This window comes from Chanodichthys erythropterus, chromosome 15, assembly GCF_024489055.1.
Source record: "Chanodichthys erythropterus isolate Z2021 chromosome 15, ASM2448905v1, whole genome shotgun sequence".
Classification (NCBI taxonomy): domain Eukaryota; kingdom Metazoa; phylum Chordata; class Actinopteri; order Cypriniformes; family Xenocyprididae; genus Chanodichthys; species Chanodichthys erythropterus.
In genome coordinates this window covers 27,634,763-27,778,941 of record NC_090235.1, presented here as the reverse complement: position 1 = coordinate 27,778,941, position 144,179 = coordinate 27,634,763, and the positions used below count along the sequence as shown (strand labels likewise).

Here is a 144,179-nt window from a genome sequence, read left to right as displayed (position 1 = left end):
ATATATTGTCATTATTATGTAATCAAAATGAAAATTATTATTGCTGGTCTTCAATGATAATGTCAAGTTACTGTAATGTATTTGCACCAAAAAATGATATCGACCAAAACCACACTTTGCCAGGGGTGTTTCCAAACCTTTGGAGGGCAGTGTATATTGAATTTTGAATTCATGCTATTATACTATTATTATTTTCTAGGCATCCTTCGTTTAAACTCGAATGTGCTTGTTTTCCTTCATCGCTTGTGCCTTTCTCCTCTACTGTAAACACAGCCTCTCTCTGCCCGTGCTGGTGAGCAGTGAGGTCAGCCGTGGCTCAGCATTGCTAGGAGGCCAGTGAAGCCTTTTTGTCCAGTGAAAGCTTTCAGAACTGTCACACCTGCTTAGGCCTTTAGCACCACTACCATCACCCTCCGCTCCCCTTTTCCCCTCAGCCTCGCTCAAGGTTAACACACTCTGTTTGTGCATGTCAGACTATTCAAACTCATAAAGAAGTGGCTGCTGACTGCTGTGGCCTTTGAGCTTGGCTTGGCTAGCATATATTTCTCTCTTTTTTGAGCTGCTTTATCACTCTCCTTCTCTGTCTTTTCCAGAGTCACCATTTAAATTCACAGGGCCCATGCAGGACAAAATGACCCACTGAGTAGATTTATTTAATATGTTTATTTCCCTGATGTTTCTGTCACATCTTTTTATTTAAAAAGCTTTTGAAGAAAATCAAGTGAGTTGTTTTATAATCATGTTTCAGCATCTTGTTCCCTTAAAAAAAAAAAATATCACCTTCTCAGCACCTGTTAGCAGGAAACGTGACAAAACATCCTGTGACCGGAGGCAAACACTTTTTTTTTTTTTTTACAAGCTAGTGTAGCAACACATTTAACAAATCTCTTCTGCTCTACTGATAACTGACAAATGACACATCAATTATGTTAACTTTCAAAAACCAGTTTTAATTTTAGTTACTGAAATCTGTAGGAGAACACACCTTTTAATCGCACATACGGTGGTAACACTTTAGAATATGTTTTTCATTACTACACAGGAAGAAAAAATGAGTAACATAATACAAATGTCACATTTTCAGTTTGTTTTTTGCTTGTGTTTGATATGTTCTTTGTTCAGTTTCCTGCCACTCCTTTGTTTCCATGGTCACTGTCATTAAGAGTTTGTTTGTTTCATCTGTGTTTGATTAATTATCTCATTTCAGTTTGTTACTTAATCTGCACCACTAGTAATGACTCAATATTGTCAAATCCTTCAGAAGGAATTAATTTATTTTGAGCAGTTTTAGAGTGAAAAGCATGACAACTCCCTAGTAATGTAAAATGTAAATATATAAATAAGGGAATACAATTTCTTAGTTTTCTAAGAGGGTTTGAAAAAAATTAGTAGTTATTGATTAGCAAATAATGAACTATACGTTCGCTAATCAGAGTTGCATGATAATTGATAGCAGTGTTGAGGAAAGATACTTTTAAAAGTAACAATATTGCGTTACTCCCTTAAACTTTTTACTTAACTTTTTACTTTTACTTTAAAGCATTTACTTTTTGCTATGTGATTACACATTGGGCAACAATATTAATTTTTCTGTACAACTAGCTTACATAACCAGACAGTAAAATGTGATCTTGTAACATAATGTAACTTCTTATAAACAAATGTTATAAAGCTCACTTTAATATTTTACTGTAAAGTTGTGCAGTTTTGGTGGATTTATGTTTTTTTGTTTGTTTGTTTTTTTGTTTGTTTGTTTTTTTTTTTTTTTTTGCCTCAATTTGTAATAATTTAAGTATATACATTAATATAAAATAGCAAAAAAATTTAATCCACTGTAAAAAAAAAAAAAAAAAAAAAAAAAAGATCTACATTTCTTATTTTCATTCATAGTGATAGACATGAAAAATGTGCCTGGGTTTAGTGGATGATTGCTGCCATCTACTGGAAAGCAAACACTTAAAAAAAAAAAAAAAATAACATGATTTTTTTAAGTACAGCCACTAGATGGCTGGAGAATTAATCAGTGGTTCACATTATAAAATCATAACAATAAAAATGACTCTATATCAAATTTTAGCATTTTTTGTACTATAATTTTTATTTTTATTTTTTTTTTGGGGGGGGGGGGTATTTAAAGAAAAATACAATTATGCTGAAAAAATGCAAAAATGCTGAAATACAAAATACAAAAATGCTGAAATACAATTTTTGAAAAATACAATTAATTACAAGGTTGTAGAGTACAGTGCACTATTGCAGACTTATATACTGAGGTTTTAATTACATTATTTTAATATAGTCAGTCTTGAATTAAAGTGGGCCGGTTTAAGGCATGAAACTCCAGGGCTGAAAATGAGTCCCACTCCGGCCCTGTAGGCTGGGCTTGCTTGTTTTTTAAAAACAACAAAGAAAGTTCTATTTTTGGCCAATGTTAAAGGTGCACTCGAATGAAAAATTTAATTTACCTTGGCATAGTTGAATAACAAGAGTTCAGTACATGGAAATGACATACAGTGAGTTACGCATGCATGCTGCATGCATGACGAACACTTTGTAAAGATCCATTTGAGGGTTATATTAGCTGTGTAAACTTTGTTTAGGCACTGTTTAAGGCAATCGCTAGCTCCGTGGGCAGAGAGCACGAGTTTTTAAGGGGCCGCACAGCATATAAATCGGCTCATATTTAATGATGCCCCAAAATAGGCAGTTAAAAAAATTAATTAAAAAAATATATATGGGGTATTTGGAGCTGAAACTTCACAGACACATTCAGGGGAAACCTTAGACTTATATTACATCTTATAAAAAAACGTTTGATGGTACCTTTAAGGCCCTTTCACACCAAAAGTGAAATGAATAAGCCTCAGGCTGAAGGAAATGTATATTTACACCTGTACTGTAGAGGGCACAGCTCTAACCTTTCAGCTGTGCTGCCATTCTGAATTAAAAATGAGATTTCATTTCACTGTTTTTATGCATTGTGTCACATTTAGTCTAAAACTACTATAACCATCAGGTTCACACAGCGCACACAACACTTTATTTCTCTCAACATGGGGACAGGAGAGCTGTCAGTGAATAAATGTGAAAAACTAACTTGCATTACATATTCTAAGCCACTTAGGTATTTTGTTGTAAATTGAAAAAGTAATGCATTACTTTACTAGTTACTTGACAAAGTAATCTGATTACATAACTCAAGCTACTTGTAATGCGTTACCCCCAATACTGCATCTTACAACGCGATTTTTCTCAACATGTCAGCCAATAATGGGAAAACAAAGTAACTTGTGTTACTTTTTTTTTTTTTTTTTTTTACGTAACTCATAGATTTTGTTGTAAATTTAAAAGTAATGTGTTACTTTAGTTACTTGAAAAAAGTAATCTGATTATGTAACTCTCATTACTTGTAATGCTACCCCCAATGCTGGTTAGTTACTATTGTGTTACTCATTTATTCCTGTGTAGTTATTCATTAATGACAGTACTGTAGCATATCTAGTATATCAAGCAGTATGAGAAAAGCTCCCATGGTTTTATTAACTGCTGTGGTATTGTTTTCCTGGAAGCACTGATGTTAGAGCTGCACATCAGGCTCTGACTTCACATTGTGAAGCCGATGAATAGCCATTTCAAGCCAATTTAAAGGGCAGATCTCGGTGAGGAATTGTTGCACTTATTTCTCCCAATGACCTGACATCCCAGATGAAGGTCATTCATCATGTTAATCTCTCTCTGTATCCCTTTTTTCTCTCCCAGAATGCATTTCTTAATATATGAAAGACAGATGTGTGCATAAAACTGAGAAAGCTTCTCAAGGGTTTGTTGAAGTAAAAATGAAGATTTAAAAATAACTTCAAACCATGCAATCAGTTTGACCCAAAGGGAAACTGAATAATGGATTATTTTAAAAAAGAAAATAAGTTAAAATTAGCACTCCGGTGTGTTTGATGTGAAATAACTACAGAGTGCTACTTTGAAAAGGGCCTGTAACACACTTCTCCACATGTCACAGCTTCACAGGAGCTCAGATAATTAATCAGCACAGGGTTTGATTCACTTTAACCTGCTTAAGGGCCCTAGGCTAGATCTGTTTCTTGAGAAACCCAAAAAAGCACAAGATACACTAATGATGCTGGAATAATCACTTCAAGCGAACAACATTTTCAAAGCCTTTCCACACAAGCACAAACACGTATGCACCGGCAGAGAGTGAAATGCCATGTGTAATGTGCTTTTCCTGCTCTTTCTTTGATCAGTTTCGATATAGATAGTGTGCTAGTGTGAGTCTGGAGTCTTTATCCACTGCACATTTGAGCTCTGGTTTCACCAACAGACCTGCAATGATAAAGAGAGATCTGAAAAAATACAGATGTACTCTACAGGTTCAGAGTCTGAATTTGCAGTTTCCTTATAATGATCCTGACTGCAAGAATGTCTTGCTAATGGTTTGTGATTTCTCAGTTTGGTATCTGCAGTACATAAGTTTAAACGAACACTGGGAGTATTGAGCTGAACTTGCGTCAGATCATCTGAGGTTCAGGAAAATAAATGGCTGGTTTTGAAAAGAAAGCTGCTGAGTACTAAATTATAAAAGATGGTGTCATAAAATTATAATGAGCAAATAGAGAGTAGTGATAAATGGCATCTGTGAGAGCCTCATAATGATTTCAAATCACCATAGTTTGCAAGTTCACTCCTTGTTCAAGTTAGAGGGACTTTCAAGGATATCTGAGCAATGCAAAACAAAGGCAAGAATAATAAAAATAGACGGTCTGCTAGACTGCTACAGTCTCAACATCAATGCGATTACAGAGAGAGAATATATTCTACCATTCAAAGCATTTATTTGATCAAAAAGGCAGTAAGCCTACATATTATATAGTGAAATATTATATTACAATTTAAAATTGTTTTCTATTTTAATATATTTTAAAATGTCATTTGTGATGGAAAGGCTGAATTTTCAGCATCATTACTCCAGCCTTACTCCAGTGTCACAAGATCCTTCAGAAATCATTCTAATATGCTGATTTGCTGCTCAAGAAACATTTCTTATTGTTATCAATGTTGAAAACAGTTGTGCTGCTTAATATTTTTGTGGAAACTGTGATGCATTTCTTCAGGACTCTTTTTCAGGACATTTGAACAGCATTGAAATAGAATTCTTGTGTAACATTATAAATGCCATTACTGGCACTTTTTATCAATTTAATGCATCATTGATGAATAAAAGTATTATTTTCATTCAAAAAAATCAAACTGACCTTAAAGGGTTAGTTCACCCAAAAATGAAAATTCTGTCAGTAATTTCTTACCCTCATGCAGTTCCACATCCGTAAGACCTTCATTAATCTTCGGAATACAAATTAAGATATTTTAGTTAAAATCCGATGGCTCCGTGAGGCCTCCAGGAAACAATGTCATTTCCTCGCTCAAGATCCATAAAGGTACTAAAAACATATTTAAATCGGTTCATGTGAGCACAGTGTTTCAATATTAATATTATAAAGTGACGAGAATATTTTTGGAGCGCCAAACATAACAAAATAACGACTTATTTAGTGATGGCCAATTTCAAAACACTGCTTCAGGAAGGATCGGAGCAATGTGAATCAGTGTGTCGAATCTGCTGTTCGGAGCGCCAAAGTCACGTGATTTCAGCCCTTGGCAGTTTGACACGCGATCTGAATCATGATTCGACACACTGATTCGTTTATGCTCCGATGCTTCATGAAGCAGTGTTTTGAAATCGGCCATCACTAAATAAGTCGTTATTTTGTTATTTTTGGCGCTCCAAAAATATTCTCGTCACTTTCCGCTTGTTAAGTCGTGACGTAAGGAACGCCGTTTCCGGGTCCAAGCCTCGACTCATTTCACTTGAGAATGCCATCGACGGCTGTTAATGAGCGCTATTTAGTCATATTAAACATCAATCATTTTAAAAAGTTAAACATTTTAAATACTTACAGTCTACACAACAGTCTCCGTGCTCACAGCGTCACAGACATTAATGTTTTAACGATTTATAAAAAATGAATCATTGTCTGGCCATCTGGAATTTTGATATTGAGATAAATGTTATGATTTTTGTAGTATTACACCACATTGTGTGTGTATTAGCACCATTTGTTGTTTTCTTGTGGCATGAGATGGAGCGTTAGGACCCGGAAGCGCTGCCGTGTGACGTCAGACTTAACAACCAAATGGAGGCCTCACGGAGAAATCGGATTTCAACTAAGATATCTTAATTTGTGTTCCGAAGATAAACGAAGGTCTTACGGGTGTGAAACAACATGAGGGTAAGTAATAAATGACAGAATTTTCATTTTTGGGTGAACTAACCCTTTAAAGCTCAAAGTATAGAACTTTTTACACGTACGCAAGGGTCAGCATACAGTGCGCGTGATGCGATTTCGTTACCAGAAGAGTACGCGCACCGCCGGATTTTTGTACGCATTTCATTTATTTATTTATTTTTATTTATTTTTTTTATTTTTTTTTGCAATAATTAATTTATCCACAAGGTGGCAACCTTGTCCTGGGGGCGTCGATTCACAAAGTAGTCAAAGGAAAACTGTAAACAGAACAGACCGGAGCTCATGAAAGCTACAGCGACAATGGAGGCCTACATAGACGAAAGATTGTGTGAAGAGTTTAGAAAGTACCCTCATTTGTACAACTCTAGCATGAAAGAATACAAAGATATTTTCATGGGTTGTAACTGGTGGCGAGAGATTTCTCAAAACTATGCATGCGTTGAACGAGTCGAGTGAAGAATACTTTGCAATACACACATATAATTTATTATATAACTTAGTTTCATACTCTTACCGTATGTCAGTAATTCTATAACTATATAATAACTATCTAATCTCCTTTGGTTTGTATGAGCAGACTCATACATTGAATGATTAACTGTGAAGGTTTAATTGTTTAACCTCCTCTTTATCTGAAAGTACTTTTACAGACATGATGTGTGAACATTCTTCAAGTTGTTTGATTGGCTTGATTGAAACGTTATCTCAAGTCTACTCAAGTGTCTTTGACTGTCTAACTCTAACTGAATCAGACAGGCTTAGCCTTTAGTTTGGGTGAACGCTTGTGGCTGAACCACTGTCTTTCTCTTTTACACTGCTGGTCCACCTGACGCATTCAAAACACACAATGTTCACAAGCCGTTTGAGGGAGCCGCAGGCACGGTTTGCAGTAAATAGCGTACTGCCAACTTTACTTTGCACTCTACACATAAACCGAGCCTTATACCTCAAGCCATGATTCAGCCAGCGTATTCCAGAAGCTATGAAGCCACATAGCCTCATATGAACTTCTGAGCAGCCAACCTAATTGGGGTTAATAGCCAGTAATTTCCTTTTCTTCTTACTCAGAATTTGTTCCGTCCTTTAGGTGGCCTCCATGTGGTGTTTGTCATTCATGTCACTCACTGTAGGCCTTCACTGGGAAGTGTGCCAGAGCATTAAAAGACTTTATAATTACTCGTGCATCAAGATTAGCCCATCCAAACAGATTTCTCTTCTCCCTCCTGACTTTAGGCGATCTATATGTATTGAAACCAAGTAGACATTTAAGTATCTGCAAGGTCAGTGACATTAGTTGCACAGTTCCCTCGGGGGAACCTCGAACGCTAAAGGTACTAATTACCGCTCACACGCTGCGCATTTTCAAAGAGCAGACGCTGATAAGATGCGAACAGGCAATGGACCGTGGTGTGTGTGTATTTGCATAATTCAAAAGCTAGGCTGAATATGAGTCTAATGTAAATCATCAACGGCCTACAGTGGAGTTTAACCAGAACAGAAAGGAAGGAGAGTACCATGAGTAAACTATGCCACACGTACCAGGCCAGACTGTGTCTGATCCTAATCGCCTGTCAACGAATCAACAAGAGCCCTCAGCACTTGACAGCAAGACCTTGAGTGTGGTTATCACCCTCGAGTCCCGTCTCAATGTCAGGCCGACCGTGTTCGCGAGCACATATGCACACCCCCACACTCGGTGCCTGCCAAAGACACAAACACTCCGAGGATAGAGGGTGTAAATGACCTTTTAGAGCGCAGGGTTGAAAGACGGCAAAGAGCAAAGCGGAATATCAAATCATGTAGTCACTTCGCATTCATTGTCCATATTGCCCAAATGGCAATATATAGTATGTGTATATACATATATATTTTTTCTTTCTTTTTTTCTTTTATTTATTTGAATATTATTTCTTTATATATATATATATATATATATATATATATATATATATATATATATATATATATATATATATATATATATATATATTTTTTTACATTTATCTGTTTTTATATTCATTTGGAGGTTGATATATGCTTGCTTCTTCTACTTAAAATTGCTATCTGAATTAATGGACAATATGGATGGATGGATTAAAATGTATTTATTTAGACAAAACTAGCTTAAAATTATATTTACATAAATATATTTTTGATAATATAATTTGCTACCATTCAAAGGTTTGGGTTCTGTTTTTTGATACTTTAATACTTTTATTCTGTCACGGAACGTAAAGGCAAAGGGAAGATCCAAGTGCAGCAAAGGTGTTTATTGAGGGCAATTCCATAAGGCGTAATCCAGAGTACAGGCAGGGGTCATAATCCAAAATAACAGTCCAAACATAAAACAAGAAACACGAACTACAAACCAAAACTGGGAAACATGAAAATCAGGGAACAGACTCCAGGGTGACATTCAACAATGAACCACAAGAACAGACAGAAACAACTCAGATTAAATACACAGACACTAATGACAAAATAACAAACAGCTGAGTGCAATGACGAATGGTGATTAGTCCGAGGAGTATGTATGGGAAATGTAGTTCATGAAATGGGTGAAACAGAGAGTCCGGGAAGGAGTGCCCTCTAGAGACTGAAGGGCACTCTCACAGGTGATCGTGACATTACCCCCCCTCAAAGGAGCGGCTACCAGACGCTCCACCAGACAACAAACAAAAACACAAAAAACTCAGGAGGGAGGTGGACCGGAGGAGGATCAGGGGGAGGGATGGTGGGCCAGATCCCGGGTACCTCACTGAACACCAGGGCGGTGCTGGAGGAACTGACCAGGCGGGCGCTGGCAGGCTTGGAGTCCTGGCTGATTGCCAGGGTGGTGCTGGAGGAACTGACCAGGCTGGTTCCAGTGGGTCTTGAGTCCTGGCTGATTGCCAGGGTGGTGCCGGAGGAACTGACCAGGGGGATACTGGCTCCAGCGGCTCGGACGGCCCGGGCAGTGGCGGCAAGACAGAAGGCTTGGATGACGGCGGCAGGGCAGAGGGTCTGGGCGGCGGCGGCAGGGCAGAGGGTCTGGGCGGCGGCGGCAGGGCAGACCAAGGTTGCTCCGTGGCCGTATCAGGGAGAGCGGGCAGCTCGGTGACGACCTCCGTGGCCGTATCAGGGAGAACGGACAGCTCGATGACGGCAGCGGGCTCGGGCTGCTCCGGTGGCGCCGGCAGGGCAAGGCGCTTCGGTGGCGCCGGCAGGGCAAGGCGCTTCGGTGGCGCCGGCAGGGCAAGGCGCTTCGGTGGCGCCGGCAGGGCAAGGCGCTTCGGTGGCGCCGGCAGGGCAAGGCGCTCGGAGAACCCACGAACAACCACTAGAGTGGTCGCCAGGCCTTGTAGGACGGAGGAAGCCCTTTTCCTCCTTCTCCTCCGCTTATGAGGGTGAGGCGGTGGCTCACCCAAAAGGGACTCCCTGGCTGGAGCGGACTCCCTGGCTGGAGCGGACTCCCTGGCTGGAGCGGACTCCCTGGCTGGAGCGGACTCCCTGGCCGGAGCGGACTCCCTGGCCGGAGCGGACTCCCTGGCCGGAGCGGACTCCCTGGCCGGAGCGGACTCCCTGGCCGGAGCGGACTCCCTGGCCGGAGCGGGCTCTGGATGAGGGTGAGTAGCCGAACGGCCTCTGTGAGAGAGATGGTGGATAAAGCCCCAAAAGTCCAGGGTCTGGAGCCCCTCCATCTCACACCGAGGTAACGGGTTATCGAGGCCTCCATTAAAAATGTCTTTAAGCGCCTCGTCATTATAATGCAGTCCCTCTGCTAAGGTCCAAAACAAACCTGCAACCTGCCCAACCTCTCTTCCCTCCTGGCGCAGCGCCATCACTGCCCGAACTTGAGCCATCCGCTCACGGATGGAGGCTGGGGAACGGAACCGACCCTCCATGCCGCTGGATCCAGGCGGGTGGTTCATTCTGTCACGGAACGTAAAGGCAAAGGGAAGATCCAAGTGCAGCAAAGGTGTTTATTGAGGGCAATTCCATAAGGCGTAATCCAGAGTACAGGCAGGGGTCATAATCCAAAATAACAGTCCAAACATAAAACAAGAAACACGAACTACAAACCAAAACTGGGAAACATGAAAATCAGGGAACAGACTCCAGGGTGACATTCAACAATGAACCACAAGAACAGACAGAAACAACTCAGATTAAATACACAGACACTAATGACAAAATAACAAACAGCTGAGTGCAATGACGAATGGTGATTAGTCCGAGGAGTATGTATGGGAAATGTAGTTCATGAAATGGGTGAAACAGAGAGTCCGGGAAGGAGTGCCCTCTAGAGACTGAAGGGCACTCTCACAGGTGATCGTGACATATTCAGCAAGGCTGCACATATTGATAATAAAAATAACAGACATTTATAATGTTACTAAACATTTACGTTTCAAATAAATGCTGTTCTTTTGAACAGAATCCAGAAAAAAAAAAATCACGGTTTTAAACAAAAATATTAAGCAGCACAGTTTTTTTCAACATTGATAATAATAAGAAATGTTTCTTGAGCAGCAAATTAGCATATTAGAATGATTTCTGAAGGATCATGTAATTACAATTACATTTTAAAATGTATTGCAATAGAAAACAGGTATTTTAAATTGTATTAATATTTCACAATATTACTGTTTTTACTGTATTTTTAATCAAATAAATACTGCTTTTGTGTGCATAACAGATTATCAAAATCTTAACAACCCCAAACTTTTGAACAATAGTGTATATATATATATATATATATATATATATATATATATATATATATATATATATATATATATATTGTTTTTTTTTGTTTTTTTTTTCATTTACTGAAATTTTTCTTTTTTTTTTTTTTTTACTTTGGAACTGTATTTTCTTTCCTTTTGAAGTATATTTTGTAAAATACATTGAATCTGAAGGTGAAAAACAAATGGAACTGATCTTTTCTGAAGGTATTTTACAAAGCATAAGCTAGAGATTTTTGCACTTTCTAAAGAAAATATGAGTGGGGTTTGCCTGTGCAGAATTTGCCGACACAGTTGTCAGGGTCTTGTGGGAGGTATAGGGCATTGTTTGGTGGTTACTAGGGTGTTATGGGTGGTTGCTAGGTAGTTACCTCACAAAAGCCCTCCCATATGTTTCTATGAATACGATCCATTTTATCCTGTGAGAGCTAAAAATCCAAGTAAAGTACTTTGAAAGGATCACACGTCTCCTCTTTTCAACAAACTATATATATATATTTGAGATTCCATTCAAGTTTGAAGCACAAACAGTGCAGGACGAATTACGCATCAAAGTTTAATACTTTTGGTCAGAGGTTTGTTCAAATCCCTGACCCTAAGCATTAGCAAGCACCTGTAATAATATTATTATGTTTACTGATACTTTTTTCAGCTATAACTGGTGTATAACTGATATTGATGTGTATCTTCTAACTCTTCCTTCACTCTAATGTCAATTGAAAAGCTATGTTGGCGTAGAGGAGGGAAAGGGAGGTCGAGGGTGAGCTTTTAAGACTCCAGACTGTGCTGCTCATTGTAAATGGATGGTGCCTTGCCTCCTGAAAGCTTTTGAAGTCCTCTCTTGATATAACAAGTCTGTAAAAAATCTGTGTGGTCGTGACATAAGTGTAAGAATGTGCCGCCAGGGGACTTCTGAGAGCATTAATGTACCATCGCCAGATAAAAAAAAAGCCAACAGGACCCCGAAGAGATGGAGAGGGGCACATCCCATAGATTTCTCACTCATTCAGTAGTAATAGGAGTTTTATTTCAAATGTGCTTGCAGTGCATGGCATCAAAAAAGCATGAATAAAGTGCACAGAAAAGCAAAAGTATTAAGAGATAATCCCTTATCTTCTCGTAAACATCAGGGGGCTCAGATCTGTCAATGGGGTCTTATTTCAGGACAAAGATTATGAATCATGATATTTGTAATCTTTTAAAATACTGCTGGAAATTGCTTTATTGGCAGAGTCAGTTCTGTTCATTTGTTAACTTTAATTTAGTCAGTCTAGATTACTGAATATGTGATCTTGCGCTGTTGAATAGTGAAATCATTCAATTTAATTTGAAATAGAAATCTTTTAGAACATTTTTGATATGTGCATTCCATGAAAGACATCATTTTATATGTTGTAGGACGGGCAGAATAACTCTTAGGCTTTAATCTCGCCTAGTTGCTGAACAAGCTTTCTTCCTCTGTTGCCTTGAAGGCAATAAAATAGTGGCCATTTCCAAGGATTATGCTATGATTTTCTGTTAGAGCCAGCAGTGTGGACAAGATTTTGACAGATTCAGGGCGGTTAGTGTGATTTCTTTTTACCGCACCCCTTAATAGTGGCTAAAATAGGACACGCTGAATAAGTACGGGTGCCAAATCTAGAACTTATCACCCTCTCAAGGGCAAACCAGGAACTAATGTTCTCCGCAATCATCGCACTTTAATATTGAGCTCAAAAAACAGAGGCATTTTATCACCTTTTTTTTTCTCCGTAATCAAAAGTGAGACAAATATATCAGCAGAACTGAAGAAATAAAAAGGTGATAATGAGTTCACAACAGCAGCATCACAATCAGGCAGCTGAGATACTGTGACATCTGCAATGTCTGGTGAAACTTAAAGAGATTATCCACTGCTTATAAGATCATTAAGAACATATTAATCATCTTTTAGATGTGTGCCATAAAACTAAAGTGATTGGCAGTGGTTATCTTGATTGGATGACCTCTCGTAAAAATCCCATTCAGAACATGACTGAAAGGTCAAGAGCAGCTGTCATGACAATATTTGTGCCATATAGACTGAAATACAATCAAATAAATGTGAATGTGTAATTTGAATTTGTTTAACTAACTGGTTGTTTTTTATAAAGAGAAACAGAGTGGTACATCTTCAATAACAGATAATAACTTATGCTAAGATAATGCTGCCACCTAGTGGTCAATAGATTGAAATACTGTTGAAAAATTGTGCAGTTTGTTTGTTTTCTGTCATTATTTTTCTATTTTCACCACCATGACTGAACTTTTGGAACACACGCACTGCTCTCAGAATCCTACTTTCACCTCCTTTCACATGATCAGTTTCATTCCCACAAATTCATTTGTTAATTTCAGCAAAAACAAGCACTTCAGAAGCCCTTCTAATCCCATACACTTTGACTGTGTAAGTGCCCCAGGGGCCCTTGAGATTTTAACAGCCTGCTTCTGTTCTCTCAATGCAGGTCAGCTTTACTCTGATCTTATTATTTGTGCCTCAGGAAATGTTGTATATCTTGACTGGAGCAGACATCTGCCCTCTAGTGATGGAAAAAATGTGTCTTGTAGTATCGATTAAAGAGGAACTTACACTCACATAACGTATTTCAAATCAGAGCATCGGTAAAGATTTAGTTATGATTTCACTTTTTTAACTTTAGTTAGGGTGTAATGTTGCTGTTTGAGCATCAACAACATCTGCAAAGTTACAACGCTCAAAGTTCAATTCAAAGGGAGATATTTACTTTTATAGAATTCTCTGTTTAAAGGTGCTAAAGAGGATCTTTTCGTCGACTGACAAACCAAAGACTGTTAGTGAGTTTTTTAAATGAGCGCATGCGTAAGAACAACCCCCCTCCTTCACAGCTCTTTTCGAGGGAACGCCTCCCAAAACTCGTGCACGAGTATTGGAACACGAGTGTTTGTTTACCACCGGCATTCGCTGTGTTGTGTTAGTGGATTCATTATGTCGGACTCACCGCAGTTAACTCATAATCTGCAGTTGTTACTCCTGTCTCCTGACAAAAACATTAAATGCCGCGCTTGTGGAGTGTGGAAAGTTACTGGAGCGTGCAGCTGCGCTCGTCTCTCACAAGGAACGTCATGGCAGTGATTGACAAGCCAGAGGGCCAATCGTTTACGCCAGGGGTTCTCAACCTTTTGCAACTCATGGCCCACCAATGACTGTTTAAAAGCATTCCAAGGACCACCTTTCCAAATATGATAGTATGAACAAAGAATACCAGAAAATTGAACAAGTACAATGGTATACTCCATTGTTAAACTGTTTTGCCACTATAGCAGACTAGGTCAAATCAGCTATATAGATGAAAACTGTCCTGTTTTTGCATAAAAAAAGACTTGGCAGGTTTACTCAGTAACAGGGCAGGTAGGACCAATGACTGGTTCAGACACACAAGGGGAACACTCTTTTAACAAATTAATTAATAATAACATCCATGCTAAAATACCTGTAACAGTCTCTCTATTCATTTACAGAAGTTCATTCACCCCAATTTACATAGTTTATCAAATACTATTAGTGATATGAACATGATATATATATATATATATATATATATATATATATATATATATATATATATATATATATATATAGGGTGCGATTTGTGAAAAAAAAACAGAGGGGAGGCTGTTTTAAAAAAAAAAAAAATTACATACACGTATACCTCAGATTTCATTAGATAGAATACAAACTGGACCATACACAGGGTGTAATTACCGAGGTCAGAAAATGTAGTTCCCTTTCGATATTTCACTCGTACTGCGTATGGGGGAAAAGTCTCCCTTTTTCCCCGCTACTGAAGCCTTTTCAATAACGCAGTGTAACTGCACCGTCATTGGTTCACTCATAGACGAGATGTTGAACCAATGGCGGCGCGGCTCAGCTGCGCGGCCTATGAGAAGAGAGCGTGCGAACATTCCCGCCAAAAGGGGCGGGGTAATGTGCTATATAAGCGAGCGTTTCGCCATAGGCCATCAGTCCTTTCTCCTTCAGCGACGACTGAAACTTCTCTTTGTTGATCCTCGCAGAAGCCTGCTCGCCGAGAAAGAAGCTCGCCACCTTTGAAGAAGCACACGCCCGCGTGCCTCGCCCTCTCCCCACAGAGAGCAGACCCCCGTCTCATTCTCCCGCCCAGACCAGCATCCCTCGGTAGATGCGAGCGATCTCGTCTCCTTCGGTGGATCGGATGAAGAGCCGCTCTTCGACTCCTTATCCATGGCAGCCTCTGTACATGAAGCATGGGCTGGCGAGCCGGACGACCCCGCCCCACTGCCTTCATTGGAGCCTATTGATCACGGCACCGGCATGGACGCCAAGGTATTCCGCGCCCTGTCCAAGGCCGTAGAGGAACTGGACCTCGACTGGGCTCCACCAGAGGAGCCATCGCGGAGCCGCTTGGACGAGTGGTTTCTTCCAGGCCGCCACCAGGCCCCTCGCCAGCGCTCCGCCCCGTTCTTCCCCGAAGTCCACGAGGAGCTGACAAAGTCGTGGCGCGCCCCTTACTCTGCCTGCCTACACACGACCCACCGCTCGACCCTCACCGCCGTGGACGGCACGGAGGAAAAAGGATACGAACACCTGCCGCCCCTGGATGAAGCAGTGGCCGCTCATCTCTACCCTCCCGCAGCCGTGGGATGGAAAGCCAAGAGAGCCCTCCCGTCCAAACCCTGCAGGACCACCTCCGCCCTAGCAGGAAGAGCCTATGCCTCAGTGGGCCAGGCCGCCTCAGCACTTCACTCTATGGCCATCTTTCAGGTTTTTCAAGCCAAACTCCTCCGCTCTCTGGACGAGTCCAGTATTGATGCGCCTGCCTTTAAGGACCTCCGCAGCGCTACTGACTTAGCCCTGCGGGCCACGAAGGCCACGGCCCAGGCCATTGGCAGGTCAATGGCCAGCCTTGTTGTGCTGGAGCACCAACTATGGCTGAATCTGACGGAAATCAAGGAGCAGGACAAGACGGCCTTCTTGGATGCCCCCGTGTCCCCCTCAGGACTCTTTGGAACCGCGGTGGAGGGTTTCACAGAGCGCTTTACTGCGGCGCAGAAGTCCTCTCAGGCTATGAGACACTTTTTGCAGAAACGCTCTAGCTCCGCGTCTGCCTCTAGCCGCCGCAGGCCAAGCCCGCCCCTTCTGCTTCCCAAGCAGCACCGCCCAAGGAATAACGCCAACGCTCGCGCCCTTCTAAGCGCTCCTCCTTCCCCAGGCGCCAGGGACCCCGGCCCAGGATTGTGCTGGACCCTGTGACCCCTAAGTCATCCTAGTCTGAGAAGGAAGAGGATTGGGGCAGGTCTCACCATGGCCGGACCCCCCCAAAAACGCTCCCGTGCAAACTCCCCTCCGCCTCGTTTATATCTGGGCGGGGGAGAACCACAACCTGCTGTAATAGGGCCCACATGTGCTGCGCCCTCACCAACCGCCGTTTTCACGGCGACCCATTTTTTAAATATTTCACAAAAAAGTAAATTTCCTCTTCCACCCAATGCGGTGCTCGACCCCCTTCTAAGCGGGCCGTCATCCGATATTATTCTCCCTCTCGCCACCCGGGCCGAGGCTTGGAAAGCCATCCCCGGCGTGTCAGATTGGATTCTGAACGTCATAAGCCAGGGCTACTCGCTCCAATTTGCCAGAAGACCTCCACGGTTTGGCGGGGTCATTCAGACTTCGGTACAAGCGGATGACGCACATGTCCTCCGAACCGAAGTTTTAACCCTGTTGAGAAAGGGGGCTATAAAAATTGTTCCCTTCCCAGACAGCGAGTCGGGCTTCTACAGCCGCTACTTCTTGGTGCCGAAGAAAGACCCATTCTGGACTTTCTTACTTTCACATCCAGATAGCCCCCCATCACAGGCGATTCTTGAGATTCACGTTCGAGGGTGTGGCTTACCAATACACGGTCCTCCCCTTCGGGCTCTCCCTGGCTCCTTGCACTTTTACAAAGTGCATGAACGCGGCCCTTTCCCCTCTGAGACAGATGGGAATACGTCTTTTAAACTACCTCGACGACTGGCTCATTTTAGCCAGCTCGCGCACAGAAGTAGAGCACCACAGATCCGTGCTTCTCAGCCACTTACAGTGCCTGGGTCTCAGGCACTGTCTCGAAATGCTGGCAGTGGTACGAGCCTTCCATGCCTTTCGGGCTCATCTGACGGATCGCCACTTCTTAGTCCAGTCAGACAGTATGACAGTGGTCTCCTATATAAATCGCCAGGGAGGTCTTTCGTCCAGCCTCTTATGCGCTCCGGCGAAAAGCCTTCTGGAATGGGCATCCCCAAGGGTTTGGTCGCTCGGAGCGACTCATATACCCGGAAAGAACAATCTATGCTCCACCCCCAGACGGTTCTCACTATATGGGAGCTCTTCAGCCAGAGCCAGAGCTGGAAACTTTATGCCCCGTTAGGGTTTTACGCGTCTACATTGAGCGATCACGGCCTTTCCGGCAGTCTGGTCAGCTATTCGTTTGTTTCGGTGGTCGCACCAAAGGGTCCCCGGTCTCGAAACAAAGTCTATTACGATGGATCGTTGACGCTATAGCTCTTTCATACTCCTCTGTAGGCGATTTGCCCCATCGGAGTTAGGGCCCATTCCACTAGAGGCATGGCTTCGTCGTGGGCCTGGTCCAGTGGAGTCTCAATCAAAGACATTTGTGAAGCGGCCGGCTGGTCTTCGCCGTCCACCTTTGTCAGATTCTACCAGTTGGATGTTCCGACCTTACATGCTCAGGTCCTTTCAGTGTAAATTCGCGGCCCTCTAGGTGTTCCGCTTTTTGCACAAACCCAGGAGTTCTCTCCTTTGTAGTGTAACAGGGTAATGGTGGCTTCGGCCTTCACTTGTCCTTGGTTCCCCTTATGGCGCCCGGTCAAGTTCTGTCGTTCCCCAGCCGTGGCACGGCGCGGTTGAATTCGTTCCCCCATACGCAGTACGAGTGAAATATCGAAAGGGAACGTACTCGGTTACTAACTGTGGCGAGGGGGGCGTGGTTCAGCGAGGTCTGCAACCGGAGAGAATAGTGGGAGACGCTTGGTAAGTGAGTGGGTTGAATACAAATCACAAACACCTGTTTCTCATTCCAGTGATTGGCGCGGAGACAGGATAAAACGCTGTGAGAAGCAGCAGTGTGTGAGAGAGAGGGGAACTGCTGACTGAGTCGTGTCGAGGTTCTGGAGTGAAGACCCTTAACGCTCAAAACTGCCTTACTACTTGCTCTGGCATCAGTTAAGCGAGTTGGCGATCTGCAGGCACTCTCGGTGAGCCCTGCATGCCTTGAGTTCGGTCCAAACGACTCCATGGTCGTTTTGAAACCAAAAATTGGCTACGTTCCCAAAGTGCTCTCAACGCCGTTCAGGTGTATGCCAAACTTGGAGAGAAGCCCTTGTGGATGGTGTATACCGAACCTGGAGTGAAGCCCTTTGTGGATTGTTTATTTTTTATCTTTCTGTTGAACCCTTTTGAAAATTAATAAAGTCTCAGTCAGCAGTTGTTCGCCGACCCTGTCCTCTTCCTTCCCCAACTATGAACTGAACTGTGTAACACTAACGTAAACTCAGTTCCCTGAGATATGGAACGAGTACTGCATTACTTGCCGTGCCACGAGGCTGCGGCTTAGGTCGTCACTTCAGTCGATATGGCCTGAAGGCCTATGGCGAAACGCTCGCTTATATAGCACATTACCACGCCCCTTTTGGCGGGAATGTTTGCGCGTTCTCTTCTCATAGGCCGCGCAGCTGAGCCGCGCCGCCATTGGTCAAACAACTTGTCTATGAGTGAACCAATGACGGTGCAGTTACACTGCGTTATTGAAAAGGCTTCAGTAGCGGGGAAAAAGGGAGACTTTTCTCCCATACGCAGTACTCGTTCCATATCTCAGGGAACCGAGGTTACGTTAGTAGCCGAGTATGTTTGCTAGGGGTGTAAGGGGGCCTACTCCCCTGAGAAAATTTAGATTTCTTTGGTGTACATATGTGCATTTTTAAGACGTTTTAAGTCCAACAAATTGGATAACAATAGCTTTAAAACCATGTCAACAACATGCACAGTTTTGAGGCAGCTTTAATCGCATGTGTGGTAATTTCATGACTCAACTTACAACAGAAAAACGACGGTCATTGCTCGTAGTTTCTTTTGCGCTTTATATAAGCTATAATAAAGTAATTATGCAGCACGCGCCGGCGCATTTGCTCATGCAACTTTTGAGTGCGCGTCGTGAGCAGTCGTGTTAATTTTACCGACATACCGACATAGGCTGACAACATCTCATCTGACCGCAGTTCACTGTTGTTCAACTGAAGCTCCCTCCTAGTCACCCAACACCTTTTCCGCGCTCGTTTGACTGGCGCCTGGCGCTGAGGCGAACTCGGAATGCGCGTCTGAAAAGTGTTCCGTTTGTTGTGGTCGTAAAGAGACAGTTCTATATAAACGTAGTGTTTTACTCGGCGATGTTTAAAAAAAAAAAGATTTTTATTTTGGGTATTTTATATGCTCTGTTGGTGGTTTGTGGAGTAGGCCTAGCATAACACAGGGGGGATTTTTTTTATCCCCACCGAGGATAAAAATAATTCAGCAGAGGCAGGGATACATAAACCAGAAGAGGGGAAATCTGCATTTCTTTTCAGAAAATGATCCATTTTATAGTAACATAATGTTAAGGCATTTGATCGAACAGATGTTCAATTTGACATTGCGACGTGATTGGTGTTGCGATATAAAAATAAATTACCTTTTAGATAATGCATCTTGACTTGACTGTCACATAATATGTGTTTTTGGTCACATAAATTCATAAGAATAATTAGATAATTAGAAAATATCAAGATTTGTCAATTAAAAAATAATAATAATTAATTTGGGTGTAGTCTAACACTGCTTACCGGCCAACCGGTTGAGAATCACTGCGATGATCGCGTAAATGATTGGCTGATGTTTTTAAGGCCCTGCCTCATGCACAGATGATGTATATTAATATCTTTCCTTTCAGTGCACCTAATAAATAGTTTTTTATCAGTTAGTAAAGACAGTTTCAAGTAATATTGCAAAAATGTATAAAACAAAACATCCTCTTTAGCACCTTTAACAAACGGCTGGCAGGGACTACAATGAGCTTCTTCCTGGGTTAGTAACATCACTAACCCTAAAATGTACATAAACCCTGCCCACGAGAACACACAACAAAGGGGCTGAGGCCATGTTGGGATACTTTAGAGAAGAGGAAAAGTTGTTGTTACCATGCCTTCATATTACGCTGGACTTACGCTTCACAAACGATGGTCAATTCAATGCTGGATTTGCAAAAAAAGATTAATATGAATCAACTCCACAGCAACTATATAAATGTATCCACTAACCATTCAGAAACAGCCAGATGCATTCTAAAAGATGTAACTTCTTCCTGAGTCTCTCCTTCAGTGTCTGACTCCAGTTTGAACAATGTAAGGCTGAACACTGTTCATTTTGGCTGCGTGAGATTCTCCAGCTTTGTTGTTGTTGAGCTGTTAAAGCTCCGCCCTCTTCTGGAAAGTGGCCCGAGAGCAGCAGCTCATTTGCATTTAAAGGGACACACACAAAAACGGCATGTTTTTGCTCACACCTAAATAGGGGTGTCACGATCACCGTCTGTTCCTGTCAGTTCCCGGACTACATTACCCACAATCCTCCCTGCCAGTCACATGGTCACTCCACACCAATCACCTGTCGCCACATACAGCCATGCACACACTCCTCACTAATCACCACACCCAGCTGCAGTACATTAACAGGACTATAAAGGACTCACACTCACACCACCAGTTTGCGAAGTCTTGATTCCTTGTGACAATTCTGAGCGTTTCCTTGTTTTCTGTCTGCCTGTGATTGATCTTGCCTGTTCCTGTTTTTGACCCGTTGCTGCCTGTCCTGACCCTTGCCTGTCATACTGTTCTGTGAATGATATCTGCCTGTCCTGACCATTGCCTGCACCCTGATTACGATCCTGCCTGTCCCTTGCTGTTCTCGTCTGCTCCTGATTGACCCTGCCTGTACGACATTCTTAATAAAGCTTGCATTTGGATCTTACCATGACTCCCGCATCGTTACAGAAGACTTCGCCGCCACCAAGATCCAGCAGCTTTCCCGGAGGATCTCATTACGGTATGGACATTAATCTATTGCTATTGTGGAGTTCGCAAGGCACGCGATCGTTGGAGGAATATGTGCAGGAGTATCTAAACATTGCTTACCTCTCTGATCTTCCGGACTGTGCACTGATTGACTTTTTTTGTGATTGCGTCAACCAACCTCTCCAGAATAAATTAAGTCGAGAGGGACCGCGTTCATCACTTAGCAGCTTTATGGACTATGCATTGTTGACTGTTGGCTCTCCATTTACTGTGGGTGTCGCGGAGGAATGCGACACCATGGTGAGTCCCGTAATGGCCGCCGCGCCAGGTAACACGCACAAGATGGCGGCTACCATCACAACAGCAACAGTTCACGTCTCCGCTGATCGCCCAGAGTCACGTCACGTCTCCGCTGATCGCCCAGAGTCACGTCACGTCTCCGCTGATCGCCCAGAGTCACGTCACGTCTCCGCTGATCGCCCAGAGTCACGTCACGTCTCCGCTGATCGCCCAGAGCAACGCCACGCCTTCGCTGATCGCCCAGAGCAACGCCACGCCTTCGCTGATCGCCCAGAGCAACGCCACGCCTTCGCTGATCGCCCAGAGCAACGCCACGCCTTCGCTGATCGCCCAGAGCAACGCCACGCCTTCGCTGATCGCCCAGAGCAACGCCACGCCTTCGCTGATCGCCCAGAGCAACGCCACGCCTTCGCTGATCGCCCAGAGCAACGCCACGCCTTCGCTGATCGCCCAGAGCAACGCCACGCCTTCGCTGATCGCCCAGAGCAACGCCACGCCTTCGCTGATCGCCCAGAGCAACGCCACACCTTCGCTGATCGCCCAGAGCAACGCCACGCCTTCGCTGATCGCCCAGAGCAACGCCACGCCTTCGCTGATCGCCCAGAGCAACGTCACGTTGCCGCTGATCGCCCAGAGCAACGTCACGTCTGTAGATCAGTCCGGGAGCGGAGAGGGTTGCGTTCCAGTGTGGCTGATCCTCCACTGACTACGGTCCGAGCAGCTGGCATCCCCAAGTCCTCGCCGGACGCTTCGCTCTCAAGCCTGCCGGACGCTTCGCTCTCAAGCCTGCCTGTTGCAACGCTCTCAAGCCTGCCTGTTGCAACGCTCTCAAGCTCGCCTGTTGCAACGCTCTCAAGCTCGCCTGTTGCAACGCTCTCAAGCTCGCCTGTTGCAACGCTCTCAAGCTCGTCTGTTGCAACGCTCCCAAGCTCGCCTGTTGCAACGCTCCCAAGCTCGTCTGTTGCAACGCACTCAAGCGCCCTGGACGCGATGGACAAGATGGCTGCTTTGCCAGTGCCTACGGGCAAGATGGCCGCCCCTTCGGTGCTCACGGAGGTAGGGGGCGTTCCAGCCATTGAGTCCACTCCGGAACCCGCTTCAGCCAGTGAGTTTGCTCCAGAGACCGCTCCAGTCGGTGAACCATCGCCTCACTCTCGGAGGAAGAGGAGGAGGAGGAGGAAGAAGGCGTCCTCCTCTCCTCAAGACGCTGACGCCATTCAAGAGGTCGCTGTGGGCCTGGAGACCACTCCAGAGGTCTCTCCTGCTCTGCCCAAGCGTCATGCTCTACCAGCACCGCCTAAGCGTCTTGCCCTGCCGGCGCCTACTGAGCTTCCAGCCCTGCCGGCGCCACCCGAGCTTCCAGCCCTGCCGGCGCCACCCGAGCTTCCAGCCCTGCCGGCGCCACCCGAGCTTCCAGCCCTGCCAGCACCGCTCAAACTCCTTGCGCTGCCAGCGCCATTCAGGTGTCTTGCCCTGCCGGCTTCACCCACACGCCTGGCCCTGCCAGCGCCACCCGAACTCCTTGCACACGAACCTGCGACGGGCTCCGCTGAAATCCCCAAGAACTTTTGGGGGGGGGGCAGTATACCTAGGGGTGGGGAGCTGGTGGGTGGGGACCCTGCCCAGCCACTGCTGTCAGGGCCATTTATGGACTCATTGCTGCGGCTGCCCAAGCCACCTGACCTGCCGTGGTTGCCCAAGCCACCTGACCTGCCGTGGTTGCCCAAGCCACCTGACCTGCCGTGGTTGCCCAAGCCACCTGACCTGCCGTGGTTGCCCAAGCCACCTGACCTGCCGTGGTTGCCCAAGCCACCTGACCTGCCGTGGTTGCCCAAGCCACCTGACCTGCCGTGGTTGCCCAAGACACCTGACCTGCCGTGGTTGCCCAAGCCACCTGACCTGCCGTGGTTGCCCAAGCCACCTGACCTGCCGTGGTTGCCCAAGCCACCTGACCTGCCGTGGTTGCCCAAGCCACCTGACCTGCCGTGGTTGCCCAAGCCACCTGACCTGCCGTGGTTACCCAGGTCACCTGACCTGCCGTGGTTACCCAGGTCACCTGACCTGCCGTGGCCGCCCGAGCCACCTGATCTACCGTGGCCGCCCGAGCCACCTGACCTGCTGTGGTTGCCTGAACCACCCGACCTACCGTGGCTGCCCAGGCCATCTGACCCGCCATGGCTTCCTGACCCGCCGTGGCTGCTTGAGTTCCTGGACCTGCCCTGGAGACCTCCATACCCGCCTGCACATCCAGTATCTCCTGCCTGTAGGTTTCCAGGGCACCCACCCCCCCTCCCCAGTTGTGCCATCTACGGCGCGAGGACGCGCCTTCCGGGAGGGGGACATTATGTCACGATCACCGTCTGTTCCTGTCAGTTCCCGGACTACATTACCCACAATCCTCCCTGCCAGTCACATGGTCACTCCACACCAATCACCTGTCGCCACATACAGCCATGCACACACTCCTCACTAATCACCACACCCAGCTGCAGTACATTAACAGGACTATAAAGGACTCACACTCACACCACCAGTTTGCGAAGTCTTGATTCCTTGTGACAATTCTGAGCGTTTCCTTGTTTTCTGTCTGCCTGTGATTGATCTTGCCTGTTCCTGTTTTTGACCCGTTGCTGCCTGTCCTGACCCTTGCCTGTCATACTGTTCTGTGAATGATATCTGCCTGTCCTGACCATTGCCTGCACCCTGATTACGATCCTGCCTGTCCCTTGCTGTTCTCGTCTGCTCCTGATTGACCCTGCCTGTACGACATTCTTAATAAAGCTTGCATTTGGATCTTACCATGACTCCCGCATCGTTACAAGGGGCAAATTTGTCAAGTTATAATAAATGGTCTGTGGGGTGTTTTGAGCTGAAACTTCACAGACACATTCTGGGGACACCAGAGACTTATATTATATCTTGTACCGTTTAAAGTCACAATGAAATCACAATTGACAATTCTTGTTATGTTTTTTTTTTTTTTTTTATGGAATATTGTATTTATTATAAATGATTTATCCGAGAATATTCAGTTTATATTTATTTATTTTTTAATTCATGTGCCCATATAATCTTTAATTACAATAAATTCCCCTCCCTCTCTTCTCTGATGACGTGTTCACTGGCACGAGGGCGGGACAACCTGTCACTCACATGAAGTCAAAACAATAGCACAACGATCCAATCAATTCCTGATGGACAAAATCAAGTCCTGTCTTTCTTACACTGTCTTGTTCAAGAAGCTGTTTCACTTGGATATACTGTATGTAAACTTCTGTTTCATGCCAACTTTAATTACAGTAAGAGATCTATATAGATGTGAAATCTAAAACTAAATCTTAATCTAAATTTAGATTTAAATGTTTAGTATACACATTTATGCCCTATACATTTATATAATGCATTATATTATTTAGGCTCTAAAATATTTTATATCAGAGATCAGGGCTAGTTGTCACATGATGATGGTATGCAGTTTTGGAATCAAAAATCCAATTAAACAAAAAATTTGTTTTTCTCTAGTAGATTTTGTATGAATATCTAGTTAAAAACCTCTTAAATTAGGATAATTTAATTATTCTAAAAAGTATAATTACAGTTTCAATATTTTTTTAGATGTGTGGTAAACAAGTGAACATAAAATTACACTGGCATGTTCAGACAAGAATAACCCTCTATGTATCATCATTTATAAATGTTGAAGATAACGGGTGTTACAAATTTGCAGCTATGCAGCCCCATACACAACAAACTGTGATGCGCTGTGTATTCTGACACCATTCTATCAGAACCAGCATTAACTTCTTGAGCAATTTGAGCTACAGTAGCTCATCTGTTGGACAGACACTCGCCAGCCTTTGCTCCCCACATGCATCAATGAGTCGTCGGTTCACCACTGTTCCTTCCTTGGACCACTTTTGATAGATACTGACCACTGCAGACTGGGAACACCCCACAAGAGCTGCAGTTTTGGAGATGCTCTGACCCAGTCATCTATCCATCACAATTTGGCCCTTGTCAAACTCAAATCCTTACGCTTGCCCACTTGTGCTCATTTAACTGTAACTGTATTAACTGTATACTTCTGTATGTTATACTGTACAGTAATTAATTAAATAAAATAAGAATGGAAGACTGTGAAACCTATGAAAAACTTTTAGTTTTATTTCAAGACAAGCTATATGTATAATAAATAACAGATGCATAAACTGGAAGATGTACAGTGTGTATGTGTGTGTGTGTGTGTGTGTGTGTATATGTGTGTGTGTGTGTGTGTGTGTGTGTGTGTGTGTGTGTGTGTGTGTGTGTGTGTGTGTGTGTGTGTGTGTGTGTGTGTGTGTGTGTGTGTGTGTGTGTGTGTGAGAGAGAGAGAGAGAGAGAGAGAGAGAGAGAAATATCATCAGGCCCCATTTGCTGCAGTCAGTTAATTAGATATAGTATAGGCCAACATCATAAAAATAAACAGCTTTTGATAACATTTGACAATGTATGTCCAGATGTTTTTCATTGTACACTTCTTAAGGCTTATTGTTGACTTGGGGAATAAATGCTTCTCCTCGCAACTGTTACTAAGGGGAGGCGGGAATAAGTGCAAACCACCTCTTGTCAATGAGTCATTATTCAGGAAAAAACTGACCAATCAATTTTACCGCTGACGGCCAGTTCCGCCTCCTTAAATGGTTGCCATGTCGGAGTAAAGCCCTCATTGAAATGTTGAATAATTTTTTCTCTCTCTTTTTTTTTAAATTTATTTATTTATGTATTTTTGAGAATAAACAACTTGTTGTTGTATCTGACTCATTGGTAAGTTATTGTTTTTTTATAGCTTGGTATAGTGTGTCAATAAACAAAGGCAAACAAACATTTCACTGATTCTTGAGAGATGGGACAAAACATGTCCAGCAATTGTAACTGCTATTAGGTTTAAAAATAAAAATATTTTCTATTTTAAATGTTATGAGGGATTAATAATAGAAAGTATTTATCACAATTATCCCCTTCAATTTAATTTTATCATTATTATATCAAATGTATAACACTTATTGTCTTCTCACTACATCTAAAACAGTGTGTCCACAGAGAAGGGTTCAAAAATTTGTATGCAATAAAATGGATAAAAATGTTTTTTTTAATGATGAAAAAGCTTGTTTTATAAAAAGCAATACTTGATAATATTTCATGTCAGAGCAATATTGTTTTTCAATGACACATGCATGTTTTATAAGATTTCCAAGTTGTGTCCCCACTTTTTGTCAACACCGTCAGACATTTATTAAAATGTAATAATATCAGGGAATATCAGGGGCAGCTGTCACTCTGAGGGACCCCCTTGCCACATTCCACCTCTGCAGAGTACATCAATGTCAGACAGGCTCTAGTAAGTTTTATAATTTTAGAATATTTTAAATCTTAATGTTAATATTCCCTGTGTCACAACCATGATATGTCAACACCCTCTTCCAATTCATGAGGAAATTATTCAAAATTTTTAGATTATTTTTTTCTCCTGAAGCAGGTTCTATTAGCATATAGCATCAACAGAGAAAACAAAATGGCTACTACATGAACTCCATTTGTTTTGTGAAAGAAATGCCAATATGTCAACACCGTCAGTGTCAACACCGTCAGATTTTCTGTCTGATGGTGGTGACAGGCCAATGACGGAGTTGACATTCAACATGAAGTCATCATATTTTTGTGGTTTTCAAGTCATTTTTAATTATATTAAATATAAAATAGTGTATAGTTTTTCTAATATTGTACTAATACTAACTATATGACCTGACAGCGTATATTGCTTTTGTGGATTAGTCATCACTTCTAGCAGAGTTAGGCTTAATTTAATTATTACCCTGCTGCTCCGATAAGCTTTATAATGGCAGTGCACAGAAACTACCTGTTTAAAACTCAAAAAGTGCATCCATCCATCATAAATGTACTCCACACAGCTCCGGGGGTTAATAAAGTCCATCTGACTTGAAGCAATGCATTTGTGTAAAAAAAAAAATATTCATATTCAACACATTATGAAGTAAAATATCTAGCTTCCGCTAGACGCCTTCCATATTCAACTTAGGAAGAAAGTGTAAAACTCTAACAGTTAAAAATGCTTCTTCCTTAGTTAAATATGGATATTTTTTTAACACATCGTTTCGCTTCAGAAGGACTTTATTAATCCCCCAGAGCTGTGTGGAGTATGTTTATGATGGATGGATGCACTTTTTTGTGTTTCAAACAGGTGGTTTCTGTGCACTCCCATTATAAAGATTAGGAGCATCAGGGTGATTATTAATATTTCTCCAGTTGTATTCGTCAGAAAGCAGAAAGTCATAAACACCTAGGATGGCTTGAGGGTGAGTAAAGCTTGGGCTAATTGTCATTTTAAAGTGAACTAATCTTTTAATCCTTTACTTGCCCTCATGTCGTTCCACATAAGACCTTCAGACCACAAATTAAGATATTTTTGATGAAATCCAAGAGGTTTATGACTTGTCCATAGACAGCAATATAATCACCACTTTCAAGGTCCAGAAAGGTACTAAAGACATTGTTAAAACTCAAGTGGTTCAACTTAAGTGCTGTGGTTCTACCTCAATATTATGAAGAGACGAGAATACTTTTGTGCCCAAAAACTAAACAAAAATAACGATTTTATTCAACAGTATCCTCGCTTCTGTGTCATTCTTCTATGCTGTTTATATGTTCAGCGCTTCCAGGTTCTACAGATATTGTTGAATAAAGTCATTATTTTTGTTTTGTTAACATACTCACTGTTTGTTGTGTTTGTTTTAATAGAGTAATTGATTGATTCAAGTATTTGATAGTTAACATGACTACAAGTCAGGTTTTCGTCAACACCGTCAGATGTGTCAACTCCGTCAGATGAATATTTTGATATATCATCATGATATTTTATATTTGTTTAGGAATTGTTGGTCATAGGTAAAAATGTAATCTGTCTGCTAACATGAGAATGGGTTTTGAAATGTTAAAATCATCTTGATTTTTGTTAAAGATAAAGTTAAAGTTATATTTCACAGTCCAATTTAAAGAAACACAAATGAAAATCTTTATAATAAATATATATACACATATTGAAAGTATTTTTTTGTGGCCTCTGTCAGCCTTGGTAAAAATGAGTGTTTACTATACTTTTTATAGGTCTTGCATAATGTGAGTGAAAATTAATTTGTGTTTTTGTTGTCTGACGGTGTTGACACAATATAAGTGATGGCAAGGTAAAAAGCACATTTTGATTAAAAAGAGTAAAGTTGGGAGGTTGTATCAAAGCATTGCTCAGTAGCTTATTACATGTAAGATACATAAATGTAGTTTAACTTGCCTGAGAATAAGGTTTATTTTTTTCAATATTGCATCCTGTTTTGTCCCACTTCTCAAGAATCAGTGATATAATAAATTTTTTTTTTATTAATTTACATCTGTAGTTAAAATATAATTTATCATATAAATTATAGTTAGGCTTATATATTATCTAAGTTTGAAATTATATACGTACAGTTTGTTAGTCCAGGCCAGTGTAGACCTGTGTTTTCATTTACAGTCCGGGCAATCCCAATTTAGTTTTTTTTTTTTTTTTTTAAAGATTAGAAAAGAACAACTTAATTTGCTTAACGACTCTTTTTGGTGTTTCTATGATATTTATTTATTTATTTTGCAGCCAAAATCCACAAGGCTTAATAGCAGCACTGAGCAGCCCACGTTCATCCTAAAGAAGAGGTTGGGTTTTATTTGATGGGATCTGGCAACCTTTCACGCATCAGCGTTCACTGTGAATTGGACTGAACCACACGGGTATTTTCTCCTTGTTCAACTACAATTTCCTCTCTTGAATTGTTCGATTTGCTTGTCATGTAACTGAAATTTCCAGAGACGGAAATTTATACAGGTAAAAGCTTTTGTCCGGAAAAAACACATTCAAGATGGGTTGCGCTGGATTCACCTGCTCCAAGAATTCCCTGTGCGCGCTCAACATCCTCTATGTTGTGAGTATCCAACGCATATGAATGGAAGCAACCATATGGAACATCTTTATGAGCCTTTATTGTAACATTTGCACACGTGTTTATAAATGCTCATACAAGAGGTGTTTCTGTGCGGCTGCATTACAGTTCTCGGTATCTCAGGACTCGTGTGAATTATTTAGAGAGATTCTTTGTGTGGAATGAGGCCGATGAGCGGTTCTGGTTTCACGCACAGCCTGTAGAATAACATCCCGGTTTCCTCGCAACTCGTCTGTTTTGGCAAAGTCACATCCTGCTTTTGTTCTAGATATCCTGCTTCATTAGTTTGGAGCTGATATTGATTGGAAAGAAAACATTATAATCAGCTGTGATCTTTCACTTGTTACTTTTGATGAAGCAGAAGCTCAGGGGTCATTTCTCATTGTCGGCCAATGATAGCAATATGGACAAACCTCTAAGGAATCAGTGCTTTTAACGAATGAATAAGCTTTTGTATAAACATTTTGTGTTATGATGTGACTGCTTGCGTTTTATTGCTCAAGTGACATCACAGCTGTTGTTGGGGCATTCTAAGCAAACGGTGCCATTTGCCTGCCATTTGTATTCCCATGAATCATCACTGACAGAATTAACATGAAACTGAGTAACATTATTTGAAAAATTTGACTTTGTTTAGTGCAATAACTTTTTAGTATTTCCTAGACTATAACTAACATTTGGGGGTCATTTCCAGCTTAATGGTTGCAGTCCCTGTATTTTGGCTTTATATTTATTTCAGTTTTAGTATTTCTAGTTACTTCAGCTTAAACTTATTTAAGTATACTTAGTTGTCAAGGCAACATTTGTAATTAAATTTTTGTAAAAGCTTTTCATCTAATATTTTATTCCAGCTTTATTTCAGTTAAAGGTGCAATATGTAAGTACTTTGCAGTAAAATATCCCAAAACCACTAGGCCAGTGTTATATATTTTGTTCACTTGAGTACTTACAATATCCCAAATTTTTGCAACTATTTGTAAATCGTTAGAAAATTGCAATTTTAACTAAGGCTTTCTGGACGTGTGAGGAGTCGCCTGTCAGTGGCGTCATACCTGCGTTACCAGGGCTGGGCGATATATTGCATGCGATTGTCACGCGCATTTCGTCAGTAAAGCCGGTTCCCTGATTACCGCTAAATTGCCATCACCTGCTTTCAAATGGAGCGGCATTTAATAGACAGAGCCATAGATCACTGACAAGCTACGCAATATCGTGTTCATTATCGCAGATGAATCGCCTTCGTTAATGAACGCGATATTGCGTAGCTTGTCAGTGATCTACGAAATGCGCGTGACAATCGCGTGCAATATATCGCCCAGCCCTACGCGTTACCCTCGGTTTCCGATTTTATTTTGTAGAAACCATGGAAACACCAAAGACGCTTTAATATTTACATGTTTTAATAGACAAGGGAACAACTGTTTGGTTACATTTATATACAGAAAATGAATTGTTGTTATATATAGCTCAACACGTTTAGTCTTATTGTTTAAATCTAATTTTCTTGATTTTTTTTTTTTTTTTGCGAGTACCATGCTTTACCATGCCTCAGAGAAAAACACTATTTTGTCAATTAGCTAACATAACATAATCAGATGCAGCTTTATTTTTAGTAACAGTAATACAGAATTTTCTCCATCATACAATATGTTTTAAAATTAATTGCATGTCATTTATCAACACAAGCCATCCAGCATTTAATATGATATTCTAAAATCTTACTGCAGTGTGCCTCAAACAAGCTTCTCACAGCAGCCACCCAGCGAACGCACAGAGTAACGTTATAACATAATTTTTAAAACACTAAAATGTATCTAATATGATAAACAGAGCTGCGTTACCGCATACTCATGAACGGAAAAGTGGAAGCGGCGCCGGTGACTGTTGCATAATAAAAGTTCTGCATTCTGGTTAAAAGTTTCGAGTCCTATCCTGATTATTTTCCACCGGCTGTGATGTGAAGACCACATGTCCCAAGATTCCGCGTTCAAAATTGGCGTCATCAAGCTACGCCTTTGTTTTGAATAGGCCTCTAGCGGAGAGAAAATTTTACTTTAGTTTTAATTTTACATTTACAATTCCACAATAACACTACTATTCCTCCACTTCAGATGGTGAGCTTGCTGATGATTGGCATCGCTGCCTGGGGGAAGTGTTTTGGGCTGGTGTCGAGCTTCCAGGTGGTGGGTGGCATCATTGGAGTCGGAGTCTTCCTCTTCTTTGTTGCCCTAGCTGGACTTATTGGTGCCATGAAGCACCACCAGGTTCTGCTGTTCTTTGTATCCTTTACTGCGATCACCCATAGATGGTGCACTACTACTATACTTTGTTCAGTGTTTCGACATAGGTGAGTATTTATGTCAAGCAGAATGAATAGGCCTAAATAATTTTAACTGTACTTTGCAATAATTATGTTAGGGGCAGAATGTTTGTGGTTGCATCCGAAGTTGCATACTCTCTTGAGTTGCTACTTATTTTGAATAAGTAATTACTTCACAACTGCTAAAAACATATGTTCTTTATAGTATGAATGTAATCCGGATGCACTACATTCGCCATACCAATGTCTTTTGCGTCGCTTCACTGTCATTCACAAATCCTTTCCCGTTGCCTCATGGGATATTAAAGTGTCCACACTTCAGAATCTCGCTAGAAGTAGCAGGTCGTCCGTGTACTTTTTGCCTACTCTTTAATGAGTACTGTGAATTCAGACATGCTTCTTTTGTCACATACTGTTTTTCACCTACTATATCAGAAAGTATGTGATTTCGGATGCAGATAATGTTTCCATTAATCTTCATTTTCTTGGTGTATGTTTTAAAGGGTTAGTTCACCCAAAAATCAGTAATTACTCACCCTCATGTCGTTCTACACCCGTAAGACCTTTGTTCATCTTTGGAACACAAATTAAGATATTGTTGATTAAATCTGATGGCTCAGTGAGGATTCTATTGAGAGCATAGCCATTCAAACTCTCAAGATCCATAAAGGTACTAAAAACATATTTGAAACAGTTCATGTGAGTTCAGTGGTTCTATCTTAATATAAAGCAATGAGAATACTTTTTGTGCGCCAAAAAAAACAAAACTTTTTTTTTAACAATATCTAGTGATTGGCCGATTTCAAAACACTGCTTCGTGAAGCTTCTGAGCTTTATGAATCTTTTGTTTTGAATCAGTGATTCGGATCTCCTATAAAATGCCTAAACTGCTGAAATTGCATGAATTTGGCGCTCCGATCCACTGATTCGATTTGTAAAGCTATGAAGCAGTGTTTTGAAATCGGCCATCTTTTATTGTTGAAAAGTCGTTTTGTTTTTTTGGTGCACAAAAAGTATTCTTGTCACTTATTAAAGGTTTGAATTGAATATACCTTGGCAAATTGAATATACCTTGGCATAGTTGAATAACAAGAATAACAACAGTGAGTCTCAAACACCAATGTTTCTTCCTTCTTATGTAAATCTCATTTGTTTAAAAGACCTCCGAAGAACAAGCAAATCTCAGCATAACACCAACTGTTACGTAACAGTCGGAATCATTAATATGTACGCCCCCAATATTTGCATATGCCAGCTCATGTTCAAGGCATTAGACAAGGGCAGCCAGTATTAATGTCTGGATCTGTGCACAGCTGAATCATCAGACTAGGTAAGCAAACAAGAACAATAGCAAAAAATGGCAGATGGAGCGATAATAACTGACATGATCCATGATTACATGATATTTTTTGTGATATTTGTAAATTGTCTTTCTAAATGTTTCATTAGCATGTTGCTAATGTACTGTTAAATGTGGTTAAAGTTACCATCGTTTCTTACTGTATTCACAGAGACAAGAGCCATCATTATTTTCATTTTTAAACACTTGCAGTCTGTATAATGCATAAACACAACTTCATTCTTTATAAATCTCTCCAACAGTGTGTAATGTTAGCTTTAGCCACGAAGCACAGCCTCAAACTCATTCAGAATCAAATGTAATACATCCAAATAAATACTATACTCACATGATCCGACGCATTCATGCAGTATGCATGACGAACATCTTGTAAAGATCCATTTGAGGGTTATATTAGCTGTGTGAACTTTGTAAATGCACTGTATTATAGTCGAGAGCTCGGAGGGCAGGGAGCGAGAGATTTAAAGGAGCTGCAGCCTGAATTGGTGCATAGTTAATGATGCCCCAAAATGGGCAGTTAAAAAAATTAATTGAAAAAAGTCTATGGGGTATTTTGAGCTGAAACTTCACAGACACATTCAGGGGATACCTTAGACTTGTATTACATTTTGTAAAAACTAGTTCTAGGGCACCTTTAATATTAAGATAGAACCACTATACTCAGATTTGTGGGTATCCGGTTTCTTCCAGTACTCTACTGTAAACCGAACAGCACTGTGTAATCATTTAAAATACAAATTAACTTAATTATTTTCTTTGTTTGAAATGGGTTTTTATAATAGGTTGAAACGTTTATAAATGTTCATATACATATTTTCATTGGCCTTATGCAAACAAACTATAATGTGTGTCAGGTCTTTGCATTTCATTACATTATGTGCTCTGTTTTTCTTCATTGCTTTTGGAAATGAGACAGGATTATGATCTGCTCATGTAATGCATTTCACTCTGTGTCCATAGAGTGGTGCAGTTAACATGATAAATGAGAGTGCACATCAGTGAACTACTTGTAATGTAAAACAGTCTCTTAGACAAAATGAAATGAACTAATCCTGAGATGAATTTGGGTCATTAAACTCTGATGTTCAGGGAGGAAGGATTGCCTGATTATATCAGTAGTCTGTTAAGGGAAACTATTCCAGTATATTACATTTCTTTCTTACTCAAAAAAAACATAAAATAAATGTTTTTGTTTTTAAAGCATAGTTTACAGTGTAATGCAATTCTGTATGTCATTGACATTGGATTCCAAGAGAAATGCACAGACAACCACCAAGTGTGCCTTAATTCTTGTTGAATCGTTTGTTTTTATTTAAAGTCTAAATATTTAATACATTGTTTTACTGCAGATAGTGGTTATGTTAACAGGCATATTCTTAATGTACTAATATATATATATATATATAATTTTTTTTTTTTTTCTCTGAATATTTCTGCATTGTATTTTGTGTTTTAATCCTTAATTCATTGACAATAGTACATGATCATCCTGTTCCTGGTGTTTGTAGTTCAGTTTTCGGTGTCCAGTGCATGTCTGGCTATCAATGAGGAGCAGCAGGTACGATTAATCACTGTACTTCAAAATATATACTTGTATAATCCTTATAAATCCAATAGCCTTTGGAAATGTGCTACAAATATAAATAATTTTGGCAGAATTCAAAATTATTCAGCAAAAATGCTTTAAATTGATCAAAAGTGACTGATTAAATGCTTTTATAACGTTACAAAAGATTCCTATTTCAAGTAAATGCTGTTCTTTTGAACTTTGTATTCTTGAAAGAGTCCTGGGGCAAAATGTATCATGGTTTCCACAAAAATATTAAAGGAATAGTTCACGCAAACATTTTGTCATGACTTACTCACCCTTATGTTGTTCTAAACATGTTTGAGTTTCTTTTTTCTGTTGAACAAAAAGAAGATATTTTAAAGAATGTTGGTAACCAGACAGTTGATGGCATCCATTGACTTCCATAGTATTTTCTTTTTCCTACTATGGAAGTCAATAGATGCCGTCAACTCTCTGGTTACTAACATTCTTCAAAATATCTTCTTTGGTGGTCATACGGGTTTGGAACAGCATGGGTGAGTAAATGATGACAAAAAGTTCATTTTTTGGTGAACTATCCCTTTAAGAAGCACAACTGTTGCATAATAAACATGGATAATAATAATATTTTTGAGCAGCAAATCAGCATATTAGAAAGATTTCTGAAGGATCATGTGACACTGAAGATTGGAGTAAAATTCAGCTTTGCACTATTCAAATAGAAAACTTATTTTAAATAATAATAATATTTCACAATATTAGTCCTTTTTACTGTATTTTTGATCAAATAAATGCAGCATTGGAGAATGTAAGAGACTTCGTGAACAAACAAACTTTAATGCATGTAAATGGGAGTCTTTTTTTTCTTTTTTAATTGTTTGTTCCATTTTGTGTTTTTCTTAAGTTGTCATGTCTTTCATAACTGTGTGTAGAATCATCTTCTGGAGGTGGGCTGGAATAACTCTCTGACCACTCAGAGGGACGTGGAGAAGAGTCTGAACTGCTGCGGTTTCTCTCACATGGACATCAATGGAAGCTGTGCCGCTGTAATTTCCTCTGATACGCACTCTTCATTGTTCTTTTGTTATGTTGCTGAAGCATTGCTCCTATTGATCAATATAAATGACACCTGTGTTGGTGATAATGCCTGTGTGTTAATCATTTGCATGCTTATTGTGATAGCATAAAGCATCACAAATGTGTGACAAATTAGGCAATTACATTATTTGTTCCAGTATAACTCTCTGCTCTTGTCGATGTCTGTTTTGCTTCTGTGCAGCCCTGCTTTCATTACAGCACTTGCACCACATGTGCAGCAAAGATCCAGGAGCACGCCGGCGAGGTGCTGCGCTTCGTCGGAGGGATCGGTCTCTTCTTCAGCTTCACTGAGGTCAGCCTGCTACACTAACTTCTGCTTTGATCTCTTCTTTGAAATTCTTCAATGAATTTCACAACCAGAAAGTTTTCTGGTGTTCTCAAGCTTACATTATTGTCAAGCAAATTAAAGGGGTTCTATTAAAGGGATAGTTCACCCAAAAATGAAACTTCTGTCATCATTTACTCACCCTCATGTTGACTTTTTTTTCATCTTTGGAACGCAAATGAAGATATTTTTAATTAAATCTGAGCGTTTTCTGTCCTTCCATTGACAACTATACGCAACTATCAGTTTGACGCTTCAAAAAGAAATCGTAAAAACGAATCCGTATGAATTGAGTGGTTTTAGTCCAAATTTTCTGAAGAGACACAATCACTCTAAATTAGGTTTTTATTCACATATAAACTTTGATCAGCGAACATAAAAAGAAGCTCAACTGAACCTGCTTGACGTGCGAGAACAAACCTCTTGCGTAAGCTCAAACGTGCTGTGTAACATGAGAATGAACTTCATTGGTTTTCGCACGTCAAGCAAACATGCCTGAGCCTCCGTTTAACATAACTGATGTATGCGTTGATGAATGTCTTTTTTACATTTTCATTTTTTTTTATTATGTAATGTTGCTGCTTGAAAAAGGTCTGCAAAGATACCAAGTCCACTCCAAAATGGAGTTATTATTCATTTCATTAAGCACTGTTTCTGAACTTCCTGAAATGCCTCGATTGTAGTCTTGACTTTTCTTCTGGGAATGTACACATCAAAATATTCTTGATTTAAATAATTCCCGTCAAAGGCATACGCAGAAAAGGGGGCGAGGCCTGACTAAGTTGCATTGGTAGTGTGTTGTCGCCATGTCCCACCCCGGTTATGGCAAGGGGCGTGACATTTACAAAACACGCTTGAAGTGGTTGACCAATCACAACACAGCCCACCAATCAGAGCATACTGTGCTTTTCAGAAGGAGGGGCTCCATAGAAACGGGAACTTAATAGGGGTGCGTTTCCCAAAAGTATCGTCAGCCAACTAACATCGCAAGTTCGGTCGTTACTTACATAGTTGAACGATTTGGTGTTTCCCGAAACCATCATTCAAACGAACATTCGCAAACTGCATCGCAAACTTGTGTGGTTGGAACGACAGCTCTCGAGCTGTGGTTAGAAGCATAGTTTCTTGTTTTTATGATATGTGGACTTAATAAATCCTTATCTTGAGCAAAATAAGCATGCTGACATCAAGTACAATGTATATATTTTATTTCGAATATATACAAGTGTCATTTATATATTTTAGTTTGTCAAGAGATTTAAAGCACCGTTTTTGAAGAGTGCGCATATGCGTACGTGCTCTGGTACGTCAGTACAAGCATTTGACTTAATCTTGGAATAAAGCAAAATAACTGAGGAAAATGAGAATTAGTCCTCTAATGCCATGTCTGTAATTTATAGCAGAAATTCTAGCATTAATTCAATCTCAAACCGATTCATTTATAGAAGTTATTACTCCACCACCTGCGTGACATCATTCACCAACGTGGTTGAACGACAGGTTTGCGACAATACGGTTTCGGGAAACAGTCGTGACTAGCTAGTTGATTTTTTTTTTTCAACGATGCATCGTACTATGGTAGTTCAGCTGCGAGTTACATCATTGTTCAGGAAACGCACCCCAGAGCGATACTGACAGACTGGCAAGAGGCGCTGCAACAATGTAATATATGTCAAAAATAATGTGTTTTTTGAACATTCAAACATGACATTTTATAGCAGACCCTAAAAAAACAAAATCAAGAGTTTGTAAAAGAGCATAATATGGCCTCTTTAAAAATGTTTGTAATTATTACCAAAACAGATTGTAAAAATGGTACAGAAAATGTTAATTGGTTAACTGTATGTTAACTTACCATATTCAGAATAGGAAGAAAAACATTGCATTACATTGCAATTTTACTTTAAAATACTGTAAAATGTTTGTTTTTTTTTATTTTGAAAGTAAAAATAATGATTTTATTTTAAATCTGTATCATTTTCAACAAGAAAACATGTAAATTATTGTTAAAATTATATATTATTGTATTATGGTGGTTATCAGTACATTTTAGTGTACAAAGTAGTATTTCAACATTTTATCACTTAATGAAATATACAAGTTAAAAAAACATACAGTTACCAATATGCCAATATCCAGTGTTGGGGAGTAGTTAACTACATGTAGCGGCGCTACTAGTTTAACTACGTTTTTCAGTAGCTTGTATGTAGTTCAGCTACTTTTAAAACAGTGTAGTTTTTCCAGTAGTTAACTACATTTTCCAGCAAGTAGCGGTGTAGCGCGACCAAAAGCTACAAGCTACATTCAGTTCCCTTTCGATACTTCACTCGTACTGCGTATGGGGAAAGGTCTCCCTTTTTCCCAGCTGCTGAAGCCTTTTTAATAACGCAGTGTAACTGCATCGTCATTGGTTCACTCATAGACAAGTTGTTGAACCAATGACGACGCGGCATAGCTGCGCGGCCTATGGCGACAAAGCGCGCGAATATTCCCGCCGAAATGGGCGGGGTTACGGGCTATATAAGCAGGCGTTTCGCCATAGGATTTCAGTGTTTTCTCCTTCAGCGACGACCTCTACATCTCTTCGCTGATCTCCGCCTGAAGCCGAAGAAGCTCGCCGCCTTCCTGACAGCTCTCGCCGCCGTCTGAAGAGGCTCCCGTAGCGGACTCGCCTGGACTCGCCGGCTGAGGACAGCGCCGGCGCCCTCACTGACTGCAGCATCAGCGCCGTCGTTGAGCCGCCGCCTCCCGCTTCCCGCTCCCGGCCGCTTCCTCTGTGTCCCCTGTTGCCATCCGGCGCGCCGCCTGAGAGCTTCACCCGCGGCTTAACGCCGCTCTAAAAGAGCGATTTCAGCGGTTTTCACCGCTCCTAAAAGAGCTTCCGCGGTCCTCGCCGCTCTAAGAGCCACCCAACTGCCGTTTTCACGGCACCGGCGTCTCACGATGCCCCGTCACTCATGTGCTACGTGCGACGGTACGTAGCACATGATAGCGACGGTAGCGACGGTCACGCCGAGTGCGTCGCCTGCCTGGGCAAGCCCCATGCGGACAGCACGCTTGCTGGGGACTCATGCCCGCACTGCGAGTGCATGAGTCTCAGTTCCCTGCGCTCGCGGGTCGCCTTCTTCACGGAAAGCGATCTCGCCGCTCGCGCCCTCCCGTCTTCTTCCTCCCGCGAACCGGCCAGGAAGAGACAGCGGGGTAGAGCGACTCAGCGCCCGGAGTCAGACGAGCTCACGCCGGCCCAGCCCCCGCGTGCCTCGCTTTCTCCTCCGAGGGAACCATCTCCCGTCCTGTTCTCCCGCCCTGAGCAGCGTCCCTCTGCCGAAGCAAGTGACCTCGTCTCATTTGGAGGAACAGACGACGAGCAGGATGACTCCATGTCACTTGCGGCTTCCGAAGCAGAAGCATGGGCTGGCGAGCCGGAAGACACTGCTCCGCCTCCCTTGGAACCCGTTGAACACGGCCAGGGCATGGATGCCGAGCTTTTCTGCGTCCTGTCCAGAGCTGTGGAAGAGCTGGACCTCGAATGGGCCCCTCCAGAGGAGCCATCTCGCAGCCGCCTGGACGAATGGTTTCTGCCAGGCCGCCGCCAAGCACCTCGCCAGCGCTCAGCGCCCTTCTTTCCCGAGGTCCACGAGGAGCTCACTAAGTCGTGGCGCGCTCCGTATTCTGCCCGCCTTCACACGACGCACCGCTCCGATTTGGGAGATTTGGGAGTTCTTCGGGAAGGCAGAGATAGACCTCTTCGCTTCAGAAGACAACTCTCATTGCCCAACATTCTTCTCGAAGGAAGTCGATGCTCTGGCCCATACATGGCCCAGCACGCTCCTTTACGCCTTTCCTCCGATCGCACTGATCCCTCAGGTTATCAGGCGCATCAGAGAAGACCAACACAGAGTCCTTCTGGTAGCCCCGCTCTGGAGGAACCAGGTTTGGTCCTCAGAGCTGTTCAAGCTCTCCCTGAGAGCCCCGTGGCCTATTCCCCTGAGACGGGACCTCCTCTCTCAGGCAAACAGAATGATCTGGCACCCACAGCCAGAGCTTTGGGCTCTGCACCTCTGGTCCCTCGATGGGAGCCGTCCAGCCTCCCCGGGGACGTTCTAAATACCATTTCTCAGGCTAGAGCTCCGTCCACGAGACGCCTCTACGACCAGAAATGGGCGGTCTTTGTTGATTGGTGTTCTTCACGCAACATAGACCCCGTGGAGAGTGACGTATCCTCCATACTGTCTTTCCTCCAAGAACGCTTAGAAATGGGGCGCACCCCTTCTACTCTTAAGGTTTACGTAGCAGCTATTGCAGCTTTCCATGCTCCCATTGCTGGCCTATCAGTGGGACGTAACGGCCTTGTGATCCGTTTCCTGAGGGGCGCTAGGCGATTGAATCCTCCTCGCCCCCTCACCGTTCCCACTTGGGACCTCTCTCTGGTCCTCAGAGCCTTAAAGGGACCCCCCTTTGACCCAATGAGTTCAGCCGATCTCAGACCCTTAACGCTGAAGACCGCTCTGCTGTTGGCACTAGCATCGGTTAAGCGTGTTGGCGATTTGCGGGCCCTCTCTGTGAGCCCTGCATGCCTTAAATTTGGGCCAGGAGACTCGAAGATTGTTCTCAAACCTAGGCACGGCTACGTTCCTAAGGTGCTCTCAACCCCGTTTAGAGCTCAGGTCATCTCGCTTTCTGCTCTTCCTCCCTCAGCGGACGAACGAGAGCTGGAGCTACTCTGCCCAGTTAGGGCATTGAGGACCTATGTGCAGCGATCGCAGCCTTTCAGGCAGTCGGATCAGCTCTTTGTCTGTTTTGATGGCCGCACCAAGGGGTCTCCGGTCTCAAAACAGCGTCTCTCCCGTTGGATAGTGGACGCTATTAACCTGTGCTACTCCTCTCTGGGTGCAGACTGCCCCATAGGAGTCAGGGCCCACTCCACTAGAGGAATGGCTTCCTCGTGGGCTTGGTCCAACGGAGTTTCCATTCAAGACATCTGTGAGGCGGCCGGCTGGTCTTCGCTGTCCACTTTTGTCAGATTCTATCATCTTGATGTCCGCAACCCCAGGAATTATTTCCTTAAGTGTAACAGAGGGTTCGATTAAGGCTTTGCCTTCTCGCTTGTTTTCTTGGACCCCCTTCCATGTGTCCAAATTCAGGCTGTATCATTCCCAGCCGTGGCACGGCGTGGTTGAATTCGTTCCCCATACGCAGTACGAGTGAAGTATCGAAAGGGAACGTACTCGGTTACTAACGTAACTTCGGTTCCCTGAGATACGGAACGAGTACTGCGTCACTTGCCGTGCCACGAGGCTGCGGCTTCAGGGTCGTCGCTTCAGTCGATTACACTGAAATCCTATGGCGAAACGCCTGCTTATATAGCCCGTAACCCCGCCCATTTCGGCGGGAATATTCACGCGCTTTGTCGCCATAGGCCGCGCAGCTATGCCGCATCGTCATTGGTTCAACAACTTGTCTATGAGTGAACCAATGACGATGCAGTTACACTGCGTTATTGAAAAAGGCTTCAGCAGCGGGGAAAAAGGGAGACCTTTCCCCATACGCAGTACTCGTTCAGTATCTCAGGGAACCGAGGTGACGTTAGTAACCGAGTACGTTTTGCGCTATACGATGCATTGAAGCAGCACAGCGCCTTCAGATCACGAAGTAAAACCGCGCATTACCGCCATCTATTGTTATATCCCGAATCTTGCGGCTTTACAGTTCATCAGTTCATCAGTAGTTAATCGAGAAGAGATCGTCTGGTGATTATGTAAAGGACAGGAGGAGTGGGTTCACACTGCACGAATCGATTATTAAAGGTTACCCTTAATTTATAAACAAATAATTAAAACGCTGTCTGTGTCGAAGACTAAGAACATACAGGTGGATAACAGCCTTTTTAAATTGATTGTCCTGCTTTATTGCAGTCTATATCAAATGTATGCAAACTATTTTATTACCGTGGTGACCCACCTTAGTCTATCTGTCCCGCCAGTTTTATAATGAACATAAGATCACTAACACAGTGTTTTGAGTCATTGCATTGGCAAAGCATCCATCAATTGAACAGAAAACAAAATCGCGACATAGCTTAGTGCACTTATCACATGGCAAAGGCTGATCTAATAAAGTAGGTTGCTCGGGTATAAGAATGTTCACTCGAGAAGCACATGATTCTCGTCTCAAAGCTTTATCACTGCATGTGCTGTGAGTTTAACCTGCATTTTTCTGTGTATCCAATTTAAGTTCCGGTTCGGTTTAAGTGCAGGTCCGGTTCCAGAATCAAATCGAGGGTGCTTCTGAAATAAGTGAGGGTGCTATAGTAAAGTGCAGATGTAATAACGTCTCCACCATAATAAGAATAGCAATGTATAGTTAGACATTTAAGATTTTAAGTAATTTTACAAATAATTGGAATAGAATTTAAAAAATATTGATACAAAAATTCTAATATTTTTCTAGTCTGCATTTACATTGCTTATTATTATTCTTATTATTGCATATTTTTGTCCCGTGTTATGGTAGCAATTTTGAGCATGAATCCTGCATTTATATGTAGAAATCACTTCTGAAACTGCAGAGTGCTATTGGTGGTCGGTCCTCTCATAGCATGAAAAACAAAACATTCCCTGTATTATATATAAAGCGTGCAAAGAGGGTCAGTGTGAGATATGGGCTACATTTGAGTATTTTATTTTTTGATATAGTTTACAAAATAAAACAGTACACTTTGAAATCATAACTGTAGTGCATTGCTTTGTTTTAAACCCATTTAAAAAAAAAAATTAAAGTAGTTTCAATGTAGCTAGCTACTTTTTGATAGTAACTTGTAGTGCTAACTACTTTTTCAAAAGGGTAACTTGACTGTTGTTTAACTACTTTAATTTATGAGTAGCTTGTCAAACTACAGTTTCAGAGTAGCTTCCCCAACACTGGCAATATCCCATAACACCTAAAACATTATCACTGTATCTTTTACAGAGATGGTCTAGCAAGCACAGCTGCCATTTTCTTTTTTACTGTACATTTAACAGAAGTTTTTTTTTTTTTTTTTTTTCCCATCATTCTGGTTATTTCAGATCCTGGGTGTCTGGCTGACATATCGGTACAGAAACCAAAAGGACCCACGGGCGAATCCAAGCGCCTTCCTGTAGGCTCTAATCTTATTATGTCGTTTGACCACTGGAATTCTCATCGGAGCTGTTAAAGAGAGTGTGTGTGTGTTTGCTTTTACTGAAGAGGAGACCAGCCTGCGTGTTCTTGCTGCTATATATTATTATATGCTTGATTTTTCAAGAGTACAGTGTGAATGTACTGTACATTATGAGGCTGTATTTTTAAGAATTCCTCTCTATGAAAGAACGGAACACCAAATACTAGTATGCAGTTCTTACACTAATGGGCTAAACAACAAAGACCAAGTGATTTTATGTTAAGTTTTATTTTATGTGGTAAAACACATTAACAGAAAAGGAGCTACTGTGATCAAGACGTGCAGTATGAGCATGACACTATTTATGTTGTTTATATACTGACGATATCAGAATGTATCACATTGATTTCTTATAATAAATGCACACATTAACAATCAGCATGGATGACAGTAAAAGTTGCTCGGAATCACTAAACTGTAGTTTCAATTAAAAATTTTTTTTTTTTTTTTTTCAGTTAGTAGCTAGATACATTATTTGGACTTCATAATTAGTATGAAAAAATTAAAGAACTCAATTACATATAAAGATTAATAGATTAATGTTTTCTTGAGCACTGTTTAATGATCTCAGATTTCATATTACATATTTATCTGCCTGTTTTATTTCCATTATGTGTGTGTTAGTTTTACTGACTTGATTTTTTCGTATTGTTTTGGCTTCTTGCATGAATTCTTCAATGAAATGTACATCTGTATCCAATGGTTCTGTGAACTGCGCTCTCAAGCATTTGACATCAGAAAAAAAAATAAAAATAAAGACTCTGTGGACACAATTGTACTTTGGCCAATTTTGTCTTTGTATTACTTAATTGTTGGGTTTCCACAATGCTTATGCCTAAGTCTTTTATTGTCTCAAATCCCATTCCATTCCATTGTAATAGAGTATTTCAGGAGAGCAACTTCCTCTAACCTAAACCAATAAGGAACTGACACGCTCAGGCCAAGTGCTCAGCGGTTAACAAAAGGCAGCTAGTAACCAGGCAACAATATGACTAAGGAAAACATGCTGCCAGTTACTCTTGACTCCTCCCACCAGGATGCAAGCCGGAGACTCCGTTAACTGGAAAACCCACATGGCCTCTACTTTGAATAACTGTGCAAACGTCACTGCCTAAACAAATTACCACGAGAAGCAAATTTTTGTACAACTTCATTTATTGAAAAAAAGCAAACATGAAAATGAAAGCCTGACGGTTAACCGTAACAGAATCTATTCAAAGAAAGTACTTAAAATTTGTACAGGGCTTTACAGTGCGTTTCATGCAGTCAACAAGTAAACAAATGACAGAATAATAGTGGCCCTCAGGGAAGTAATGTCCTCTCGGCGGTCAAAAAGACTAGACTTTTGTGTTCACAGCTCTGTCTTCAAAAACTTCAGGGCTCTTTGCATGTTGCTTAACACTGTGGAAACAAAACCAAACAAGTGATACTGTCAGCACGATGATGTTTAATAGCTTATCTTGGCTTTAAATTTGCTTCAGACTTACAGAGCTTCATGTCAGCCGGCTCATAGGCGTACATGCGGTTGGAATAGCGGCCTGTGATGTCTGCTCGAACGGTCATGGAGGGATCTGAAAAACAGGAAAGATTTGAATCATCTGTGCAGACTTTTTCTTAATATGTAGCATAATTTATCTAGCTGTCATAATTAAATCAACTCACCAACAAAGAGGATTCTGGGAACATACTGCCCATCAGGAGACAAGTGCTTATCTGTGGTCTCATACTGTAAAAGACATGAATCCCAGTTCAATTTACAGACATTCAAAACACACATAACAGACAGACAAGGACCTTAAAAACACTTTAATGCTGTATTAACAATGAGCAATATGTTTGTTACGGTTTTTATTCGTCATTGTTAACGTTGGTTTATAAAAATACAACTGTCCCTTGTTAGCATGTTAGCTCAGCTTTATCAATTAGCCTATTAACAGATACTACAACTTTTGATTTTAATAATGTGTTAGTAAATTAGCATTAAATAAGAGAAGTATTTTCATTGTTAGTTCATGCTAACTCATGTAGTTAGCTAATGTTAACAAATGTAAAGTGTTAGCGATTTTACTCACCACCAGATTCAAGATCACAAATTCCTCATCGACCAACTTCTGGATGTCTTTATCCTCAGCAAAGGCCTTCTTTAGAGCTAATTAAATAATATAAAATATATGAAAATAAAATAATACAAACATGAAGCGCAAACTAAGAAGTTTAAACTAACTAATTTCAAAATAAAAGTCAAGCTTTACCCTGGCTGTGTGGACAGTCCTCCAAGTGAAAGATGACCATGAGGGGCTTGTTCCTAATTAAACAGATAATACAAGTTATACAAAATATTAAAAAAAGAAAATATAAAATCAATTTTAAAAGGTAACACTTTATTTTACAGTGTCCTTGCAACTAACCCTAAACCAAACCCTAATCCTGACTTTAAAGTAAGTACATATTGCTATTACTCAATACTTAAATGTATAATTACACTGAAACAAGGACACCTTAAAATCAAGTGTTACCAGAATACATCCGCAGATCTTATATACGCACAAAATTACTTATTATTAAACACCATACTCTATAATTCTATATAATAAGCTTTTCTCACTTGGATCGTGACCAAAACAGAGCTTCCTCATACGTCTGTGCCCAAATCAACTGATCACCCCATCCTGAAAGAAATGAATACACAATATGAGTCCTAAAACCCGAAATCTACATAGCCAATGCAAATGACTGCTACTACATAGGCCATTCAAATCAATATTGCACAACATGAGGTCTGGGATAGTATTTCACACAATAAAAACTGGAACTCCTTATACTACTTTCTGCGTCTACAGATCATTATGTAGCTTCAGTTTTGCTAATATAACAGATCACAACAGCACACCCGCTTAGCCATCATTTTGCAAAATTGCTGTAAAGAATGTCTCGAGATGTTTTCATGAAGCTGACCTCTGGAGAGAGTCTGAGGAATCCTCTTCTCTTTCTTGGCAGTGGTCTTCTCAAGCTTCCCCATGACAGAGGACAAGGCCACTAGGACCAAGAGCACTGAAAGTAATCCTTTAAGCATCTTCACTAGCTGAAAGAACAAAGCATTTCAATATATAGCTGTTAGGAAATGACAAAGCATGATTTTAACATCAGTCCCAGCAGTTAAAACAAAGCCTTCTGAGAAATATACAAGCACAATGTCCCTTTAATGACGGTTCCTCACCTGTTCTCAAGTTCCCTGCTGTGTGTGAGTTCAGGCTCAGACTCCTGGTCCTCTTGTTGCCACTCTCTCTCACCTGTGCGACACTTATACACCTGCTGACCTGAGGCTCCGCCCACCCCTCTCCTGCTCTGGAATGCGATTCTGCGCTCTAATGCTGTTCGGCCCCATTTTGCATGCAAACTTTCCTTTAAATTTTTTTATTTGGCTTGGCGCCAAGGACAGGTCAGCAGATAGTTGTGATAAGCTATTGAAGGCTAGTATGACTGGGCCTGTTAGGATTGGCTGAGCTCTGATCTGTGATGTCAGAGTGGTAAATTAATGGGCTTGAGGCATGACGTGGTGCTAGAATATCTTGCATTTTTTTTATGTTTTGTCAAATACTATGAATTGACAAATTTGATTAAGCTAATTATTATTGAAGTTTGTAGTAGTAAATCTACTATAGGAACATTTGGACATTATAACTAACCAGTGCATTATAATTAATCTGATATCTGTAATATGAGTGTTTTGGGAGTGTATTGTATACATGATTTTAATAGTGTTTATACAAAGTCTAGTTTGATGGTGAAAACCTGCCCCTCAAACATTTGCTTAATGAAGTGCTCAAAAGGAAGTTTCTTGAATACAGTCCTTCTAAAGGACTGACGTGTCCTTAAGATGACTGATTATGAGGAATACTTTTGGTGTAACTTTTTTTCAGTGTAACCTTTATTATTGTTATTTCAAAATATTCAGTTTATTTTCAAGAAATGTATTATTTATATATTTATAATAATAATAATAATAAACATTTATTGTATAGCACTTTTCATACATAAAATGCAAATAATAAAATCAAATAATAAAATTTTACACAATGTAAATATATAAAAATAACAATAAAGGTTCAGGATGTAAAATGCAAAATAAAGCAATTGGCAATTGAGTTTGACCTTAATATCAACATGAAATAATATATATATATAAACTATAAGAGAATCAGAAGGTAAAATAAAATATATTATACTTCACACCATATTGTTATATTGATAAGCAACTTTAAAAATATATGTCTTAACCCGCTTTTTTAAAAAAATATGAATGCTGGTAGCTTATTTTACTTTATTTGGTACAATTCCAAATTTTTGGAGCATATTGGCTAAAAGTCAGAAGACTAGAGGGTCTTAAACCATAATTTGGGACATATCTCGACAGACAGTCTGAAATAGAGGTGTAGAGGTGCCAGATAGATTATGCAATGTTTTATAAACCAAGAACTTTAAAATCAGTTCTTAGATGGACTGGTAACCAATGCAAATCCAGTAGAACCGGTGTGATATGGTGTAATTATAATAACCGGTGTCATTTTTATTTTATTTTATTTTATTTTATTTTATTTTATTTTATTTTATTTTATTTTATTTTATTTTATTTTATTTTATTTTATTTTATTTTATTTTATTTTATTTTATTTTATTTTATTTTATTTTATTTTATTTTATTTTATTTTATTTAGGAAGCTTCTTAAATCTGTGTCCTTAAGACTCATGATTCTTGTTATTATTATTATTTATTTATTTAAGTATTATTATTTCTATTTTTATCAATGTTCATTCCATTTATTTTCATTCATTTTCAATAATATTTTAATGTAATGTTATATGTTTTTATTGTATTTTATTTTATCATTTTATTTTTATTCTGTTTATTTTCATTTATCTTTAATTTGTTTTATTTCTGTTTTATTTTAGTTTAGTTTCCAAAAATATGTTTTGTTTTATTATTTTATTTTATTTTATTTTATTTTATTTTATTTTATTTTATTTTATTTTATTTTATTTTATTTTATTTTATTTTATTTTATTTTATTTTATTTTATTTTATTTTATTTTATTTTATTTTATTTAAAAAGGAAGTTTCTTAACTTCATGTCCTAAGGATTCTGTGAGGAAAATTTTTTTTCTTCTTCTGTGTAACATTTTATTGTTGTTAATATTATTATTTATTTTATTATTATTATTATTATTATTATTATACAATTTTCAGTTTGTTTTAATTCATTTTCAATAATATGTTATGTTTTTATTTATTTATTTTTTATTATTACTTTTTAATTAATTTATGTATTTTTTGTTTTATGCTCAAAAGGATAGTTTCATAATTTGGAAATGATGATGATAACTGTATTACATGACAGTTGCTGGCGTTATTGTGTAACATCCTCTTTCGAGTTGCTCAAACATACATTTAAATTTCCGGAGCAAGTCATAGCATCAGTGCTGGTGAGCAGGAGAGGTGAATGCTTAGCTAATTTCATCTTCTCTGAAAAATAACTCTCTGAAAATAATGTTGTAATTCAGGCCTGACAAAGCCCCTTTCCACTAGCGGCTCTGGGATAATGTGACCAGCGGAGGATCAATGGTGTCTTTGTGCAGACTGGAATCAAGTCAGGGCCTCTACGACAACCAACACCACTCAGACTGAATGAATCAAGTCTTTTTATAACTTCACTCTCTGTGTCCTTCAGGTGGACATTTCTCTGTCCCTATATTTCTGCCATTGTGCTGAAAATGACAGGTATAACTTACTCCAACAAACTAAAGGTTTATCACAAAAAAAAAAAAAAAAAAAAAAAAAGACAGGAGCAGGAGCAGGAGTCTACAGCAAAGGATGTGCTCTACATTTAAGTCAAAGTGAAAGGTGTTAAACCTTCATAAAATATGTATCATACAATAATATATGTTTTAATAATTTAATAAATACAAATAGTCTGTAAGTTTTTTTTTAAGTCTCTTGTCCTCACCAAGGCTGCATTTATTGATTGAAAATACAGTAAAACCGCAAAATTGTGAAATTTTATTACAATTTAAAATAACTGTTTTCTATTTAAATATATTTTATAATGTAAATTTATTCCTGTGATGGCAAAGCTGAATTTTCAACAGCCATCATCCTTCAGAAATCATTCCTATATGATGACTTGTTCTCTTTTGTAACAATGAAAAAGTCTTTACTGTCATCACTTTTGATCAATTTAATGAACACTTTCTGAATAAAGATTTTTTTTGTGAAAGGTAGTGTGCATGTTCACATTTATTTGCAAATATTGCAATTCTATTACCAAGATTTGTGACTTGCCTAAATACAACTTAAAAGATGATTTGATTTAGTAATATTTTCTTGCATAAAACATTAAACAAACACATTAATTCCATTCTAAAATCATGATCACAAAACCAAATATATATTTTATTTTATTTTTGACAATTTTCCTGTAAGGTTCCTCAGAGAACATGAAATGAACATTACAAAGAATGAATGAATTGCTGAGGTGTCCTTAACTCTAATTTATACTTGCTCCACTTCGCATGCAGGCAGAAATTCTACAAAAAAGTCAATATTTGCCCTTGAGGGCTGGGTGCACAGGCCACTCCTTGTCATACACACTACAGCGGCCATCTGCACCCGATTCCGCCCTGAGAACACGGATCTGTCAGGCAGGAAGGCAAACGCGCCGGCAAAGGACTGTTAGCGATTGGACTGGATTGGTATATGTGGGGGGGGTGGAGAAATTCCATGCAATTGTCTAGAATTCTAACGTAAACCTGTTTGAGGTGCACAAACAATGAAGCATTTAGAGGTTAAAAAAGCAAACCGGAACTAAGCGAGAGTGGTGATTATATATGTATACAGTCTAATGTGAGTCGGGAGACTGAAAAGAAAAAGGTAATTTCAGAAAGAACTGCACATTCTGGTGATTTTTTTTTTTTAATGTTTATTAATTTACATGTAGAAAAAAAACCTTACATTTCTGAATGTGCCTTTTATTGTTTATGCGGAGCTCTGACACATAGACATCTTCCAAATAATAATACAAAAAAAAATAATAATCATCCGACTTATATCAAAATAAAACCATGGGAAAATAGTGAATCAAAAAAAAAAAGAAGAAAAATCGAGTCCCAAAAGAGACAATGGCCACTGTTTTCACAGAAAACACTTGAATAAGTTTGGCCTTGATAGTGGTTTGTAGCCCAGGTTAGGCTCAGGTGAACACTGATAGAGCAGGACAGACCCACACGAGTCCAAGCTGGACCGAGGGTCTGGCAGCATGAGAACATCAACGCACACAGCAAATCAAATGAGAGCATCAACATCAAGTAGGAAATAATCACAACTACTTCTCCTGATTGTCACACTACAAAGAACAACTGGTTGATATTTCTTTAGCAGGCTAGGATCACTTTCCATCACAAGGTATCAATTCAAGTATGCAAAGGGACTTTGAAAACGTTGTATTTTGTGCCCAGATGCAAAAGGTAACGTTTCTGAATAGTATTAACCCCTCACGTGTACAATATTTCCAATTGGGTGTACAGTGAACATAATGCCAATTGATAAATACAATTTAGTGCTGCAATATATATAGACAAGTATCAGTCGGGCGTTTTTTGAAACTGAAAATCATTGAAAACAGAAGGACCAGGTGTGAAAATGACTTGAGGCTCTTTTCATGACTGAAAACCAGTAAAGTTTAAAGCATGTACACATTTCATAGAAGGATGGTTTCTCCTTCTTCTATAGAAACCTGAAAATAAAAACAATTCGCCATCTTCTGCAAACATCAGATGGACAGAATTCAACCAGATGAATCTTAAAATAACATTTCTTTTCAATTTCATTATACTGATGTGCAAATTATAATTTGGAAAACTGCACATTCAGTATCTTGGGGTTTTGGGCACCAGGAGAAGCTGAAGTAACTGTACACCACTGAGTGAAGACGATTATTTACACCTTGTCCTAGTGGTTACAGAGCAATGTAGTACAATCTTTAGCAGTCAGGTCAGTGGTACACTGAATCACAATAAAAAATATACATATGAATCACCATCTCCAGGAATCAGTATTTACATGTAGGCCCCAAAGTCAAGTAATGGGTGTAGTCACTGTCTGACTCTTCATAGAGGATCTCAGCTCTTCTCCCAGCTTTCCAGATCAGAGAAAGTGGTGTAGAATCGAGAAGAAACTGTTTATGTTCAGATCCTGATGAAGCAACTGTACAGGCGGAGGAAGCAGATGGGATTGTGCTGTCACAGACGCAAACACCCCCCTCCATATTGTACTTTTTCTGTGAGTCAGGTTCAGTCCCTGTACACGAGGCTCATTTTGAGTCCTTTTGCCCACTAGTGGCGAGTTCAAGGAATTGGAGCTTTTCAGTGCGTTAGTGTCCGTGCTGGGGAGGAAGAGGTGGTCCATTTACACCGGGGTGGTAAAACGCACAATTATTTTCATACCGACAGTTTCCTTTCATCATGAAATGGCGACACACTGGCCTCTTTGACATGTCTGAAATGAAAGAAAAAACTGGACGTTAGTTTTAAGCTTATTTTTAAAGTTGGAAAATGAATGCTTTTGGCGTTCAAACTTACCTCCCATGCTGTTATGTCCTCCACGTGGTCCTCCTCGTCCGCCTCGTCCTCTGAATCCCGGATCTCCTCCTCTCCCTCGCCCCCGGTGGAAGTGACCTCCTCGGTGTGGGCCTCCTCTCATGGAGTCGTCACCCCAGTAATTGCCGTTGTCCGCCCCACGGCCCTGTGGACCGGGCGGGGGACCCATCATACGTGGGCCGCCAGGGTTGAAGGGTGGTGGGCCATGACCGTGGGGAGGAGGAGGTGGAGGATGGTTGAAATGTGGTCCAGGTGGCTTGTTGGGAGGAAAACCACCATTCATTGGCATCTGCATGTTGTTCATGTTGTTCATGTTCACGCCAGGGCCATGACCAAGCAGACCGGTGTTCACTACAAAATGAGAGAAACAGAACATTAAGTATGTTGTTTAACCATCATGCAGTTTTTGCTCAACAGTTTTTGCTCAACATTTGATAAAAGGTTTGTTAACTGAAATAAAGCAGAAATAAAAAGTATAAATACTACATGAAAAAAAAAGAAAAGAAAAATGTTGCCTTGGCAACTAATTGAAATGAATACTTACACTGAAATAATAAAAATGTAAGTTTTTAAATATATATATATATATATATATATATATATATATATATATATATATATATAAAATAAAAAATATATATATATATAAACTAATAAATTAAAAAACTAATAAATTATAAAAAAAATATAAATTATAAATTATATAATAAACTATAAAATATAAAAATTATAAAAACACAAATTACTTAAAAGCTAAACTAAAACTTAAAAGGTTGTCGATTTAAATAAAGCAGAAAAAAATAAAAAATAAAATAAAAATACAGACTAAAGGTGAATCAAAAAAAATTAAAACTACATAAAATTATTATAAAGTATATATAAACTCACAAAACTAATATAAATAAAAGCCAATTCAAAATATTAATAAATATTATAAAAGTATATAAATAAATTAACACTGTAACATAGTTGATAGAGAGCAAACACGTACTTGGTGGAGCATTGGGAGGCGGGTTCTGATTTTGGTTCTGGTTCTGTTGCAGAGAGCCCAAAAGCTGCTTGATCTTATCAGAGAAATCAGGCTGTTTGATCAGGTCCTCTGGAGACTGGTTAGATCCCTGAGCACCCTGAAAACAAGAAGAGATGCTTAAAAAACAAAGTCTTTGCACATTCTCATGGTAAATAACATGTAGATGTGTAATGCGTCTTACCATAATAGATGTGAGTAGTTCCTGGACATTAACAGCGGGGTTATTAGTCACTGGTGGGGCGCTGCCTTGCGCCTGAGGGCTGCGGCCACTGCTGCCCAGGCTGCCCATGAGGTTGGCTAGAACAGGAGGGAGCTTGGAGCCTTCATTAGAGCCAGAAGAGCCAGAGGCAGCTGTGTCAGCAGGCTCCATGTAATTCTCCTCCATCATACTGCAGTCCTACAACGCCACAGAATGAGAAAGAGGTCAAATCACATACCGTATCTGATACTTCTAAAATAAAGACAAAAATGGAGGGAAAAGAATGTAAAAAGGTCATTGGCTGTCTTACCTCATCCAGTGGGATGAGACGAGGCGGCATGGGCTCATACGGCTCAGGGTCTGGCTCGTGAGGACTGTCTGGAACACTGCAGAGAGAGGAAGAAACCATATATTGTCCATTTAAATTTCAAACTATTATCATGCTTTTAAAGACAACAAAACTATCATTTTATTACCCCATTTACTTCATAAACATGGACAGTTCATTTGTGCCAGGGTTATTATTAACTAAAGGTAAAACTATTAAAAACATTTTTGTTAAATTAAAGCTGGGAAAAAAAAATAAATTATATATATATATATATATATATATCAGCATTTGAAGTAGATCAAAACCTTTCATCAAAGTTGTCCTAAAACCTTCTTCTTAGGACAACTTTGTTCTTAGGACAGCTTTGACGAAATTTTTTGATCCACTTCAAATACTGACTACTGTATATATATATATATATATATATATATATATATATATATATATATATATATATATATATATATATATATATATATATATATATATATATATATATATATATATATAAATAAATAGAAATGTTGCCTCAGAAACTTATTGAAAAAAAGTTGAAGTTGAAGTACTAAATTTACTAAAATAAATAAAAAATTACTGAAACAAAATAAATTAAACCTATATAGTAATATTAAACAAGAAGACAAATGAATACAAATGACAAAAGTAAACTAAAATGAACACGAAAAACAACTGATTTTTACATGCTATTGCATAAGTAATAAATAATATCATGTCCCACTTTAACAATCCAGTCAAATCCAGATGATTGGTTGTCTTACCTCTCCTTGCTGAGGAAGATCTCCTGCAGAATGCCCATCTCTCGGTCTCTCTGGATCATCTTCTCTCTGCTAGTGGCACCTGGAATGACCAAGCTGCCTATGAGGGTCAAAGGTCGCGGTGGAGTCCAGGGCACCCTCTCCTCCATGGTGTCGTGAGAAAGACGACGAGCCATTTCAAACGTATGCCTGTCCATCATCAGCTCCCGTTTAGCCGCCTCGCCGAAGTCCTTAATTTTATTGACGTTCACTGAGGTAGAGGAATAAAGAGTGATGATTACTATTGAACAAATCCCCAAGTAAATAATGTTTGATAAAATACAACATACACAGTCCTTCAAATGTTTGGGTTTAGTAAGCTTTTCTAAATAAAGAAATTGATACTTTTATTCAGCATGGATGCATTAAATTGATCAAAAGTGACAATAAAGACATATATAAAGATTTTATTTCAAATAAATGCTGCTCGTTTAAACTTTCTATTCATCAAAGAACCCTAAAAAATGTATCATGATTTCCTAATTTTTTTATATATTCAAACAGAAAACTGCTAGATTATATTGTAATGATATTTCACAATATTACTGCTTTCACTGTACATTTGGGTAAAATAAATGCAGCCTTGGTGAGCATAAGAGACTTAAGAAACCTCAACCTCCTGAACAATAGTGTAAGTGAGGAAAGTGTTGTTTTACCTCTCTCGGTCTCATCCAGGTCAAAGTAGAAGTACTCTTTGAGATGATCCTCTTCTGCCCACCGAACGCTTTTCTTTTTCTTTCCTTTCTTAGTCAGACTCTCCTCCTCGCCTCGAGGTTCAGCCAAAGCATTGGGTTTATCACCTGAAAACATGAAATAAAGCATTTTTAATTCAGCACATTCAGCTTTCAGCGAGGTTGTGGCCAGATTAAACGCAACAGGACTCACTAGTATCCATGGCTTCAGGGTCCTCGGTGGGCACGGGTGTGCCGGGCTGTTCCAGGTCTTGGTTCTCATGAGGAGGGGTCTGAGATGAAGGAGTCTCGGGGGAAGACGGTTTGGCCTGTGTGCCCGAGTATGACTGTGGCCTGCCATCAAATGGACAGGGCTGAGGGGGACAAGAGAAATGAGAGGAAAAAAAAAAACACAGTTAGTGGATTTGTGCCTTTGGATGTCTGGAAGACATTTTTTAAAAATCCATGAAGCATGAACAAAAATGAGGGTAGTCTGATGTGGCACACCTTATTAGTGGTAGGGGAAACTGCCTTTGGTTTCTTTTTCTTGATCTTGATGCCAGGCACTGGAGCGGAGTTGAGGGCATCCAGAAATCCAGTGGCCTCCATCGCTAAAAGGAAAAGAGATGGATATTCAGCACTAGTCAGAGGGCAAACTCTACTCTCTCCACCTAATTCAAAGCTTTTTTGCAGATTATCATAAATCACATTGCTGGAGTTGAAGTGCTGAATGGGTATACTCACGCTGTGCGGGTATAAGTTTGACTTTGATCTCTTTGGTAGAGTTGGGGGTGGTGTTAAGCGGCTTGTACTTTTTCTCCACTGGTGGTGCGTCATTTGGCGATGTGCTGAAGGAAAAGTCAGAGTTTAATGATTCATTTCAAATCCTCCAAAGTAAAACTGCATTCATATTCATTCAAAGCATGAATTAAATGTGAATGGATTACATGTGACAGCTCATTATTAGCAAAAAAAGAAAGGAAGCATTTGTTTACCTTGGTCTTTTAAGCATAGCTGGCTTGATGTTGTATTTGTCTCCCAATTGGGGTGCAATGGGGGTCTTCTTTACAGGAACTGGAGCTGGGCTCTCAACCTCCAAACCTGCAGGCACCATGTATTCAGTAAGTTTAGACAAATCACTTTTCAAATGTGTTACTGAGACACAAGAACCTTCAAGACATGGTGCAAACGTTACTGAGACCAAAAAAAACAAAAAAAAACAATTCATCTATAAATGAATAATTGACCCATTTTAGGCAGCTGAAACACTTTAAAACTATTAAAAATAATTAAAACTAAAAATCATTTTTGGTCATTAAAATAAAGCTGAAATAAAAAAAAGAATAAATAATAAACTTAAAAAACTTGAAATGTTTCCTTGGCCACTAACTAAAATAAATATGTTTAAGTACTTAAATTAAAACTGAAAATATAAAAATAGAAGCCAATTCAAAATATGAATAAATACTATAATATATAAATAAAAGTGACTAACCTGTAGAGCGGATCTTTGCGTGACTTGGAGCATAAGCTTTTGGTTTGTCTTTCTTCTTCTCCTCATCTGCTCCCTTTTCTCTGGGCTTCACCTCTGGACGCACTTTTCCATCTTCCTTTTTCCGTTTCTTGTCTGATGAAAAACAGAGTTGGGTTACGCGCCAATAATGGGAACCCCACTTGGCTATAACTCATGTTAAAAGTGCAGCAAGTCTACTTTAAAAGAAAACAGAGTGACAGAGAAGACAATGTAAAAATGAGAAGCCCTACCATTGGGTGATGCTCCACTGGCGACGCTCTGAGAGCGTATAATAGCCATCCAGCCATCCACCAGCACTGAAGCCAGCTTCCTTAGCTCTGGGAGAAAGAGAAGCCACAGAGTTCAAACCTGAGCTCTGGAACACTGTAAGCAAACTGTCTGGCACTGATGTATGGAACATGTGCTCTTACCTTCTGTCTCACCGCTCTTGCTCAGATGTTTCACCAGCTTGGCTGTGTTGTTCTAGCAAGAGAGAAAAAGAAAACACACAGAGAACAGGTGTTAGAAGACTGCGGGTCAAGTGTGTGAGTTTTATGGGGCTGTGGTGTGGTGAAGTACCTGTTTAAGGTGGTCCACAGTTAGAGGGAGTTTCTGCAAAGTGAGCAGTATGAGCTGCAGCAGGGGGGTGTTGGTGGTGGTTTTTGAGTAGGTGAGCCATGAGTTCAACAACTTGTAGCCACCAACTCGAATGAATCTGATTGGAAGAGAAATAGTTGAGCACAACCTTGAAAACAAAAGCGTTTCAGCAAACAGTTTTTTTCTTTATGGATATTACTCTTACCGATTAAGTACATCATGTGATTTTGTCTGTAGCAAGATGTTCAGATACATGCATCTGCTGACCATTTTATGCGAGGCCTTCATGAGACTGTTTCAAAAACAGGAAAATAAGTTAGAGAAATACTATTAGATTAACTGAATGAATGGGGGAAAAAAAAAAAAAAAAAAAAAAAAAAAAGAAGGTAAAAGCATCTCACCTGAAGACTTTAGCAACTCCCTCAAGACTCCGTAGCTCTCCATCCTTCCCCAGCAGAGCTTCCACACCTTTTAGCACCTCTCTGGGGTCCACCGGGCCCACGGCCATAACTGCTTACTGACAGAGGGAGAGAAAACAAGGGTTATTCATGTGCTTATGCCACTGGGGAGAATCTGGGATATGGCATAAAATCACCCAATCAATACTGAAAAAATTAGATGGCACTTAAGGAAAGCTCACTGGAACAGCAAAAGGACAATGATGAATCCTTCACAAGTTATTCCCATTAATGTTTAGCCAAGCAACTATGGATCTTAAGTAACTTGGACACAACAGGCTCTGAAGACATTGGCTGAGATGCCAACAAAATGGGGTGGAGAGAAACTTCCATTCTTTATATATATAAATATATTCCAGTGAATCTGATATGGACTTCTTATCAACAGTTTTCTGATTCACATCAGATACGATGAAGCACACAACCACAGAGCAAGTGGTGTCCATTCTGTTCACAACAGCAACAGGTACAGTCATGTATTCATGAAACATACTACATTAAACAACAGTTGGTGCTCAAATTTATAGGGTTTCATCAATAGGAAAATGTTGTAATTGCATAAAAAGGTGGGACTTTGATTACTATATCCCAAAAACTGTTGTTGAAATGAAATATTACAGTGCAGCTGACTACAAAGTTCCCTTCCTAGTGAATAAAATGTTTAATATATGACATCTGTTGGGCTGTTGATATTTACTGGACCTTCTGCCACTAGAAAGGGTATATTTGTTATAGTTTAACAGATGATTGCAGACTGAATTATACAACGTTCATGTTACCAGTCTTCCACTATAATCGAATAAGTCTGTCACTTATTTAATTATACTAGAAACTGGATGATTGGTTAGCGTTGAGCATTGTATAATTCAGTTCATATCTGAAATGATGAAAGATAAATGTAAAAGTAAAATGTTACATTACATGTGTTATGTCACTGTCATAAACCCACCTGCTTTTCATATACACTGTACATTACACAAACATCATTGGTACAAAGGAGTTATGGAACAGAATATAATGGCTGTGATCAGTAATGTGCATTCAAATTATTATATCATTTAAATAATTATATACAAATAGAGATGAGAGGAAAAAAGACAATTTAAAAAATATTTGAGAATGCACTTACAGTTGAACATTGTTTTTACAACTTTTTTTTATTTGTAATTAATTTGTATAACGATAACCCTTGTAATCCTCCAAAAGTTCAATTATAGTGTTTTAATACCATTTATCACAAATATGTCAAGACACACTAGGGAAATAACAGTAAAAGTGTGCAAATGATTGACAGGATTTTCTTGTTTAACAGAAAAGCACTGTCACACTGACAGCTGTGAACCACACAGGGACTCTGGCATTAACACACTTTCTGTCTTCCTTGTTTGACACTGCTGTGATCCATTTGTCTATACCAACCTAACATCTATAACTTAAAGATACATAGGAAAAACAAGATCATATCTGTAAATTGGAACATTAGAAATAACAAAACCTTACAGTATGTATATATACATATAGTATAAAAATCAAAAATATGAACAATTTTATAAATAGACATATCCACTATTATCATTGCTATTGGGTTGATGGATATAAAAATGTGTAGGACCCACTTTTTAAATCAAGTGTCTTTTAAGTGTACTAACATTTAAATTAATCATTTGATACAATGCACTTACTGTGTATATACATGTTTTTATGTGCTCATATTTACAAAATACCTGCATACAATTACATCTGCAATTAATTTCTGTAATTACATATATATTTACACTTCTGACCCTACCCCTAAAACCTATACTCATACAATGAAACATGTCTCTAACCTTACTCTTCTCCCTCTCATTATCAGGAACACAATAAATACATTGTACCATTTTTTTTTTTTTTTTCCATTTAAGAAAATCACCTTAAATAAAGTGGGACCAATATGTACATTTGTGTAACTAATTTGAAAGAGTAAGCTCTAAATATTTTCCAAAGACACATATGGAATCTCAGTATATTAACTACTCCATTTTATTTATATTTTAAGTATAAACTTAGAGAATTCCAGAACCACTAGGTGAGAAAAATATTCACCATTTTGTTTTTTGGAAGTGCTTTAGTGGCTTCCCGAGTCTGTTCCCTCAATATATATGTTTTCTGTATTTCATTTAGTTTTTTATACCTCACAAAAAATGTTGATAATTATCTCTATCCTGATAAAAAGTAGTATGACAAAAAAAAGCACACCAAAACATCAGGAAATAAATAAATAACGAAGGAAATAGACTCTGGAAGACTTTTTCCACCTTGTGGATCAATGTCCAGTTGCAAGAAACTCGTAGAGTATAATTACGTTTAGAAATTATAATAGTAAGAGTATTTTCACAAAGGGTTAACTTGAAAATGAGCACAAGGCTTTCAAAGTGTTATGTCGCCATCATGTGGTAATTTCTAAATATACACAAATGCAGAAGCGGTGAATTTGCCACGCATCGATATAAGAAATTCCAAGTATCAAACGTGATTAATATATACTAAAATAAAGAAACGTGTACAATATATGCAATAAAATTTGTAATATAAGATGTACATTTGTCAGTAATACTAATATCTGAGGTAAAGTCAATTACAAAGAACAGGTGAGGGCGAGGGCAGAGTGTATCTGGTGTAGGGAGAGAGAGAGAGAGAGAGAGAGAGAGAGAGAGAGAGAGAGAGAGAGAGAGAGAGAGAGAGAGAGAGAGAGAGAGAGAGAGAGAGAGAGAGAGAGAGAGAGAGAGAGAGAGAGAGAGAGAGAGAAAGAGAGAGAGAGAGAGAGCAATCACGTCATTTGCCCTGCCCACGCGGAGCAACAGCGAGTATATCTCCCTTCAGTTCCTCTCACTACAGCACACTTGACTGGACACCGACGAGACTAACCAACTAGATACAGCAGAAAACGAACAACGCGGAGAGTTACACATTAAATAATATATACACTGAATGTATATAGATTTTTTTTACGACTGTTAAGCATGCAAGCGTTTAGCAACGTTTTAATTTATGTTCTACATTTCAAAGACAGTGAAAATGTCTACTAATGGCTGAATCGAAAAAGTTAGAATTTACTCACTTTTGATCGTGTGAGAAATCAGGTTTTGTCTTACCCGTAACACTGTTGTTGAAGAACTTTTTATAGTCACAATCGAACTCCTTAAACACGGAACAATACACACAATTCCTGGAAACGTCAGTTGTCATAACAAACAAGAAAAAGTCAACAAGATTGTACATTCATTGTAAAAGTATTAACATTGTATCTGTCAATTTTTTTTTTTTTTTTTGATGAAATGCAGATGTCAAGAAACAAGTTGTCCAACTTTTAAAATAAAAGCTAAAACTGATTATATTACACCCTTTGCTGAATAATAATCTCCCTACAGCACTGCAGTTAAACCAATCAAGTTCAACACCATGTAACGTTAACCTACTTTCAACATTTTATCGAGTGTAACAAACAACTGACATCTTCAAGCAAATTGCCCAAAGGTTTTATGTTAGAACTCGTCAAAACAAAGCATCCAGTGTTGGTCTGACTAAAGGCCAGTTATATGAATTTATACATCTACTCAATAGTGGCCACAGGGGGATTTGATTTGCCATCTGTCGAAGTCCCTCTCTCATATAGCAGCTCGCCCTGAGCTGACAACGGCTCCTCTGATTGGCTGAACTCGAAGCTAAGCCACGCCCACCATCTTTAACCACTTGTCTTCGTGTTCGCGGTGCGCTAGATAGAACGGTTGCCCGGTCGCCATCTTTGAATTCCAACAAGTTTTTAAAAATACAACGGCTATATACCCCCGCCTGCCATTTGTCTTCTCGTTTACAAAGTGGTACTATATTTACCCCGCTAGCGACTCACTGATGTTAAGACGATACCTCGAGCTGTATATGGGGATGATGGCGACACGAGACAGCCGTTCCGAATTACTGTATTTCCCGTAGATCCAGTCAGAAAAACAAAGCCACCATTGCCTCGAGTGATCCGAGCAAAGGACAACCCGTCCGCCATTTTAAAGCAAAATCGACAAGACAAATAATACCCTATCTACGCACTCGTAAAACACAAAAAATGCAATCTTTATAGTCAGACTGCTATGCATTTTATAAATTATCATTGCCTAGGGAGGTTTATTTCATCAAACTGTATCCAGTTCCGCCAACTAATAACACCTAACGACATTATTATGAACAAAATGTTGCATTTCAGTCTGGGTTTTTTTCCGTTCGGCTAAATCCACAGGCGCCACTTGGCAATCTTTATGTGCAGATTGCGTTGATTGTTCCAGTGAGCTCTCCTTTGAAAAGAATGCAGTTTATAAAAAAAAGCCCAAATGAATGCAGTCACTTCCTGGCTCTGCCTATGGCAATCTTTATGTACAGATTGCTTATGATCAGCGATGGCTAGCTTATTATTCGATGATTTATCGTTACTTTAATAATCATTAGGATTTCTCCGTCTCACACACAAAGAGAAGCAGGGCGTTGAAGCCGCTGCTTTGGCTTTGCGGTGTGAGCTCATACGCTAGCTAGCTGTCTCGCTTTATCTCAGCATGCTGTCTGCCTCTAGAAACTGTGGCGCATTTAGGTCGCCACATTCGAGAAGTTTTATCTCTATTTATATCTGGAATCATTTTCAACACAGACAATTGGTTAGCTTACGTAATTTCGATTCAAATTGGTTTGAAAGAACACTTACTATTAATACCTCTCCTCTGCGTCTCGGGTTGCTATTAATATATTGTGCTTAACAGCAACAATTTTCAGCTTTTTAACAGTTTAAGAGAACGTAAACTGTCATGACTTTAGCATTATTGGCTGAAAAATGGCATAATGGGCGGGATTGTGGTGGCTGAAATTGAGCTTTTCCTTCTTGAACAATCTGGAGCAAAAAAGCAGTAAGCGAATGTCCGTTACTCGAGTAGAAAAAATGAGTTTTTTGGGGTTTGATCTTCGTACACAGTTGAAAAATCCTCGACGCCAGATCTTCACTGAGACTGACTCAGACCTGAAACGAAACAACAGCACAAAGAAACATTAGAGAAAATCGAATATTTGGCGGCGGAAATCCAGATAACGGTCAAAAAATAGTTTTTGCTGATAAAACTGATGAGGTAGCCGGACTTTGGGACAAAAAAAACGTATTTAAATCGCAAAAAGATGGAGAGCCATCCTCCGATATAACACTTACCTCAGACAAATCCAGGAATGCTCTAGAAGGGTGGGACTCAGTATATATAGTTCTGACGTTTTTCGCGTCACCCCGGTGTCGTGAGCGCGCTTTCGGGCGTTTCTTTTCAACGCAAAATGGAGTTGATGATCACGCGGTCCTATCGCGCGCACACTCTCGAAACGACCTTCTATGTTCAAGGACGAGCCCATCCCCCACTCCATTTTCCGGTTGTTGTTTTACGGTCTTTGTGCAAGGATAATAATTAATTTGTTGGGATTTCTATTAGATTTTTTTTATTACATCATTGTACACGAATATAGGCATAATGCATTCAAAAACTAGCTATTGTAATTTGGATTTAGCGTTTATGTAAATGATGTTCAAAGTGTGGGTTAAAATTAGAAACGTACGAGGGATGGGAAAAGAAAAACATGCATGCAAATAGGGTTAGAGCATATTTCATATTCGGTTTTTGTTGACAGATATGTCTTTATGCAATGCTTAATTCCTTTCATTACAGTGGATTTAGAAATAGTATATTTTCAAGAATTAAATACAACAATATTATAAAACATTTAATTAATTTCTGGATTTATATAACCACAAATAACACCAATAAGACTGCCAAAAATTCTGCAAAGCGAAAAAATTAGAAATGGACGAACAAGGGATTGTCAGTTAATTGTTTTCACACGTACATTTTACATTGATTTCTGTAAGAAGTATTTGACACATAAAATGTATGAATTTATTAATTTATCTCTTTAAAGTGAGAACAATATTTGTGCACTTCCGTCACAGTACACTTTAACCTCTCAACAACTTCCTTGTTTGCTACAAAGACAAAATGGCAGCCTCCTTACAACGCATTGGAACAGTTATCTGCCGCACATTTCCTGTTATTTTACAACGAAATCTGCAAAGACAGGTTGGTTGAATAAAATCCTTTAAATAAATGTTTATGTAGCGTTAAGAGTAATAAATGTTGTGCTTACAGTTCAGTAATGGCATGCGGACAGCTCAATAAACTGAGGGACAATTAAAGGACAATTTTACGTGTTTTTGTATTGCAGAGAATTAGTGATTGGAAAATAACTTTAAGTGCTGCTCCAGTGCTGCGTGTGAATTTTTGTACATCATCATCATCATCATCATCTGCTGAGAGCACCGATTCAGCTGAGACACTGTCTAGATATGCAGACAGACCATGGGAATACTTAGAAAGTGAAGGTAAATATGATCAGATGATTAAAGTACAGTAATTGTGGTCAAATTGTGGCTAGAATCGCTCTCTCCCTTTAGAGTACATTGAGCGTTATGGATCAAAGCCTGTGTGGTCCAACTACAGGAGGAACCATAAGGGGGGTGTCCCACCTCAAAAGACAAGAAAGACCTGTATTGTAAGTACACATTTGTTTTGGTTTTATATTCTTATTCAGAGTCTTTTCAGTCCATAAACTTTGAATTAATTCAAGTGATTTTGAATTGCCATAGAGAGGAGATAAGATATGTGCGAACGCTTGTCCCATCTGTCGTGATCCAAATGTCATTATCCACTACAAGGTTTGTTTTTCAGTTCTTTATTTCATGTGGACTGTGTGAGTACTACACTTTACAGTTATTTGCTTTAATATACTGTATTTGTTCTGCAGAATGTGAATCTGTTGCAGCAGTTCATTAGTCCTCAAACTGGAATGGTGTATGATCCCACTCGAACCGGTAACAAATTTCTTAATACATTCAAGTGTCTTATTTCTAATATGATCCTTATCTGATTTCCAATTTTCTCTTCATCTTCACTTGTTTCCTCAGGTGTGTGCATGAAACAACAGAAACTACTTAACAAGGCCATTGATACTGCTAGGGATCATGGTAAATCGATGTTTTAATTACCATTGTGCACACAAATAAAAGAAGATTGAATGAGCTCATCAGGGTTGCAAAGGGGCGGAAAGTTTCTGGTAAATTTCCATGGGAACTTAACCTGGGGAATTTTGGAAATATTCCAATCTGGAAACTTAACAGGAATTTATGGGAATTGGAAATTTTGGAAAATTTATAGAGATTTATATTTACATAACATGTATCATATAAAACATAAACATTTTGTTTGGTCATAACATGAAATAAGTTATTTTTTGCATTCAATTAATTCTAATTTAGTAAATATGTCAATTAAATATATTTTTATTGCAGCAATTGTGTTATTTCAGTGTCACATGATCCTTCAGAAATCAGTCTAAATTTGCTGATTTGATAATTATGTTATTATCATTGTTGGAAACAGTTGTTTTAGCATGTTAGAATGATCATGTGATACTGAAGACTAGAGAAATTATGCTGAAAATTCAGCTTTGATCACAAATTATATTTTTATGTATATCAATTATTATACCATTATTTTAAATTGTAGTTATGTTTCACAATATTTTTTTTTTCTGTATTTTTGATCAAATGTGCATGTTCTGGACTGGGGGAATGCACAGTGCATGCAGGGGGTGTGGCCTCAATAGCCCTGCAGAAGGTAGTGTACTGTCAGGGTAAAAATTTAACTAAAATTGCATTACATATGGTTGTTTTAACCAAAATTATGTTGCAAGAGGTGTTTTTTTTTTCAACTACATTTAAGTACCCTGTTATAGGCTAACCTGCAATTTTGCAAATTCCCTGTTTATTCCCATTAATTCCCAAGGAAAGTTTTCAGCTTTAAAAATTCCCGGAATTTTGCAACCCTAGAGCTGATCAATCTTATTATTTGATGTATAAGTGCTTTATGAGATTATTTTTTTCCCCTTTAAGGCTTACTTTCTGTCCAGTTACCTCATGTGGACTACTCTAAAGAGGACTACTCAAACACTCATGGTGCTGTTGCACCAACCCCTGCTCCATTTTCTTTCAGCTCTGGAGAACTGTGGTACTCATGGTATGGTAGTATAAAACCAGATGAGCGAGAACTGGCAAGAGTCAAGCGGCTCTACAAAGACTACCTGAAACCAGATGTTTGAGTCTTGTTTGTAATAGACTTTAGTCAGGGTAGACGCCATACTGAATTTTACATAGATGAAAATGAGGCTGTGAGGGATAGATTGTCTTTACAAAGGTATGCACTGGATAAAGGTCCAAGATCACACATAATTCATGGAGTTGTGTGCAAAACAATGTTTCGCCAGCTAAACAATTGACAGGTACAATTCATTTAATGCATTTCTGTCCCTCACAGACTTGTTTTCATTCTTGTCAAAAAATAAATATGGTGCTACCCTGACTACAGTCTATAGAAACACACATTTCCAATAAGTGTTACATTTTGTCCAACCAAGATGAGCATAAAATACATTAACTTGTTAAAATAAAAGCTCTACAACAAACTTGACTTTGCTGCAAAAATCATTTATTTGCTTTTCCATGAAATTTGGATATACACTATATATTCAAATCAAGTTAGTCAATAGTCATGTGTTTATTTTATCATTCAAGACAGATGAGATACAGGTCGCATCATTGCTTGAACATTATATAGGTTAAACTCTTTGGGGCTGGTTTAGTATGTCAGCATAATTTAATGACCTAAGCCAAAGTGTTCAAAGGCAGTTTAACACTAAATATATGTATCAGCAGTCAGACACTTATCAAACTGCACACTTCTAGCCCCCTCTGTTCACATTTGATGGGGACATGGTATGTTTTATAGCATAGCATCAAACAGCTGGTAATGATATGGCCTGAATGCAAGATTAATACAAGAATGTCAGACATCATGACTAAAGAACAAGCGATGTGCATATAAATCGTCTGCAAATAAAAATACTTATCTGGAATCAGTTTTCACCTAAAAGGCATGGTGGGAAAAACATCCTACACCAACACTGTGACTCTAGGGTTTGTATATATCACCCTACAGAGTTTGCATGCAGGTACTGATTTTGCATGATCAGTCAAAAAACTTTTTGGCTCGATTGAGAATTAGCAACTTAGATGAGCCCTTCAGTGATGTAGTTTGACAATCTTGTTATTAATACCAGCCGTTATTCATTTTTAGGCTTGTTGACCAGGGTTTCTCCAAGGGCCTCCAGCACTTCTCTCTTGTAGTCATCAAAGTCTCCATCGATCTGGTTGATTGACTGGTCCTCCACCACCCACAGGTGGCACTGGGTCTCCGTGATCAGCCTGGCATCGTGGCTCACGATTATCACAGCTAAAAGAAAGAAAAAAAAATCATATTAGACGTTAAAAGATTTGTTCACTTTCAAATTACAATTTCCTGATAATTTACTCACCCCCATGTCATCCAAGATATTCATGTCTTTCTTCAGTCAAAAAGAAATTAAGGTTTTTGATGAAAACATTCCAGGATTTAAGGGTCTTATATAGAGAAAGCATCGCTCATTTAAAAAAATTAATTAAATTACATACGTTTTAACCATAAATGCTCATCTTGAACTAGCTCTTCTTTTTTCTTCTCTATTTGAATTCCAGCAGTGTAGACACTGCTAAGAGTATTACTGCCCTCCACAGGTCAAAGTTTGAACTAATTGTTGTATACTTGCACTAGCATATTGTATATGACAATTTAGTTCAAACTTTGACCTGTAGAGGTCAGTAATACACTTAGCAGCATCTACATTGCTGGAATTCTAAAAGAGAAGAAGAGAGCTAGTTCAAGATGAGCATTTATGGTTAAAATGTATAAATTTTTTTTTTTTTTTTTTTTTTTAGAAAATGAGTGATGGTTTCTCTAGATAAGACCCTTATTCCTCGTCTGGGATAGTTTACTTAAAGCCCTTTGAAGCTGCAATGAAACTAATTTTGACCTTCAACCATCTGGAGGCCATTGAAGTCTACTATAAGGAGAATAATACTGGAATGTTTTCATCAAAAACCTTAATTTCTTTTCGACTGAAGAAAGAAAGACATGAACATCTTGGATGACATTGGGGTGAGTAAATTATCAGAAATTTTATTTTGAAAGTGAACTAATCGTTTAAGATTTTACCACATTTTACCTTCTACCTTGAGAATCGTTGTAATAAGTTAAATCTTGTAGAACAAGGTATATTAACATCAATGAATGGGTATTCAATTTGAAATTGGGCATTCAAATGAATGGCATTTGTGATCAATAAATTTAGACTCAGTTGTCCTATTTTGGAAACCAAAACAGAAGAAAACGTACCCCCTTTGTATTCATTGATGGCTTCTGATAATGCATCAATCGACTCGATGTCCAGGTTATTTGTGGGCTCATCCTGTACATTTGCATAGAGAGGTTAAGAGAGAATGTTAAACCACTAATTTTATTTGAAAAATCTTGAATAAGAAATTTAAACCATGACATTACTCCTTACCAAGATGAGGACGTCAGGTTGCCGACAAGAAAGTTCAGCAAATACCACTCTTGCCTTCTGACCACCTAAAAAACCCCAAAACAAACAAACAAACAAAACAAAAAAAAAAGCACAAATCAGAAAAAATATCGACAAGACAAATGAGTTTGAAAAGCATCCATGAATGCATTTCTATAGTGCTTACCAGACAGTTTGGAGATCTGGATGGTGTGTGCATGGCTCTCTAACCCAAAGCGACCCAGGCACTTTCTGGCGTCCTGATACTGGAGGTTGAAATTCCTCTGGAGGTACTCTGTGGGAGACTCCTCCATGTTTAACTGATCAGCATACTGCTGATTGAAGAACCCTACTTTCTACAGGTACAGATAGAAGAATTACCCAATTATATATACACGCAGAATAACCAATTACCCAAAGGTCAAGAAAATAAAAAGAATGATTAAAAAAAAAAGAATGATTTTAAACATTTGGCCTACCAATCGATGGTTCTTCCTCATCTCTCCTTTTGACTAAAAAAAAATAAAAATAATTAGTGGCATGAAAGAAACAAATCAACAAACTTGGGGGGAAAAATGAGTACACAATCATTATTCTCAAATAACATTTTTTACAAAAATTGGGTCTCATTCACTAAAAATGCATACGCACAAATTTGTGTGTGAAATGTGCGTAGGAACGATTTTAAGAACAAATCACAATTCACCAAAAATTTCGTACTAAAAAACATTATAAATTTACGACAAAATATAGGTATTGGTATTGCTCGAGGATTCTTAAAATAAGAACAAGGTTAAGAACAAAATAATGTGCGTAAGCACGTGTTGTGAATTAGGCAGAGATTTCTCGTGAGAAGTTCTCCTGTGCGTACAAATACGAAATAATCTACGCAATTATTAGTGAATGAGACCTAAGTAATTATTTCATAAATATAACTGGTACTTACAGGAATTAATTTTCCTGTCAAAAGCAGGAGGAGTGTACTCTTACCAACTCCATTGGGCCCAACAATACATACTGAAACAGAAAAATGATCTCAGGTTAATTTTCTAACAATCTCTTGTGAAAATTTTCCACCATCATTAACCTGCCAGTCATAAGCCACATTTCCACCGCAGGAACTATCCCTAGGGACTTTGGGGTGGCACTCTGTGTTTCGACCACAGGAACCAGGGTTTAAATGAAGTTCAGGGTAAAAATTTCCCTGCTCGCAAGGTAGTACTTTCAGTGGTGACACTTGGGTGCTGAACATGCTGATTGGTTGACTCCATGCAGCATTTTATTTCAACAACATTTTTTAAAAGTCTGTTGCGGTGCGTGCAGTAAGAGTTGTTTGCTATTCGAATCAACAATGGAGTTAAAAAAAAAATACGATGGACCGCTGACGAGGATCAGGCTTTATTAAGCTTATATGCAGAGAAATCCAGCAGGAACTGGAAAGTCGCGTGCAGTCCTACGTCACCGTTATTCATTCAAGACTTAATCTTCACAGTACTTTAGAAAGTGATGGAAACGCAGACAGCAACAGGTCTGGGGGGAAAAAAGTTCCTGGGAAAATGTTTTCTGGGTAATTCCAGTGGAAAAGTGGCTTTAAGTGGATATGTGACTTACTTCTGGACTCCATGTCAATTCCAAAGTCCACATTCTTGAACAGAGGCTTCTGGCCTTCATAACCAAAGTCAACACCTGTGAGAGTGAATGAGAGGAAACAACAAACTTGTCATCAAAACCCAAATGTTTAATAAAAACATAATTCTTCAACAGAGTTAAACTGATAAGAGACAGGAAAAATAGAAATGTACTCACTGTGCAGGCCTAGAATTGGTGGTGAAAGTGGAGGAGGGTTGGGGAAAGTGAATTTGACGGTGTATTCTCTCGGCCTCCTGAGGAGCTCCGTGCTCTCATGGCTCTCCTCCTCCTGGCTTTTCTTCTTTCCCTTCTGCTGTTTCCTTGTCAAAGCATCTTTCGTCTGTTTCTCCTGCAAATGAAAGACGGAAAATGAATAGGAGTCTTTCAGAAGAATTGAATAATCAAGGAAAATGCCAAGGACTCACAGCTTGCTTTGTGGACTTTCCTCCAGCCTTCAGGTCTTTGAGCTTTTTCTCTTGTTTCTCATACTGCTTCAGGAGTTCTTTCTGTTTCTGTATGTACATCTTCTTAAACGTTACTAAGACAAATCAAGCAAACAAAAATACAGTTAGATAATTAAACTTCTTCAAGCAGTTTTAATTTGTGTCGGCATTTAAAACAAAACTCACGGTAGTTGCCCCTATAGTAGTAGAGTTTCTGGTTGTCTAGGTGAATGATATCTGTACAGACATCATCTAAGAAACTCTGGTCGTGGGACACAATTAGAAGAGTTTTCTTCCAGCTCTGCAAGTAGCTGAAAGAAAAAATGAGATGTAAGGTAATTCTTGAGCACTATATAGCAATTATAATGACAAAGCGACCAAAAATCATTGTTCTTTATTTTTTTGCTGAGCAGTTGCAACACGAGTGACAGCAAACATTTGTGATGCATTGTGTGTCCAGCAATACGACGTTATGAAAAGTTTAACATTATTGAACTTATCAATAATGTTGCTTATAATAACGCTTATCAGCTCAACGCACACCAGCTATATAGGAGTAAATATTTAATTTGTTTAACATTCTATTAATTCGATACATTTACTTCATAGACACCCTTCTATGATATATCCATTCTGCTTGCAATGTATTTTGGAAAATACGATAATAAGATCAAAAACACTGGAAACTGACGACTTCCAGTGATACAATCAGTGTAAACTCCCCTTAATACAATCAAAAAACACCATCAACTGGAAACAATTAAAAGTAGGCCACTTGTAATTTGCATGAAATGTAAATACATCAACTAGATGGACTTGTTTTGTTGAAACTTATAGCAGAAGTAATTACTTGTTAAGCCAGATGACAGCGTTAAGGTCCAGGTGGTTAGTGGGCTCGTCCAGCATCAGCAGAGTGGGCTCCATGAACAGCGCTCTGCAGAAAAAAATAACATAGAAAAACAATAATATGTAATTCCTCATGACAATATGAGTGTAGACTTTAACATTTATAAAATGAATAAATTCCCACCTAGCCAGTGACACTCTCATCCTCCAACCACCAGAGAACTTCTTGGTGGGTCTGTTCTGCATCTCTGAAGTGAAAGACAGACCAGCCAAGATCCTACGAGCTTTAGCCTCCGCTGCCGCTGCTCCGATCGCCCTCAGCTCCTCATACACCTGTGAGTGACACACACACACGTACAGTTATCCTCCACTATTCCATTGATCAGCATATTTACAGGATTTCAGCTAGCTGCTCTCGTCGGACCTTATCGAGCCTCTCTGCCACGCTGTCGTCTCCTTTGTCCAACCGACTCTGTAACTGCCGTTCATCCTCCAGGAGCTTCAGTCTGCGGGTATCGGCCTTTAGCACTGCCTGAACTGCAGGAGTGTCGTCTGCTACCACCTCTGAGAAACAACAAAGAAAAATCAGTAAGGGATTTCACAATTGGTATGAATCTGGATTCACCATACCATATCAAACCCAAAATGAACAGCTCAAATAGGAAAGTGGGGATAAAAAAAATTGCTAATGCGATAAAGCATTATCAAACAGAACAGAACACTGACATAAGCTCGTACAAATCATTGGTAAAAGTTATTTTAACCCTAAAAGAGTGAGAAGCTTTTCATTTCTTAAACAGCCATGTCAGAAGATGTAACATGGCCATATTCCAGTATGACAATGCCAAGATTCATCAGGGATAAAATTGAAAGAATGGTTCCTGATGCACCTATTAATGGTTATTTCCATCAAAAAGTGCATCCATTTTTGGTCAAGATCTTGTATTGACAATGCAAGAGGTGAGCACTCTGTAAAGTCTCCTCCAGCACATCCCGAAGACTTTCAATGAAATTAAGTTCTGGACTCAGAGGTGCCCATTCATGTGTGAAAATGACTCCTCATGCTCCCTCCCAACCATTCTTTCACAATTTGAGCCTGATGAATCTTGACATTTTCATCCTGGAATATAGCCATGATGTGTCTTCCTACATGGTTGTTTAAGAATTGAAAAGCTACACACTCCATATTTTAAGGTTTATAAGAACCATTGCCAAATATATAACTTGCTAGAAACATAATAATCACTGTAATAATGATCCATTCATAAATTCTTAAGTATTTTTCCTATTAAAATCCAAACAGGTACCTTTTTTTGGCAAGGAAGTGCATTTAAAAATTACAAATGCAAATGAAAAAATAGGTATTGGTACTCGGTATTGGTGAGTGCCAAAAATGAAAGTATAGGTATCGGACTCATTCTAGAAAAAAAGGTATCTAACCTAACTAAACTATTTGTGAAAAACATTTGTGTTACTTGAAATAATAGAAAAGTTAACCGAAATAAAATAAAATATTTTTAATGATTTTCATTTCAGCTAGTTGCCAAAGAAACATTTTTAATTAGTTTAACTTTGTGTACTGAAATAACTGAGAAATTAAAATGAGTAAAAACTATAACAAAAAAATGACAAACAAAAAATTTACTACTAATTAATAGTAATTAAAATACTACTATTAATAACTACTACTAATTACTAATTAAAACTAAAACAAAAAAAATAAAAATTTAAATTTGAAATAATATTAAAAACAATAACAGTATCTCAATGATACTGAAATAACAGTGCTATACTGTACCTTGCTCACAAAGCAGGACATCAATATTGGGAGGAATGCTGAGAGCTCTGTTAGCGATGTGCTTCAATAGAGTGGTCTTCCCTTTCCTGATTCAAACAGGTTTTTACAAGTGTGAAACCTCCAAACAAAATCTTAAGTGCAATGTAGTAATGTGTCAAATTAAAACCATCAACCCACCCATTTGGTCCAACCAGACCATATCGTCTACCAGCAACAACCAGAAGGTCTGCGTTAACAAACAGCTCCTTTCCGTGGGCTGAAATGCTGAATCTTTCTAACTAAAACACAATGGAAATCATTTAGTACACAGTACTAAGCATTTTCAAATGGCTCAGAGGAAAGATTCCCATTCATCTAACCTTGATGTCTGAGGCATTTTCCAGCATGGCCTGTCGAGAGGACATCTCAGCCTGAGAGATGGAGAAGTCTCCTTCTATTTCGTCCTGAGCACGCACAAGAGCCACCTGACGCTCATACTCCATCTGCACAGCACAGGAGGAAGTGTCTACAATCAGTGTTGTTATTGTTAACAAACTATTACAAATAATTTTTGGTTCATTGAAAGAAAAGCTGAAATAAAATTAATTTTAGATGCATAAAAGAAAAAACGTTTTAGTAGTTCAATAAAGGTTTGTGTTTACATAATATATGTGTGCATACTGTGAATGTATATTTTATAATATATATATATATATATATATATATATATATATATATATATATATATATATATATATATATATATATATATACATACACAAATACATACATACATACATACACAAATATAAATAATATAAAAATATAATAATATATACACATATTACATAAACAAACTTTTATATTAGATGCAATTAATGATTTTGACTAAACTTTAAGTACTAAAAAAACAAAAAAAAAAAAAGTATTTAAATTTAAGTGAAAACTGAAAATATTAAAATAAACATTAAAGGTGCCCTAGATTCAAAAATTTAATTTATCTTGGCATAGTTAAATAACAAGAGTTCAGTACATGGAAAAGACATACAGTGAGTCTCAGACTCCATTGTTTCCTCCTTCTTATGTAAATCTCATTCGTTTAAAAGACCTCCGAAGAACAGGCGAATCGCAACATAACACCGACTTTTCCGTAACAATCGGGGTGTACGCCCCAATATTTGCATATGCCAGCCCATGATGTTCCCAACATTATGAAAGGCATTAGACAAGGGTAGCCAGTTAACATCTGGAGCTGCACACAGCCGAATCATCAGACTAGGTAAGCAAGAACAATAGTGAAAAATGGCAGATGGAGCAATAATAACTGACATAATCCATGATAGCATGATATTTTTAGTGATATTTGTAAATTGTCTTTCTAAATGTTTCGTTAGCATGTTGCTAATGTACTGTTAAATGAGGTTAAAGTTACCATCGTTTCTTACTGTATTCACGGAGACAAGAGACGTCGCTATTTTGATTTTTTAAACACTTGCAGTCTGTATAATGCACAAACACAACTTCATTCTTTATAAATCTCTCCAACAGTGTAGCATTAGCCGTTAGCCACGGAGCACTCTCAAACTCATTCAGAATAAAACTTTAACATCCAAATAAATACTTTACTCACATAATTCGAAGCATGCATGCAGCATGCATGACGAACATCGTGTAAAGATCCATTTGACGGTTATATTAGCTGTGTGAACTTTGTAAATGCCCTGTAATATAGTCGACAGCTCGTGTGGCAGGGAGCTCGCGATTTAAGGGGGCGGCGCCGAGTGTAAATCAGTGCATTGTTAATGATGCCCCAAAATAGGCAGTTAAAAAAATGAATTAAAAAAATCTATGGGGTATTTTGAGCTGAAACTTCACAGACACATTCAGGAGACACCTTAGACTTATATAACATCTGCAAAAAGCATTCTTGGGCACCTTTAAATATTCTTCTGTGGTCACAACAATTGAGAGCAATTTGTCCTTATATAATATAAACAAATTAGAGTATTAAAAATTTGGATACACTACCATTTTCTTTTTTTTCTTCTTCTCTTTTTTACTCATGTTAGCGAAAGGGTCGTCCACTTGTTTTTCTTTGGCTTGCTCAGCTGCGAGCGCATCCTCTGCACTCTATGGGACAGGAAATAGAATAGTGGATGAATGAACACTTGGAGATTTCAAATATTAGGAATACAAAATTAAATAATTTTATTGTACCATCATCATGTCATTGTCATCACTCTTTTCCTCCTCCTCTTCATCATCACTAGGAGGAGGGCGAGCAGGCTTCCCTTTCTGAAAACACACCAAAACATACTCAGAATTTTTTTAGCACCCATTACCCCAGTCTTTGGTGTCACATGATCCTAATATCATGCTAATATTTACATTTACATTTATTCATTTGGCAGACGCTTTTATCCAAAGCGACTTACAAGCGAGGAATACAACAAGTGAGTCAACAAGCGAGACGCGGCAAATAGACACAAGAAGTGCTCATAATACAAGTTTTAGGCAGTGCTCAGTGTCATAAGTAGAGGTGGGCATAGATTAATTTTTTTAATCTAGATTAATTTTGGAATTAATCTAGATTAATCTAGATTAAAATGGCTCATTTGAATTCTGCCGAAGACATTCAGAATATGTGAGATACCCAAATTGTCCCTGCGTCCCAATGTCCATACTATCCATCCTAAATAGTATGTGAGATTAAAATAAGTGTGTGCCAAAGCATAGTATGTTGAAAAGAGTATGCCAAAAGTCCCCGGATGGTCTACTATTTCCGGTAGATTTTCGAAGTGTGGATCCGTGCACACTATAAAGGCTAATATTGCCCACAACCCATTGCACGTTGTACGAGGATTCAGTTCAGAACTACAAACACGAGTAAAACATGTTAAAAACTACAAAACATGACGAATATGCACGATAGAGGCTGAGAGGTTGTTTGAGTGACTAATAATCCGTTCAAACTGATAGAAAATATTTATTTAATGTTATACGTGTTATTTTTCATCTGCAAATACCAATGTGGACTTTTATAAAGATCTGATTGGCCATTAAGTTTTAAATGCATCTTTATGCATTAATATGAGGAGAGTTGTCCACATGAAAGACTCGCGACTGCAGATCAACGTGCTGCATTTCTCTCCGATACGGCAGGAAATGAGCTAAATGAAATGTGGAGGATGTAAGATGATTGACAGGGAAGTTTACGGTGACAGTATGCGACAGAGAGCAAAGACGCAACTGTATGACGTGATAGTATGTCCCAAAGCTTGTCTACTCTCTTGCTACACACTCAAAAGTAAGTACTTTTGTTCACAGAAAGAGTACATATTTTAGGGCGTACTATAAGTAGGCGAATTGGGACGCAGCAAGTGACTAAAAGTAATCCACCATTTTGTCCGACAAAGCAGATAGGAGTTAGAAGATTAACCTCAGTGGAGTTAAACTTTTGTATATTATATTTTGTATATTGACATCTTTCCGCGTTTGAAACAACACTGATTCTCATGTTCATTCATGGTTATCTGATGCTATAAATGGACTCGTAGTAAGAGATGATCAGTTTACGAGCCTCTTGAGCTGAGGTGCTACAGCAATCTGTCACGACCATGATCACGACACATTAAAGAAAATGGGTTTTATTGTTTGAATTTCTTAAAAAACTACACAGTTTTAAAGCTGGGACTTTGTTAAATATCATAAGTTACCTGCTTTGTCTTGTCAGTGTCCTCTGCTCCGTGATGCATTTATCACTGTGTGACGTGACGGGCCTGACAGCACCACGGCTTGTCGACCAAAGCAACAGTAACTAGGGGGGGGGCGGATGGGTCTTGAGAAGGGTCAGTTCGGCTAGGTATACATCCGCGCTAAAATATCAAGGTGAAAGTCATCATAACTTGCGTAGAATAGACCCAGCTCCCAACCCAATTTTGAGAAGAGATTAACGGCAATATTTTTTTTATCGCCCGATAAGAGTCTCGCGTTAACGCAGCACGTTAACGCCGTTAACGGCCCACCACTAGTCATAAGCTAATATTAATGTTGTAAGCTAATAAAACAGTTGCTAATAAACAATTGTGCTGCTTCAAGGGTTAGTTCACCTAAAAATTAAATTTCTGTCATTAATTACTTATCCTCATGTCGTTCCAAATCCGTAAGTTCCAAATCCATAATCCTTCGTTTATCTTCGGAACACAAATTAAGGAAATTGAAATCCGTTTTTTTATCCCCCAGAGAGAGCAACTAAATTACCACATTCATGGTCCAGAAAAGTAGTAAAAAAACATTGTTAAAATAGTCCATATGACTACAGTGGTTCAACCTTAATGTTATGATGTGACGAGAATACTTTTTGTGTGCAAAAACATAAAAATAACAACTTTATTCAACAATTTCATCTGTGCAAAAAAAAAAAAAAAAAAAGAAAAAAAAAAAGTCATCACATCACTTCATAATATTAATGTTGAACCACTGTAGTCACATGAACTGTTTTAATGATGTCTTTACTACTTTTCTGGGCCTTGAAAGGTGCAATAACATTGCTGCCTATGTGTAGTTCAGAAACCCTCGGATTTCATCAAGAATATCTTAATCTGTCTTCTGAAGTTGAACGACATTTTTTAAGGTCTTAAAGTGTACACTAATTTTTCATTTGATCTTTTTAATGCAGGGTTTACTTAATGTATCAATATTTGAAGGCTACATGCTAATGTTTTAATGTGTTATTTAATCATAATAATTAATAGCATTAATCTATCACATTTGTTTAGTTCCTGTTTCCTTGGTTTCTGTGTAGGATCCCATTTGTTGCCATAATAACTTATGATCAATTTAATGCATCCTTGCTGAATGAAACTTCATTTCTTAAATAAAAAATAAAAAACATTTTACTGACCTAAAACTTTTGAATGGTAGTATTTATATTAGCTCAATCTGACCTTGGGCTGTTCCTTCTTGCCTTTCTTCTGAGGCTTCTCTTGTTCTTTCTCTTCAGCTTCATCTTCCTCCTGTAAACATTGAGACATCTTTTAGTTTAGTCACACTTAAACCTTCACTGGCTTGTCAAAACAACATATTCATCAAAACAAGACACACCCACCTTAGGTGGTTTAGCAGCAGCTTTCTTGCCCTTTTTCCCTCCTTTCTTTTCATTCTCATCTTTTTTCTCCATCCCTTCATCTTGTTCATCCTCTGAGGCCTCCTGTGTTTAAGAATAGAGTAAACCATAGATCCTACACGAAATGTGTGATCAAAGCACCGTGCAATATTGTTAGTAAAGCAGATTGGAATATCAAAAAGGATTTAGTAAACCACTGCTGTAATGTAGCAATATATAAAAAAAAAACAGCAAAGTAGAAGATGTGAATTTTGAAGAAGAAAAAGAGGGAATAAAAATATAAAGAAGCTTAAGAAACGATCCCATGTACCCACCTTTATTATTTTAGGTTTAGCCTTATCTTTTTTCTTGCCCTTGGTTACCTTCTCAACTTCCTAAATCACATACATACATGTACAGAAACAGGCACACGTCCTTATAAATATAGAAATATTCAATATGCAGCCTAATATGTTCTTCCCTTCCGTATCAAACAAATACTATGTGAACAAAATTATGTGAATCGGCTTCGCACAAAAGATAAAAACCCTAAACCAAGACAGAAGAGTGCCAATATCACACGATTCCATTAAGAAAAGGAATGAATGCAAAATGGAATGAATTCCACTGGGAATGTCATGAGGCGAGAGAAAGGACATGAGGGATGGCTGCTGGAGTGGGACTGAAAGGTAAATCAACAGAATATTAGAGAGGAATAATTATGTGGTGGGTGATGCATATGTATTATGGTTAGGTACATCAAATCTGACGATGCTGTAAAGATAATATTATGAATGGTGACAGTATAGACAGCCACTGATGACTAGTAAAGGTTTAGTTCACATTACAATCAAAATTACCACAAGCTTTACTCACCTTCAAGCCATCCTAGGTGTATATGACTTTGTTCTTTCTGATAAACACAATTGGAGTTATATTTATAAATATCCTGATGTATCCAAGCCTTATAGTGGCAGTAAACGTGTATGAAGCTCAAGAAAGTGCATCCATCCAACATAAACGTGTACTCCACACTACTCCGGGGGGGTAATAAAGGAAGGAAGACAGGCAGTCTGGGTGGAAGCTAAATATTTTACTTTATAACTTATTAAATATGGATATTTTTCTTACACAAATGCATTGCTTCACTTCAGAAGGCCTTTATTAACCCCCGTGTGGAGTACGTTTATAATGGATGGATGCACTTTCTTGAGCTTCAAACTTGTTGGTCCCGTTCACTACCATTATAAAGCTTGGATGCGTCAGGATATTTATTAATATAACTCTGATTGTGTTCATCACAAAGAACAAAATCAAATATACGTAGGATGGCTTGAGGGTGAGTAAAGCTTGGGCTAATTTTTATTTTAAAGTGAACTAATCCTTTACGACTATATGTAGATATGAAACTAACAAACACTGATTTGTGTAATTTCTCTCTACAAAATAAATAAAAAAAAAAAAACTATGAAAATTCTTTATTGTATTGATCAATGTATGAAATAATTTTGAGAAGTAGAAAAATGTCTAGCAGTGTGACATTATACTCATATAAAACTACTTTAAACAGTTTTACATGACTGTATTTGTACTTTATTTTAAATGTATGTCCTTACTAATACAAATTAATTACAGAGGATAAAATAGTAAATATATATATATATATATATATATATATATATATATATATATATATATATATATATATATATATATATATTTATTATCCATATATATAATTGCATGAATATGAAATAAAATTGTGACAGACAGATTTTACTGTTACACTCAATCCACAATGACTGACTCCGAAATAACGCACCTTAGAGCTCTTCTTGCTTTGGGGTTTATCGTCATCATCATTATCATCTCCAACTGCATCTTCGTCATCATCATCACTTTGCTTTTGACTTAGAGCTGCAAATATGTTGCCACCCTGATAGTATGAGAAGAACAAAAAACATGTGTTGCACCATCTAGATTAGTCCTGCCATTAGTGGACTCACAATGTGGATCACATGACTTAAACTGCACTGCAGGAGAAAATGACTGTCCCCAAAGTGCTTCCCAGTGAAACACCACAGAGTATATCAAAGCAACTCACTTTGTTTCTCTTTCCTCCTTTGACTGGAGCAACAACTGCAAAATAAAAATAAGCCACAATGTTAAATATGTGGTGTGATGTGACACACACAGGCACAAACAAAGTTTATGACATTACCCTCTTCCTCTTCCTCATCTTCATCACTGGCCTGGACTGAGAGTTTCTTGAGACGCTGCATGACCTCTGAATCTTCATCATCATCGTCGTCTCCTCCTGCTTTGCCTTTCCGCCTGTCTTTCTTTTTCTTCTGAGGCTAACAGCAAATGAGAAAGAAATACAAAAACATGTGTAATTTCATTATATATATTTTTACTTATTAAAATGCATTTTAAAACACTGGAGTTATATTAAAATAATTCACCTGTTTCCCTTGTGCCTCTTTCACTGGTGGCTGTTCTACATCTGGTTTATTCTCTGATGCCAGCTCCTCAAAAAACTAAGGATGAAATTAAAATGACAAAATGCAGAATTATGCATAAACAATTCAGATGTCAGAGGTATGTTTATTTAAATAAAAATTACTTAATATCTAAAATGCAATTATAAAATGATTAAATAATTATCTGACAAAAAAAATCCATTATACTGTATATAATGCATAAATAACTAAAATATATTTATTTTTACATATTTTAATGTACTTGAAACCAAATTAAAGGATTAGTTCACTTTCAAATTAAAATTTCCTGATAATTTATTCACCCCCATTTCATCCAAGATGTTCATGTCTTTCTTTATTCAGTCAAAAAGAAAAGGTTTTTGATGAAAACATTCCAGGATTTTTCTCCATATAGTGGACTTCAATGGACCCCAAACAGTTGAAGGTTAAAATATACAGTTTCAGTGCAGCTTCAAAGCGTTCTACATGATCCCAGACAAGAAATAAGGGTCTTATCTAGAGAAACCATCGCTCATTTTCTAGAATTTTATACATTTTAACCATAAATGCTCATCTTGAACTTCTTCTCTATTAGAATTCTGGCAGTGTAGACACTGCTAAGTGTATTACTGCCCTCCTCAGGTCAAAGTTTGAACTAAATTGTCATATACAATGTGCTAGTGCAAGTATATAACAATTAGTTCAAACTTTGACCTGTGGAGGGCAGTAATACACTTAGCAGTGTCTACACTGCCAGAATTCTAATAGAGAAGAAGAAGAGAGCTAGTTCAAGATGAGCATTTATGGTTAAAATGTATAAAATTGTCTTTTTTTTTTAGAAAATAAGCAATGGTTTCTCTAGATAAGACCCTTATTTCTCATCTGGGATCGCGTCGAATGCTTTGAAGCTGCACTGAAACTGTAATTATGACCTTCAACCATTTGGGGTCCATTGAAGTCCACTATATAGAGAAAAATCCTGGAATGTTTTCATCAAAAACCTTAATTTCTTTTCGACTGAATAAAGAAAGACATGAACATCTTGGATGTTCATGGGGGTGAGTAAATTATCAGGAAATTTTCATTTGAAAGTGAACTAATCCTTTAAGCAAAATATTTAGAATTTAAGTTGATAACATATCACAGTTGTGAATGAAGACTTACGCTCTTCTTCCCCTTCTTATCCTTCTTTCCTTTTTTGACAGGTTTTTCTAAACAAAGAAAAATCATAATAGTAAGCACTTCTGTCAACATAAACACTCACAAACAAACCAGACAAAGCAGACTGGAATGAACATGCACAATATGCACACCGACAGAAGTATGACAATGCCACAGAAAGAATGTCATGTGTACTGGAATAAAAACAAGGCTGTCTCAAAAATAGTGAGCTGCCTAACTAGATAGCATTTCTGGGCATCATATGCAGTTAGGCACATTCAAACGTTCCCAAAAATGCTGCCGCTCACTAGGTTTTGAAACACAACCACTATATCAGCAGTTAACGCGTGCGCATAGTAGTAACATTGATCAAAAGCGAATATGGTCTTAAATTATATCCGGCTAAGAAAATGATGTAATGACAATGAAACATCAAACTCCGCAATAAAGCTAATGGGCTAAGCAAAATATACCAGCAATATAATAAAACACAGCTATTTTATCTACATTAAACTCAGTGAAAGTAAGAAAAATGTAATTAAAAGCAGAGCTGTCATCACAGAAACTATTTCGATATGGTTGCATCATATTCATGTCGTTATTATTATCAGGCTATGTTGTAACAGAACCCCATAATCTTACCTGTTTGTTGTTCATCATCACCCTCCCACTCAGCCACTTCTTTTGATTTCTTTGGCATTTTTTATGCTAAACCTTTTCTCTCACAAGGAATGAAAATAAATTAGAGTGTTGAATGTAACTCAGGGATGTATCACAGCTGACAATGAGCACGAGCACACTGTAGCTCACATCACATGCGGCCTATCCGCTCACTGCCTCAGACATGCAAACGCCGGGAGTTCAGTTTGCGACAGCGCCATTACGTCATGCAGGCCGTCCAGGGTACTGCACTGGCGTTGCCTAAAATGGTTGATTTCAAAGAAAAAGTTTGTGCCGTAGAAATTGTGCTGGTGTTTATTTGTTTTTGTTTTTTTCTAGAAAACCTGGTTTATTTAAAACGCTTAAATATTTAATTGAAAAATCAGGAATTGAAATTAATATAATATAACATTTTATTTTAGTGTTCTTGTTACACGTTTCATGTGCTTACTTTGGTAGTAACAGTAAGTTATGCATTGCAAGTACAAGCAGCTATCCCTAAACCAAACCCTAACCCTTCAGTAAGTACATGTTAATTAATATTACTCAGTATTGGTGCAATTACAGTTACACTATAACAAGTACTTATTAAAATGAAGTGTAACCTGGCCTAATATAATATAATATAATATAATATAATATAATATAATATAATATAATATAATATAATATAATATAATATAATATAATATAATATAATATAATATAATATAATATAATATAATATAATATTTAATGAATTCCACTGAGAAAATAATATCCAAATCTGAATAATATACATACATCGGAATATACAGTTTTTTGTATCTACTGTCCTGCGTTTCAGACTTTTATTTTGAAAAGAAAAAGCCGCCATAGTTCACAGCGGGCGTGAGTGTCTTGCAGTACGTCGCGTCCGCCACTGGATGCCGCTGTAACAGGCAGATTACGCTTCTAGAAGGTAGTGGACGCATGCGCAGTGCCTCAGACTGGCACTGGGCAAGGACATAAGGAGAGTGACATTTGTGTAACGTTAAAAACAGATTCATATTCTTTCTAAATCACACAGAAGTTTGCGTCAATCAGATTTGGATACACTCTGGCATCTCTGAACAGTGAGCTGACACTCTACAGCATTTAAGCTGACTCTTTGAGGACAGGTATGCATTTAATTTACCAGCAATACAGCTAACTGACTGACATGTATAGATATGAAGACTAACAGAATAACTATTATCTTTCCAACTCAGACAGGAAACACTTTCAACAGAATCACTATCCTCTTTATTATCGTACAGTATCTCGATTTGGAAAGAATGTATTGTACTTCTCGGATTGTCAGCTCTGGGTTGAAAGTGTTGATTTGTAAAGTGTGACCCAAGCGTGATGTTCATGTGTCAGGCTACGTCTGATCACTGAAATACCTGCCCAACTGTAAATATAGTATATTTAGCAAATGCAAAACGATACGAGGCTTTTTATTTAATTCGAACAGATTATTGAACAACAGAACGTACTAAGCTCCTTCAGTTATTTTTCATTATTACTTCTGAATTAAGGTCTTGCATTTAGAAGGCATTTTTGGGCATCCAGAAATGCAGCATGGCCATCATAGGTGCCTGCTGCATATTTAGACGCTCTAAAGTGCTGTTTAGGATGGCAGCTGAATAGGTTTTTTGAGACACTGTCGTTGTGTTCAGCTTTTGCACCTTTTCTGTCCCACACTTGCTGCTGCCACTCACTCTAAATTACTTAGCTGCTTGTTCATACAGCATTCATCAAATAATCCTGAAAAGAATGTATCATGGTTTCCACAAAAACAAACAAAACAAACAAAAAAAAACAGCACAACTGTGTTCAACATTGATAATAATAAGAAATGTTTCTTGAGTGGCAAATCAGCACATTAGAATGATTTCTGAAGGATCATGTGACACTGAAGACTGGAGTAATGATGCTGAAAATTCAACTTTGCATCACAAGGAATTAATTTTAAAATGTTTTACAATAGAAAATGGTTAATTTAATTTGTTGTAATATTTCACACTATTGTTTTACTGTATTTTTAATCATATATGCAGCCTTGGTGAGTACAAAAACTTTTTTTTTTCAAGAACATTAGTAAATTTTACTGACCCAAAGCTTTTGAACAGCAGTGTAGCTCAAGTAGTAGAGCAGTGTGAGTAATACTATAGGTTAGATTCCTGGAAAACTCACAAACTGAGAAAATGTAGAGCATGAATGCATTGTAAATTGCTTCGGTTAAGTATATCTGCCAGATGCATGCAAATGTAAAGACCTGAATGTCTTTAAATGTCATATTTTTTCTGTCCTAGCAAGGTTTTGAAGGACTGCAGTTGCACTGTGAATGAGTGAGTAACCAAAGGCAGCAGTGGATGGGAGAGTTCACGTTTCCTCCTATTTGAGTAGCTTGATGATGTCATCTTTCTGAGACTCCATCGAGGTTGCCTCAGCACCCTGACTTGAATGGCTGTGTGCAGAGGGGGTGTCTCTCTTTGGGTGGGGTGTGTCAGGAACCATGGCGGCAGGCAACCAATGACGAAACAGTGCTGGAATTTATGTCAGGTACAAAATTGATAATAATAAGAAATGTTTCTTAAATAAATCATTTCTGAAGGATCATGCGACACTGAAGACAGGAGTAACGATGCTGAAAATCCAGCTTAATGAAGTTACATTTTAAAACATTAAAGTGGTCGTATGAAGCTATTTTAAAAGTTCATTATTTTGATTATTGGGTGTAATAGAATAGGTTACAGTGCTTTCCACAGGTTTGAAATATACTTGCGGTGGTAGCCGGGCGACCCACGGCACAAAAATTGTCTACTACATGTGACAAACAAATAATGTGTGATTTTTAACAGTATTTTTATTTATTGAAATTAATTTTAATTACATGGCATATTACACTTAATTACATACTAATATTAAGTATTATTATGCATTGTAAATTACAGCATTTAAATGGTTCACCTTTTCCTATGTTCTCCTTGCTGTCATACAGTGTCTCTCTCAGTGAATGGGACACAGATTTTACTAGTAAAATTTATAAAATGAATAATATATGTGTCAAATAATGTTCTTAGTCTTTTCTTCCTGAGGCGGAGACTACAATAATTTACTATGAATTAAATGGAAATCAAATTAAATACAATTTATTGTGTAACCAAAATACCAATAATGCCCAAAAGAAAAAGAAAAAACTTAGCGTGTGACTTTTAATTATAAACAAGTCCGAAATATACAGGTACTCTTATTTTGAAATGTCTGTACTATTGCAGGCTGATCATTTAGATTCTTACAATCGTATAAAATGTTTTATATAAAGGCCATAAAGTAGACATTGTAATAATTCATCAACTTCATTAGCAATCGCTTGGCATAAATCTGAGCTTTTCATTGATTGAGAATCACTTTGAAGCAGACTGAAGCACTGTTGTGCGAGCTTGTAGAACGCGCAACAGTGCCGCCTTGTGACTTTGCAAAATGCAGTGCCTGTGGGAATGTCAGTGGGAGTAAACAGTTCTGACGCACACATAACGAGCAGGTATGAAGCGACTAGTTTATCGATCGTGGATGGTTTCATTATCTTGCGCGGATATAAAAGTATAAGAGGATAAAAATAATAAAAGCAAAAATGTGTCTCCAAATATACTTGGGCGGCCGTTATTATATGTGGGCGGCCCGCCCAAGTAAAGTCTACACTGCGTTCCAAATTCTTATGCAAGTGACATATCTTAAGATTTCAGTACAATAAACATTCAGATTTTAGTTTTTCTAAGAAAATGTTTGTTTGTTTATTTATCCATGTCTTTTTAGATTACTGGTATCAATCTCAGACAAAATAATTTGCCAGATCTATGGAAACCCTACTTAGAGGTTGTTCCACATTATTAAGCAAGTCACAGTTCTCATGCAATATGGGGAGGAAGAAAGATCTTTCTGAAGATGAAAAGCATGAAATGGTGCAATGTTGTGCAAAAGGCATGAAAACAACTAATATTGTGTGAAACTGAATGGAGAGTATCAAATTATCATATGATTTGTGAGTGATTTGGAGTACAGCAGATCTTGGTCAGATAAAGGCTTATTAATGAAAGTTCCTGTCAAAAAATTTAATTGTATTAAAAGGGCAGCTATAAAAAAGCCAGTGTTGAGCTGGTGTCTCTGGAGTCTCAAGAAGCTCTCCCTGCAGGCTGGCAGTTGTGCGTAAAGATGCATTTCAGCCACTCCAAACCAAACCTCACAAAGAGAAATGTTTACAGTGGGTTTAGAAACACATAAAGACTCATTTTTACATAGTTTTATTCACTGACTAATGCCGTACTACAGTGGATGGTCTAAATGGATGGATTTCTGGATGGTTGGTGAATGGCCACCACGTTCCAACAAGACTGTGACGTCAGCAAAGAGCTGGCGGGTGATAATTTGGGCTGGAATATTGGGAAGTGAGATGGAAGGTTCCTATAGGGCCTCTGAGGGTATTAAAATGACTTTTGTGGAGTTCATAACTTGCCATTTTCAGCTATCGTCTAAAAAGGAGGATAGTGCATAGTACAATGCACTATTGTACAATGCACTATGCACTATCCCATGCTGCAAAAAAACACCACGGCAATAAAACTGTTTGAAAATGTATTTTTACACCCACTGTAGATGTTTCTCTTTGTGAGGTTTGGTTTGGAGTTGCTGAAATGCATCTTTACGCACAACTGCCAGCCTGCAGGGAGAGCTTCTTGAGACTCCAGAGACACTAGCAGCTTCAAATACCTGTTTGCTGCTCAACACTGGCTTTTTTATAGCTGCTCTTTTAATACAATTATGTTTTTTGACAGGAACTTTCATTAATAAGCCTTTATCTGACCGAGATCTGCTGTACTCCAAATCACTCACAAATCTTATGTTAATTCAATAATCTCCATTCAGTTTCACACAATATCAGTTGTTTTCATGCCTTTTGCACAACATTGCACCATTTCATGCTTTTCATCTTCAGAAAGATCTTTCTTCCTCCCAATATTGCATGAGATCTGTGACTTGCTAAATAATGTGGAACAACCTCTAAGTAGGGTTTCCATAGATCTGGCAAATTATTTTGTCTGAGATTGATACCAGTTATCTAAAAAGACATGGATAAATTAACAAACAAACAAACAAACAAACAAACAAACATTTTCTTAGAAAAACTAAAATCTGAATGTGTATTGTACTGAAATCTTACTGATATGTCATTTGCATAATAATTTGGAACGCAGTGTATGTGTGGGAAGCACTGGGTTAACATGCTTAAATGTTCAATAAACATTTTTACACTATTGCAGCTCCTCTATGTCAAAAACACCTCCTTCGAAAGTCTCAGAGTGCTCTGATTAGCCAGCTGATCCAGTGTGTTGTGATTGGCCAAACACCTCAAGCGTGAGTCGGAAATGTAACGCTCCTTACCATAATCGTGAGCTTCAGCTTCCAAGGATTCTAAAGCATCTGTACACAGTTAATCATAATGTTGTCAGTTTCACTGTATCAGTTTCTGAAAATGCGGATGATCTAGCTGATTGATCGGAACCAAATTTGCAAGCAGGATTTTCACAGTGAACGTTTCACAGTGGTTAGCAGTGTTGGGGAAAATTACTTTTAAAGTAATGCATTACAATATTGCGTTACTCCCTAAAAAATTAACTAATTGTTTTAGTTACTTTTTATGAAAAGTAATGCGCCACATTACTTTTGCGTTACTTTTTCTCACCTGGGCTGGGCTTGCTTCTTTGTTTTTTTAATAACAACAAAAAAGTAAGCAAATGTAAAGGCCCTTTTACACCAAAAGTGAAATGAATAAGCCTCAGGTTGAAGGAGAAGCATATTTATGACTGTACAGTAGAGGGTGCAGCTCAAACAAACCTTTCAGCTGTGCTGCCATTCTGGATTGAAGAAGAATAGGATACAGGAAAAGGAAGTTCAACACTCTTATTTCTAAATCTAATCTAAAGTGAAATCTAATCTAATAAAGTGAGATTAAATACATAAAGTAAATACAAAATGTTTTTTTAAAATTTAATATAGTTAATTATTATATGTTTGTGTAAAATTCTGAGATTGCATTTCACTGTTTTTATTCATTTTTAGGAATACTGAATGTTTTCGTGCAAGTGAGATGAGTAAATGTATGCTCACATTTAGTCTAGAACTACAATAACCATGTTCACACACAGTGCACACAATACCTCTGCACTTTATTTCTCTCAACATGTGGACAAGAGAGCTGTCAGTCAATAAATGTGAAAAAATAACTTGTGTTACTTATTTGAAAAAGTCATTTAGATATTTTGTTGTAAATTGAAAAAGTAATGCGTTACTTTACTAGTTACTTGGAAATGTAATCTGATTACGCAAAGTAACTCAAGTTACTTGTAATGCATTACCACCCAATACTGGTGGTAAGTAGTCTTTGTATATAGCCGATGTCGTACTCTCCCAGGTTCAGGAAGCTGTCCTATGTAAAATGTGATGTGCACAAGCAAACTTTTGGGTTGTACTCTTCAGCAACAACTTTATTAATAAATCATAACCTCTGATTAAACTCCTTTCGCATCTAAACACACAGCGTCTCTGTGAAATGACGACAACACTTCAGACCACTGAAACCTTGCCTTCTTTCTTTACGTGCCTTTTCAGGATTGCCTTTGAGAGGGCATTATGCTAATATTTCACATTGTGATCTGAAAGTTTAAGGAAGTAATATCAGGACTTGGATTGTGGAATTTTAAGCCGGTCTGGGTCAATGTTTTCTTTAATAAATCGCTTTGTGGGAAACTATGAGCTTTGTAAATTTGCAGATCGTATACATGCACAAACAGATACATTACACACTAAAGGAAAAGGAAAACATTAAAAAGCAACATATGACCCCTTTAAAATAAAAAAAAAGGTTCTTTTAATTGTTTAATTTTTAAAATATTTCACAACATTACTGTTTTTAATGTATTTTGAATCAAATAAATTCAGCCTTGGTTGTGTGTTATTTATTTTTTTATTTTATTTTAATTTTTTTATGGTTAGACCACACAACATTTTTCAAGTCATTACATTGAAACTTTATTCTTAAATGCTATAAGATTTTTCAAACCATATGAAATCAATATGAATACAAAAAGTAAATTTCTAAGAACTTGGCACAAAACTATATTTTTAAACATCTTTCTTTTGGATACCTTTATTGGTCATTGAACCATGTGTGAATATCTTGTTTATCTCGATAATCTGTCTAACCAGATTCTGTCTGATTTGCAGACAACCGAGTTTCACTTAAATGACAACTGTAGGACCCTGAGCAGTGCATCATGGGCCTTGGCTCCTCCAAACAGTCTACGATATCTGTCTATTAAACCACAATCCTTGTCCCATCCTTTCCACCATGCATGCCAGCCAAACCGAGCGGCCAACCTAGAGGAGGAGGATTGGGAGGAGGCTGTCAGCTTGTGTGTCCTGCTCAAACCCGGTGAGACCGATGAGCAGCACACTATGGTGGAAGTGCCCTTTGTTGGGCCGGCCAAACTAAGTGAGCTCCTTGCCTTGGGACCCATCAGACCCTTTGACTTGCTTTTTCCTTTAACCACTGTTGATGGGAGCAGAGAGGATGATATTAGCATTACCGGAAAGGTAGGGACAGACACGGAGAGAGGTTCCTTTAGAAGTCTCTTTGAGACAGAGGGATGCCCTGCGCCGTTTATGTTGGGATCTCACTTCTATTGCTTTCACTGCCCCGGAATGAAGTCTGTCTCGGAGATTGGGGAAAAATCAGGAAAGGAACAGGATAAGCAGAGCTTCTATCCAGCCCTCCATGTCACACATTGCAGCCATGCTGAGACTGAGAGAGTGGACAACAGTTCTAGCCAGAGAGACATGGAGAATGAAGAGAAACTGGCCCTGATGTATGAAAAGCTGAGGGTTGAGGTAAGATGAATTTAAGAGGAATGAAGTGGACCACTTGTAGAAAAATGAATGGGAGAAATGATAATGCTCAATATGGAGGACCACAAAATATTTGGTCTAGCCTGAAATATATAGTTGTTGTTGTTGTTGTTGTTTTTTTTTGCTTTTTTTTTTTTAGTAATATATAGTTTGAAATATTTAGTTTATTATTATTTAAGATAAACAATTGAAATTTTTGTTTCAGATTTTATTGTATTATTGATTTTAAATAGTTATTGCAATATAATCTTGACTCATAGTTTAGGTTCCACATTGTGTTTCAGCTGCCCAGTTTCTTTGTGAAAAATCATGACTACAGCATATACTCTGAAGATGTTGAGTTCATCAATGGTATTCTGAACACAAAGACAAGGTAAGGAGTTTCTAGATGCATGTCATTCTAGATTTTAGGCCTCACAGTCACTTATTTAACACATCACTTGTTTTCCAAACTCTGTTGGTTGCATACTGCTAATTAATGGGGGTGGTAAACTCTACAAATGATAACAACTTTTGTTTACAGCTTGTAGGTCAACAAGACTTGATGTCCAACACAATAATAAAACAAAAAACAAACAAAAAAAACATAAGCACGTCAAAAAAAGCTTTGCAAGCAAAGCTAAAATTTTGTTTCCTCAAAAAGTTTAAATTTTTTCTTGTTTGTAAAGGTTTTGTTTGCAAAACAGTTCCTAGCACATCAAAAAAAAAAAAAGTTTTTTGCTACATCAAGATGTTTTGATTGTCTCAAGTTTTGTTCTCAAAACATTTTTCTTTTATGTTGGAAAAGTTTTGCTTGCACATCAAAACACAAGCAAAATGTTTTGAAATACTAAATAAAAAAAGCAAAACATTTAATACTAAACAAATTGGTGGTTTTGTTTGCTAACTGACTGGTTTTGGCTTGTTACCAGGGTACAGGTACTTTTGAAACAGCACTGCTGATTGGTATATGCTTCTTTTTCTATGTCTTGAAGGGGTCGTGTAGTGTACCAGCTGACTCTGACAGTTTGGCGATTGATGTGTCTGTGTTACTATGCGGATGCTCAGCTGGAAGTGTTGAAGCTGACCAAGCATCCAGAAGATGGCTCCATCAAAGCTCGCTGGAGAGTCAAAGGCCTCCCCTTCCACTCCATTCTGGTGTTCTTCTACAAGAAAGACAAGAGCCATCTCTACAGGTGAGTCATGCTGTGATAGCCTATCAAAGCCATGCCCTGTACTCGTCTTTGTGTAACTTTATTTGTTTTTCTTTTCAGAACATATGATGCATTCTCCACCTTCTATGTTGGCTCTGATGGACGAATACACCGCCATAAAGTTGAAAAGGTGAGGTTTGCTTGCAACTTCATATTTTCCATATTCAGAATCAAAGAGGACTTGAAACTTAAGATCAATTTTTTTTTGCTTTCCTACAAAGGGTTAATGAAAAGAAATTTCCAATTCATAAGTCAGTACGATTTTTTTTTAAAGAAATGAATATATCTTTTCAGTAAGAGCGCATAAAATTAATCATATTTTCAGAGCCAACATCATCCTAGACGACAATGAATAAAGCGCCTGTCTTTACTAAAAGCTGAAAAAAGGCTGCAAAATAGCACATAATTAAAAACAATCAAAACATATGGAGCAAGACTTTAGACCAATGAGATGGCAGTAGGGCAATTTTGACCTGGTAGTGATTAATCAAAATATCATAACAGTGTCAGTGTTGCTTTGAATTAGAATTACATTTCAATTTCTACTATAAAGCAGCTCTGAGTGTTTCTTTTCACTCACGGACATCTGACATCGATGGACAAAATAGAAGAAAATGAATCGGAGAAGATTGAAGGTGGTGTCCCAGAGCCACATCCCTACCCATTACGTGTTCGCCACAGACCAATGTCAGTTTTAAGGTGCAAATTTTTCAGAAAAAGTTCACTTTGGCAAGCTGTTTCGACCTCCCTAAACGATTTTGTTCGATTTGACGTCACAAAAGTACATTCTTCAATTTCACTTGAAATATATCGCGGCCTTTAAACCCCATCACTGCAAGCTCACATTAATCTGCCTCCACTTTAGAGTTCAACGCCCACATCTCAACATCCAATCAACAACTGATGCATAGAACCAAGTCCCCGCCGCACATTTTTGTCTTTTTCGATAATCCATTTCACTTGGCTATACATCACAATATGAAAAAATTTGTTGCTACTTCAGTTTTATTATGACCATTCATTTTGTAATTCCAGAGGTTTCAAGAACTATATGTTTGGTAACACTTTATTTCGATGGTCCACTTTAGACATTCTACTAACTACAAGTTACTTTACAACGACATGTCAACTAGCAGTCATGTCATTAGAGTAATAGTACACAGTCTGTTTAGTATCTATTAACACTTTATTTTGATGATCCCCCAACAGATATTTTACTGACTTTAAGTAACTTTGCAAGTACATGTTAAATTATTCTACTAACTTGAACCCTAACCCAGGTGAATCCAATTCAACTCCTGGAGGGCTACTGTCCTGCAGAACTTAGCTCCAGCCCCAATCAAACACACTTAATTAAGGTCTTCCAGGCAGGTGAGGCAGGTTGAGGCGAGTTGGAGCTAAGGTGATTTTTGTGCATATCTGATTGAAATCCAATCAGATTTTGCAAGTGTGAATGGCAAAACTAATTTACTTATCCGTTTCGAGCTACATTCATATGTGGTTTGAAATCCTATAATATAATTTGCAATCCTATAATATTGTAAATATAAAATATTGCAAACACCTCCATTGACTCAACATCAGTGCCATAGAAACCACTGCAGATACCCTGGAAAACGAAAGAACTGTTGCGATACTCAATGTGGATGTCAGTAATTTTAGATCAGATTCCGGATACACACATATTCGGATTTGGACTTTTGGACACCCATGCCCTAACCTAACAGTCTACTAATTCTCTACTCTTTACAGTATACATAGTTTTTTTTAGTTTTTTTTAGCCATTTTAATTTGGATTTGAGTTAGATTATGTTAATATAATTGATTAATATGTAATTAATAAATATAATTTATTAATTTTATTACACCCCTTGGACCTTACTGAGTCCCTCTGGTTGAGAAACACTGCTTTATTGTGTCACGTCTGGTTAACCTTAACATTAACCTTACTGTTTTTCTATGTTGGCAGGTTATGGAGGCTCGTCCCCCCTTGCTGCCCAAAGTGACCTCAGTGCTGGCCGGGGCTCTGGTTGCCCTGGGCATTCAGGAACACCGGCCCGCCCTCAACCTGCTCCCACTCCTACTGTCTTCCCTCCGACAGGCCCGAGCCTGAGCCAGATGTATGGATGTGTATGCTCAGAAGAACTTGTGTTTGGTCACACCATTAAAAAGACTGAAAAAGATGCAGCGCTGTATTGTGTGGGTTGAGTGAATGAGATGTTGGTAAGCCGTTTTTTGGGGGAGGAAATTTTTGCAGGAACAAGAACAAAAAAGTTAAAACTGTTCTCACTTGAAACAATCTTCTGTGTGCGCTCTTTCCATTATTTGATGATCACCAAACTGATATCGGTTACCTCTACAGTCTGGTTTGGATTGTAACAGGTTTCAGAGCCTAATATATACTCCATTATAAGGCAGGATAACCCACTAGCCAATCATTTGAGCCATCGCTAACTAGGAGGTTAAAAACGCACAACTCTTAACAGATGACCCATTACATTACTGTGTAGGTAAATTCAAGGCCATTTGTAAATACATTCAGGCAGCTCTGCTGAGACTGAGGCTGTAAAACTGTACGGCTTTTAAGCACATGCCAGATAAAAGGGTTGATGTAGTTCTCACATTGACAGTAGTAAATCAGCAGTGGTGGTTGTCTAATAGGAACTGGTCACGGTAAGTACTGACCGGCTTAAATTGTAATAATTATATATTTTTTGTATTTATATATTCATTGGAGTTTTCATCAGTTGCATTGATTTAAATGTTGTAGAGAATGGAACCTGTTTGCAGCTGTTTCATTTAGTAGCAGAATTCAATGAAAGTCTTCAGGGTTGCTACCTTTTTCTTGACCTTTAAGGGAAAGTGATGCCAGGGACTGCCTTTTGAGGGTAGAGTTTAGTTGTTCTGGACTTGTTCTTGCTTGCCCTTACCTTTCTTATTTGCATCGCTTTCAATGCGCAAATCAAACTGTATAAGTTAATAAGTTCCCTGCATAATAACATTGCCAAATCTGCACTGGTCTTACTTAAAAAGCCATGCCGTCCATGTAAATTAAATCATAACCTGTACATTATTAAGGATAGAGTTTTGCAGATGCTAAATTTTTCTCATGGTTAATTGATCGGTTCAACTCAGTAATGTCCATTTTTCTTTCATTGGTTCAATATTTGACTTTCAGTGCACTTTGGGTGATAAAACACACATTGTTCACCTACTAAAAGTGTAATGTGTTTTAACAAGAATGCTTTCAATAGCTGTTTTCAACATCCTGTGGTAAAGACATAGACCAAACACTTTAATAGACTTCCTGTGTCACAAGTAGTCAGAACACATCTTTCTCAAGTGCTTGCGCTTTTAAATGGACAATAAGGCATGAAACGTTATCACTCTGCAATCTGTGCAATTCAGTTTCAAAGGTTGAAACATAACCATAAAAACATGGCTGAGTCATTGTTCTGTGATAATTACCCCAAAAACCTCAATATGTTGTATGACAAATAAAATGCATAGTGACATTAATACCTTTGTTCTCTGTTTTTTTGTCTCATTCTGTTCCATTTAGATGATCTTCTAAATAAATTAGTTGCAAATAAAGGCATTTTTCATAAGGTAAATTTTGTTTTAATAAAGTTTAAATCTTTTTTGTTGTTATGGTACACTATCTTTCTCAGAATTGCGAGATTTAAATTCACAATTGCGTTTTATGAAGTCAGATTTGGGTGATACAGTCAAACCAAAAATTATTCAGACATTTTTGATATATTTTTACTAGTGGGTGCAGGACACTATAGTTCATTTATCTAAGTGAGGACAGCAAAATAAAGTTAACTGTGACATATTATACCCAAAAATACTGGACTATCAGTAAAATTTATAAAAATTTGGAACCAAAAATTATTCAGACACTTTGACCTGACTATGTTTTGCTCAAGTGTTATCTGACATAATTAAGATTAATTTTTTCTGACAGTTTAACTCAGATCTTGTCATTTTATTACCATTTTTTTTTACTATAGTAAATAAGCAATTATGAGTTGCAAACCAAAATTTATTCAGACACCTTGAACATTTCATTCATTAAAACAGTTTAAGACATGTTATGAAGTCAGAATTGCATGATAAAAACTTGCAATTCTGACTTTTTTTTTCTTGCAATTGCAAGTTTATATCTCACAATTATGACTTTTTCTCAGTATTCCAAGTTTATATCTCACAATTCTGACTATAACTTGCACTTGCAACTTTATGTCACACAATTCTGAAAAAAAAAGTCAGAATTGTAAGATAAAAACTCGCACCTTTTTTGTGTTACATAACTATTAGTATTCCAAAGTATTCTAAAGTATATAGTGCTTGATGCTTACAATGCTTGAGTAATCTAACAAAATACGTTACAAAATACTTTTTAAAGCATGTATTTTGTAATCTGTAGTAAAATACATGTCTGTAGTAAAGTTGATGTCTTTTGGTTTCTGTTTTGGTCTCATTCTGTTCCATTTAAATATTTAGAAAGGCATTTTCATGAGGTAATTGTTTTCAAAAGTGTAAGATCTAAGAATTTTTCTTAAGAAAAAAAATTATACTTTTGTTCAGCAAAGATGCATTAAATTGATCAAAAATGCCAGGAAAGACTTTTAAATTGTTAAAACATTTCAAATAAATGCCTTCTATTCATCATAGAATCTGAATATCAAAAATATATCATGGTTTTCACAAAAAATGTAAGCAACACAACTGTTTTCATTATTGACATATATATATCTATAAAAATATATAATAAGGATCATGTGATGGTAACAGCTGCTGAAAATTCAGCTTTGCCATCACAAGAATAAATTCTATTTTAAAACACATGAAAAAGAAAAGCATTATTTTACTTTTTAATAATATAACTTTTTTTAACCATATTTTTGTTGAAATAAAAGTAGTCTTTGTGAGCATGAGAGTCTTCTTTCAAAAACATGGGGGGAAGGGGGGCATACCAACCCTAAACTTTTGAATGTATAAAACAATGTAATTGTTTTATGTGCATTTTTGCAGCCATGTTACCAAAAAATTCACTAATTTACAATTATTGCAAGCAAATTCATTTAATATGGGTAACAGGGGTACAAATTAAGCCTATATTAAGTTTTTGTTCAGTAGCAATTCAGGGACCAAATGTTTGTAGTTAGTGATAAACTTATGTTTCCCATAAATTGAAGAAAAGCATGTTTGTTCATTTTTTTTTTTTTTTTTTTTTTTGTATCAGGGTTGAATAGTTGAGCTACTGTGAATGAAACAATATGTAATATAAGCAAAAATTGACAATTCTCCAAATGATCTTACTTCCTAGGTTTCACAATTTTATAGCTTTATAAAAGTAGTGCGACACTAGTTTGAAACCACTTGAAAGTCACTGTGTTTGTTTTAAAAACTAAACCATAAGCACAGATCTCTCTTTATCAGTGACAAAACATATGAAGGCAGACACAGCTGTTTTCTTAAAACTAGAAGCAATTCTAGACTTGGATCGTTTTATTCATAACAGCCAATTTCATGAACAACATGGAGCCAACAGGATGTTTTTGGCATGCAAGAAACAATTACAAGTAACAGCTCTATGGCATCACTATGACTAAAACTCTTCCAGTCCTCAGTGACAAATGTGCAGTGCTGTACGTCTAATCATGCTGCACCTTGTAAACATCCAACTTGGCATCCTCTTTATCTACACATTGAACAAGTCAAGCTGGAATGAATTAGGTTTTCTTCATGTATATGTGCCTAATACAACTGCTATTATAGTCAATATTAAAACAACTTAGTACAACAATGTACAGCTAATTTACAATGGACATACATGAATCCTGTCAGTGTAAACCTGACTGACTGCGATGACAATATACAAAGAATATAAGATGGACGCCATGTAGAAGGAAGAAAGTCTAGTTTCTTCTGCCTCTATGGCCGGTCTAGGACACCGGCTCTATATTTAGTCACTATCCACACATTTGACTATCGCAGACATCCGAGTTACGTGTCAGTTACCGATTTCAAAACAACTGGGTTCCCTCAAGGCATGAGACGCTATTGGCTGTTCCCTTTCGAGACGTCATGGTCATGACTGTGCGCTTGACAGATGACAAGACAGATGTGTAAGCAGAGCTGTCGGTTTAAGAGTCCTCCGAAAAAGCTCTGTGTGTGTTGGGAAAGCGCTGGTGGTTGTAGTCTGGATCATCACTCAGTCTTTTCTTTATATCACTCTTCACCTGGAAGACAATTAAGGATGAAAATGGTTTCAAAGCCATTCAGAGAGCAAGATCACAATGAATCTGCATGGTCTGCATTCCCGCAGGATCTGACAGATTTAAAGTGCCCCTTTATGCTTTTTTTCAGATATTACCTTTCATGTAGTGTGTTATTTAGCTGTTTGTTAATGTAAAAGTTAAGAAAGAACCAATTCTGAACTGCCTCAAATGAGGCGTCAGTAATTCCAGTCTCACTTCCTGTTAAAGGTGCCATCAAATTGGAAATTGAATTTACCTCGGCATAGTTGAATAACAAGAGTTCAGTACATGGAAATGACATACAGTGAGTCTCAAACTCCATTGTTTCCTCCTTCTTATATAAATCTCATTTGTTTAAAAGACCTTCGAAGAACAGGCGAATCTCAACATAACACCGACTGTTACGTAACAGTACGCCCCCAATATTTGCATATGCCAGCCCATGTTCAAGCATTAGACAAGGGCAGAACGTCTGGATCTGTGAACAGCTGAATCATCAGACTAGGTAAGCAAGCAATAACAACAGTGAAAAATTGCAGATGGAACAATAATAACTGACATGATTCATGATAACATGATATTTTTAGTGATATTTGTAAATTGTCTTTCTAAATGTTTCATTAGCATGTTGCTAATGTACTGTTAAATGTGGTTAAAGTTACCATCGTTTATTACTGTATTCACGGAGACAAGAGACGTCACTATTTTCATTTTTGCAGTCTGTATAATTCATAAACATCCAAATAAATACCATACTTACGCGATTAGACATGCTGCATGACGAACACTTTGTAAAGATCCATTTTGAGGGTTATATTAGCTGTGTGAACTTTGTTTATGCAATGACAGAGGTGAGACGAGAGCTTGGGAGAGGGCGGAGAGCGCGAGCAATTAAAGGGGCCGCAGCCTGAATCGGCGCATTTCTAATTATGCCTCAAAATAGGCAGTTAAAAAAATTTATTTAAAAAAATCTATGGGGTATTTTGAGCTGCAACTTCACAGACACATTCAGGGGACACCTTAGACTTATATTACATCTTGTAAAAAAACGTTTGATGGCACCTTTAAAAACCTATGTAGGTTTGTAAATAAATAATGCTAACATAATACTGTTCCACATAGGTGTCTCAGTAAGGATTAGGTGTGGTTTTAGTTTCTCACCTGTTGTGTGTATGCTTCCTGCAGCTCTGGTGCCTCCAGCTCCCCCTGCAGGCTGTCTGGGGCAGTAACAGGTCGCACCCCTGCTGTCCTGGCAGCTCGACTCACGGCTTCGGCTAAAGAGAGGTGAGGACCCTCCCCCTGTGCGGTCTGTGAGCCACATGAACGTAAAGGAAGGACATCTGATCAGTGTAATGCAGTTTCAATTAACTGTTCCTTTGGCACTGATGATCTATCTTAGTGAATGTAGATGGCGTACAGACCTTCCTCCTCTTGGCTGGCATCCCGTGCAGATAAGCATCAGACAGAGGAGGCTGTGCTTTCATCTTCCTCTGTGTCAACATGTCATGTCTTATGATGGGTACCCACTCCTGATTAACACAAATATCAAAACATTCTCATTATTACTTATAGACTAAGGATAATAAATAGTCAAATTATAATATTGGAAATTTAACTGTTATCGGCCATAACATGTCATTCACAGGTCATTTATATGCTTGTGTACAAACAAAAGATGACAAACTTTTGGCAGATACACTGAATCAATAGACAATGGAGTCTTACTGGTGGAACAGTTGCTGCCCAAGGCTCCGCCTCTCCAGTTGACTCCTCCCTGTCTGTGGTTGCCATGGCTACCGCTCCTCGCAACTCTTCTAACAATGGCCTCCCGGGTGGTTCATCACCATCAGCAGTGTCTCCTGAGGATGCCATGACTTCCTCTGCAGTGGTGGCAGGGGCAGGAGACAGACCCTCTTCCATCTGGAATATATGATTACATATTACTATCATAACATACAGTTTATAATACAGACCTACACTCAGATGTGTTCAGAGACAGTCATTACATAAACGACAGTTGCATATGATGCAGCTCACACCATGTGTGTGTAATTACATTTATAATATACAATAATATACACTACCATTTGAGGTTGGTAAGATTTTTGTTAATGTTTTTGATGGTAAAGCTGAATTTTCAGCAGCTATTACTCCAGTCTTCAGTGTCACATGATCCTTGTGCTGATGAATGTGCTGATTTGGTGCTCAAGTAACATTTCTTATTATTATCAATGTTTAAAATAGTATTAAGTGTGTATATAAATAAGGTAAAGTTACATAGTCTTCAATACAGTATGTTTTACTTGGTTCATTTGCAAATAATAATTTTCAGTGGCAATAAACCAGACTTATTCTCCTTCTGTTGAAACGTACCTCAACACTCATGTTATCCGACTGCTGGCTTGCTTGTGCACCTGACTCTGTTCTCTGAGACGACTCGCTCTGTACATGAAAAAGATAATAGAAGCATATTCAGATCTGTATTCGGTGGCTCAGTTTGGGTGTGAATCCTGATGAGGGGTTGAATCTAAATCAGGGTGTCCAAACCTGTTTCTGGAAGGCCACTATCCTGCAGAGTTTAGCTCCAACACTAATTAAAAACACCTGAATCAGTTAATCTTAAGGCTGTGTCCGAAACCGCCCCCTACACCCTTAAATAGGAAACTATTTGAGGGGACAGGGGTAGTGGTGTCTGAAACCATAGTGAATGTTATCGAGTGCACTCACTCAATAAGACTCACTCAACAGCTAGTGAATACCCATAATGCAGTGTAAGGGTCATGCTGAATTAATTCCGACGACTTGCCAGAAGATCCAATGTGGGTACAGCGTAATATACAGGTATAAATTCCTTTTTAATTTTCCTTTTCATTACTACTGCAGCTGCCAGTTAGCCAATTTCAAATGATTATTAAGCAGCAGCCCTTCCAAGGCACTCATTGTTCGAATTCACTTCTTCAAGTGGACTATATTAGTGGAGTAATATAGGCAATAGTGAATGAGGTATTATAGGGGGGCGATTTCGAACACAGCTAAGGTCTTCAGGATGACTAGAAATTTGTTTTGGAGCTGGATGGAGCTAAAATCTGCAGGATGTTGGCCCTCCAAGAGCAGATTCGGAGACCCCTGTGTCTAAATAAAAGACCTGTGTATAGATGACGTAATGCTGAATCTGGTCCTCAGTGACTGGGTTGTGCTCTAAAATCACATGCAGCCTCATGGTCATCATACTGGTCAACCAGTTCACCAGACTGGGGTTCACTTCTGCTGACATTCTCCTCTGGGTGAAGAACAAAACATGAATGCATCAAAAGATATGCATTCAGTGCAACACCACCACCTTCATGAGGATGAATCAAAGGATCTTACAATTCGGTGGTTGATGACAGTGGTTAAAGCTCTTTGCTCTCCTCTTAAGCAGTACAGATTGAGGGCCAAACACTCAAACAGACCCTGGGTGCACAGGTACAGCAAACGCTGGCCAAACATGTTATCTGGAAACACATTAGAAACATTGTTATTGTTAGCAAGAAAAAAAAAACATCCTAATTTAGAAGTAATTGGCTATTTTCTTTCCTGTTTTTGACCCTCTCTTGGAAGGCTGGCCTCATTCAAGACTAAGAAGTAGACACCCACTGCTATGATTGGGTAACAGTTTTGCAAAATAAATTTTCAACGTCTATGCTATACATGTGGAATTGTTTTGAAAACTTCGCCATACATATTTGAGACAGAGCTGATCTCAAATCAGAAGACAAACCTACACCTCCAATACAAAGGATATATATTTTTAAAGTTACATATTGTCAAGTGGGTGTCCATTTGTACTTTGTATCACATCCTTTGAATTATTCATTTGATTGTTTAAATTGTAGTGTAAAAATGTCTCCAGTAATAGAAAAAGCATGGAATTTGAATGCCAGAGCAGTTTTTGGGTGTGTTTGTGTGGATAGTGTGGTGGTCACCTCTACAGCGCAGAATGTGAGTAGCCATGCGAGTGAACTGTTGTCTCAGGAAGGACATGTTTGTTTGGATGATGTCCACCCCCTCTCGAACAGTCACAGTGGACTGAAACAAATAAGACACAGGGACTATCAGTTAGAGTGTCTGATGGACAAAATGTTACAGGATTAATCAGCAAACAAGACTTACAAAACTCTCTGCAACATACTCCTCTAGTCCATTGATCAGATCCTCAGAAGCACTCTAAATAACAGACACAGAAATACCATCAGCCTATGCAACATGCATTTAATGGCAAAGTGTTGTTTTGTAAGTGTAAAAATCAGTATTACTCTGCTTGCAATATTAAGAAATCAAATTAATTTTCATGGATTAGTTCTCATGTTCATTTTCATGGATCCGTAGTCCCTGTGTGACATTTCACTTGCTTTAAAATGTGGTCATAAAAAAAAATTCTTTAGGTAAATACCGCTAAAAGTATGTACCACTCTGAACATATATGACAGTATGAGATCTTCATCTGGAACTGACTTAGTGAAGGTCACGTATGAAAGCGGCATGAGCTCAGACTCACAGCTATGTTGGCATCATTGGGTTCTCTGCCCTGCAGATAGTGCTCATTGAAGAAGGCTGTGAGTTGGGGCTGGATGCGGCTCAGAGGCTGAGGATTACCATGCAGCAGCAGAACCATGTCCACCATTGAGAAACTCTGACAAACCAGAGACAGCAGATCTCCAAAGAACCCTACCAAACAAACACAGATAGTGGGTCACAAATTGTGGCATTGTGCTGGACTTCAAGTTGCGCTACAGAAACACAGAAGCCCTTACCCACTGCATCTCCAGCTCCAGGCGTGAAGAGGTTGCTGGTCTGGGAAAGTCTTTGGATAAACTGAGCGATGCTCTCAGTATTGCCTTGGCCAGCCCCCAGAGAGCCCATCATGGTGGACAGGACACCCTGCACGATGCCCGTGAAAAGCTCAGGGCTGAGGGTCTCTCCACCTCCACTGGGAGGCTGAGGGGCAGTGCTGGGGGTGGCTGCTGAAGGGGCAGGGGGTGTGGCTTGTGAGGGGGGAGGCTGCTGGTTTGGTGGAGGAAACACAGGCTGACCGGACTGGAAAGAAAACAGGGCATTCAAATAGACACATTTGGTAAAGATCAGACTGCAAAGACACAGAGAAAAGCACTCGTGATTGACCGATATTGATTTTTTTCTATCTTAGCACCTTAGCAGGGTGGCTGATATGAAGTAGATATATACTATTTTATTTAAAGATAGTAAAAACACATGCATAACAATTGCAGAAATGAAATTTATATTTGACATATTTACTAAATTAGAAATAAACAATTTGAAAATTATTTGAAAAAAATAATTTGAACTTTTTAAATAAATCTGTAAAATAAACAGATTTATACCTTAGAAGGCAACTTCTTGATTCTGTAATGCTATTATAGTACTTTACATAAATAAAGAAATTAAAAATGAATAAAAAGGAAGTAAACACTGTAACCAATTGTGCACACAATAATCTGGTAAGTCTATGTTGCACTGGGAATCATACTTTTTCAAATAAAGACAAGGTTGCGCTAATTTTATTTATATTACACTGTGAGTCTGACATTAATACAGCATAGCAGCCATCTGGATATATCAGCATAGTTTGAATCAAGGATTTAAAGTTTGTTGATCACAAGTGTCCAGAGACAGCTCTGACCATAGACCGACCATTATACAGAGTTCACACATTTTGATGCAGTCTAAAATTGCACACTTATAGCTGGATTTTCAAAATGTTTGCAAAAGGAAATGTTTATTACATATTCAAAAACTTTTTTGTTTAACAATTTTGTCCAATAATTTATTAGATAGAACTGATAAACAGAGACAACGAACTAATAAAGAAGGAGAATGAACTCTGATGCTGAAGCACTGGCGTTCTCAACTCTGTCAAAATAAAAGTCTGATGCGTTGTCAAAAAACTGCAGCTGCTGTCACATCGGCCAAACAGAAAACCTTATCGGCTGATGCCAATAATTAAAAAAATGCCATATACTATTTGCAGATATATCAGTATATCACTAAAAAAAACCCCACCAACCTGAATGAATTCAGACAAGCCCTGGATGAACGCAGGGACACCTGGAATAGTCACTGTAATGGAGGGAGCACCTCCAGACACCCCTCCACCAGCTCCCGCAACTCCTCCCAGGAGAGAGCCCAGAAGCTGAGCTAGGTTATCTCCTGGGCCGCTTTCTTGGGACTGACCCACGGACGCCGTGCTGGTGGTATGGGTGGACGTCTGACCGGACGTATTGGCAGAGGATGGAGAAGCAGTGGAGGAAGAGAAAGAGGAGGAGGAGGAGGAGGAGGTGGAGGTAGATGCAGAAGTAGAGAAAGAGAAGGACTGGGATGATGAGGTAGTGGATGTCTGGTCCCCTGACAATGGAAAACATAATATGTTTATAAGCTGTGCGCTGCTTAACACAGGAACTGAATAGGTAAAGACAACTTACCTGTGTGCAGTGGCATCAAAAGCTGCCCAACCAAACCACTGACCATCTGTGTGAGAGGAGAGGACATCATAGGACTGCCCTTGATTGAAGAATAAAAATGGAAATATGAGTCGTATGTCTCTACAAAATACAATAATGCAGGGCTTGACAATAAAGACTGCCTGATGGCCCTGGGCCAGCGTGAAAGATGCTTGGGACAGTTGACTGAATTGTCACTGGCCCGATCGAGCACAAAAAGTTTAAGCATGTGTTTTTAAGTCTTGTCAATTTAAACATTTAACTGATTTTAAACCATTCAAGCTCAAGACGACGAGAAAGAGAACCCAATTTGGTACTCAAGCATGCAAATACCAAATTGCATCGTCTTTCGCAACTTCTTGCAGTTGAACGGACAAACGAAACACAAAATTATCTCAAAATGGCTGTCTTGGTGAGTATCATCATAAACACAGTCAGGTATGTCTTAAGTAAGATTCACACCGTGACTGCACCAACAGACGGCGAACGACAGCATCGCCTGTTGGCGTCTGTTGGAGCTTGTTTTCGCCAACTGAACATGCTGAATTGGAATTAGAATGTCTGTGAAGTGACATGCTGGTGACTGTCAGCGTTGGTCTGCATCTGCCGGTGCAGTGTGAATTGGAGTTTAAAGTGACAGCAGCAGTGAAGTGAAGACTCTGCAGTGTTATTGTACATTTGATTACTTTATTTAAATTCTTTATTTAACTTCTGTATAAATTCTGTGAATACTACTGTTAGACCTACCTGAAAAACAAAGCAACATTTAATTTGTATCTTTGTTCTGTGGTATTTCTTTGAGATATTGCTTCTAATTTGTTTATTTGTTCTTATTTTATTACTGACCGCTTACTTGTTTTTAATAATGCTTAAAAGTTGTATTAGTTGGGTTTGTAGATTTTGCCATGTCAGTGAAATTTAAATCAAGAATTTCACTGGTCATAATCTTATTAGAATGTAAGGTTACATCAAAAACAATGAAAACGGTGACTATTTTATTTTATTTATTTATTAGTTTTTGTGGTGGGGGCCAACTGAAAATTTTGGAAGGGCAAGTAAATATTTCAGGCCCCACTGTGCCAGTAGAAAAATAAATAGAATTGAGCCCTGTAATGTAACATAGAGGTTCATACTTGATTAGTCTGCTGTCCTGCTGAGGGAGGCACTGCTGCCCTCAGGTTGATGGTGGTCCCCCTGGTGCTCATGGGTTGGGGGATGCGTGGGGATAAGGAGGGGCGTGTGATGACCACCCTGGCCTGAGGGGGCAGAGGGGCCGGGCTTTCTCCACTCTGGGCACTTGTGCCAGCAGTGCCCTGCTGCTGCCCCTGGTGTCCAGCAGAGGCTGCAGTTGCCATGGCGACAGCCTGCTGGGAGATCTGATGCATGATAGCCTGCATGAACTCTGGCGGCAGACCTGGTATGTGGATGGGTGCCGTGGTGCCTTTAGAGAACAGATACACAGGATTCAGTAAAGAGAGACTATTAACACTGCTGACAAATGAAAGTGCTGTAAGTCTGAATTCTACACACAAGACTATAGAAAACTGACTAACAATAGCTGCTTTATATCCTAGTGCAAAAATAGTGCTTAATCACCACTCAAACTGACATCATTTATTCACCCTCATGCTGTTCCAAACCTCTTTGACTTACTTTCTTCCATGGAATACTAAAGGAGGACTTTTGAAGAATGTCCAGAGCAGTGATAACTAATATGTGATAACTATTGATAACTAAAACTATTAATTTCATTAATTGAAAAAAGCTAAAAAAGATACTAATATATAAATATTAGTTCAAAACTTAGGCCTAAAAAACTTTTAAATGTTGCCTTGTCAAATAGAAATATAGAAAGTTAAATTTGAAGCATTCAAATAAAAAACGTGGGGGGATGGGGTGGAAAGCAAAGCTAAATAGGAATAAAAAAATTATATAATTATTAATTATATTAATAAAACTGTTGTTATTATTATAATTAATTATATTATTATTATTATTATTATTATTATTATTATTATTATTTGTTTGGAGCTCATCAGCCCTGGTTCTGATTTACTTCTATTGTATGAAGAACAAGCACTCTGGAAATTCTGGAAATATTTCCTGTTTTCCATGGAAGAGTTAAATGAGTTTTAAACAACACGAGGGCCTGCAAATAATGGTAAAATGCAATTTTTTGAGTGTAATATTCCTTTAAGACACATATCACATGTTAATGTTGGCACAGCTGGTTATTGACTACAGAGAGATGTGGAAACTAACCAGTCTCTCCAGCAGTGCTGGGGTTCTGCTGCCTTTGGCCCTGCGCTCCACTGTCTGAATCTGCTGCACAGAAATGCACAGATCAGTGGCTGGCAGTTACACTACAGCCGCCCATTCCAGGTCTGAAGAAGTCCTTTTCTGAAAGCAACTATTTTAAATCGCAAAAATCAGAATGATGAAGAGTGTTTGAGATCTTCAGAAGTGTAGCAGACCAGGAATGGGCAGCAAGGCTGAAACACAGTGCTAAAAACACTGGGGTCTGATTGGGAAGGTTGGTTTGTTGACATACCATCCAGGTTCATCTGCATCATGACCACTGGTTCCATGGTTTGGTGAGTGATTCTGATCACTCTTGGAGTCCCCTGACCATGACCTGTCTGTTGACTGGCTCCATTCAGTGGAGTAGGAGGTGCCTGACCCTGTGGCTCCGATTGGTTGCTGGGCTGTGAGGCCTGACCCTCACTTGTCTGTCTGCTGTTTGAAGTCATGGTCACAGTGGAGCCCAGGTTCACCTGGAAGATGATATATTTTGCAAAGTTGACTGTTTGATACTAACAGTATGAAAATAGTTTTGAACGTATAGTGGTTCGCTCACCGGAATGGGAATATGCGGCATTCCACTCTGCAGCACAACAGGGGAGGTGTAGTGAGACATCGGCCGCACCACATGCAAGTGACGAGGAGGCTGAGCTGATAAATTGCATCGAAGGTCACTCAGAGCCACTAATGTGTTGCCAAGGAGATGGAGTGACTCTCCAATCAAATTGAGAGTGCGCTGATCTTCCTCACGTTCTTGAGTCTGTCCGAGAAAACAACAACTTTTCAGAAAATGAACACTGCCATATTTGAAACACACAGGACACTTGTGTTGCAAACTATCCAGTGCATACATTGTTATTATAGTCTGCGGAACTGGCCGCTCCAAGGATGGAATGTGTTCTCTCCATGAAAGGACGGAGTCGCTCCTCCACTCGTCGCACCTCTGACAAAACCTCCACCAACTCTAAAGGGCTAGGGTGACTGTTGAGACAAAGAAAAATGTATTGACATGTGGTCTTTGACACGATCAGAAAATGGAAACAAGTTAATTAATACTTTTATTCAGCAAGGATGCATTAAGCAAGGACAAACATGACAGTAAAGACATTTATAATATTAAAAAAAGATTTCTATTTCAAAGAATACTGAAAACAATGCATCCCAGTTTTCACAAAAACATTAAGCAGCAACTATTTTCAACATTTATAATAAAAAGTAATGTTTCTTGAGCAGCAAATCATCATATTAGAATGATTTCTGAAGGATCATGTGACACTGAAGACTGGAGTAATAATGCTGAAAATTCAGCTTTACCATCACAGGAAAATATTACATTTTAAAATAGAAATAGAGCAGAAAAAAAGTTATTTTAAATTTTAACTATGTTGTGTTCTAAAAGTTGTAAGTTCTACCTGAGTCTCTCCATAAGACTGAACACACTGACAATTGTCATTTTGCCTGCGTGAGATTCTCCAGCTTTGTTGTCGAGCAACTGAAGCGTGAGCTGTTAAAGCCCCGCCCTCTTCTGGAAAAGGGGGCTGCGAACAGCAGCTCGTTTAAATTAAAGGGACACACACAAAAATGACGGGTTTTTGTTTACACCCAAATAGGGGCAAATTTGACAAGCTTAAATAAATGATTGGTGGGGTATTTTGAGCTGAAACTTCACAGACACATTCTGGGGACACCAGAGACTTATGTAAAAGGGTCATTATAGGTCCCCTTTAAATGCTTGGTACATGCGTTTTTCCCTTTTCTTTATCATGAACACTCTTTATTTGTCTTTGATTGTAATATTCTTTTCTTACTTGGGTCCAGACTGAGTTGTTCCTTCCGTCTGTGAAGCAGAGGATGAGGGTGGAGGTGGGGAACTGTCCATTGGTTGTGCTGAGAATGATGATGGCTGAGGAGGTGGTGTCTCCTGCTGAGAAGACAGTTGACTTGATTGACCCTGAAAATCAGCATCAGCCTGAATCATTATTTATGTACAATTAAGAAATCTCATAAAATTGTTTGATTTGTTGGATGTAAATGAACAAAGTTCTGTACCTCAAGTCTGCGAATTAAAGCTTGAGTCTCTCGCAGCAAGCTTTCGGCTAGCTGGAGTCTCATCCGGGGCTCGCTCTGCACTGATTGGTCCACATTGATATGGACATCCACAGAGCCACTGCTCTGTGAGAGAGGAAATAAATGACTGTAGATGTGTCCAGAGATAACCTTTCATTTTAAAAAAACAGGCTGTGACAACACAAAGCACAAGTGCCTCTGAGACAAACATTCAGGAAACACTGCTTATGATGTTTATTATAATGTAAATATGTAATAGGTGAAGTTAGGATTACTCACTCCAGTGCTAGTGCTCACTCTGACATTACGTCCCATTTCTCCAACACCAGCCAACATTTGCTGCACTGACATCTAGAGGGGTGAAGAAACGTATATTTCCTTTGATAGAAGAATCTCTCACGTATGTATTATAGTGGATGTCTGAGGTTAAGCGATTATGTATTGCAAACGTGTCTCTTGACGTAAGGAAAGCACTGTAACCTGTATATGCTGTGGGTCCATGATGTTCACAGGCAGGTTAAAAGTGCCCAGCATGACATAGTTGTTTGCATTACGGTCGTGTGAAGTTCCTGGAAAAGTGGAGGACTGAGAGGAGGTGGATCCCCCATCCGTTGCACCTGAGGAGCCAGAAACTCCACCTCCTCCACCCCCAGGCTGACTGCTCTGAGGAGGTGCTCGCTCCACAAGATGAATGACCTTCCCATCGACATCTGAAAAACAGAAAGGTGTTATAGAAACATGCTTGATAGAAAATTATTTATAATTCATATCACACACAGACAAAAAAACTAAACAATTTTGACTATACCGACCTACTTTGTCTTAGGGCTGTGTGTTTATTATATGAAGCTTCTAAAACTTCCTAATTCCTAATATTAATTCCCATAATTCTAAATTATGTTCACATTTTTCTATTATAACAACAAAAAGACTTTGTATTGTTGTACAGAGGGTATTCAAAAGGGTCTTCATTTAGGAAGAAATATGTAATTGGGGATTTAAACGTTAATCCAACGCAAATGTGATTTTTTTTTTTTTTTTTTTAATTCTCAGGATAAATAACCAGCAGATGATAATAACATATGTTTATTCTTCATTAATTGAAAAGAGCAGTAATTGTGTTCATGTTTAAAATACAATCATGCAGCCATTCTTTGTCAGATGAAAATATTATTTATATATATGACTATTCGTACCATATTAGAGAGATATGGTACAAACATAAGTGTAGTATGCAGCAATCTGTTAGAATTGTTGGGAAGGTTACTTTGGAAATGTAATAGGTTACAGATTACAAGCGACCCTATTTAAAATGTAATAAGTAGTTTAACTATTTCAATTACTTTATTAAAGTAATGTAACTGATTACTTTTTTGATTACTTTTCTAAATTTAACTGTAAATCATTTTTATACATTTAAACCGGGCAGAGTTAACCTTAGTTTCAAAACCACTTGAATTAAGACTATAATAATTAATATAATTTAATTTTAACGCACAGCCACCACAAAATCAGACTTTAGCACCTCTTTTTAGATTGAGATCATTCTGAGGTAAAAAACAGATTTAAAATCATAACAAGAAATAGCTATGATACGGTTTTTGAAATCAAATCTTTGCATAGCTATGACAGGAAACACTGGCATCTAACAACGCCGTGGAAAAAACATTAATCTTAAAAAAGAAAGCATATACATAAACCCAAATAGGAAATAAAACAGTTATTGAATAAGCATGTGTCCTTTTCTGTGTCCTAAACTCCTGAAACATTGGTGTCTCATATTTTAGAGTGGTCAATGCAATTTGGGAAAGAAATCAATTAAACAAATGAGTATTATTCAACATATCCTAGCATTTTACAGGAAATATTCAGATGCAAGCTCACGTAACTGTAATTTAATTACACATTTTTATCAGTAACCCTTACATTTATTTTGTAATTTTACAGTTACATTTATTTTGTAATTAAATTACGTAACTCCATTATATTTAACTAATTACTGCCCAACACTGTTCCGTTACCTGAATGAATCAGTGTTTTGAACGAATCGGTTGCGTGAATGATCCAATGACTCGCTAATGAAAACAGTCACCTGTCAACCTGTGGCGCAATACACTGACTGGAACATAAACTGTGAAAATTACTGCAAACGAGCGTAAACAGACATCAAGGCATGACTCACTGTATTCTGTGAGTGTTCTTTCATCCTGCAGCACTTTACCCTGGTAAATCAACCTCTGTTTATCCACCGGGATATCAACGGAGGAAGCAATGTGCTCTTTAAACTGCTTCACTGTCCACTGAGAGAAAGTAAGAGAGGTGACAATCAGATTGTGAACTAAATGATTTATCAGTGTAAAGTGTATTTACCAGCGTTTCAATATAGCGGTCTGGGTTTATACTCTACAATGACACTGTAAACTAAGCTAGTTGGGTTACACATACAAAATAACCATAGCACAAATGAATTCCTCTTATCATGACTGATCAAATAGAACACACACCTCTCCCCTGACAGTGAACGTCCTGCTTTGGGAATCTAGAGTTTTCACGGTCACCTCTATGGCTCCAGGTTCCTCCATGACTTGATTCAAAGTTCCTTTAAAAAGACGAGAGGATAAAGAAGGTTCCAAGAAAATTATGACTAGAGTTTATATTACAAATTAACTGCTATGCAGCACATCATCTACACTGCTAGCGACAAAACCAGAACCCATTTAAATCAAAGAAGCTGACTGCTAGATTTACCACGTTTTTTGTCGCGATAGAAACATCGTAAGCTGGCAGTACAGATTCGTTGATTATAATGGGAGTGTTCTCATTGTGTCTCTATAGTAACGTCGGGCGCTACTAGTGCTGTAGATGCTAGCAGTACAGATGTGTGAAAAATAAGGGACATCGTTAACACCCATATAATAAACATAATCCACAATGGCGTACTTCATTTTAATACAGCGTATAAGCAAAAATGACCACACCAACCATTAAAACACAAATATTTGTCACTAGTCATACATTATCGCTGTTGTTAAACTGAACACCACGTATGTTACCAGGCTAACAACAGTTGTTAATCGGTTGTTAATTCCAGGAAAAAAAAAAACTAACGCCAAATTTGAATAGCAGCAGTGCATATCTGGGTTAGAAATGCAAAGGATTAAACGCCTTACTTTTAACTGATAACTGGTAATTCCGCGACTTAGTGTTTTTAATGCTGTTTTATCCCATACACCGGCTATAGGGACATGGCTAGCTGAGCAGCTAGCTAATCCCGAAACGGTGCTTTGTCAGGAAGTGATGTCATGTTGTCAAACTTGAAAGTTCAAAGTTGAGATTTCAAAATAATGTTGCCTTCTTAGCTGGTTTGCCAAATTGTAGTTATTTGTTGTTCGTTTATTATACATGTGTCAATGTGTTATTGTGTGTGTGTGTGTGTGTGTGTGTGTGTGTGTGTATATATATATATATATATATATATATATATATATATATATATATATATATAATTTATTTATTTATTTAATGTATAAAAATTGACCACAAAAAATATACAGTATATATATATATATATATATATATATATATATATATATATATATATATATATATATAATTTTTTTATTAATTAATTAATTAATTAATTGATTGATTGATTTATTTATTTATTTATTTATTTATTTAATGTATAAAAAATGACCACAAAAAATACAGTATGTATATATATATATATATATATATATATATATATATATATATATATATATATATATATATATATATATATATATATATATATATATATATTTAGGCTACTCCTAAATGTTGACAAAATTAACAAAATTCATCCCTTACAAATTCCTCCTAATACCATCTGCAACCGCCTGTCGTAAAATGTCATAAGTCATAAAAATGTAAGATTAAAATAAATAATTTTAAAATAATAAAAATGATAATAAAATGTGTTTGAAAGACAAAAGGTTTAGATAGTAATACATGGTTAAATGACTTACTGAGTGATCATTCAAATAATAAATAATGTGTTAATCAGGAGATGATTCGATATGCAGTGTTGCAATGTTGAGAAAGCACTTCTTAAAAGTGAAATGATTTCTGTAAATCCAGTGGTCAAATGTTTCTCAGTTTTCCTAACTAGTAGCTGGTCTGTGTCTGTCCAATTTCACAAAACTTCTAGACTTTCTGAATGTATATAAATTGTTTAGAAAGGAAAATTTAAACCTTGTCAAAGAATAATTAGGGAGAATCAATAAATTATGAATGACTTACTGCCATTGTGTGAATAATATGTAACCATGTAATTAATAAAAAAGTAATTATAGCCTGATTATGAGTATTTTAAATTACAAGTACTTAATTTTTGGAACCTGATGTACCCAGCACTGCCGACAGGCGTAAAATAAAATCAGCATTTCTTCTGAAAGGACAGATATTGCTGTTATATATTTTCATCTACTTACACTAGCACTCAACCAAAACACATGAGGAATAATAATTGCATTTAAGAAGTTTATTTTGAGACAAACCAAGGGAAATAGTTGAAAACTGGAAGCTTGGACAGCCGGTTGCTTTGTTGGTGGGCGAAGCTGAAGTGATTTCAGCAAATAACAGTAGGTGTAGGTGAACGCAGACAGCCAGATTAATATTCATGAGCACAACAGCCTGACAGGCATTGGCCTGATGCCAAAGGCAATGAATATGCAATATACCTGAGGGAAAGAGGACGTGATCGAAAAGAGAATTCGTCCTTGACTGATGCGAGTATAATGTTGTTAAACAGATTTCTTTTTCACAGAAACACTGAAGGACAAAAAATGTCTCACCACTACAAGCATATCATTTATTTTCTGTGTAATATGAAAAATAATAATATGCACTTCCATTCATACATTATGTGGTCACACACCAACAAACCATACTAAACTGGCCTTACTGCAAAACCGCAAACCAGTTTAGGCTGGCTGAAGCCATTTTTCAGCAAGGTTGTAATGAGTGAGATGTGGCAGGCAGGAAGAGGCTGATGGCACAAATCTCCGAGCTGCCTTAAAGGTTGAGTGTATCAATTTGTTGGGAAATTGCAAGTGAAAATGTGTGTCCCTGATGGAAAGTCTACATTTATACAATTCTCCCATCACACTTGAGATGTGCTACAGCCCTGCTGCCATGACAACAGCATTTATATGACATCACCTCACTAGAGTGACTCATACTGCGCAGGTCTGCATAGAAAGCGAACCATTTGTGTGCATGAGAATGAGAGAGAGAAAAAATGAGAAAAATGTACGAGTTTGTCTGACAGCATTTACCTAATCAGTAAGGATGACAAACAACACACAGCCGGAGATGATTCAGTAGACATCCACATATTTAATTCTCTATGTAACAAAAATAATTACACGTCTTTGTTCAAGGAGCTTAACGATATTGAAAAAGTGAACAGAAACCAGACATTTGAAATGCACAGCAACACATACAGTACAGAAAGCGCATTGTATTGCACGACTGGACACAATTAATCCCTTTTCAGTAATTTTTTGGGGACATAATCAGAACTTGCACTGGATGGTTTTACATGTGACCAACCCACATTACATTTTTCACGCTGTATTATAAATGTAAAAGCAATCAAATACATATTCAATTAATTGGGTTAATAAAATTTAATTATACATCTCCAGTTTTATGTTTTATAAAGTCTTTGGCACAGAAAATCTCTCAGTAGACTTTAGCAGTGGCATGTATAGAGTCAGTTTAGTGGTGAATCAGCACATTGCACAGCATCCACCAGGCCCATTTTGCACTTCCCATAATCATTACCCATGACCATAACTGTGTTTATGTAATCTAATCACAGTGATCATTAGATGGTCAGATGGTCAAGATTTCAGACCATACATTGAGTTGCGCTGGTACAGATCTGAACTGTGGTAGTAGATAAAATTCAGTATCTGGAAAAGAATATGACTGTCCCTTATGAAAAAGAAGTACACTTTAGAATACTTTATTACTTATTACAGAAATAATACTTAAAAAAAAATATATACTTAAATGCAACGCAAATAATGTTTTTGGACAATTAATTGCACGTTAATTGCAATAAATGAAAATGTATTAGTTTAAACAGATATGAAATGCATTTATCTGAACTAGAGTGCTTTTTGGCTCACTTAAGTAGGGCTTACAGTAAGTACATCTGTATATGTAATTTCATAATTTCTTCTTTTGTCTTTGAAATATATTTAAAGTGTACCGCCCAAAGCATTTATTCACTAAAATACACTTCATGTAATTTCTGTTGAAACATGTGTCATGTATTTAAATATATTTGTAATTACACAAATTGCAAATAAATACATGAGTAACTTTTTAATGTAATATAACACACTACAGTTAAATGGTGTTCAATTCTGTCATCATTTACTCACCCTCAAGTTGTTCCAAACCTGTATGAATTTCTTTCTGCTGCTGAACACAAAAGAAGATATTTTGAAGAATATGGGTAACCAAACAAGTGTTGCGCCCCATTGACTTCCATAGTATAGCATCAATGGTGCCCATCAAATGTTTGGTTACCGACATTTTTCAAAATATCTTAGCAGAATATATAGCAGAAGAAAGAAATTCATACAGGTTTGGAACAACTTAGGGTGAGTAATTGATGACAAAATTTTCATTTTTGGGTGGACTATCCCTTTAAATCATACATCCCTTTAACACATCCAAATCAGTGTACTTCTTTAAAGCACAACAAAAGATTAAAACATGGTGATTTAAAATGTACTTTAAAGTAAAACTTTTAATTTGACACTTCTTTTTCACAAGGGCTAGCATATTTAGCACAAGAAACCTACTTTGTGACATAATAAGAAAGAGATTACCTTTGCTGCTCATGAGCAGAGATGTAATACAGTGACAAAGGTGTGTGAATATGACAGGAAATACATCCCACACGGATTTCACAAGATTGTGAGTTGTGTAAAAGCGGTTGTGACAATATGCGAGTAAAGAAATTGCTTAAACTGCTGTTACTGAAAATGTAACATCACAAGATATGCTGCAAAATTAACCATTTTGAGTATTGCTAAACTACTTTTACTATTGAAAAATAAGTCACTCATTGATTATCTAAACATGAATAATCATTGCTATTGTGTGGCACAATGTTCCAGTAAGACATCCTCAATGTGATCTAGAAGTATATTGTGGTTTTGAGTGGGATTCTTGCTAAGATTCACAGATTTTATAGATGGGTATCCTTTCCCCTGGACCTATATCACATGGGGAACTTAGTTGGACCCTCTCGTCCCCCTGACGGCCCTGGTTCTGAGTGAAATCATACGCTGAACTCGGAACCATATATTAGCATACCACTCTTACAACATTTACCATATCTTTACATGGCAGAAATAGTAAGAGAGTAGTACGCTAGGGTGTTCTGCTGAAGTTGATCAACATCTTTCACCACAGGGAGGCAGTCTAAAACTAAAGCTGTATTGCCTCTACTCACTATGTAGTGCAACAGTATTCTCATGTTATTATTAAGTATAGCGCCATAGTAACATTGACAAGTACTACACATTCTGCGTCTGGTTTACATTTGTGTCCACTTATATTACAAGAGTAAAGAAAGGTAATTCAACATTGACAATATTCATACAATTAAAATCCTTTTGGCTGACACTTGCTAAGCTTGTGAAATAGGAGATGAACCAATGAAGACTGAACTAAACTAAAGCTCTCATGACAAAAACAGCTCACCAGCCATACCAGGTGACAACAAACACGACGGCGTAATACTCCTAGCACTGGCGTGAAGATCATAAGAAAGAATTAATACAAAGGTTGAGGCATTTGTGTTCTCTTACGTGAACTCACACTCTCACACTGCGGCTTTCACACCTGATTGCAAAGAAGAAACTGCACACGTTAGCTTCCCTCTTCAGACAGACCCACATACATAAGTACAGTAAAGTTTTTGTGTTAGCACACAAATCATTGCAGCTGTGTCAGATTATGAAAGCAGTTCTAAGGTAGAGAAACATTTACATGTACATATTAAGCATGTGTATAGGCATTATGTACAAAACGTCTTCATGTACATATATTGTCAGTTCTCTATCTAATAAACGCTACTCCTCTTTTTCTGACATGATCCGTCACTAAATATCACCCTTTTACTCAGCAGTGGCTTTTTAGTTTTATCTCTGCCAATAACACGATTAGAAGATGGCTATGCTTCGCGATGGTATCGTCAGATTATGGCAATGTGTTCAAACAGTATTACTCAAGTGGGGTAGAGCGCTGTATATAAAGGCACCCGCAAATGTCAAAGGATTCAGTCCTGCCCAGAACTCTTTCTACATTTCCCCTCTCTAATGCTTTTCCTCAGGCACAACCTGCAATCAGGCATGTTGCTGTTCTGACATTTTCAATATAGAAAAAATAAATAAATTCCTAACATTATATAATATTTAATAGGGATGCACAGTATAAATGTTTGGCTGATGCCAGTAAGCAAATAATTATTGTTAAGGACGAAATACGGAAGCCCTAGGAAGCCATGCATTATTTTTCTTTTTTGTTTTCATGTTTTTTTTTTTTACTTTTGTTTTCTCGACACATCGTCTGTAGATAGATTAACAGCATATAAATTCAATTCCATTTAGTGTAAATAAATAAATAATGAAACACTAAAATGAAATGTTTTAAATGCTACAGGTGAATTTGGGCATCACATTATAATGTATAATAGATATTCATTTTGAGATTTGCTAAAGATTGCATTTATTAAATTATTAGTGTTTAATGTGAGTGTTGGATGACAGCAAAGATAATCTAAATGTAAAAACTAGGTAAAAGAGCATAGACAATTAAATATCCAAATACTAGGCGATTATACATACAATATTAACCAATAAATAAATAAAAATCTAATTTCAGAAGATAGCTAGTATAGTACATATCGTGCATCCCTAATGTATATTTTAATCCTTTGACTTTTGTATCTTTATCTTGGATTCAAATGTATTAAAATGAATCAAAATTAAATTATTATTTCATTATTTATTATTATTATTTATTTATTTATAATTATTAAATTAAATTGTTTAAATTCCTGAAAGAAATATTTGCCTGTCTTTTGGCTCAAAAATGACTTTTCTGAGGAAAGAAATGTATTGTATTAATGATTCAATCTTTTGGACTCTCTCTAAGGGCTGGAAAGCAGACAGAATGTGTAACAAGTGATACAGGATTGAAAATATTCTTTCTTGCATTACTTTCACTAATCATTCCAAATGGCCTTAATCACTTCCAAGATTACCATGCAGTCTAACTTCTGTTCAACTGTATTTACACTTTCTCTCTATTTATCATCTATTACCTACATCTCTCAAGAAGTCTGTACATGGTTCTCCTCCCCTCCCTACACCCCCAGCCCCCTTCACTCATCTTCCTCCTCTCCTTCCTTACTTCTGCATGTCACATTGCAGTAAAAGAACAATGGAGGGGTCGCTCTTGGCCGCCTCTTTGAACTCTTCCAGCGTGATCTCATCGTTGTGGTCTTTGTCCATCTTGCTGAAGATTTTGTCCACGCGCTGCTGTGGGGTCAGCCCGTCCTCGTTCATACGCATCATGATCACCGTTCCAACCATCTTGTAGATTGCCTGTACATCAGAGACATCCCGGGTCGACAGGGTGAACACACTTCTAGAGCAAACACGTATGTGAATATGTGAAGCAATGCCTCACCTCAATGATCTCCAGCATCTCCATGCGTGTGATCTTGCCATCTCCGTCCAGGTCGTACATGTTGAAGGCCCAGTTGAGTTTCTGCTCAAAACTTCCCCTGGAAGTGATGGACAGTGCGCAGATGAACTCCCTGAAGTCAATGGTACCATCACCATTTTTGTCAAATGTCCGAAAGGCATGCTGAGCGAATTTTGAAGCATCGCCATAAGGGAAGAACTGAAAGACACAAAACAGAAATGGCAACTGTCTTAGCAGTTCACCCTAAAATGATAATTATTTCATCATAAACCCTATGAAGCCTACTGTATTGAATTTTATACACGTTTCTAAGGTCTCTTAATTATCAACATGATCAAAACTTTGCTGAAAAACCTTTTGTACATTATCTACTACATGCCTTCTGTCATCTGATAGTTTATACTTTTTTTTTTTAGCAAGTAAAAGGCCTTTCAGTAATTATAAAAAACATCCACCTATATATTATATATATATATATATATATAATATAATATATATATAATATAATATATATATAATATAATATATATATAATATAATATATATATAATATAATATATATATAATATATATAATATATATATAATATATATATAATATATATAATAATATATATAATATATATATAATAATATATATAATATTATATATAATATTATATATAATAATATATATATATATATATATATATATATATATATATATATATATATATATATATATATATATATATATATATATATATATATATATATACATATATATCAAAAATTAAAAATTGGTTTGATTGTATATTTACTAGTGAGTGCAGGACACTATAATTCACTTATGTAAATGAGGATAGCAAAATAAAGTAAACTGTGACATATTATATCCAAAAATGCTTCACAGTGGACTACCAGTAAAATTGATAAAAATTTGGAACCAAAAATTATGCCGACACTTTGACCTGACCATGTTTTTCTTAAGTGTTATCTGACAAAATTAAGATTAATTTTTTTTTTCTGACACAGTTTAACTCTTTAGATCTTGTCATATTTTATAACCATTTTTTTAAACTATAGTGAATAAACTCTATTAATGAATGAAATATTCATGGTGTCTGAATAAATTTTGGTTTGACTGTACATACTATACAAGCCAGATGTATCAAATATGATATACAACAAAAAACACAAATGCTAACTTCATACTGGTTTGAAACAGCATAAGTTTGAGTAAATCATGACAGAATTTTCGTATTTGGTTGATCTACTTCTTTAAAAAGAGGTCTTGAGATTATTTTTCATTATGCTTGTAATTACTTTTGTGCACCTTAAAGGGACAGTTCACACAAAAATGAAAATTTGATGTTTATCTGCTTACCCCCAGTGCATCCAAGATGTAGGTGACTTTTTTTCTTCAGTCGAACGCAAATTATGATTTTTAACTGCAACCGCTGCCGTCTGTCATTCAAATAATAGCAGTAGATGGGAACTTCAACTATAACAGTAAATGAAACTTGCTTAGACAAATCAAAATTAAAACCTGCGGCTCGTGACGACACATTAATGTCCTAAGACACGAAACGATCGGTTTGTGCGAGAAACCGAACATTATTTATATCATTTTTACCTCTAATTCACCACTATGTCCAACTTCGTTCAGCTTCCTGTTAGTGAGGTCAAAAAACGCGTTGTGATGACGGAAGTGATGTCTCGCCCATATACTTCAATGAGCGCGAGACATCACTTCCGTTGTCAGAGCGCGATCAGACCTCACTAGCCGGAAGCTGAACGGAGTTGGACATAGTGGTGTATTAGAGGTAAAAAATGATATAAATACTGTTCGGTTTCTTACACAAACCGATCGTTTCGTGTTTTAGGACATCAATGTGCCGTCACGAGCCGCAGGGTTTAATTTGGATTTGTCTATGGAAGTTTTTTCGACTCTTATTGTTCAAGTTCCCAATCACTGCTATTATTTGACTGACAGACAGCAGTGGTTGCAGTTAAAAATCATAATTTGCGTTTGACTGAAGAAAAAAAGTCACCTACATCTTGGATGCACTGGGGGTAAGCAGATAAACATCAAATTTTCATTTTTGGGTGAACTATCCCTTTATGGTCATATGGATAAAGTAAGTATGTCTTCTATGTAAAGCACTCCTTTGGGTGTATGGACAACCTTCACCTTGACATAGAGTTGCTGGAACTCTTCCAGATTGAGGATGCCGGTTGGACAGTCCTTCAGAAATCCCTTATACCACTGCTTCAGCTCAGCTTCATTGAACTCTGTACTCTTGGTCAAGTCATCTAGCACCTCAGGAGCAAGCTTGCTGTTGTGTTTCCCCATCTTTTTACACCTCTCTGTGGAAAAGGTGAGAAAAGAGCCATAAAATACATCCATGCTTTAAAGATGCAGCAGCAATCAAATAACAGAAATGTATTGTGGACAGCAGGTCTCTTGACAAGACTAATGCGAAGGAGTAATGTAATGCAACTGCATCTGTGAATCACACCATTCAGATGGCAACCATTGTCTCCAGCCTTTTTTATTACATCTGCCTCAAGTATCATACAACATAAAGAGTACAGAGCAAGATTGAATCTTTAACAAAAACAATTATCAATAATGAAGATTAGATTGTGTTAATTAAAATGGTGTTTCATGGTGTAATTTAAATAATTTCCCAAGTTGATTTCCCATTCATTTTCCCCATAGAGAAATTTTTAACGATATAGCACAACACGTTCAAGACAGACCTACTATTGAGCTCCGAGGATATTTTTGAAAAATCCAGCATAAACCAGCATGAATTCCATGTTGGCCGTGGCTGGTTTATACTGGTTAGAGCTGGTATAGAGCTGGTCTAGCAGCACTTACGTTTCCCATGCTGGGGTCTAGCAAACCAGCATCCAATGCTGGTCCCAATGTAACGGAAGCCAGCTAGTAGTTGCTGTGCAAGTAAACCTCTCTCAAGAGATGCTCTAGCGACTGGCGCTAGAGGTTGCAGCCTTTAGCCTCCTTGTTAGAGTGTCTGACTTCCACACCTGCGCAGAGCGGGGTGAGTAGGACCTGGGTAGAGGGACTACATTGGTGCCGTGACCCAGATGGGAGTGAGGTTTAGGGGGGCGAGTGTAACAGACGTAGGCTAGTAAGAGCTGTGCGTGTAAACCTCACTCCCCTAAACTCAAGAGGTGCTCTAGAAACTGCGGTCTTTAGCCTCCTTGTTAGAGTGCCCACCTCGAATGCGGACGGGCCTTCTAGTCCGCAGGTGCGAACTAGAGGGGTTACATTGGTGCCGTGACCCGGATGAGAGTAAGGTTGGGGGTATGAGTGTAACGGAGGCCAGCTAGTTGCTTTGCAAGTAAACCTCACTCATCTGATCTCAAGAGATGCTCTAGCAACTGACGTTAGAGGTTGCAACATTTAGCCTCCTTGTTAGAGCGTCTAACTCCGGGGCGAGTAGGACCTGGGTGAGGGGTTACACCAGCATGCAAAACATACCTTATTCTGCTGACCAGCAATGCTGGATTTCCATCAGAGAGTCAACAGATCCATCAAAGATCCACTTCAAACTATATATACACTATCAAAACTAAAAATACTTACATAACCAAGGCCAGAAAAAAAAGTGGGCAGTCGTATATGAAGCGACATGTAGTACAATCAATCAGTTGTTGCATAAGGGATGAAAACTAAAAATAATGCAAAACAAAATAAAACTAATCAATCTCTAAAGATACAAATAATATAACAACTATTTATGAATAAGTGAAACTAACTAAAACTAATCTAAAAATTTGAATTCATATAAACAAAATAAATTGAGTGATTTTTTTTTTTTTCAATATTATAGTAATGCTGTGTAAAGTGGACTGATCTGAACTAGTGATACAAGATGTTTCCATTTCTCTGTCGTTTAGTAGCTGTTGTCTGTTATTCTTTTGGGGTTTTACACTTTGTCATGACATTATGGCTTACAACGTGTCTGCCTGTGGCAGAATCCAAGATATATTAAACCAAATCCAAATTGCCCTGGGCCTTGAAAATGGATATATTTGGGTACTCAAATGACAAATGAGGCACTGTGTTAATGAGTCATTATCTCCGCTCTCGGATTATTAAAGTTCATTAAATATTGAACAGGTCTAAATAGTTGACGAGGGGCACATGATGACGGAATACAGCAGCAGCTTTGTAGAGGAACTCATCTGAGACATTCTGAGACCCGGTCGCCCACAGCTCTATTTTCTCCTCTGACGGTAGGTCATTTTAGTGGGATCATGATGACTAATCAGAGGTGAGCATTCATCTCCTCTCTCTCTCTCACTTTCATTTTCTCTTGCTCTATTTCACTCCCTCTCTGTCGCTGACCTTTTTTGGAATTCTGTGGTCTGGCGACTTTGCTAATCTTGGCATCTTTCTGATTAGTTAACTTTAGACAGGGGGGTTTAATTAAAGATCTAAGTGGTTAATGAACTATATGGCTGACAACATTCGCCTCAAGGCTCTAGAAAGCTTTGGGGCTGGTGAGACAATCCACTATTGTTTTCAATCAGAAAGGCTTCCATCAAACTCTGCAAGCACTCCTGCCCACAGGCCAACCTTTGTTAACTCGTTTGTAATGAGTGACTGCTCAAAGAGCCGACGTGCAAGAGGGAACAAAATCTGTCAATCATTACTCCAGAGCCCTCCGTGAAACTGCAAAGGAAATGAAGAGCGACTCAAATTGGAAAGCAACGTTTGTTTATGAAAGTTAATCTACACCCATATTGCTTTGGAACCTGTGTGAGACTCGTGTGGTCACCTGGGAGTTGTAACAGCAATAAGTTGAACACACTTTTTTTTTTTTTTTTTTTTTTGCCAAAGATGTAATAATATCCTACAAGCAAGGATTCATATCTCATTTTATTAGAAAGTTCAGATACACACTAAACCTTTTTTTTCAGGCACTATATAGAAAGACACAGCAAAAACAAGTTTATCCCACTGGTTTTGGCTTGTTGTTTAAGCCAAACATATACACTAAAGCTGGTTGTATGTTTTTATTTTTTATATCTCTAACTAGTCTAGGCCCAGATTATATCCAACTTAGTCTTTTAGTGTGTGCACTTGTGAGACACACTGTGACAAATTTCAATCATTATGAAAAAAAATCACATAAAAAAACATTTACTGTTTTGTACAAATCATTAGGGCTGGTTAAAAATATAGATTTTTGCAATTAATTATAATATTCATTTGAACTATCCTGATATTGATTCTTGAAATCACTAAATTGATCTTTACACTATTTTCAGTGGCTGCGTGAAAATGTATTTCCCTCACTTCCTGTTTTGCAGCTGTCAATGTGTTCTGCTAAACTCGCTCACTAAACTGTGTTGTCTGGACCCTGTTGTTAATTTTTTAAATGAATATGGACCCTTTTTTACATTTCCAGGGTTCTACGCGGAAGTCGTGATAATGGTCAAACTTCTGTAGTGGTGAATGGAGATGACAGCAAATATTTTTGTATTCCCATTTGCTCCAATAGCAAAATAAACAATTCATGAAAATATAGAGAGACTGATTACAACAGTCAGAAGAGAGAATGATGAAAATTGCCATCATTCCCTCGGCTACTGTATTAGAAACACACAGCATTTGTTAGTTAGTTTTTTTTTTTGTAATTTACTGTCAAGTTAATATAACACAAAGAATAGCTTTATTAATGTTTATAAAACAGTTAGTTCCTGTCCTTGATTCTGATTGGTCAATAGCTGTGTTTCTTTCACGATAAAACAAGGCTATGACCGCTTCACTTAACGGTTCTGTGTATCACAACACAACACCCTTAGCAACACTCTTAACAACGTAAACTGTATGTTCTCAATTGATATTGTTAATTGAAGCTTACTGTATTATGTAGAAGAGTATTGTGAGAAAGAGTTCGAGTGAGCAAGTTTATTACCTGCATTCAGATTTAGTATTTTCCTTCAGGTCAGTATGTTCATAATAAAAAAACTAAATGTCTGATGTATTATCTTGTCCTTTTAACAGTTAAGGGGTTTTCCCGTGACTGACAGCGCTAGTCAAAGCATTTGTCAGTTGCATCTTGTTCCATGTTCACACGGCAAGCACAAGGGACATTATGACTGAAATATACCCAAATTAATCTGAATCAAAACTCAAAAGTAACCGAATCAAACCAAGAGCTTGTGAACCAGTACTGAATCAAATCAGGAAATCTCGTCTTAATTCCCAGCCCTACAAATCAAAAATAATGTTTGATGACATTGTACCTGGAGTCAGAGAGGAAAATGATCTTATAACCATTATAATCATAAAAAAAATCTGTCAGTCTTTAAATGTGTACAGGACACATTTTGTAGTGCGCCCTTGACCTATTCCTTTTACTCTTGACATGTCTACAATTCAATTAAGACCAACAGATTAGGTCTACCAGCATGTATCGCTCATTCTCATTCGGTCTTCACATCACAAAATGAGGCCGTCAGGCACACAGGGTGAGATGGAGAGTAGGGTGGTAAGGAGCTGAGATCAAGGTGACTAAGGGTACGTTTACAAAACAACGATGTACTAAAAGCATAAAAGCTTCTCCTTTCCTTTTTTTGTGTACAGATGACAACTTTGTCAAAATGATCCCCTTTCACAAGGATCCACAAAAATGACTAAAAAGGCTGTATTATGCTGCCAGGCTAGTAGATGGCGACATCACTTTGTAACGAAAAACACAACACGCCTATAGACACGTAACGCGTATGACGTCACCATTTTCACAAATTAGCATTTTTGTAGTTTACACGGAGACGATTACAGTATTGTTTTGTTTGTTTTTTTTTTAAAAAGCGTACACTTTGAAACCCGTTTTCAAAAGTTTGCTTTTTCAGGCCCCCAAAATGGCATTTTTGTATAAATGAACCCTGTGGTGAGCAGGAAAATAGTGTGAGAATGGTATGCAAGCGCTGCTTTGTTTACGGTTTGTATGCGTGCAGTACAAGTTCCAGTTTCCCTTTTTTGAAAGACAATACAGACTACTGCCACCTACAGGTATGGACAGATATTTCCTCTCACGCAGGTGCAGAATGCGCAGTTCACGAGTTCACACTTACAAATAATCAGATAGTATAAAAAGTAATATGTGTATTTGGAGTGCTGTCCAAGGGGAGGGCTCCGAGCTCGGAATTTTGTCCCGAACCCAGAGTACTCCCCCTGTATTTCTGGTTAGGATGGTAACCAGGCAGTGTAAGGAGACGGGGTGGTCGAAAGATGCAGAAAACTGTTGAGGAACATGGATAGGATAGGATAGGATAGGATAGGATAGGATAGGATAGGATAGGATAGGATAGGATAGGATAGGATAGGATAGGAAGGTAGGCCTTATCTCTTGCTGAATGGTTAGGCAATTTGAAAGTTCCTCCCGAACTTTGTTAATAAAACATCATTTTGCAATCAGCTGTCGTCTGTTTGGTGTGTTCAAGCACAGCTTTTTGGCCCACACGCAGCCGACGTGAGGCAACAACACAGTCGGCTTTCATCACCACTAGTTCTTTCACATTGGCTTGGGAAATTGGGAGTGAAGGGGGTTTTATGAGGGGGAGAGACCAACTGTGTTTGGTGTCCAAGGTGAAGTTGGACAGAGCAGCCCCATCCTGATTCTCCGACAAGGCCCAATTTAATGCCTTTAATGAAAGCAAATGCATGTTGGAGAAAACTGGGCTTTCAAAAGCACCTCAGTCAATAAGAAATATGGTCTTAAAATTAATGAAAAAATACAAAGTACACAAAAAAAAACATTTTAATCTTTGGCTTGAATTCCGAAATAATAGTTTAATTACGTCTTTTTTTCCCAGTTGTTCGCTATGGAATATAATCTCTCCTGAGTTTCTGTCCGATGAGTCAGTTCCTGCTTCATTTGCCACCCAAGAGGACGTTTCTGCTTATCAACGAATGGTTGCTTTTTTGTGGCTCCTATAGGATTATGACGGCTGCTTGGGGATTAGTCTAGCAGTGCTGAGGGAAGAAATGTGGGAGACATTGTAAAGGTGCTTCTGTCACTATGCCGATTCTCTTTCCTTGAGCAGAAGTGATGCTTATCTGTGAGGATTTGCAGATTAATGCTTTGTGTTTTAAGTTGTTTGAACCACATGTAACTGCCCTAGAGGTCGCTGGTTGTCAGTGAAAAAAGAACTACTGAAGGGCAGTCAGACAGGTCTAAATGGTTAGCTTTCAGGCTCCCAAACAGGTAGATGATTGCTCTGATAGCTTTGTAACGTCTTCTTTTTCAGAGCAAACATTAAACTCCTTTCAAGAAAATCAAAACAGTTCATTGGAAGTATACTCATATGCATATAGGCTATGTACTGAAGATGAGTAGACTTATAATGGAAAGTGTCTGATTTTACATGCCTATTTACATGCCTACATGCGAGGGTATGTAAAAACATACTCTGACAGGCAGTTAGGACATCGTATTATTTCATCTGGACCAAATATAATGATTGGACTTACATTTTATGGACCTACGCTTTCCAGAGACAATATATACTCATAAAAATTCCTTTAGACCATAGTTATTGCTATCAGGATATGAGGAGACTTTCAACCAGTATAACAAAAATGTTTGTGTAGAGAAACACCAATTGCACCTTTAAGACTGCACGATTAATTGAAATAAAACCAAATTTATGTAAAAGTGATATGGCTTAATGTGATTAACAAATCACAAAGGCTGCAATTTAATTAAATAAATAAAGTGAAGCATCTCATGGGAAGTTTCTCGGGGGAACTCAGAACATTTACAAATTTTTTCCTTCAATCTCATTATTTATTTATTGATTTTTTTATTAACATGTCCCTTTAGGAGCTTTGTATGGTTCAAAGTAAATGCTGCTCCACACAAACTAACTCACAGCAAACCTGGAATTTATCGCATTTTAAAATCGCAATCACAATTTTTATCAGAAAAATCGCAATTTGATTTGTACAACAATAAGAATAATATTGCATGAAATATTTTTAGAGCTTTGCTTATATAAATTTAGTCAACATAAAAAAGGCATACACTGCATTATATTTCAGAAATGTCATGAATATATGAATAAAACTTAAAAAAAAAAAAAAAAAAAAAAAAAAACTAAAATAATATATATATATATATATATAATTAAAAAAAAGAAAAAAAAGAACGGGAATTGATTTTGCTGGGAACCAAGATGTGTCTGACATGTGGAGGCTGAAGGTCAAAATTTCTCAGTGTATCTGGTAGTTTCAAATCTGACGTTATTTTTTGCTATTATTAATATCATTACTTAAATTACATTTACCATAACTGGTATTAAATCATTGTGTTAACTATTGGCAACATTTTACCAAGACATTACTTTCAGCTGCTTGGGCACTGGTTAACATTCATTTCCACATCCTTGGTGGTGAGGTGACATCACCCAAAAGGTATTGTTTATTTTTTAATTTATTTATTTATTTGAATAACTTTCACAATAAGACAAGGTGCATGTATTAAGAAAGTAAACAGAAACTATTTTGACTTTATGTTGACTATAAGGACTTGTGATGAGACCAAAAGGTTACACACATTAATTCTGCTTCATGATCTTTAAGTTATTTATTTATGTTTTACACCACGTCTATAGCTGTTACCTTCCCTTCAGTAAGAAAACAGAGTGAATGTCTTTTGTGGCCTTGTTTCATGGCCTCTCCTATCACTTTCTCTCTTTCATCAGTTCTCCATTGTCACTCAGATTGATCGATGGACAGTGATTGCCTGTGTGGTCACTGCCGATGTCTTTGATATTCCAGCCACATCAGTCTGTGTGTGTTCCTTTTAAGTGCCACCAAATGAGATGAGAACCCTGGGAGCTGAGATGTGCTGGACACTGGGGCATTGGCAGTGGATTAATTCCGCCACAGTGCACATGCATTGACACATGCACATGACACATACACACAAATGCACACGCGTACAAAGCCATACAGGAGGGCACTTAAATGGATCTCAGGTGGGAATTTTTCTTTTTTCTTTTTTTCAAGGCTTGGACATTGTACTACTGGCAACTGTCAGAAATTGAATGAGAAAAGAGATGACTCAATTTGAGTCTCTTACAGACTTTATTCACCCCAGTGACCCTCTGCAAACTCATTCAAGATTGACATTGCAGAAGGAACTGAGAGATGAAAGAGTAGTATAGAGATTTATAGATTTGAAAACACAGAGAACTCCAGTCAAATGTTTGAAATAATTACGATTTTCATCCAAAAAGTAGAAAATAGTAATACAATTTAAAATAACTGTTTTCTATTTGAGTAAAATGTAATTTATTCCTGTGATGGTAAAGCTGAATTTTCAGCATCATTACTCCAGTCTTCAGTGTCACATGATCCTTCAGAAATCATTCAAATATGCTGATTTGCTGCTCAATTATCAGTTATTATTGGTGCTCAGTTATTAATAAAGGTTCTTAATATCAATATTGAAAACAGTTTTTGCTGATTAATATTTTGTGGAAACCATGATACAGTTTTTCATATTTTTTCACTTTTAATCAATTTAATGCATCCCTACTAAATAAAAGTATAAATTTCTTTCTTTTTTTAATCTTACCCTAAACTTTTGAATGGTAGTCAGTTCCAACATTGATGATAATAAGAAATGTTTCTTGAGCAGCATATCAGCATATTAGAATGACTTCTGAAGATTCATGTGATACCGAAGACTAGAAAATTCAGCTTTTTCATCACAGGAATAAATCAGATTTTAAAATATATTCAAACAGAAAACAGTTATTTTAATGTAATAACAGGCCTATTGTATTACAATTTCACATTATTTATTTACTTTTTACTGTATTTTGATCAAATAAATGCAGCCCTGGTGAGCATAAGAGACTTTTTTCATTTCTTCTTTCATCAAAACATTAGAACAATCTTAATTATTCAAAATATTTGACTAGCAGTGTATCACACTGGAGGTAACAACAGATGACCAGCCTCACCAGCTAAATATATTTCCAGTGACCAGTTTGGCAGTGCTGGTTCACTTGCTAGACTATTTTCCAGCATTGATCTGGTAAATTGTGGTCTATGTTGGTCTTTGTCTTTGCAGTGGGTTTCCACCCATTCTAGGCACCACTGTCTTCCATCATCGCCTTTAACACTCTCTCTCTTAACTCCCTGTGACAGTTCAATGTAACAGGGGCCATGAACCTAGCAGAGACAGAAACTGCGTTTTATCTGCATAGTCAGACATAATAGATCAAATGCAATGAAGTCGCTGTCATTTAAAACAAATGGAGCTCTAAACGAACATTCGGGAGGAGCATGTTTATCTAATCCTGTCAATCACATCACAAGGATAAATGGCCGCTTTCCACAGTCCTGTAATAGTTCTTGTGGCGTCATTCCACCATAATCCCTTTTTCTTTGTATTATTTAGATTATACTTTTTAAAATTAAAATCGCTTTCAAGACATCAAAAAATCATGAATGAAATGCATATTATTGTTAGGTCGCTACAGATTGTTAAAGATAGAAAACATATGTTTTAGGTAACTAATATGGTTAAAAAACTAAAACCATAATCTGAAGAAAGACTACTATTAACATTTAAAGGTGAAACAGGACAGAGACATGCATATGCACTAGCACACAAACACACATCCGATTGAGCGTCACTGATCTGAATAGGGAGGGTGTTTTAAGTACCCTGTAAGGATGCTAGCCTTTTCACAAAAATGTTCCGGCCCTTTTATGGTGGACAAAAGTGTCATGTTACAAGTGTGCTTTATCAAAACCCTGGGATGATACCACTGGTGAATAATTGGTTGTCCTGGAAACAGACCAGAAAGCTTTCACAACCTTTGTCTTACAAAATTCAACTGGTTAGAAGCTATGCCATGGATTGATCCTCTCTTTGGCTTATTTTTGTTCTTTCCGAATATGAAACAGTAAAATCAATTAATCTTAAAGTTGGATAGTGCTGATTTGACTTACTATTTTCTTTTCAGGGTTGGGTTGCAATTTTAAGTTAGCCATTTCAGATATCAAGATTCATTTACTTTTAATTAACTGGACAAATAATACCTAAAGAATCTTTTCCACAGTCATGCCAAACCGTTCTCGTTGCTAAACCACTCCATTCCGTGCCGATCCGGTCCAGCCGGTACTGATATTGTTTAATTTTCCACTGTTGGGCTGATAACGGAGCTCTTTGCCTTGGTAATGCAAGAGTTTACAGGCGATATAAGATGTGAATAGTGACCGTGTTATGGAGTATGATCAGATATTTCTTTAATGTTATTATTAACTTGTGTTAACTTCGCTCAGCTAGAAAGAAACCGTACCAAGGTCAAGTGGAAATATAACTAGAACCGTTCCCTACTGTCCTTAGAACCGTATTTAGGCCAACAGTGGAAAAGCGGCTTAGGATGCAAAAAGGGGTCTAAAAGGTCTAAGAGCACATTAAAAAATTGGAATTTAAAGTTTTATGATTTGTAAAATGAATAATACAATTTTTAATTTTTCACTACTTCTTGGTCACTAATCAAATGTAAGCATAAAGGATGTATGATATATAATAGCACCATATCAGTTATCAACCAATATCTAAAGGTCCCTCCTCTATAATTCTATTTTATTTATTTATTATAATTCAAACATTATACAGTTTTCCATAGCTGATTTCAAAATAAATAATTTTCTTTATCTTTCATAATTTATATTATTGTCGTGATGACTAAACTTGTACAAGTTATACTTTTTTCCCCCTGAAAAGTAGAATAGATTTATAGTTTTCTTATTGGCCATTATCTGTCATTAAAGCAAAAAGAAGATAAATCACATACTATTCTGAAATTAAAGACGGGTAGGTGATTTGGTTCAAAAACTTTTTTTGATATGATAGGTGAAAATCTCTTCACATTCTGATAACAATCACTAAGTTAAGTGGTCTAAATGTACTAATATATATAAAATTTTGGAAATTGTTTTTGTATTCATTGAGATATTGTTTAAAATGTTACTTTTCAAATGGGGTGCACTTTGAAAAGTTGAGCACTGTGTGTGTGTGTGTATAAAAAAAAATAATTATATATATATATATATTATATATATATATATATATATATATATATATATATATATATATATATATATATATATATATATATATATATTTTTTTTTTTTATACACACACACACACACAGTGCTCAACTTTTCAAAGTGCACCCCCTTTGAAAAGTAACATTTTAAACAATATCTCAAGGAATACAAAAACAATTTCCAAAATGTTGACAAGACTAAGTTTTATATAACATCTGTTTAACTTATAAAATAAAAGTAAGGTTAATAATATAACTTAGAGAACAAAATTTTCAGTTTTACTCAAATTAGGTTTATGCAAAAATGAGTACACCCCACTGAAAGTCTCTGGAGCAAAGCTAAATTTTAGACTACAAATGAATAATTTAACAAGAATTCAACCACAGGTGAGTCTAATTATTCATTACACAGGTGTCCAGCAGACAGTTGACTATTAAAGGGTGTTAAAACCCCTTCCCATTTCATGCTGTCAGCAATGACACCACATGGAAGAGACATGTCAGAAGACCGGAGAAAGAAAATAATTTCTTTACACCAGAAAGGTGAAGGCTACAAGAAGATCAGCAAAGCTTTACTTATCAGTCAGAATACTGTAGCAAAAATGGTAAAACATGTAAAAAAAGATGGAACTGCAACCATCTCACAGAGACGTCCAGGTCATCCACAGAAGTTAACACCTCGACAGGAGCGTCGAGAAGAACATCGGCATGCAAGTTCACTGCAGTTATCTAAAGTAGGAAGCCAAACTGGGTGACTGTTATGGCATCATGAATTCACAGATGTACTGCTCTATACTGAAAGAGAAGATGCTACCATCCCTCCGTGCCCTTGGTCATCATGCACTTTTCCAACATGACAATGATCACATGACAGTGATTCAGTGACTCCTGATCTGAACCCAGTCGAACACCTATGGGGAATTCTGAAGAGACAAGTTCAGCATCACTCTCCATCCAGCATCCAGTTTCTAAAAGAGGTCATTCTTGAAGAATGGAAAAAGATAGATGTTGCAAAATGTCGCCAACTTGTTCCTTCCATGCCTAGAAGACTTGGTGCGGTCATTAAAAATCATGGAGGACATTCAAACTACTAGATGTAGTAGTTTTTATTGTGGGGTGTACTCATTTTTGCATCACCCTAATTTGAGTAAAACTGAAGTTATATTATTAACCTTACTTTCATGTTATAAGTTAAACAGATGTTATATTAAACTTAGTCTTGTCAACATTTTGTAAATTGTTTTTGTGTTCATTGAGATATTGTTTAAAATGTTACTTTTCAAAGGGGGTGTACTCATTTACGCTGAGCACAGTATGTGTGTGTGTGTATATTATATATATATATATATATATAATATATATATATATATATATATAATATATAAATATATATATAAATATATATATAAATATATATATATGACCAAAAATGCAGCGTAGGACCATAGAAATGTTCATCCAATCATTACCCTTTACAGTTCCTCCTAAACCAAAACAACAAGCTTATGCTGCATTAACACCATAACTACCATTATTTGGAAGAGATGGAAACCCATGATGTTATACTTGGAGCGGTTTGTGACTCGGATTTACGTGTTTCAAATGCAACACTATCAACGCCGAAATGAATCTGCAGCAGTCAGGTGGTACAGATCAGTGCTCTTTAAGTTATTTATGTTCATTATTATTGTATTGTATTATTATGTGCTTTGTGACATGAGGTTTAAATGCCATCTCTCATGACGCTTTTGTTTGCTCCCTGCTGTATGCGCTCTTGTGTTTTGAAGTAGGCGTGGCTTTGGAGACGCTCTGAAGGGAGGGTGGGATCTTATGCTTTCAAAGCTAGCTCGCTATTGCTAGCCTCTCCGAAATGTATCTACCGTACCTTTAAATATATGTTAGATTCATCTTTAATTAACTTTTCACTCAAAGTAACATTAATATTTTATATAATATTAATATACACTAAGTTGAAAAAATGCTAAATCCTGATCAGCAATTGCAAATATTATGACCTTTCTCTAAGTCTACAAAAGTTTTATGGATGTGTACGTCACTCTAAAGCTTTTTTATGCCACCTTCTCTTCACTGCAGTTCAATTACAGGTGAGTCATAAAATTCTCCACTGACTCATGTGGCATAACAACCAATAGTGGGCATAAATAATGCAGCTGTTTGGAGATATGCGCGCTAAAGGTCAACCATGCTTATCTGGAGTCAAGGGGCACATCCAAAACTGTCAGTCATCATCATCATCATATGCCAAAGGAGCTTTTGTGAGCGAAATAGCCATCATAAAGGAGATTCTTCAATTATACATGAGCAGAAAAAAATATATAGAGTCCGTTTATTTTCCATTGTCTCTGTCAGTGACAACAAATCTCTCTGTCCCTGACTGTACTTTTTCTTACAACCACTAATGCACAACACTTTCACACACACAGGGCATGGTGGCAGATGGTTCAGGGCAGTAATTTAAGATAGCTACTGTAGGCAAGGGGTTGCTGTGTCCCATGTGGGGTATGGGGCAACGACAAACAAATCACTTAACAACTGCAGGACTGTAGCTATGCTCTTGAGCTTTGATACTAAACTAAATTGCAATCAAATGCCTAAACAGCACAAATCATTTTTGTAAATGCATCTTGATTTTTAAAGAAGCTATTTTGAAAATGTTTGTGTTTTTTTGTTTGTTTGTATTATTTTTTGTCTACATATGAAAGCCAGTGTGGTCCAGCATTGTTTTGGACCCCACTGACTTTCACTGTATGGACAGATACAGATACGGTCTCAAAATTATTTGCCAAGATATCAAATTCTGCAATCAGGTTCAGAGATTTCATTGTGAACATTTCTATAAAAAACAACAACAACAAAACATTTATTTTATTTTAGCTCTTTACAATGTCAAAAACTAATTTCTCTTTTGATTTCTTTTATATTAAAGACCTTTGGGACAAAGTTGATACTTAAATGAGAATCCCATCTTCTGAACTATGGAGCCACTCACAAGCAATAACATTTTTCTTTGGGATAAACAGCTATGTTTACTGGCTCTAAACGAGTCCCATTGCATCGGGTTAAATTAGACTCTTTGGTGTTTCTATAGTGATGTTTCCCCACTCCAGTGATGAAGAAACATATTCTCAACTCTCAGGAGGAGAGGGCAACCCAATGAAGGTCACTGCACCTGCTCTCTACCTCTCAAAATATTGTATGTACTAAGTACTGTCATTTGTATCTGCTAATGCAACACTGTTGCAGCTGATGGCTGGAAATACAAAGTAACACATGCTGTATTTTGAGGAACCTAACAGCACTCTATAGTTCCACTCCACAGAATACAATGAAACTACCTAATGCTTCCTCAGAATTCAACTATATTACATTCTGTATTTGAGGTAATTCTGTGCAATGAGTTAAAAAAAGGTTAATAATACTAATAACAATATAATACCAATTATTTCTAAGGAAAGCAACACTATTACTAACACAATTGCTAATATTGAGGGTTATGGTGCATTCATACATGTGATTTTTTTTTTACCAAACCAGTTCAATTAAATTCAATTCACATTTATTTGTATAGAGCTTTTCACGATACATATCGTTTTAAAGCAGCTTTACAGAGAATGCATGTCAACATTACAATTTAGAGAATCTGGTATCGGAGGTGACTGTCCAATGTATGTAGTTTCAGTGGAAATCCTGCCCTGAAGCCGATTTTAAACATTTCATTGGCCATGTCAATCACAATAACGATTGCCTACACCCAACCCTGATCCCTAAACCTACCAGTCACTGTAACCTGAGCCAAAGAAATTGGTTGCAGTGCGGGGATTTCCGCTGAACCGTTTGGGAAAAAAAATCATGCGCATTCACACAGGTGTTAACGTTGCGTTACGTCAATGGAATTGCTCTCGGCATAAGCTGAAAATTTTTTAACTTTTTAAGCGTCAACGCAGGTGTCAGCCAATTAGATCGCCTTATGCAAATACCCTAGCGCAGATGCTAGCCAATTGTGACTGGCTGTTGTCACTATGATGGTCGCATCAGCACCGAGCTTCAGACACGGCATCCGTCAAGAGTCAACGTCGACGCCCTGTATAAATGCATCGTTAGTGAACTCATCCCACACCTTTTGTGCTACAGACATGAATGATATTTCACTCATGTGGCTTGTTGAGGAGAGGTGCGCTTTTACCTTTCTAAGCATTTAGACCAGAGGTGTCTAATTCTTATTAAATCTGATATAAATAATAAAATATTAACATAAATAAGAAATTAATCAATATAGAATATAAATTCAAAGCCATTCAGTTAATTTCCTTATATTATTGGGGGAAAAAATCAAATTGAGATACAAGAGATGGTAATACACTATCTACTCAATAAAATTGTGGCAACAGATTACAAGTAATATTATTAATTAAATTCAACATATAAGAACTGAGTTAGAATTAATCAAAAGAATTCCTTAAAAGTCAACCATTGTGTAAAATTAGCAAACATCATTACAAAAACCACAAACTGACATAAAAAGCAAAGAGTCAAACTTGCCAACTAAATAGAACACTGATCACAATAATGACTAAACATTTTTAATAAAATCAACATCAACATCTTAACCTCTGTTAATTCTTGTGTTTCTATTTCATTCAGTGATTCTGCTTGTTATCATCAGGTGTCTTCAATGTTGGCAATAAGAATAAAGAGAATAATAAGAATTCATCTTTGATGTCTGTATGTTATTCTGATATTTTTGTTTAAATTTTATTTAAATTTTATTCGATTTAAATGGTTGACATTTAAGGAATTAATCTGATTAATTCTAACTCAATGCTATTTGTTAAATTTAATTAATAATATTGCTTGTAATCCGTTGCCAAAACTTTATGGAGTAACCAGCTAAACAAAATATTATAAAATAGTTTGTGGTTTAGGACACAAAGATTTAAAGCTTCTGCTAGAGTACAACAACAACATTGTAAACTGTTTTTTTTTTTTTTCCAATAAGCGTATGTCATCCATCTCTGTTAGGCAGAACAAAATATTGTACCATTAAACGGCTGTTCCAGATGCTGGAATAATAACTTGAGCACAATCAGTATTTAGTATTCAGAACGGTGTGTCACACAGGTGCACAGTCTTTCTGTGTTCATTTTATTGTGCTGCATTTGATTTAAGTGGCTTGGCAGGCGGTATTTGAACTGTGCCCTCTCAAGGATGGCACTTGGGGGGAAAATAAATGGAATTATGAAATGTGGTGGCCAGTTTGGGCAGTCGATGTAGTGCACTGCAATGCCTCTAAAAGAGGTGCACTACACTGGCGAATAAAATTTGTTTGCATTTTCCTCTGAAAAAAAAAAGTGCAAATCAATCGTAAAAATCAAAAGTTTGAAATTTTAGCACTTGGGAGGTGCAAATGTATGTGTTTGTATGAATATGCTTATTTTCTTTTGTCAGTTCAATGTCAAATCAATTTGTGTTCAGATCAATAAGCTGGAAACATACAAGCAGTCAGATGCTAAAGGATGTGCTGCACCATACTATCTATAGATTGGATACACAGTGGGCGTTATTCTATGCCAACACTAGGTTTGCCATGGAACAGTCAGTCCTACTTCTGAAAATCAGCCTTATCATGATTTGTATTTTATATCCTGCCTTATCTATATGCTGTACCATGTTGGTAAGCGCATTGAACAATTTGTTTCTAACACCCCGGGGCGTCATCCGATAACTCCAGCTGCTAAATGTATCTGACAGCATCCCCCCGTTATGACACTGTACTTGCCTCTCATTCAAATTCAGAACAGGAAGCAGAGCAAAGAAGAACAACAACAACGCAACAATATCGCGTTCATAATCGCAGATGAATCGCCTTTGATTATGAACACAATATTGCGTAGCTTGTCCGCGAACTACGGCTCTGTATATTAAGTGCCGCTCCATTTGAAAGCAGGTGATGTACATTTACCGCTAATCACAGAACCGGCTTTACTGATGAGACACGCATGACAATCGCATGCGATTAATCATGCAGCCCTACTCTTAGCCCCACTTTTTGCTCTTTCAGTCGCGTAGATTATGCGTTTACATTCTATCTCAGTTATCACGAAACCCATGACACACAACAAACACAGGTCCAATCACAGCATCCTCCATTAACCATTTTTTAACGTTTGCAAATGCCATGCTTAAAGACGCAGCTGTTGGCCACATCAGAGTCCTATTCCCGTGCGAATGCAATCAGGAACATGGCCCAGGGGAGAAATATGTTCCCGGGGAACTATCCTAGTGGCTAGTTCTTATAACTGAGTTCCTAGAACTATTCAGTGTGAAAACCCCTTTTGAAAGCATTTTGAAAGCTGGACCACTGATAGATGCCTGCTTTCAAACGCTCCCATGTGTATCTGTGTAAGTGCTCAGTGAAGAGCATCACTGATGTCTATTTACAACATGTTTTTGAAGGATTAAAAGGATTAAAGAGTCATTCTTACCTTTATAGTTAGAAAAGTTCACTCAGAAAAAACTTGATATTACAGTCAGCAATGTGTAATATGAGGATGCGCAATGCTAGAGCCTTTATGTAAACAGGTCACATGCTGCATTTGTCCAGTAAGTGACACTGACACCCCAAATATGCAGATTAGGACTTTAACCCGGGGTTTAGGAATGTGCATTATGAAAGGGTAGATTATGAATACCCAGGATTAACTGTCAACCCCGGGTATAGTATGAGCAGTGTGAAACTTGAATACAATTAACCCAGGATTCCATTTACCAGGGGTTTAGAATGACCCAGGGTTAATTATTTCAAGTATTAAAAGCCCTTCTATGAGTTATATAGATTTGTTTTTTTATATTTTGTCTAAAGGTTCAATAAACTGTTCCATTTAAAGAAAGATTTTTCTGACTAATTCATATGTCAGGCTTTGCAGGGTTAAAGAACAGAGCTTTCAAAACTAAAACTTTTCAGAGCTTTCAAACTAAACAGATCTTACAATCGCCCTCCACTTCAGCAATTGAAGTGTGTCATGGTCAAACAAAGTAATGAGACCATGGACCTCCACTCTTCACATCATTAAACCATCCCACATCTCTCCAGCTCTATGCTGTGTTTCATCTGAGCATACATAATCACTTCTGCATCCATTCATTATTTGAGCTTAATGAGCAGTAGCCGTGAGACATACTGAGCTCATTGAGGCTTCACGGCCACTCGCAGGCCCGTCCAAATGGCCGCATGGACGCAAACAGACGTGGTGCCAACAAGCCGATGCTCTCACAACTCACTGCTGATCATTTTAGTGACAGTTCAATGGTGAGCACTTGGTGACCAGTGAACAGAGCACTCAAAGAGCAGTCAATTATTTAACTTCAGTTTATATGCAGGTTGTTTGCAAATGTAAGAGTTGCACAAGCACACATTCACAAAGAAAGAGATGGAACAGACATGGGAGGTGTTTTAAATTCGAGTAAGCTGCATTCTTAGACAGCATCTTTGGTGCCTGACAGGGTTTATATTGTTAAATAAAACCGTTAAAAAGTAAAATTTTCATTAATTGAAATGAAAAAAATATGTTAACTGAAATAAAATTAAATATAGTAGCTAGTTGCTAAGGCATCATTTCTCATTTTATTTTAGTTTACCTGGAAGTATTAAATAACTAAATCTGAAATAAAAATTAATAAGAACAGTATAGACATTTAAAAAAAACTTACTAAATTTAAAATAAAAACAGAACATTTTCAAAGTAAAAACTATAATAGTATATCAGTGATAAATAACACTATGGCTGATCCCAAAAAAATTCTCTACAAGGCTACAGTTTGGTGACCAAAAAAAAAAAAATGCTACATGAGCTTGTGATGCCTAAACAATTCTGCATGCACCTATGATGCCAAAAATGTGGCATGTGGCAGTGCCTATGATGCTCAAAAATGGTGCACACATTCATGATGCTCAAAAAATGATCCATAAAATATGCTGTACGTATGATACGCAAGCTGCACAAGTGTATAATGCCAAAAATGCTACCCAACGAAAGCGTCCATAAAGGCTGCAAGCACATATGATGTCCAAAAAAGTCTATGATTCCCAAAAATCCTCTACTCACTTATGAATGATGGCCACAAATTCTGCACACCTCTGTGATGCCCAAAAATGAGCTATAAAATATGCTAAAAAATATGCTGTATGCACATGATGTCTAAAAATGCTGAATGAATCCACGATGAATCCAAAAATGAGATATGAAATATGTTTAATATTTCATTATATGCCCACAATGCAAAAAAAAAAAAAAAAAAAAAAAGCTGCCCTATTAAACCATCCAAAAATTCTGCAGGCATGATTCCCAAAACTGTTGCAAGCACAATGCCCCAAAAAATGCTGCATGAATCCATGTTGCCCAAAATGCTCTATGCACCTGATGCCCAAAAATACTGCAGTTTCCTATGAGGCACTTTTGATGCCCAAAATGCTGCAAGCACCATGCTGTCTAGGAAGGCAGCTGACTAGGTTTGGAGACACAGCCATGTTGTCCCACTGATACATGCGTGGCGCAGCGCAGACACAACACTGACTCACATCCACGCATTCATGAACTTTTCTGGCACCGAGCTATTGATAAACAGACCTTAACGCCTTGTCATTGTGTCAATAGCACGAGCAAATAAATGCAGCAGACCAAGTCATGATATAAGTCATAAGCTAACTTAACACAGTTATTTGAATATAAGGGCAAACTAACAATCACGCAACAGACTTATTGTCTTAAAAATGCATGTATAAATGTATATATCGTTTTGTTTAATCTTACTTCAATGACTGTACTGTATCTATATGACTGCACAAGATATCAATACAAGAGTAAGAATTAACTACATGATATTTATTAAAAGTTGTAATGGCACATTCTTGAAAAACATACATCTCTTTATAGCAAAGGGAAAGAAATATTAGTGTTTTTTAGTTTGTGGGTTCATTTTTAAAATATAAAATCTGTACGTTGTATTCAGCGAACCTTGAAGGAGCAATGCGCACATTATGAAATGATATGAAATGACAAAGAAGAACTATTTTAATACAGATACAATATTACTCACCCAAATATCGTCAGAGAAGTATCCGGTCTTTTATTTATCGCTCAAAGTGACTTGTACTCTCGCGGTTGGAGGAGTAAACTGTACTTCAACAGAGAAACGCCACCTATTTGTTTCTTCCCTGTGAGGAGGATGAATGGAGCGGTTTCGTTTCCCTTGCCAACACATTTGCATAAGGACCGCCTAATCCGTCTTCTGATTGGCCAATATCAGAGATTAGCGCGACTGTCAAAAAAGGTTCGCTTTTAATTGGATAATATCAACTGTCAGTCAAAAAACAGCTAGTTGCCGCATACCTTACAAACTAGCGCTTGTTGCACCTTCCTGCGGGCATCACTGCATGCCAACAGAGGAAATGTGCATGTTTATCTTAACTTGAACAGGTGCTTTAATCATTTGCATTACACGTGTAGAAGTATCTATCTATCTATCTATCTATCTATCTATCTATCTATCTATCTATCTATCTATCTATCTATCTATCTATCTATCTATCTATCTATCTATCTATCTATCTATCTATCTATCTATCTATCTATCTATCTATCTATCTATCTATCTATCAATCATTGAAAGTCAACCAAGGAAATATTTCAAAATACAAATTTCGACACTGCTTACTATACTATACAAGAATGTCAATTTTGTCTATAGATGACTGCTATTGTATCACACTAAGATTTCAAAAGTAGGTAAAAGTTTACTGGGAAAGTTCATGTAGTACACAGAAAAATAAGTATGCAAATTTCTATACAGAACATATGTTTTTTTAGTAATGTGTTACATATAAACAGAAAATTCACATTTGCATGTCAATTGTTTGTATGTAAAGTCATAAAATATACATTTTCAGACATTTAGTAGACAACACAAACATCCCATGTCAAGTATGAATATACATGCATGTCTAACAGATTTTCATAACTGAATGGATTTTTTTTTTTCTTTTTACTGAGAATCAACTCATCAGTTTTGATTAGCAAGTCATGTGCATTTAGTTATTGTGCAAATTTTACTTCCTCTTTTGCACACATGCCAAAACACATGCACTTTTTACTGTTTAGAGAATAGAGAATTGAGACAAAGTGATTGAGGAAAAACTGTAAAATAGATACCACTAGGTGACCCTACCTTGTATTGTTTTACATCCAATACCCAGCGCTCAATTCTAATGACTATATTGACACCTGAACAATTGCTTGATTGGCAGGTTCTTCTGTGACACAACATTTCAGTGTTTTGTCTTTAATTCCCCCCCTTGCATCTTTTTGTACGGTCTTGTCCTGACTTTCCTCTGCATCACAGTGCCTTTGGATCACCTTGGCCATTTAGCATCACATCAGGAAGGATGTATTTGTTTGCTGGACTCACCTTCACGCATATTCTGGGTCAGACTAAAAGAACATCAGCAGACATGTCATGCATGTCCCTCTCTTGTGTCCTCCCACTCCAGGCTCTCTCACAGATGAGAAAATAGGGCACTTTAGTGGCAGGTGCCAGTATGAAATGATGTTCTGAGAGGAAAGCAGCAGGTATCTTGTTTACAACCAATTGCAGTTTCTCAGAGATGGGCAGCATTTGGTTAACAGTTGGTTCTCACTGTGGGCTGCTGTCACAGTCAATTGAAAGTGCGCTGTTTTGCCCTGCCATCCACCCTACTGTTGCACACATGCTATTCTAGAAGTTGATCAGACCCCATAATGATACTGTGAAATCTCACTGTGATGAGACCTCTTTTGTGGATTCTTCTTGGGAGTGGATTGGAAATTTTGGGTATATTTTCCCTGCTGATTGAAAATCCTTTGCTGGTCACCAGTATAAGGTGTGTTTTGCATGTTGAGACCAGCATGGGATGCTGGTTGCTGGTTTGCTGGACCCCAAGCTCAGTTTTGCTTGAGAACAGCACTATAGCTCTAACCAGCATAAAAATAAAGGTTGCAAAGGGGGTTTTCACAGCAATGCCATAGAACCATTTTTGATCCCCCAATAACCTTTCAGTGAACAGTTCTAAATACTATATGTACTTAATCTTAAAACTATATGTACTTGCAGATAATGAAATAAAATATCACTTATTTTTACTTAGGAAGAGTACACTTTCTGTTTCTTAACACACTTAAGTACTTTACAGTAGATTTTTAATTTTTTTTATTGTTAATAAGTATGTCAAAGAATCGGCATCCAGCATACAAATGTGCCAATCGACTGTGCGGATCACTCCTTTGTGGTGACCCATGACAAGAAAGGGAGCAAGCTGAAAGAGAGAGAAAGAGAGAGAGAGAGAGAGAGAGAGAGATAGAGAGAGAGTATGTCAAATAATCACTCTTAAATTCCACTAATTGATTTAATTGATTTAATAAAAATGTAAACTATAAAATACATTTGTACTTAATTGCAAATACCATGTACTTAAAGGATTAGTTTACTTTCAGATAAAATTTTCCTGATAATTTAATCACCCCCCATGTCATCCAAGATGTTCATGTCCTTCTTTCTTCAGTCAAAAAGAAATTAAGGTTTTTGATGAAAACATTCCAGGATTATTCTCCTTATAGTGGACTTCAATGGCCTCCAAACAGTTGAAGGTCAAAATTACAGTTTCAGTGCAGCTTCAAACGATACCAGAAGAGGAATAAGGGTCTTATCTAGCAAAACGATCGTTCATTTTCGAAAAAATGGAACTGGCGCTGCGTTTGTTCCATAAGTAAAATAGAAGGCGTAGGACATACAGCGTAAGCTTTTTGAAGAATACGTAAGTGTGGTTTTGGCGGAAGCACTTGGAAGGCGATCATTTGTTTATATAAAGCATATACATTTACATTTTTTTCGAAAATGACCGATTGTTACGCTAGATAAGACCCTTATTGTTCGTCTGGTATCGTTTAAAGCCCTTTGAAGCTGCACTGAAACTGCAATTTTGACATTCAACCGTTTGGAGGCCATTGAAGTCCATTATATGGAGAATAATCCTGGAATGTTTTCATCAAAAACCTTAATTTATTTTCGACTGAAGAAAGAAAGACATGGACATCTTGGATGACATGAGGGGTGAGTAAATTATTAGGAAAATTTTATTTGTGAACTAATCCTTAAAGGACTAATAGTGAACTAATCCTTTAAGTGTCCAAAACATTACATTTAGTTTGCATGAGTATATTATTGCTGTAATAAGTATTCTTTTTAAACATATGCTTTTTCATTAGGGTAGGCCACATAGACTAGCATTTAAAGTTAACCAATAGCCAAATAGCTATGTAATTATTGTTTTAGGCTACTGTTGTAAGTAATGTAGACTTTGTGCCAGCAAGTAATTCGATGCCAGTTCCAGTTTGTAATGTTCATATAATCCTTGAGTGATGGTAAACAGATTTGGCTTGCTGTCCAAGAGGGCTCAAGCTTGAGACTCGACTCGAGCACTAAAGTCCTGCCGCACTACTTAATAAATGAAGTTAGTAATGAACGGATAGAAATATAGGCGTGAGATGGGGTTGTGGAGGGATGCCAGAAGAACTGTCACGGTACTGAGGTAAGCAGCTGTTTATATGCTCTTATGTAATGATTGACAGGATTATGAACCAGCTCCTCCAGAGCAGCAATAACTTTATTATATTATAGGTTTATGGTAATAATGG

At 37.8% G+C, this 144,179-nt stretch overlaps 8 protein-coding genes across 15 annotated transcripts; 3 read left to right on the top strand and 5 right to left on the bottom strand.

Annotated features, from left to right (window-relative positions):
- The first annotated feature begins 29,245 nt into the window (after positions 1-29,245).
- Positions 29,246-44,117, top strand: tspan13b (tetraspanin 13b). The gene is made up of 6 exons (XM_067412015.1): positions 29,246-29,481; positions 31,611-31,778; positions 34,657-34,737; positions 35,661-35,774; positions 36,008-36,118; positions 43,219-44,117. Exons 1-6 carry the CDS (start codon positions 29,419-29,421, stop codon positions 43,291-43,293), a joined length of 612 nt encoding a protein of 203 aa, XP_067268116.1. The 5' UTR covers positions 29,246-29,418; the 3' UTR covers positions 43,294-44,117.
- A 379-nt stretch (positions 44,118-44,496) lies between these two features.
- On the bottom strand, positions 44,497-46,631 carry agr2 (anterior gradient 2). The gene is made up of 8 exons (XM_067411004.1): positions 46,570-46,631; positions 46,308-46,434; positions 45,958-46,021; positions 45,605-45,657; positions 45,425-45,501; positions 45,015-45,078; positions 44,840-44,923; positions 44,497-44,753 (listed from the first exon to the last, which is right to left on the bottom strand). The coding sequence occupies exons 2-8, from the start codon at positions 46,423-46,425 to the stop codon at positions 44,704-44,706; spliced, it is 510 nt and encodes a 169-aa protein (XP_067267105.1). The 5' UTR covers positions 46,426-46,434; positions 46,570-46,631; the 3' UTR covers positions 44,497-44,703.
- Positions 46,632-49,892: 3,261 nt separating this feature from the next.
- ppp1r10 (protein phosphatase 1, regulatory subunit 10) lies at positions 49,893-62,834 on the bottom strand. The gene is made up of 18 exons (XM_067411003.1): positions 62,342-62,834; positions 57,559-57,674; positions 57,363-57,449; positions 57,140-57,275; positions 56,992-57,043; positions 56,812-56,898; positions 56,543-56,674; positions 56,043-56,148; positions 55,792-55,895; positions 55,555-55,658; positions 55,262-55,421; positions 55,033-55,176; positions 54,341-54,587; positions 53,541-53,616; positions 53,213-53,428; positions 52,993-53,128; positions 51,984-52,352; positions 49,893-51,900 (listed from the first exon to the last, which is right to left on the bottom strand). Exons 2-18 carry the CDS (start codon positions 57,663-57,665, stop codon positions 51,776-51,778), a joined length of 2,388 nt encoding a protein of 795 aa, XP_067267104.1. The 5' UTR covers positions 57,666-57,674; positions 62,342-62,834; the 3' UTR covers positions 49,893-51,775.
- Positions 62,835-63,657: 823 nt separating this feature from the next.
- mrps18b (mitochondrial ribosomal protein S18B) lies at positions 63,658-66,177 on the top strand. Its single transcript, XM_067411348.1, has 7 exons — positions 63,658-63,743; positions 63,889-64,045; positions 64,118-64,215; positions 64,310-64,378; positions 64,468-64,534; positions 64,628-64,687; positions 65,615-66,177. The coding sequence occupies exons 1-7, from the start codon at positions 63,663-63,665 to the stop codon at positions 65,818-65,820; spliced, it is 738 nt and encodes a 245-aa protein (XP_067267449.1). The 5' UTR covers positions 63,658-63,662; the 3' UTR covers positions 65,821-66,177.
- A 17-nt stretch (positions 66,178-66,194) lies between these two features.
- abcf1 (ATP-binding cassette, sub-family F (GCN20), member 1) lies at positions 66,195-82,446 on the bottom strand. 2 transcript variants are annotated; one of them, XM_067411346.1, is made up of 27 exons: positions 82,243-82,446; positions 81,604-81,650; positions 80,422-80,496; positions 80,178-80,313; positions 80,061-80,095; positions 79,779-79,892; positions 78,292-78,351; positions 77,960-78,061; positions 77,799-77,867; positions 75,070-75,147; positions 74,881-74,982; positions 73,233-73,355; positions 73,051-73,151; positions 72,874-72,959; positions 71,500-71,639; positions 71,260-71,408; positions 71,080-71,163; positions 70,416-70,540; positions 70,212-70,324; positions 69,964-70,135; positions 69,769-69,843; positions 69,104-69,174; positions 68,637-68,669; positions 68,345-68,513; positions 68,161-68,225; positions 67,989-68,061; positions 66,195-67,010 (listed from the first exon to the last, which is right to left on the bottom strand). In XM_067411346.1, exons 1-27 carry the CDS (start codon positions 82,298-82,300, stop codon positions 66,841-66,843), a joined length of 2,625 nt encoding a protein of 874 aa, XP_067267447.1. In that variant the 5' UTR covers positions 82,301-82,446; the 3' UTR covers positions 66,195-66,840. The 2 variants fall into 2 exon arrangements, with proteins under 2 accessions (XP_067267447.1, XP_067267448.1); XM_067411347.1 differs by lacking the exon at positions 78,292-78,351.
- Positions 82,447-83,215: 769 nt separating this feature from the next.
- c15h6orf136 (chromosome 15 C6orf136 homolog) lies at positions 83,216-95,096 on the top strand. 2 transcript variants are annotated; one of them, XM_067411367.1, is made up of 7 exons: positions 83,216-83,399; positions 84,580-84,825; positions 89,545-90,207; positions 90,510-90,598; positions 91,200-91,400; positions 91,479-91,548; positions 93,388-95,096. In XM_067411367.1, exons 2-7 carry the CDS (start codon positions 84,727-84,729, stop codon positions 93,529-93,531), a joined length of 1,266 nt encoding a protein of 421 aa, XP_067267468.1. In that variant the 5' UTR covers positions 83,216-83,399; positions 84,580-84,726; the 3' UTR covers positions 93,532-95,096. The 2 variants fall into 2 exon arrangements, with proteins under 2 accessions (XP_067267468.1, XP_067267466.1); XM_067411365.1 differs by having other exon boundaries at positions 84,576-84,825.
- Positions 95,097-96,522: 1,426 nt separating this feature from the next.
- On the bottom strand, positions 96,523-111,847 carry bag6l (BCL2 associated athanogene 6, like). 6 transcript variants are annotated; one of them, XM_067411634.1, is made up of 25 exons: positions 111,723-111,847; positions 111,057-111,151; positions 110,735-110,852; positions 109,033-109,262; positions 108,832-108,903; positions 108,535-108,657; positions 108,294-108,454; positions 107,337-107,466; positions 107,042-107,245; positions 106,736-106,958; positions 106,447-106,509; positions 105,318-105,625; positions 104,167-104,245; positions 103,752-104,089; positions 102,481-102,763; positions 102,225-102,394; positions 101,840-101,893; positions 101,653-101,755; positions 101,057-101,181; positions 100,833-100,967; positions 100,061-100,129; positions 99,413-99,607; positions 99,109-99,216; positions 98,849-98,995; positions 96,523-97,669 (listed from the first exon to the last, which is right to left on the bottom strand). In XM_067411634.1, the coding sequence occupies exons 2-25, from the start codon at positions 111,132-111,134 to the stop codon at positions 97,574-97,576; spliced, it is 3,612 nt and encodes a 1,203-aa protein (XP_067267735.1). In that variant the 5' UTR covers positions 111,135-111,151; positions 111,723-111,847; the 3' UTR covers positions 96,523-97,573. The 6 variants fall into 6 exon arrangements, with proteins under 6 accessions (XP_067267735.1, XP_067267736.1, XP_067267737.1 ...); XM_067411635.1 differs by having other exon boundaries at positions 106,447-106,506; XM_067411636.1 differs by having other exon boundaries at positions 108,294-108,436.
- Positions 111,848-118,018: 6,171 nt separating this feature from the next.
- Positions 118,019-140,660, bottom strand: hpcal4 (hippocalcin like 4). Its single transcript, XM_067411771.1, has 4 exons — positions 140,551-140,660; positions 120,508-120,683; positions 118,318-118,533; positions 118,019-118,232 (listed from the first exon to the last, which is right to left on the bottom strand). The coding sequence occupies exons 2-4, from the start codon at positions 120,667-120,669 to the stop codon at positions 118,035-118,037; spliced, it is 576 nt and encodes a 191-aa protein (XP_067267872.1). The 5' UTR covers positions 120,670-120,683; positions 140,551-140,660; the 3' UTR covers positions 118,019-118,034.
- Between the last annotated feature and the right edge of the window lie 3,519 nt (positions 140,661-144,179).

Bases quoted from the DNA above. Each gene is read 5' to 3' on its own strand.
- tspan13b (XM_067412015.1), top strand. From the start codon at position 29,419: ATGGGTTGCGCTGGATTCACCTGCTCCAAGAATTCCCTGTGCGCGCTC. The intron at 29,482-31,610 runs GTGAGTATCCAA...CCTCCACTTCAG, and splicing joins CGCTCAACATCCTCTATGTT to ATGGTGAGCTTGCTGATGAT. The intron at 31,779-34,656 runs GTATCCTTTACT...CATTGACAATAG, and splicing joins ACCAGGTTCTGCTGTTCTTT to TACATGATCATCCTGTTCCT.
- agr2 (XM_067411004.1), bottom strand. From the start codon at position 46,425: ATGCTTAAAGGATTACTTTCAGTGCTCTTGGTCCTAGTGGCCTTGTCC. The intron at 45,079-45,424 runs GTGAGTAAAATC...TGTCTTTTACAG, and splicing joins TTGTGATCTTGAATCTGGTG to TATGAGACCACAGATAAGCA. The intron at 44,754-44,839 runs GTAAGTCTGAAG...TTGTTTCCACAG, and splicing joins GCCGGCTGACATGAAGCTCT to TGTTAAGCAACATGCAAAGA.
- ppp1r10 (XM_067411003.1), bottom strand. From the start codon at position 57,665: ATGGCCGTGGGCCCGGTGGACCCCAGAGAGGTGCTAAAAGGTGTGGAA. The intron at 57,276-57,362 runs GTAAGAGTAATA...TCTTCCAATCAG, and splicing joins TCACATGATGTACTTAATCG to ATTCATTCGAGTTGGTGGCT. The intron at 53,129-53,212 runs GTAAGACGCATT...TCTTGTTTTCAG, and splicing joins AACTACTCACATCTATTATG to GGTGCTCAGGGATCTAACCA.
- mrps18b (XM_067411348.1), top strand. From the start codon at position 63,663: ATGGCAGCCTCCTTACAACGCATTGGAACAGTTATCTGCCGCACATTT. The intron at 64,046-64,117 runs GTAAATATGATC...CTCTCCCTTTAG, and splicing joins GGAATACTTAGAAAGTGAAG to AGTACATTGAGCGTTATGGA. The intron at 64,216-64,309 runs GTAAGTACACAT...GAATTGCCATAG, and splicing joins AGACAAGAAAGACCTGTATT to AGAGGAGATAAGATATGTGC.
- abcf1 (XM_067411346.1), bottom strand. From the start codon at position 82,300: ATGCCAAAGAAATCAAAAGAAGTGGCTGAGTGGGAGGGTGATGATGAA. The intron at 81,651-82,242 runs GTAAGATTATGG...TTCTTTGTTTAG, and splicing joins TGATGATGAACAACAAACAG to AAAAACCTGTCAAAAAAGGA. The intron at 67,011-67,988 runs GTACGTTTTCTT...TCTTTCTTTTAG, and splicing joins CATCAATGAATACAAAGGGG to CTGTGATAATCGTGAGCCAC.
- c15h6orf136 (XM_067411367.1), top strand. From the start codon at position 84,727: ATGGCTGTGTGCAGAGGGGGTGTCTCTCTTTGGGTGGGGTGTGTCAGG. The intron at 91,401-91,478 runs GTGAGTCATGCT...TTTTCTTTTCAG, and splicing joins GACAAGAGCCATCTCTACAG to AACATATGATGCATTCTCCA. The intron at 91,549-93,387 runs GTGAGGTTTGCT...CTATGTTGGCAG, and splicing joins ACCGCCATAAAGTTGAAAAG to GTTATGGAGGCTCGTCCCCC.
- bag6l (XM_067411634.1), bottom strand. From the start codon at position 111,134: ATGGAGGAACCTGGAGCCATAGAGGTGACCGTGAAAACTCTAGATTCC. The intron at 106,510-106,735 runs GTATGTCAACAA...ATTTCTGTGCAG, and splicing joins GATGCAGATGAACCTGGATG to CAGATTCAGACAGTGGAGCG. The intron at 97,670-98,848 runs GTGAGAAACTAA...ATTGTCTTCCAG, and splicing joins AGGAAGCATACACACAACAG to GTGAAGAGTGATATAAAGAA.
- hpcal4 (XM_067411771.1), bottom strand. From the start codon at position 120,669: ATGGGGAAACACAACAGCAAGCTTGCTCCTGAGGTGCTAGATGACTTG. The intron at 118,534-120,507 runs GTGAAGGTTGTC...TGTGTCTTTCAG, and splicing joins TCCAGCAACTCTATGTCAAG to TTCTTCCCTTATGGCGATGC. The intron at 118,233-118,317 runs GTGAGGCATTGC...TCTGATGTACAG, and splicing joins AGATGCTGGAGATCATTGAG to GCAATCTACAAGATGGTTGG.